Below are 144179 nucleotides of genomic sequence, written 5' to 3' on the forward strand. Positions count from 1 at the left end.
CCTCAGTATCCTCTAATGCAGTCTCCATTCTGCTGTCTTGGTGTAGGCCATTAGTGTGAACAGATCCCCGGACCCCAATAATATGACAATTCAAGTCGCCGGCAAAAATAATATGGTTAGACCCAGTGTTCATTCTCCATTTGCAATTAAATCATGGAGTGCTTCTTGTATTAGTTCTCGATGCTTAGCACCCGGGGGGTTGTAGACATTGATTATGAGCACTTTTATCGCTGTGACATCTATCCCTAGTACTGCTTCAATTGCACAGATATAGTCCTCATAGGTTGTGGATAGCCTGATACTAGGGATGGTATTCTTCGCACCAATCAATAATCCACCAAATGGGCGACCCCTGGGTCCTTTTTTAGCTGGACAGTAGTGTATAGCATAACCATCCATGAGAAGTGGTGACATGAGCCAAGTCTCCTGGAGTAGGAAAAAATCTTGAGTACCAATAAGCGGAAGAGAACCCTGAGAGGTAAGAAGATGAGTGAAGCCTCGAGTATTCCAAGACAAAAGAGAAGTTAATTGCTTTTGGAGGACCATAGGGAGTGAGTCAGCCAGCCATTTCAAGGTGTTTTGAATATCACTTAGTTGTACCTTCTTGTTAGTAGGGAGGTTAGGCATTATGGCCTGACTGGTCTTCCTGGTACTATCTACGCTTGGTATTAATGGGTCCTCTTCTTCTTTGTTTACATCAACCCCCAATCCCACCTGTGCTAGACTAGATTTATGAGCACGAATTAGCTCAATCGTTTCATGTACCTCACAGTGTAGCGCATTTACATTGGGGTTGGGTACTTTCAATGGTTGCACAAAGGAGAAATCTTCAGACCGTATAACCCGCAGTTGTGGGATTAGATGAAGTTTGGCCAGCACTTGAGATCTGTTCAGCCATTTATTTGCATTCCTTTGATTCAAATTTTTAATGTAGCATATTTTCAATAGAGTATTGTTAGGTTTATCGTTTTGTTTCACGGCTGATGAAGATTTCTGTGGATATTTATCTTTCCTGCGTGGTGTAGAATATACATTGGATTCTTCCTCTGAATAAACTGGTGATCCTGGCTCCTGATCATTGCTACTGACATACGAGATCTCATTAGGTTTATCAGGCAGTAACCAGCCAGTTAGTTTGCCTGCTTGTGCACTCAGGCACTTCTTTGATCTGCAGGCTCTTTTCCGTGCTTTCCTAGATTTTATTGGCACGGCTGCTGTTGCTGGGAGTGAGGAGGCTATAATCACAGGAACCTTTTGGTTCTTTAACCGTCTGGTCAGTCTCCGTTGCTTCTTGGATATAGGAGCCACCTCCCCTTCCATTAAAGCAGATGCCCTTTCTTCATTAATAGAAGGAGCCTTAGTTGTAGAGATTTCTTTGAGACTCGCAAGTTCCAGATGGGGGGTGTCTTGCAGGATTCGAGGGTCGGGTAGACCCAGATGGAGGACTGTATTAACATGAATTCTGCCACAAAGTTTGAGTAGAATTTTTAGGGCAAATTGCATGGTGCCCATCGAAGTTTGGAGTTCAGCAATTGATGTTGCTTGGGAATGGGAGTTATCGTTTCCCCTGATCTCATCGGCCCCGGCTGACCCTTCCAGGTCGGTATACAGATTAGGTGAGGCCGAAAGGCGGTCCCTATCCGAGGTAGATGATGGGATATCGGGGAGAGGTGATTGTAGCTCTTCAACTCTGCTAGGGATAGTGCCACCAGTTGGTATCAGGTCTTGAGGCTCAGCAAATGAGGCTGCCAATGCATCTGTCGCACGCAAAACCTGCGCTTCAACTGTCTGGCCACCATTGGTGGCAGGATTTCCAACTCCTGGGAGAGGGGTCATAGATTTTTGTATGGACAGACAGAGATTCAACAGCGAGTTGTTATCAATATCCTCATAGTTAGAAACATCCAATGGTTGACTCCCATTGTGATTAGATTCATGGGAATAACCTAAAAGGTCAGAGCCCAATTTTTCTTTTTTAGGGATGACTTTTTGGAATAACGCAGGTATAGTGCCTTTATCGGGCTTCTCCCCCTCATGCACAATCTTATTGTCTTTAACAGTAGGTGTATGATCGTCTTTGGCACTGTTACCCCTCCTCAAGTTGTAGCGGGTTTTGGAAGTTTTAGGTTTAACCATTTTGAGCAATTTGAACGATTAAAAGGTAACCAGGATCAAAGAGGTTGTTAACACCTCTGCAGTCTCCTGATCACACGTATGTTTGCTTACTTAGCAATATTTCATGGAATAGTAAAATTCAGCTTCACAGCCCTTACCTCCACTGAAGTTCGTAGTGTTTTGGTTCGATTGTATAGGGCCCAGTGTAGCTAGGTTATATGGCACCCCAGCACCAAACAGCCATAAAACAGTCAGCGCCCTTGACACCGTCGGGCTTAACACCGCAAGGGTGGCTGGGGGCTGGCTAAAAGCCCAGTTGGAATCACGTGACGAGTCACGTGATGGCGATAGACTCCGCCTCCTCCAGGAAGCGGTCTGGGCACAGCAAGAGCTTCCCTTAGCTTGCAGTGCTGTGGCAGGGGCTGAGAGCAGGTAAAAGTTCCTTTTGCTAAAACGACGCTTCCAGGAGCAAGTGAACACCCCGCTCGGGCGGCAGGGGCTGGCTAAAAGCCCAGTTGGAATCACGTGACGAGTCACGTGACGGCGATAGACTCCGCCTCCTCCAGGAAGCGGTCTGGGCACAGCAAGAGCTTCCCTTAGCTTGCAGTGCTGTGGCAGGGGCTGAGAGCAGGTAAAAGTTCCTTTTGCTAAAACGAGGCTTCCAGGAGCAAGTGAACACCAGATTTATGCTGGTGAGTAATTCTAAGTTCCCCGTTTTGATTGTGTTATCATCATTGCCATTGCCGTCATGTACTCACAAGTCCACCGGTGAGAGCATCCCGAATGTCTTCATCTGAGAAGGCCAGTCAGTGCTACCCGTCAGTGCAGTAGTCAGGGCATGACGTCTTCACCGGCGGTAAGACACGAGCCAGTCAGAGCTGTTCTTCGAGTGAGTGCTCAGTGCATGTCATCCCTAGCAAAGCCAGTCAGTGCTGCTACCCTTCAGTGCAGTAGTCAGTGCATGTCTCCATCACTCACAGTGGGATATGAGTCAGTCAGTTGGTGCTGCTCTTCAAGTGAGTGCTCAGTGCATGCCATCCCTGGCAAAGCCAGTCAGTGCTGCTACCCTAGCTTCGTTCCAGTTCTCAGCGCCTGTCTTCGTCGCCTGAAACAGAGGCCAGCCAATGCTGCCCTTTATCCTAGCTGCACATGAGTGACTTCTAAAAGCAGTGTCCCTCCCTGCATGACTGCAGAGAGGACGTCTCCACTGAGAGACCTGCAGTGTGTGGAATATGTGGCGAGCATTCACCGCTTCTGGTGTTCAATTCCGATTTCTCAAATGCGAAGCCTAAACTCTTTCTGTTGCAATCGGAGAAGTGGCCACTATAGGGTTATCTACATCATGTGCACTGAACATCGTGCTGTGTGTTCATTGGTTTAGTGAATCTAGCAGCCAGTCTCTTCTTAGCATACATGTCGTGTTCATCGGATGTGAACACATATATGTATGACCTTACGTTTGCGAGAAGCAATCTTTATTGGTTTGGCCATCAGTGAGTTAACTGCATGCTCAGTGCACATTGTGAGTACATAGAGGGCTAGCCAGAGACTGCTGAGCAGGTGCATGGAGTGTGTGTATGAGCAAGTACCTATGTGCTCTGTTTGCAATGTCAGAATGGGACGCTTCAGAAGTAGCACTGCATTTAGGCTGGCATGGTGCCTACGTGTTCTTTGGGGAGAAGCCCCCAAATCCTTCTCTGAAGTGTATTTTCCAAAAGCTACCTCGCAGAATGGTGCCATGAAACCATCTCTGGGTAAATCCCAGAACCGCGAAACCCCGCGCCAAAGGACGCCCTGCACATGACACCAGTATGGCCCATGTCATAGCTGCGGATGCTTGCGCACAAAGCCCCGAGTCACCGGGTCCCAGTGCTGCCACCACATTCCAAGGTGCCGACCACGCGGGGGGCCAGCTGTCGCAGAGAGAGCCACATCTCCTGCAATGAGATGGGGCAGCGCCTGCCAGGCCAGCGCATGCTCAACGCTGAGATTCGCCTTCGCATGTCTACCCCATGTTGGACTATTGGTAACTGCTCAGGCTCCTGTGCCGCTTTCTCAATGGAGCTCTGTCAGCCCTGCATCTCTAGACGTCCCGGGGGTGCTACACATGCACGCTACCCTTCGCAGCTGCCCTCCCCACACAGAGCTGTGGGTGGAGGACTGTAGAGTAACCCTGTGAATGTGAGCGTGTCCACCTGCCACTTACGCTGGGTAACGTCTACCGAACAAGCACCGTGTCTCCTAGCGCTAGGGTTATGTGTATCTACATCTAAAGACATGGGGAGCTCATTATAAGCGTGCATGGGTGGAGGTGCACCACCCACAACTGGCTCTCAACTGCAATCCCTTTACAACGAAACGTGCACCAGTACCAGGGCAGAGTCTTCTAGTGCATCTATGTCTATATGTATGTATCTGGCCCAGGTCCAGCACTCCCTGCACCTCGTCTAGTCGTGCAGATTGCACCTGTTACGCACATGTCCCAGCTCTGGTACCCCGCGACTCCTCAGTGCCGACGGCCTGCTCAGCCCTGTGCAGCCTGTGTCTGTCAAGGGGGCACGGAGGCGTGTCCTGCAATCTTTTTCTGGCATGCTCTCCTCTTAAGATGTACTAAAAAAGTAGGCCCGATCCCAGCGTTTTTTGTTAACGGGGGAGCAATTCTCAAAATAGGGATAAATGACGAGGAAATATATGTGTGTCAGGGAACTGGCACTGGAGAATTGCTTACCCCTCACTACTCTAACCTCAAAGATGGGTTGGAAAACTTATTGTCACACATGTATACATTTACAAGACAGCATTAATCTGTGCAGACAGCAACTATAGACAGCCACATGCGTGAGCATACATGAAATTAATTTTAATTGGGGATGTCAAACATATTAGAAGGCAACTCGACTAATACATCAACAGATAAGAACGCGCACAAAAATGAAAGTACAGTGTTTTGTGTCAGGGTAAATAAGGCAAGGCTACAGGTAACAAAAAACCAGAAAGAGAACGAACATAAAAGATGAGGCAACTTAATATACTTTCTAATCCTAATACACAAGTTATACAAAATGACTAAAATTAAACATTTAATGAGATAAAAATGTCGACATGTTTCGGCCAATAATCAGATGGGACAGTTTCTCAAGTGTCCATACAGAAGATAAGTGTAGTGGCCATCTTCAGGACAGGACATTTCTTCAGGATGAGCCTTATGAACAATTTACTATTGGTGTCAAAGTTCTTTGAGGTTAGAGTAGTGAGGGGTAAGCAATTCTCCAGTGCCAGTTCCCTGACACACTTATATATTTCCTCCTCTTAAAATGCCATATGATATGGCCTGCATGATTGTTGGTTGTCTTGATGCTCCTGGTCCAGAAGAGCCATTATTCTGCGTTACCTTTCTGCCGATGACAAAGATCAGTCAGAGCGCTGGACTTTGGCGAGGGCTGCTTTGTCTGTGCATGTCTGTGTTTGTGTCTCTGGCTGCCTGTGGATGCCGGTCTTCATCGCTAAGGTCTGACGGCTCGTCCCTGGGCAGTGCCAGTTTCTGTTGTAATTTTGATAACCAGGGGCACCTCTGAGTGGCCCTGTTCCAGCCTCTGTACGAACTGAGCACACTCCTTGTGCGCATGTGTGATTAGTTGTTTTTTCAGCCCAGCTTCCAATCTTTGCAGGATTGTGTTTTTTTTTAAATTCCCATGTCCAATCGCGTGGCTGTATTTGCAAGCCTGTCGGCTGGTCAATTGGTGGAATTTGCTTTAAGAGTTTAAGAGGTATCCACAATTTTTGACTGGTGTCCTACGTTCATTTTATACTACCCGTAATAGTGTGTGGCTTACATTTTGTTTTGATAAACATTTCTTCCCCTGATGAAGACGTTCAAAATGATGTGTTAACATTGAAACCGGTCGGTGTGCATAGAAGTAGCTGGAAGACGATACCAACTTGATTCATTCTACTTTTGTTTGAATTTGATTAAATATTGAATCTGGGATTATTTTGTTTATGTAAATTTACACTTTTCCTTCTTCTAATTGTGTTGGGCTAACTGGTTTAGCCCTTATTGTATATGTGGTGTATGTGATGCTTGTGTATGTGGTTTGATTGAATTAGATATATGATTAGTTGTCTACGTTTTTATGTGTTTTTTAATATTGCTATATGTACTCATGATGTAATGTTGATCTCTATGAATTGAAAAAATAAAATGTTGCATTGAATACATTTTGTTCTAATGCATTTGTTGATTTATTGTTCTATCTTTGCCTTTCCAGGTTTGATAATCTGACTGCCTGTGTGCCTGAAAGTGAACTGTTGCTGCCCATACCCTACTTATGCTATGCATGAGGGAAGATTGCACTGTTGTCTCCAGTGATATATGTGTCATGCATCTGGAGGAAGGGTGTGCTGATGTTGTCAGTGCTGGGTATGTGTGTTAGGGAAGCTTCCACTGCTGCTCATTCACAGTCTTTGTTCTGTGTTTAAGAAGCACCCACTGCTACAGTCCGAACTGTCCTGGTGTCCGTATGTTTGAAGCCTACACTAGTACTGCCCTGAGTGTACCAGTATTACATGTGAGGTTAACTTGCACTGTTGTAGCCTTTTGGATGTTTTCAGTTTGACCTACAGTATTACTAATTTTTCTTTTGCTCTGGTTTCTCAGATTGTGTCTGTTATTGGTGTGCTTTTGGTTTCTGCAGTTCCTGGCTCTGATAGATTTCCATCTGCTAGGGGTAATCTCCCAGATTTCTTGAAATTTTAGGAGCTCTATGAATGGATTTTGTCATGAAAGTCAGGACGGCTGAACCGTCCTGCTTTCAGGAAAAGAATAAGCACACAGACGCATCTCTGCTGGAACTGACTACTGCCATGTTATTTGGCAAAATGGCAGGCATATACAACATGTGCATTGCATTAAAAAGCCTGCTGAATCCAAATTCCAACAGACAGGGTCTGCCTTTATCCATGTCCATCCCTGACCAAAGTGATATATGATTTTGTGGACCCAGGGTCTGACGGCAGACTCATATCTAAAAATAGATATGTAAACAGGGGGAGGTCCTGTCCTCATGAATTACAGGTTTCAATAACTTCTTGCAATAATAATTTATACCTTCCTACTCACCCAGAACAACGGTTGGCTAATACGTATTTCCGGGGGAAGAACCAACTAATTACTGAGACTGGACTACATACACCTTTTTATTATTTTGGCTGAACATGTAGTTTTTTTGATTCATTTCTTCAAACAGTGTTAACACCAACATGATTTTTTGTATCACAAACAAAAAAAAAACTAGTGACAATAAACAATAGTAAATAAGAATACAGTCAACTATAAACAACAAGACAGGCAAATAGCATATCTCTATTGTTAAGTGACTTCAATTCAGCAATCCAGCTAAGTCAGTGCCTCGTCTGGGACGCCCAAGGGAAGCCCTTATTTATATATTTTTATGACAAGTTATACTCTGGATGATAAACCCTTATATATATATATAACGCCCCTCTCTTTGAATCCCCCTGACCTCACTGAGCCAAGAAGTAGGTGTGTTTTGCAATTTAAAAGATTTATTGGAAAAATTAAACAATATATATATATATCACACTTTTATAATAAATTAATATTTGATATCACACTTAAGAATATGACGGTGATCAACAATGGATAATTGTATGCTTATTTAATTACTTAGGAGTTGGTATAGGAAGGGTAAAGTAGCAGAGAATACCTTTATGGTTTCAAGGAAAAACAATGATGGAAAAGAATGCAAAACAGGAATGACCTTGATTTGATTTCAACAAAAGACAATTTAATCACTTTTCCCCTTTTGGCAATTCACCCCCCCCTTATGCAATATAAAAAGATGGAAAGAAGAGCACACAGTTCTCAGGAATACAATGAAATGTAGTTCAGTTCCCCCTAGCAATCTTAGATCACAGGGATGATTTTAAAACACAGGCAAAATACTTTAAATGTGGTTTGCAAACAAGTGAAAATATGCTAAAAATGATTTTAATTCCCTATAGAAGATTCAGGGTAGGTGATAGCTACTTAAGATTAGTTCAATGCTCAATGAGGGATTAGCAGGTTGAAAACGAATTTTAGCAGTTCAAGTAAAAGACGGCTATCTTTGACAGGAGCTAATTTTTCAGTTTGCGGCAATTTTTCCGAATGCGTCGAGCGCGATTACGGAATAGCTATCATATATATAATAGTTTTAGGCTTGTTGGAAAGCTTAGAATCTTAGCTTTAAAATGAAAGTAAAATCTCGTTCCTATGCAGTTATGGACAGGTTAAAATGGTTTGAATCAGATTATTTTAGACTAAGAGATTGGTTCTGGCTGAGTACTCACACTATAAATTTGAAATAGGCCGTCAAGGTCTGATCAGGTTTGGACTGGACTCCTGGCGGGTGGTTCTGAAGTCACATCTCTCTGGGTCAGCTCTGCTCTGCACTTCACAGCGGTCTGGTCTGGGTCTCTCTGGTTCTGGTCTCTCTGGATACAGCACGGCTTTCTAGGTCTGCTACCGGGTCTGGATACAGCTCTGCTTTCTGGGTCTGGATATGGTTCTGGCCCAAGGTTCTAGCCAGAATCAAACAGCTTGCCCGGCTGTTGAATAGTTTGGTTGCAAAAGACTTGGAGGCCTGCTGAAGAGGATTCAGCTTGTGGATGGGCCCCTGCTTTAAGTTCTGGCTTGGTTCTGGGTCTATCTGGAGTTGAGTTCTGGATTTTGAAGTCGTCCGGCAAAATGCTTCACAAGAAAATGAAAAGTGAATCTTGCCTGTCCAAAGCAGTCTCTTTTTATGTGTTTTGAAAGTGGGTGGATCGGCTCATTCTGCATGCCCAACCATCTCATGATTGGATAGGTCAAGGATTCTCTGTGACCTGATTTGAGAAGGGATAGTGTGTCAGAGTGAGTCAGAGTCTTACAGTCTATTTAAGAAAGCCCCCTTTGCTTTTACTTAGAAAATGATTTTTTCATAACTAACAGGTTTCCCAGATACACACGTCGTTGAAATTACATACACATTTCACAGATTAACTTAAGATATACTCTCGCCCAACTCTGATCCCCCTCAGAGCCTGGGTTCAAAAATGGCAACATTTTGTGCTTTTTAGTGACTTTCGCCATATTGGTTTTTCCTCACAATTTACACAGACCTGCACCCCTTCCCTGAGCATATTACTGGAAATTACTATGTCTCTATCCAATATTAATAAATAGCGGGGGTCGGTCCCAGAACACCGCACAAAGTGGAGTCTGGTCTCAGATTGTGAGGGCATTTTCCATATTAAGGACCCCCAAATTGTACATTTCTGTGAGCTTAATACAAGATTATGTAAGCAATTTGACTTAAACATATATTTGCTGCAATATGAATCCACAATCCAGTCTGGCCAGCCCCCAGAAGCTTGGTGAGTCAGAGATCACAGGCCTCTCCTTCTTCCAGAAGACTTGTTTACAGTCCACACCCAAAATCAGCATAACCCATTCAATTGAAAGGGTCTATTGTGTTATGTCCTGCAGGCTTCAGGGGAAACTCCTCCCTCTCAATCAACAGGGCCATGTGATATCCTGGGCTGTTGTGTGTGTCTCTGAGGTGTTAATGGTTCTCAGGAAAAGCAAGTCTTTTGAACTTTTAATTACATAAGACCCCCTTCTGTTCACTGCACAGTTCTGCAAGACAGCTCTCCTGTCAGGATTGATAGAGCGCGAGCGCCAGTCAGTGTCTAATGCCGGTACTGCACCTATTTTTGACAGCTGTCTTGAATTAATACATTTCAAAAAGAAAGGATTTTACTTGATAGTATATGATCCTTGCTTGACATGCCATTGATGTGGATCTGCAGTACAGTAAAGTAAAACACTCAACCATAGTTGGATTTTTGTTTGGTGGTTTCGGGCCCATGATCCTAGCAATTTTTGACATTAATAAAACAGATTTCTAACAGAACCATCTTTCTTTGCACTGGTGGGTGGCAGGTCAGGGGACCATTTTGGTGTGCGCAAAACTGTGCGGTTCTCCTGGATTCTGGCGCAAATGTGGGCTTTTCTGTCATCTTGGATTTCCTAAGCCCACAGCACCAAATGTTGCAGCATAATAACTTGAACGTGGGTCAAGACACCCAACAAGCCCCCCCGCCCGACTGCGCTTTGATTTCGAGTCGAGGGGGAGTCGGGTGCAAAGGATGTTTTGATCCATGCGCTGGGATGTTCGCATCATCTTCTTCCGATTCTGCAGATGACAAAGTTCAGCATCTTTTCCTCCATCAGGGTAGATTGATCGGTTTTCCTCGCCGGTCCTGATGGGAGTATTGGGCGGTGCCCCGGGCCCCTCGGATCTTTGCTCCCGGCCCCCAGGTCATCTTCCGTGGTCAGTCTCCAGGTTTTCTTTCTCCTAGGATGATAAACCAAAGCGGCAATACCTATTCGTAGACATTTCTCCCCCACTATTGATATAGTGGGGCGGCATATACATTTTATAAATCAATAGACATTTACATTCTTATTTTTTTTAAAAACAAGATATAATCAGAAGACATTTTCATTCAAGAATCATAATATTTTAGAGACTATATGTGGGATATTTTAGGGTTGGAACTGAATTACTCCGGAGCGGCCCCCTCTGGTATTGCAGAGGACTCCTCCAGTTGCTGCAGAGTGTGCCTGGGATGGCAACACTTTAACTGATTTATATGGACCCACTTGTCTTCCCCTTCTGCCAAACTACCTTTGGGGATGCGTATCTTGTAGGCAACTGGGGAGATCTTGTCTATAATCTCAAAAGGTCCCTTCCATGTAGGCAAACATTTTCGCTGTTTGGCCTGGTTTATTTGGAAATTGTATAGATAGATCTGGTCTCCTACATTGTACTCTCTCATGGTAGTTTTCATGCTATCAGCTGATCTTTCTAGATTCCGCTAAGCATAGGCAAAATCATGTTGAAGGTGTTTCCTTAAATTCTCCACATACTCATGAGTGGTGGAGGCATTTATCAATGTCTGCTCTTGGGTCCTGTAGGGCAAATGCTGGGGAAGCACCATCTTGTGTCTAGTCATCAGCTCAAACGGTGACATTTTAGTTGCAGATGAAGGGGTAGATCTGATGGCCATTAGGACCAGAAGTAATCGGATATCCCAACTTGGCCCAGAATCAGCCACAAACTTTTTTAAGATGCTTACTATGGTTCTGTTGTATCTCTCCACTGCACCAGAAGAGGCTGGCCGGTAAGCAATATTTAGCTTCCTTTTAACCCCCAGTATCTCCCACATCTTAGTCATTACTTTGCTGGTAAAATGGCTACCGCTGTCTGACTCAATCCTTTGGGGTAGACCAAAACGCGAAAAGATGTGGTTGATCATCAGGGCAGCTGCTGTTTCTACCTTGCAGTTTGGGGCCGGGAGACATTCCACCCACTTGGTAAACAAGCATGTGACCGTCAACATGTACTTGTTTCCCCTAGAGGAGCGAATCACGGGGCCTATGAAGTCGATTTGCAAATCTGACCATGGCAGTGTCATCCCCCTCTTTTGGAGAGGCGCCCGGTGTGTGAGGGATGGTGGCTGAAATTGTGCACACAAGACACCCCTTCAAGTATTGGTCGAGGTCCTGCCCCATGTGTGGCAGTATGCAACCTCTCTTAAGATCTCAAGTGTTGTATGAAACCCCCTATGACCGGCGGTGGCCGCCACATGGGCGTGACTTAACATCCGGCTTCGGAATGAGGTAGGGACCACCCACTGATCATGGCCAGCTTGGGATTTCCTTACCAACAAACCGTCTTGGATCCGGAACATTTTTGGACATTTCATCAACACTCTAAGGTCCTCTTTTCCAATGTAATCGGTATCCGTCAGGGGAAAGTTCTCAGGGTCCTCAATGTGTTGGTAAAACTTACCAATTATTGGATCCCCTTTTTGAGCCATAATCAAATCAGCATCTGGGGTCTCCTTACTCCATTGTGCAGGTGAAAGATTATTGTGAGCATTTGTCTGGGACCTAGTGATAGCAGTGACCTGGATCTCCCCCAACAGGGACTCAATCTCTATTAGATTCCCTTGGATGGCCCCGGTTTTGGCCAGCTGATCAGCTAAGTCATTCCCGGTTCTGTCTGGTCCCTCTACTTTGGAATGACCCTTGATCTTTTTCCAGTAGATGGTCATCCCATTCGCTGTGACCAGATCATCAATATTTTGGATTAACTTCCCATGTTTCAGGGGTTTGTTATTAGCACATAACATGCCTCTGGTTTTCCAATTAACCAGGTGCTCCACGAAACCGTTCCGTACATAATCTGAATCTGTGATTATGACCAGTTCGTGGAGTTGATGTTGGACAGCAGTGAGGATGGCTTGATGCACAGCCATCAACTCTGCCACCTGACTACTCCGGGGACCAATTTTGTAACCAGTGGAGGGTTCTGGGGACTCAGTCACCCATGCATTCCCTACGCCGGCCACCAGTTCCTTTTTCCCCGTTGTTGTCAACATGGTAAGAGCATCCATCCACATAGACAGTGGGCATTCCCTCACACTTGTCTTCTTCAAAGACTTTGTGTGCGGAATTAAGGTATGCCTCCATGTTGTCCTTGATTTTTAGACTTTCGTCCTCGAGACAGTTTTCACTGGCACATTCATGGAAGTCAGCCAGACTTTGCGCGAGGGGACTCTTCTTGTTTTGGCCATATCTGACCTCCACAGGAAAGCCTTGCATTGACAGAATCCAGGAAGTAATTCAGGAATTACTCACATTTCCGGCCCGGATTCTGTCACTTTGGAGATATTGCAGAGGCTGGTGTGGAGTCTCCACTATGATGTGTTCCCCCTGGATAAACGTGCAGTAATTCTTCAATGCCCACACCGTTGCCAGGAGTGCCTTCTCACAATCGTTGAATTTTTCCTCCACAGAGGATAAAGTTTTGCTCGCATAGGAGATTACTTTATTGACCTTGTCATGCTTTTGGTATAATACTGCCGTCAAGCATGTATTAGAGAACCCTGTCTCCAGGAAAAACTCCTTGTTTCTGACAGGGTAAGCTAGGCAGGGCGCTTGTGAGAGGCTTCTTTTGAGCTGTCTTACTGCATCGGATTGTTCTGGACCTCATTCCCACTTGACCCCCCCTTCAAGAGATGAATCAGGGGTCTGGTGATCTCTGTGTAGCCCTCAATGAACTTTCTGCTGTAATTAGTCAGTCGAAGGAGGCTCCTTAGTTCCCGCAGAGTTGTGGGGTCTTTCAATTTTTGGAGTGCTTCCACTTTCTTTTCCTGGGGACAGAGACCCTGAGGAGTAATCTCATGCCCCAAGAAATTAACACGGGTTCTACACCACTGTGCTTTCTGAAAGGAAAGTTTTGCTCCGGCGGCCCTCAACTGTGTCAGAACATAACAGATCTCCGCTATGTGTTCCTCCACAGATGAACTTTTGATGAGGACATCATCTACATAAGCCAGGTTACCTCTCGCACCCAGGTCGGGCATGGCCTTGTGTAGGAAAATGTTGAACTCATTGCCAGAGTTGAGGTATCCGAAGGGAATCTGGGTCCATGTGTACTGCTGGCCCCCAAAGGTAAAAGCCAGTTTGTATTGGTCCTCCCTACTGACAGGCACGGTCCAGTATCCATTGGTCAGGTCTATTGCAGTGAATACCTGTGACCCCGGAATCTGGGCTAGCCCTTGGTCAATGTAGGGAAGAGGCCATCGGGAAGTATGGACCCGTTTGTTGAGCTTCCTAAGGTCGGCGCAGAGTCTCCACTGGCCATTTGGCTTCAATATTCCCAGCACCGTATTATTGAAGGTGCTGTGTACTGGACAGATTATTCCCCGGGACTGAAGGTTCTTAATTATTTCAGTAAGGGACTCCATTGACGCGAGAGGCAAGCGATATTGCTTCACAAATACTGGAGTCATGCCAGGGTCCGTGGGAATTGTTGTTGTGTGGATGTCGGTGCAACCACAGTCATATGAGTCTACCGCAAAGAGATCTTGAAAATCCAAGAAAACTTGTTTGAACTTTTGCTTCTGCTCCAGAGTCACACAAGCGTCAGCTAGGTTGACTCTCTCTTCCACCATCTGCCTGAAGCCTGGAAAGACTTCTGGTTTTGCTATCTCAGCGGCCTCCTCCAGATGGGTGGAGAAGTCCCTGGTCAGAGTACTGATTTGGACTGGAGGCTTCAGGTGGGAAAGGCAGCCCTCATGGACCTGGAAAATCACCTCATCCCTCCTGAAGTCACAAGTCACATCTTCCTTACCATAAGAAGAGGAAGTGTACACCAGGAAGTTCCCTCCATGCCAGGTAAAGGTCCTGTCTGGTGTTGTATTGTCATCACTGTCACTGTCAAAACAGTCCTTGGGGATTGGTCCTAACAGTTCATTTCCTAAATCAATGGAAAAATGTCAGTCATCAACCGCCATTCCAATAATGGTGTCTGCGGCTAGAGTAATACTCTTTAAGTCACTGTTATCCAACTCTATTGGAATGGTGTCATGTTCTATGTTGACTAATGGTGTTGGGTTTACCCCCAACCCTTGCTGTCGGAGAGAAGCATTTAGATGAATATAAGCATTAGGGTTTTTCAATTTTTGTCCTCTTTTAACTTTCACTGCCGGGTCCTTTCTGGGATGGTGACTTCCTCTTTAATCTGAATTTCAACTGCATAAGGTAGCAATTGAGCTGACCTAAATGCTTTTTCGGGATCATCAAAGCCCATGGGATTATCGGGAACACGCTCTGAAGTTTATTAGGTCCAAACTAATGGCAAAGCGATTGAGAATATCACTGCCTAAGTAAAAGGCGGCAATGACGTCTCGCACGACCCAACAATTATGGACTATGCTCTTGTTGCCAATGGAGATTTTGAGCATACACCTGCTTGGCAGGAGATGTTTGGAATTGGGTGTTTCCAGATCCAGTTCCCATTTGTCTATCAGTTTGAATGTGGGAATGGCTGGATCTTTTGGGAGCTGGCGGAACATGGCTTCGCTGATGAAGCTCTTACTGTTGTTCACACACACTTGGGCGAGAACAGAGTCCTTCCCTTCATTTAACTGAATGGGGATGAACAACTACTCTCCAATTTGCTGAAGATCAGCCAGGCTCTGAGCTGATTTCACATCTTTCTGGACTATCGGAGTGGGAATGTCTGGTTGTGGATTAGTAAAGAATTTCAGAGTATTTCCTTCCAGTGTGGAATACCACCTTAAACTGGAAGGAAGGTTGATTTTCAGAAATAGAGAGGACCCCCCATCACCAGTCTGTTGTCCTACTGCTATTACTGTCACGTCTGGAATTTGGTTATTCTGGAAGTGGAATTCTACTTGGTCATATTTTTGTTCAACCATGTGGCAGGTGCCGTTTAAACTAACATGGTTGACACTCTGTTTTATTTTTTGGTCGGCTAGTCTGGGTCCAGAGGACCTTGTTCACGCAATCTATTAGGGGTGACAACCTTCTCAGGAGGTCATTCCCTAGTAAACAAGGGGTGCCCTCTGGAGTCACTACTATGACCGGGTGTTTCACCTTGTGTCGCCCAATTTTGATGTCCAAATCTGCAGTCCCCTCGATGGGAATTTCCTTCCCGTCAAAGTTCTGGAGTTGTCCAGGAAGAGAGGTGAGAGGAATTCGGTAATTCTCCCCCTTCCTGCATTTAGTTCATCAAAGGCCCTTTTGGACAGAAGAGTAGCTTGGGATCCAGTGTCCACCAGTGCCAAAATTGTACCCTGCCCCTGTACTTGTACCGGGGCGTAGTATCTTCCCTACTTCTCCTCAAGGGGGCACAGATAATGCACATTTTTGGACAACTGGTGGGCTAATTTTCTGGTTGTGGACATTGAGAGAGAAGAGATTTGGGCAAAATTCTGTGGAGAGTCTCGGGAATCTGAAAGAAAAAGTTGGCAACTGGATATGGTTTTGGGTTACCCTGGTTCCGATTCTGGGCCGCCCCCCCTTTTTGGAGGCAGTCACCAGGATGGGTTTGGACCAGGGTTTTTTGGTATTGTTGGTTCTGGGATAGGATGATGGGCGGTGACAGCTCGATCCCCACATCTACCCAGTCTATTGATTCGGTTTTAGGTTCCCCTGGTTCTGGTTCTGGGCCGCCCCCCCCCCCTTTTTGGAGGCAGTCACCAGGATGGGTTTGAACCAGGGGTTTTCGGTATTGTTGGTTCTGGGATAGAATGATGGGCGGCGACAGCACGATCCCCACCTCTACCCAGTCTGTGTTGGAATCCCTTGGGACCCATTTTTCCTTGGGAGGAGTTCCCCCATCTCCGAAGGAGAAGATCCTTTTCCCAGGATCCTCTGAGGATCCCTCTCCCTCAAATTGGAAGACCTGTACCTCCTCCACAAAATGGGTCTGTTTGGGTCCTTTGTTTCTCCTACCTACTCTCTGCTCCTTGGGTGGCAGACTTTCAGGGGTAAGAGATTTTGTTTCCGGTTCCTGGGTTTCCAGGGGCTGTTTACAAGTGGGGAAGGAAGCTTCCTCCAAGGCTTTACACCCCCCACCCTGTTGTGCCTCCTCCCTGGGAACCGGTGGGTTATCGGGGTGCTGCCCCCGTCATTGTTCTGGAGCACCAGGCCCAGAGTTTGGGGCATTCTGCGGTGGCATGCTCATCTGAGGGTTCTGTTGAGCCCTCAGTATGTGACCCAGATCCTGTGCCATATTTTGGACCTGGCGCTCTAACTGTGAAACCCGCTCAGGCTGATGCGGGGTTCTATTTTCTCCCCTGGGCTGATCCCAGGAAGGGTAGCTATCCCTTCTCTGGTAGTACCCCGGGTTGGGAAGATTTGGGTACCCCTCCACCCTTCCTCTCCCGGATTCGGTTGTCTGGGCTCAGGGAATTGGGGAAAGAAGGATGGATGATTTTGGGGCTGGAAGTTGGGTGGATACCTGGGGAACAAGTTCTGCCCAGGATTTGTTGAATTTCTGCCCTCCTGGTGGAAGTGCAGAGGGAAGTTCCCTGGGTTGGGCGCTTGGTTGGTTCCCCCCCTTGGGCAGGAGGAGTCCACACATAACCCAGGATTGGACTGTTTCCCTTATAGCGGGGACTTACATAGTCAGGGGAGCGAGGGACTCCCTGTCTGTGACGGCCCGAGGGCCTTCTGGGCTTAGAATTATTTGGTGCCGGCAGGTTTTTAGGTCCCCCCATCTCCAAATCTAAAACGGGGGCAACCTCTACCTCTGCCACCTTGGCTGTTGGTTTTGGGGTTTTTGGGCTGATTCTTATTTTCCACCGGTTTCTGCACCTCATAGATGCGGGTGGCTTGCTCAATGACCCAGTCTAAAGATCTTTTCTCGTGAAAATCTCTCACGAGCTGGGTCATTATGTATTTGGGTAAGGCATGGAAAAACGTATTAACAAATTCTTTACTGTCCGTGCGTACCCTTTTTGTAGTCTGTGCAAAAGCACGCTTCAATTCCTGCACAAATTCTTGTGGGGCCTGATCCTCCCCACATTGCAAATTGTAGGCTGCCTTGCGAGCCTCTTGGGGATTTCTGTGAACAGAAAAATGTTTCAAGATGGCCGCCCTATATGTGGACCATCTTGAATGGTTTTGGTCCTCCAGCCCCGCAAAGAAACTGGAGTATTCTGGGGAGAATGTCCACTTGACATACTGAATGCAGCTACTGCTGTCCTTCAAATGGAAAGTCTCCATCATTTGCTCATAAAGCTCCAAGTGTTCCCAAACAGAATACTTGGCGTTCTTGTGATAAGGCGTGATGACACTCCTTATTGCCTTAATCTGTTTTAAGGGGTCCTTAAGCAAGGCCCTTTTTGCCTTATTGGCCTTTTTGGTTCGGGTAACCCTGGTCCACTCATCCTCTGACTCAGAGGCACTGCTCCCAGAGGTGCCCGTCTGATCTTCCAGGTTTTCCCGGATTCTGCGAGCCTGGGAATGGCTGGCAGAATGTGGGGACTTAGTCTCCTGTGTCCTGGGCCGCTCAGAGGAGTCTTCAGATCCCTCCTTGCTGCCAGGATTTGATGGGTACCCCCCGCCCCCACTGACCTTACTGGGCAGAGGTTTTCAGGATGCCCTTAGTGGGCCTACTCTCCTGGGGTTCCCCACTAAATTGCACTGTGCTTGGGTGACCATAACCGGATGCCCGCCCATCCATTCCTGGGAGGTACTGGCCTATGAACCCCATACTTTTGGCTGGATAGTAATCTGCCCTCCCTGTGGCCCTGTGCTCATGTGCGCCAGGGGACATGGGGGTGGCAGAGTCCAAGGCCTGGGAGAGATGAAGGCCTCTGGTACTAGGGCTCCTGAGGTTATGCTCAGGTGTTTCCCTTTCCCAGCGAACTTCATCTCTGTCAGCCCCTGCTCCCTGTTGCAATGCAAGAGCATGTGCTTTCAGTTCCTCAGTTAAGGCCTTACTAGACTCTATCAGTCTCTCCTGCATGGCTACCTGTTGCTGGAGCCTATCATTGTGCTGACAGAGAGCCTCAATTTCTCTCTGTGCTTCCTGGTTGGTCCTGGAATACTGGGCCAGTCTTTGCTGCAGGAGGGTTACCTCCTGAGTCCCATCCGTACTGGCCTGTTCCTTTCTTGCCAGAGCATCTTCCAGCCTCCTGGTGTGCTTTAACAGGTTCTGATGCTCTTTTTGGAGGTCACCCAGTCCCTGGAGGGCCAAGTGATTTTCTTCAATTTTTTCTTTTAATTGGCAGACTTCCTGGCCTAAGGTGTCCCTTTCCTGACTAAGAGCCTGCATCTGTGCCGCCAGGTCGTCCCTCTGCCTTTGAAAGGCACCAGCTTTCTGGCGTTCTTGATCAAACTCTGCCTGGGTATCCAGGTCTTTCAAAATCAGTGTATTGCTCTCTGTCTTCTCCCTATCTAGGTGGCTTTGCAGGGTGACTACCTGCTCTGCGCATGCCCTATTGAAGTCCAGTTGTTGCTCCAGCTTTTTCTGGCTCTGCAGTAGGGCGTCCAAACATTCTTGGTACTCCTTCTGCAAGGCCAGAAATCTGTTATCCTGGTCAGACTTTTCCTGTTGCAGGATATCCATATCCTCCTTTCTTTTAATAATATACTGCCTACTATCATTTTCTGGCTCCTGGCTCCTCTGCAGCCTCTGCTCAGAAGAGACCAGGTCAGATTGGGCCTTCTCTAATGCCATCAGTTGCCTATTTGCCAGATCTTGGCCTTCAGCACATTTGTCCTGTATGGCTCCCATATATAAATATAAATATGCCGCTACCCTGGCAATCTTGTTGTGCTCATCCTTGGCCTTAGGGGCCATATATAGTTCACTCAGGGCCACATGTAAGGGACCCTGATCTCTCCATATATCTGACCCTGTTTCAGTGATCTGGGGTGCGAATGCCTGCAACCATACCGCCTGATCCTGATGAGCCCACTCACCTCTCACAAATAGCTTATGTAAGAGGTGTTCTCTGGCTATTTTGATATCTACCAAGGTCGTCATTCTAGAAATTGATTTCCTTCCTGACTTACAGAAGTTTGTATTTTATTTTGCAAAACAGACTGTTTCCTTAGAGCGTTCCTTTGAGGGGTGTTTTTACAGTGTAACACGGCGTGGTGATCCAACAGAATTTATATATCCTGTCAGTTAGCACACTGTATTAATCTGCACAAGTGATAGTTCTAATCCAGAATCCCCGGCTCGAGCCCCCAATCTGTTAAGTGACTTCAATTCAGCAATCCCACTAAGTCAGTGCCTCGTCTGGGACACCCAAGGGAAGCCCTTATTTATATATTTTCATGACAAGTTATACTCTGGATGATAAACCCTTATATAACGCCCCTCTCTTTGAATCCCCCTGGCCTCACTGAGCCAAGAAGTAGGTGTGTTTTACAATTTAAAAGATTTATTGGAAAAATTATACAATATATATATATCACACTTTTATAATAAATTCATATTTGATATCACACTTAAGAATGTGACGGTGATCAACAATGGATAATATGACAATTGTATGCTTATTTAATTACTTAGGAGTTGGTATAGGAAGGGTAAAGTAGCAGAGAATACCTTTATGGTTTCAAGGAAAAACAATGATGGAAAAGAATGCAACACAGGAATAACCTTGATTTGATTTCAACAAAAGACAATGTAATCACTTTTTCCCTTTTGGCTATTCACCCCCCCCCCCTTATGCAATATAAAAAGATGGAAAGGAATACAATCAAATGTAGTTCAGTTTCCCCCTAGCAAGCTTAGATCACAGGGATGATTTTAAAACATAAGCAAAATACTTGAAATGTGGTTTGCAAAGAAGTGAAAATATGCTAAAAATGATTTTAATTCCCTACAAGAGATTCAGGGTAGGTGATAGCTACTTAAGATTAGTTCGAGTCACACTGGCAATGCTCAATGAGGGATTAGCAGGTTAAAAACGAATTTAATCAGTTCAAGCAAAAGATGGCTATCTTTGACAGGAGCTAATTTTTCAATTCGCGGCAATTTTTCCGTATGCGTCGACCGTGATTACGGAATAACTAGATAGAGAGTCGGTTGTAGGCTTGTTGGAAAGCTTAGAATCTTAGCTTTAAAATGAAAGTTAAATCTCGTTCCAAGCCCACACAGTTCCAAAGATACGGACGATTTTGAGGAGATAGATTTTCAGAAATGAAATAATGATTCAAAATGGCAAAATGACACTTTTACAGGTTTAAAATCGGAGAAGGGACACACGATTCTATGATGCAGTTATGGATAGGTCAAAATGGTTTGAATCAGATTATTTTAGACTAAGAGATTGGTTCTGGCACAGTTCTAGCTGAGTACTCACACTATAAATTTGGAATAGGCCGTCAAGGTCTGATCAGGTTTGGACTGGACTCCTGGCGGGTGGTTCTGAAGTCACAGCTCTCTGGGTCAGCTCTGCTCTGCACTTCACAGCGGTCTGGTCTGGGTCTCTCTGGTTCTGGTCTCTCTGGATACAGCACGGCTTTCTGGGTCTGCTACCGGTACTGGATACAGCTCTGCTTTCTGGGTCTGGATATGGTTCTGGCCCAAGGTTCTAGCCAGAATCAAACAACTCGCCCGGCTGTTGAATAGTTTGGTTGCAAAAGATTTGGAGGCCTGCTGAAGAGGATTCAGCTTGTGGATGGGCCCCTGCTTTAAGTTCTGGCTTGGTTCTGGATCTATCTGGAGTTGAGTTATGGATTTTGAAGTTGTCCGGCAAAATGCTTCGCAAGAAAATGAAAAGTGAATCTTGCCTTTCCAAAGCAGTCTCTTTTTATGTGTTTTGAAAGTGGGTGGGTCAGCTCATTCTGCATGCCCAACCCTCTCATGATTTGATAGGTCAAGGATTCTCTGTGACCTGATTTGAGAAGGGATAGTGTGTCAGAGTGAGTCAGAGTCTTACAGTCTATTGAAGAAACGCCCCTTTGCTTTTACAGCTAGAGATCAGCAAAATATTACATCATATCTGTCTCAACCACTTACTTACTGTTTTGTATAGTATCATGTTTGTAACTGCATGCTTAACTAAAACAGTATGGGCCAATAGTATGGCGCTAATTGTGTGACCAAAAGAGGCTGGTCCGACTTGCAAGGTTAAGTCTGTATGCGTCTAAACACTAGTGGAATGACCAACAAAAAGGAACTGGTCAAAGACCAAGAGAGACTGGTCGACGTCTATAAAGGATTAGAGAAAGTTTGGTGTGGTCCTTTGACGTGGTTCTTTAAGCTTGGCCACGTGGATCACTGACGTTTCGGTTAATATGAGTCACAACCTTCTTCTGGGGCCATATATAATCAGGTCTCCCTAAAAGCAAAAAGAAGGGCATATGTGTACTCAGTAATGGGTAAGTTGGTGGAAAATAGCTAAGTAAGCAATGGGAAGGTAAAAGACCCTATTTAAAACTTTTAAAAATTAAACAAGTGACAGGCTGGTGGCCCTTAGGGCCCCTAGACTGACCTTTCCTTAGAGTAGTGAAGGAAAAATTGCTCTAAGTCTTTCTTTATTTTTCTTTGTAGGCAGCAGAAGGAGTCATCTGGGACTTGTCTGCTGTATATTTCTTCCTGTGCTGCAATGATGGCCAGCACAGTGTCTATCTAAAAAATAAACATGACTGGTTCCACATGTTTATTCATGGGCCTAAACAATTATAAAGGGGACAAGCATTTGGTGTTGTTTCATCGTCAGCTCGATGGACCGTAACTAACTCCTGACAGGATCTCATGTGTATTCAGTTTTATGGGCTGATTTTCACGAAAAACAACGATTTGGGTCCAGCCTAGAAAACCCACCTTTTGATTACCATGAGAAGGCTTGTCACCTTCTCCAGGGAACAGGAAATCTCCCCAAAGCATTAGCTGGGAACCAGTGCTTTGAAGGCGGTCCTGGTAGTACAATTGCAGCTCCCACCTGGTTGCTGATTACTGGAGACTCTCTCAAATAGGCAGACAGAGAAAGGAAGCTGAGTTAGAGTAACTAAGGAGGGGACTTCCAGCGAAAGAAAGGTTGCACCATCTTCGGATTTCTCAGGGCTCCCAAACATCTTGTGACCCTGTCGGGCGGTTGCAGACAAAGCACTCTGTGGATGACATCAGAAGGCATAGGACTCTTGTTACAACAGCATGGATTGATCCTTTACGGAAGGATTGGAATGGTCCAATCTGCTGTGGCATTTTGCCTATATGAGGGGTGAAGACCCTCCCCTCAGTTGGGGGTATAGACCCTCCCCTCAGTTGATTCACCTTTGGACATGTGAAGCAAAGGATTCATTAGGAACCCGGCTGGGAGAATAGTCTTCTCCTAAGTCCACAAGGTCTTCCCCTAATTATCCAAAGGCAATATTTGAGATTACCTTTTGGCCGGACAAAGCCTACTGCAGCTGGGACCACTGGTACCTAGGAATCTGCTCAGCTGTGTTATCAGAACCCTTCAGGGGCTCTCTAAGACGTCCTGGCTGTGAAGTGCAAATTGAAGGACTTGCCTTGCCCCTCGACGCCTGTGTCACGGTCTCCCAGCAACCAAATAACCAAGATTCATGGCTCTCCATGCATCTCCAAACTGCTCTGTTACCAATTTGGGCACTTTCAACGCCATCTAATCTGCTGCAAGGGAACTGCTGAGGTTATCTTTGACCTCAATGCTCGACCATCGCAGCATCTCTGAATTTTGCTTGACGTCAACATCGAATGTCTGCTTTATCTGCCTTTGAGACATGCCGAATCTTCTAGCATCCCCAATTTGACACTGCCTGCCCGGTTACCAGCTTTTTTGGGACCCAAGCCACCTCAGCTGTTGTTCCGCAACACCCTGTTGAGCCAAATCAGCTTGCTCGGCACTGAAGGTAAGCCTTAGCTTCTCCGCGTCTACGGTCAGCGATTCTTCCAGCACCTACAGCTCAACATCCACAGCAGTTTCACAACATCTTCAGGAACCAATGTGTAAGATCTGTTTCTTTCTTTTAAAAAAATCTAAATAACCTTTAGCACCCCTGCCTGAGCTATATGGGTGCTGAGTGGTGGGGGAGTACGGAATGGGGGTGCCAGTTGAGCTGAACACAGGTTACTGGGAAAGCATGCATATACCAGTAAATACAGCCCCCATTCTGAGCTTCCCAATTGACTAGCACCCCTCTCCAGGGTGCTAATGGAGAGTATAGCCTGCCCTTTGCCTGCACTCACTTATGTAGCTAAGGAGGTATACCATTCAAGTTGTGTCTGTTTCACCTTTATGATTGGGATCACTGCTGATCTAGACTTAGTAGTGTGGGGTAGGTGCTTTGGTCACTACGCATCCAGGACTCCTGCAGAGCAGATGTCATTTCATTACACTTAGGCATGGTCAAATGAGGTCTTAATAACCATGCAGGGAGATTACTGAGCTGGTAATGGTCTACACAACCAAGATGACAGTGGTGCTCCACTTTTTCCCACTGCAAACTACAACCGTGTGTTGTACATTCCCCCAGGAACCTTTTACAATGGGGTCCGTGTGCAAACAACCACAGAGTCGCTAAGATGCTGTAGGAAATGTCCATTCTTTCTACCCCCAGCATGCAATATATAGATGCAGTGGGGAAACGCTAGTGCCACAACTACTGTTCTGTGGATTATAAAATAAGTAGGTACACAAATTAATGTGTTGGCCTAGATTTATTTAAAGTTGCACAAAGAAACGAATACAGGTTTGGGACATAGAACACTAATATAATGGTTTCTAATTTCTATAAGAAAAAAACCCACTTCAAACATGATGCCTGAACTAATGGGATACAAGGCCTGAGGAAGGCTGAGCCCTAGATTATAGGCAACAACAGCCGAAACTTAAGTAGGCAATTTTTTTAAGCAAACTACGTGAAGCAAGATTATTCCTACAGTATATGCGACTAAACGATTGGCACGTCGGTCATGTTTCATGTATCATGAGATGGCAATAGCAATGTTCAATAGCATTCTCCGCACGTTGACTTTCTTGATTCAGGTTAGTGGAGACTATTGATTTACCCCTTTAAACCCTTAAGTGCCAAGGATGAGTACGTGTGTCCTTTTTTGCAAAGACTTGCATAATAGCCTGGCAGTTTGAATAATTCAATGATTGTGCTTTTTTATAGAATGGTGATGGGTTCACATTTGGTGTTTTGATTATATGAATTCCATTTTGTGTGGAGGATGAATTTTTTACCTAATGAACTTTTAATTGTATTTGATGAAATCTTGTTTCTACGGTTCATTTGATTTTTGTACATTTGGAATAAATACGATTGAATTCATGTTGGTGCTTGCTCACCTTTCCTGAGGTTTCTTTAAAGGGCACTGGTATTTGTTATTAAATATATCGGGTTCCAGTTTATGCGAATGCAACAGTTGCTGACCCAATGGATTCTGATACAGTTTGAGTTTCCGGGTTGCCTTCTTTATGTTTCTGAGCAAGATGATAGGCCTGAGTGAAGGACCTTCACTAAGGGCTCAGGACCGCTGCAGGCTGTGTAAGCTACCATGTGCATGCCCATTAAGGAAATTAGCACCCTAGCATCGTGTCTTGTGCGTGTCAACTACTTTAAAATTAAAAAAAGGTTTCCGTTCATGAAAGGAAGGGCTCATCCATGAAAGGAAAGAATTCCAACCCAAGATGGCCACTATGGCAGCAAGAGAAGAGCACTCAAAAGCAAGCCCCTTTTCCCTTTTTAATGGCAGCAACAGACATGAGGTATTTTACCAGGCCCATTGATCAGGTGGGTGATTTCATTCAGGGTATACAGTTGGGTGGTGGGAGGCAGTATTGATGGAGAGGGGATGGGTGAGAGGCAGCAGTGCTTTGGAAAATTGCAGGAAGTGTGCAAGTTGGGGTTGGCAAGTGAGGAAAAACAACCTCCAGCTCCCTGGCAATGTGGACCTTCGTAACCAGATTCGGCCTGTCACCGGAGGGAGCTGATTGGCTACCTCCCCTGCGCTGGCTGCTAATGTAGTAGAGCGGAAGATGTACAGCTTCCCAACAGTACATATGCCAATGCTCCTCCAACCAGGGTATGTCTGGAAGGCCAATGTGGCTGTGGCAGTGTTGGCCCCATGTTAGTTTGGAAGGTGTCAAGATAGAGGCTGTTTGTACATATTACGTTTGTAACACATTAGTGTACTAATAGTTATAATAATGTTTTTGTGTTTTATATATTACTTCAAGCTGGATCCCTCCCTCTTTTAATCATTGTAATGGTAGCTAAAGAAAAATTCAACACTGCAGAGTGATGGATCGAAGGTTTTCAATCAATCGTCAACACTAGTATTGCTCTAGGCAATCTACAGATCATAGTTTTTCAGCCTGCTGTGCCATTGAAGACCGAATGAGAAAAACCATATGTATTTCAAGGTTGTTCGCACCCCAAAAGGAGCAGTCCAGGTCAAACTACTAGATAACAGCCCATCTGTACGGGACCTCAAATAACCCCAAAGATGTTTTGGCATTGTAGGCTGTCATCAATGAGAAGGAGGTTTGGATTCCAGGTTCAGCATTCTCAATCCAACCGTTTGCAGGACTCTCCTACTCAAAGTAGAGCCGCCTTGCTGGGAAGTACTGATCAGGTTGTTATTTGTGGCGTAGCCCTTCTGAATACTAATGGTAGCATCCCCCTTTTGGCTCTCCCTCTCTTCAGATTAATCTCCCTTTAATCTCGTTTTCTGACAAAACCTGGCTCCAAGGGGCCCCCAAAATGGAGGAAACTCGGCTATACAAGACCACATACCACTTAAGAAGAGACTGCCAGCACATGCCATCACTTTCTTCACACATGCAATCCCACCAAGCTACGAGCACCACACATCTTCATTCTATCCCTCATTTCAAACACCCTCCACCAAGTACTGCCTCACCCCTCCTGCAGAACGCATTTCAGGTAAGCCTGGTTCCTTTTCCCAGCATTTTCCATCTCAACATACACAAGTTTTCACTGAAAAATAGTCTGACCGTTTGCCTTTGCCCAACCTGGCGACATGTGTATTGCCATTCGACTATTTTGCCACCTTTCATTCTTCCACAGCGACTACGTAATCACAAAAGAATTCTGCAGAATAATTGTGGCTCGATTTCAGAGGATTCCGGCTGTATGCTTATGAGAACCCCGACCCTGATTTAACATTCTGATTTTGGATGTTGCTTAGAAAAGCATCAGCTATAGACACAACTTTGTTGGCACACTTGACGTCTTGACACAGCCAATATGCAATCACTGTTTCCAACTCTCAACACCAACGCCTGGCTTCTGCCAAATATTTGGTTAAATAAGGAGAGGTGTTGGGAGCTACAATGGAGAGTCATGCCCTGTGTTAAGGATCTCTTCTGTCGTTGATGTGTTTTTGTATCTCATGTTATGCTTCACACCTGTAAGCCTAACAGAAGATAAAAAATCATTGACTGTACAGTATATCCCATCTGATCAATCACCAAACTTAAAAGATCCTGTATTGTCTCAATTCTGGTGGGTTCCATGTAATAATGTCCCCTCAAAAATAACGCCAGGCAAAAGAATCGCCGAAAAATGGCTGTTTTTTGTGGGGACATTATTACATGGAACATGCAGGGGAAACCCTTGCAACTCCTAAACACTTTTTTATTTTTCATGGGGAGCAGGGGACACCCCCGCAACCGTCGCTGCCCTGTCCCTATATATATGGTCACCTATATGATGTCGCCACAACCTTTTCCCGTCAACATTATATACGGCGACCATATATATAGGGATATTATTACCTGATACCTGCTGGTGTTGGTGATATCTACTGCTGTTGCGGGTAGCGCCAGCCCTTCGTCAGTGCAGTGCGCTTTCCTGATTAGAGTTCTCGATACCGACACCTGGGCAATGATCGGAGCAGAAAGGAAATTCCCTGCACCACATTTAAACCTATGAACTTACTTTCTTGGCAGGGAACTCCATGGTTGGCTGAGAAACATGAAATGAACACATTGCTTGGCCGGCTTTACCGGCGTAAATCAAAGCGCGGTAGGATGCATTGCAAGTGTTTCTCATGAGAAATAGAGTTCGGGGAAAGGTAACCTGCGTTGGCTCCTCGGTTCCCATTTAGTTTAGCATTTTCAGACCAGGGCCCGCTATTTCACACTCCTTGTGACCTTTGTATTGCGATGGCAACTGAAGGGCAGCTTGAGTTCAAATTTTCCGTCAAGTTCATGTGATCTCATGTTAAAAATATGCGCTTCAACAGTCACAAAACATGTTATTACTATTGAGGAAGGAGCAACACGTGGCTCGCTCTAGAACCTGTCTTTGCATTTTGGGGCATAGTTTGTTCTCTTTATTCAATGAGTTATCTTTCAACCTGATTCCCTTCTACGTGCATTTCTGAGAGCCTCATTGCAAAATGGGTGGTATTATCAGTGCTAATACCGAAGAACTCAATTACTGTTACTGCTGGCCTTTTTTGAGGTGAATCTGTAGCATTGCAAGTTATGGTTACTCCCCATTAAGGGCTAGGGCTTTATTGGGGATTGGAGGGTTTCCACCGGAGGTGATTCCACCAGCGCTATTTCCTCCATGTTATATTTCCTCCAAAGGTGCTTCAAACGTATAAATTAGCAGACTGGGAAAACAGAGCGTAACCCCGTTAGCGCCAGCTTTTCGAGTTATGGACGTACTTGTAATAAAGCACTTTTTTAAGTCCACGTTCTGTCTTTGCTAGCACAACTAAAGAATGGTTGCACAGACATTTTAGCTTCTGGGGGGAAAAAACGCACGCGCTCCAAAGCTCTTATGAATTTTAAATAAACGCTATTTACACAAAATTACATATTTTAAAAAAACGTTCACAACGAGAACACTTTAAACACTGCAAAATCTGCCAATGTACATTTCACCTTTTAATGGCTTTGTTTTGTCCTGTCTGGGATTTCTACCATTTTTTTTTCAATTCACATATTTATACCATTTTACAGAAAAACAGACAAAAACTTCCCCCCACCCCAATCTCTTCCAGCAGAATCAGAGTTAGTACAATTCCAAGAATCTGCCCCAGATATTCTTGAACATTTTGTTTTTCTTCTGCCTGTAAATCACTCTCTCCATCACTGCATGCTTAGACATTTCATCCTTCCACGTGCATTCCTTGGGACTAATCCTTGACTTCCAATGTCGCAAGATCAATTTCTTAGCCATCAAAGTGCCCCCAAACAACCACATTTTCTGTGCAACAGTCAATCCATCAACAAGCTCATCATCACCCAGTATTAACGCGTCAAAGCCATAATCAAGGGACACCGCAGCACTCTATTGACAATCACGGTCAACTTCTTCCAGAAACACCTCACTTTAACACACTCACATAGCATGTCTTCCTATGAAACCGCTCTGTGAGAACACCCCCAGCACTCATCCGTATCAGACATGCCATGCTAATGCAAGCGCTCCAGCAACCAATAGACCTTATTCAGGATCTTAACTTGCCTCGACCTTTCCCGCAGTCATTTCACCAGACAACCTTGCCGACCACTCTCGCAACAATCTGTATTGCTACTGGCTGAGCTCAAAATCAATTTGTAATACTTCCTCGCCTGATGCCCCTCAATTTCAGCCTGAGCATTCAACTGCCCAAAACCAGTCTCGTCTTTCTCAGAAACATCTGAAATGACCTTCATCAGAGTGCAGAACTCTTGAATTGTACAGTGTGGAATATGCCAAGCGGCGTTCAGGTGGCCAAAGGTAAGCCATTTCCCGTCCGCCCTAAGATCTCCAATCCATTGGACACCCCCAGGAACCATTTCAGCCAGAACAACATCTTCTTCCCATCCCTGATTTCAGGTTAAATCAAATCAAGCAGTCAAGACATTTTAATTGTTTTCACCCCAGAAGGATCACAAGCTTCTTCCAAGAAGCCCTCAAAAATTCAGTAAGTGACGTGGAGACAAAGGGCCACGCCAACTTCATTGTAAAACCAGATTGAGGCGTCAACGACCCTTTTAAGCTTGCCTCTGCTCTGGCCCAATCATCTGGCTCTGAGATCAGAAGCGGTGCCAAGTGCCTGGCCATAAAGATAAATGATAAGCCTGGAAATTTGGAACTCCCAAACCCCTCCTATCCACAGGTAGTTGCAGCTTCCAGAGCTTCATCCAAGGAGGCTTGTCGTCCCATAGGAAGCCTTGCAGTAAGACATCGAATTCCAACTACACCTTCTTTCCAACGGACAAAGGCAACATACTGAGGACATAAGTAATCATTGGTGTGGAATGCATTTTTATCGCGTTTACTTTCCCCCACAGGGAAAGTTTCGACAGCCTCCATCTCTCCAAATGCGATTTCAGACCCAACAGCAGTCTCCTCATATTCTCTGACATAATCTTGTCTATCCTGCTAGTCAAAAAACAAAAAGGATACAGGCTACCCCACCTTTTTCCACATATTCAAATACTTTTGAGCTCTTTTAAGTGCCATGACTGAAAAATCCACTGCACACAACCAGAAATCTGTTAAAAAACAATCATTGATAAAGGGACGTTACCTCTGGTGTTTTGTTGTGTAATACGAATTGTTTTTTTTTATAAAAAAAAACGTTTTTGATGAAATATTAAATTGTTTTTCAACAGATCCTTTTGCTTGTATCATTTTTGTTTTTTGAGTATATTGTCTCTTCCGTGTAGGATACAGGTTCCCTGATATTAATAGAAAGGTGGAGCGTACCAATAGTATATACCAATAGTATAGTCCATCCTGCTGGTCAGGCAGACACCCAAGTATTTAATCCTTTTGAGGCACAATCTAAAACTGGAATCCACAATAATTTTCTTTCCACAACGCAACGAAACGGGCCACACGTCCAACTTGAACCAATTAATCCTGTACCCAGATTGTACATTGAACTCAGTTATCAGTTCCATCAATGCCAGCCATGAGCTATCTAGGTCTCTCAACACAAAGAGTAAATCATCTGCATACAACCAGAGTTTCTGGGAGACCCCACCATAATTAACCCCCCTTATCCTCACATCCTGCCTGAAATCCGACGTCAGAGGCTCAATCGCAGTCACAAATAACAAATGTGACAGAGGGCAACCCTGCCACATACAACGTTCCAGACTGTAGGATTCTGAGCAAACTCTGTTAGTTGACACATCCGCAGTGGTGCCTTCATACAAGATCTTGACCCAGCTGATAAACGACTCACCAAAGGCCATCCTCCTCAACACAGCAAGCAGGTGTCTGCAGCTAACCAATCTCTGTATCCAAGGAGAAGACCGTGGGATCCTGATCAATGTAATTTGCCTGTGTGATTTTTTGAAGCAGCCTCTGCATGTTGGTTGTGGCATATCTTCCTTTTACAAAGCCCGATTGGTCTATCAAATGCAGCAAGACTTCTTCCTGCCTCCTTGCCAAAGATTTAGCCAGAATCTTATTATCAGTGTTAATGAGAATAATAGGACAATTGTTTGTCGGAGATGTTGGAACCTCATTCTTCTTGAAAATCAAGGAAATGGACCCGTGGTGAGTCATTTCCAGAGGGATTCCGATAGCTCTTGAGACCTTGTACATGTCTCTCAGAAGAACTTCAAAGACAGAATTCTGCATCATCCTATAGAATTCCATAGGTAACCCGTCCGGGCCTGGGCACCTTCCGGAATTAAGACTCAAAGCGTACTTCCGCAACTCCTCAACTGAAACACCCTCGTCCAAAATCGCCCTCTCACCATCAGATCGTTCTGGAAGTACCGAGTACGGCCTATCCCTCACCACCCACCTCCAGAGTGTAGAGCTTCTTATAGAAGTCACAAAACAGCGTGTTAATCTCTTTAGGGTCAAACGTCACTTAACCATCAGGCCCCTGAATGGAAGGAATGGCTCTGTCCTTCTCCTGAATCTGAAGCCTATGTGCCAACCCCCGATCACACTTCTCCCCATTCTCAAAGTATGTACATTTAGTGCAAAATAGCATGTAATCTGCCCTTTTGGATACCATTTTATTAAACTCATATTTAAGCTGGCAAAGTTCTTGCTTCCACCATCATCTGGGTTCTGTATCAGATCCTCACATCCAAATTCTTAATCACCTCTTCTTGTTCTTCTTCCACTTGCAAGACAAACCATTCAAGAGACCATCTCATTTGCCTCCTTGACTATGTTCTCCACAATCCCTTCCTCCTCCAAAATTGAGGCGGAAGGGCCTGTTTGGATTTTCGTTTTCCTAGCTGGCGTCCTTACAAATCTCTTTGTGCAGCAATTGCAGGTGCATTGGTTACTATAACCCCTTGATACATAACTGTTCCTAAATTAAGAATACCAGGTGATTTCGTTCCTGAGGGGCACCGTGTGCCAATCATTGGCTTTGATTTTACTCTAATCTTTGTTTCAGTACATTTCATGCAATTACAATGACCTAAGACTACAGCCACCAGAACCCAAATGATGTGCCATGATGTCCCTGATGACACAGAGTGATCTTATCCTAATTTAATATGTAATCAGTCTTCAGATAATACTTTCATTCATCCTTGTGATATGTGCAGTCACCTTTAATATTTACTGCAGCCCTACAGATGTTTTGGCCTACAACTCCCATGGTCCCTAACCACTGTCTATGCCAGGCAGGGCTGATGGAAGTTGTAGTATGAAACATCTGATGAGCCGCAAATAGCCCAACACTGGATTATACTATCAGAGCCCTGTGTGGAAAGCCACAAGTAAAACTCTTCAGCCAGTGATATATCTTATTCGTCTCCACTGAGTTCCATGAGTCACTCACAACTCCCTTTCCTTTCTCCGGTCTTTGAATGTAGTGCACCGCTATTTTAGCAGGTTAAATCTCCCGGCAGTCGCTGTCGTCAAATATCATTGTAAACACGGACATGCAAAAAAGGGTATGCATTAACGTGTTGCCACAAGGTCATAAAATGCAGCTGCAAAGATAATGACAAAGGCATGGTACTTCTGTGCACATTTCCTGGCCAACTACAGCTTTGTAAAGTATGAAAAACCCCATTCTAATTTTCGCAAAAGTACTGGCTAAATATATTTTTGCATGGAATACAATAGTCATAATCCCATTAGAAGATGTGCATTTGTGTTTAGGGCACAACTATGCACAAGTGCCTGGCCTCAGTGGAGACGCATGTGAGTCCCTCACTATGTTGTTGCCCCTCAGTTGATTAAGGAGGCCTCTGTCTGTTTCGTATGTGTTGATGCGTGTGGGGAATTATGTTCCAGGACTTTTATTTCTTTTTGGAGATGCTGCTGCTGGTGTGATGCTTCTTTCCACTTCTTGCCACTGGGCTATTCTGTATTTTAAATATATAATTGGTCAGCAGACTTCCCACTGACTTCTTGGATGTCAGGGAGCACAAGGATTTTGAAAGAGGCGATGGCATGTCTCATCCTGTATGTGGGCAAGTAAATGCCTCAGATGCTAAAGAGGGAGCTGAAATCTTTTCTTACCAACCGAACAGAAAGAACACACCACCATTTACATCTAACACTAAAAACATCACCTGCGGCGTACCCCAAGGATCAAACCTCGCCACACTACTCTTCAACATCTACATATCCACCTAATAAAACTCATTCAAACTCATGGACTGACTACCTACAACTACGCAGACAATACCCAACTCATCTTCAAGATGACCTCTGCCCAAGACCCAAACAACACCCTCAACAAAGGCCTCATGGACATATACACCAGGATGACAAACAACAATCGCAAACTAAATTCAATCACAACAGAAATAATGATCTCCCATTGAGAAGACAATGCAACACAGACATACCTGAGCTGGCCACCGTGCATGGGAACACAACCAGAGATATCATCATTGATTAAAAAACCTGCAAATCCTCATGGACAACAGACTCTCACTAGAACCACAGGTCAATGCAATAGCAAATAAATGCTTCTATCTCCTGCGACTAATTAAAGGGATAGTCCCCTACCTCAACTTACCACACAGAACCCTCACAATCATCTCCTTGGTACTATCAGGACTAGACTATGCAAACATCCTCTACCTTGGAATGCCAGAATGCCTCACAACAAAATGACAATGTATCCAAAATACTGCAGCAAAACTACTCCAGAGACGAAATAGAAGAGACCACATCACACCAGCCCTGGGGAGTGTACACTGGCTACCAGTAAAAATGCATTAACTTTACAGCCCTTTGCATCGCCCACAAATCACTTCATGGACAAGGAGCCTTTTTTTCTCCAAGCTAAAATCAACCGCTAACAACCAGGAAGAAATCTAACGATCGAGCAACAACAATAGAAGCAAAACACTACAAGAAAAGGAGGTTCGGAGGAAACAAATTCTCCTATTTGACAGCCAAACTATGGAACTCAGTACCAAAGGAAATAAGAATGGCGGAAGATCACCTAACTTTCAGAAAACGACTGAAAACCTGGCTATTCAACACACTGAGACAAGCATAACAATGTGCACCCCCAAAAACCATACAAACCCAAAGCAAACATGGGACAATATTCCTCCTGTTCTTCACACCTGCATGTCTCCCACATACTCCAGATGCCTAAAAGGATCAGCTAAACTATACACAAAAACACCACACACCCACCGCTAACCACACCACAAGACCAAACAGTTGCAAACAACAAACAACCAAACACTGGTCGCTACCCCTCCGTACACAACAAGCCAAGTGCACACAACAAAGCACACTCAGAAAGTTGACACTAACAGATGCCAATTTCTCCTGGTTCTGCAAACGTCAACAGAAGAGCACAACGTTTATCCTAGCCCTCTTCCCTCAATAACCTATCCCATCCACTTTCTTACAGAACCACGTGACCACCCGGAGACCATGCAAAGGTCAGATGTGCGTGATATAACTCATCATAACAAAATATAACACTCTGGAAGCCACGGAGGTCAAGTTTGCCAAAGTGGTGATAAACATGAAGAGGACTTTAGTGCAGTACACAATGAAACACGCCGGCCATCATTCAGATGATTTCCTTAGACATGAGTCAGACATGCTTGACATCCGAAAAGTGCAGCTATAGGAAAGACAAAAAGGGATATTTTACTCAGCGAAATGGAAAGCTGAAATCTAAAAACATTTGCACTAGTGTAAAAAGAAAATCAGACTGCTTTTTGTACTATGTTTGCTAAAAAACATTTAAAACATTTCTTTTCTACATTTCTTTTCATTATACAGAGAAAACATAGTACATAAAAGAGCCTGCTTCATGTGTGCCCTGATTTAATCATTTGTAGAAAATTCAGATTTGGGCTGGGTCTGTTTGCTCTGCTGCATATCATTTAAGCAGCAAAATGAGTGCTACATGTATTTGCTCCATGTTTTTAAACAAGGACAACATTTTGATAATCTGGCACCAGAATACTGAATTATTCTTTCTGAGAAGCAATAGGTCTCGGGAGGACATCTTAGGGGCAACGTGCTCGCCTTGCAAGCAAGGTGACACGAAGCAACACAGGATTGATCCCCGGGTCCGCGCTTAGAAACCTCTGGGTATTAAGCGTGTTATAAATAACCTATCATAACCTATCATAGTTAATGATGGTACCTTTCTCTGCATCAGCAAGATCATTAGAATTGGCAACCCTACAACAAAAGAAAATTCAGAGGATCTTCTTTCTCTCACCTCACCCCAAAAACATGAAACGAGCTACCAAAGAGCATACGTAACCCAAGAAATCACCTCTTATTCAGAAACCTCCCAAAATCTTGGCTCTTTACCCCATAACTAGAAGAATACCTATGGGGACACCTTCACAGCTGAAACTATGCTGAGAGAAGAAATCAATCCTCCCGATCCCCCTAAGCTATCGCCCATAAAACAGAAGTTAGGGAAGAACAATCTACGGCATATCAATTTACCAACTGAGGGATAGATAAGATAGAACAATACCAAAGAATGATCACAGATAGATCGGGATGGAAGCGTAAGGATGATATATCAATAACACCTTGGCCAACAAACTACACACAGGAAACAATGGACCACTGACAGGAAATAGATAGCAAGGGAGTGAATGATTGCTAAATTACAGCACCAATACCAGAGTGGGGGACAATACACGCCCCTTCCTATTACACTAAGTTCAAAAACAACACAGCTGGGAATGTGCCATACAATCACTCATAACAATGAGACGGACAGGAAAGAAAAAGTTAAAGAATATGCCTGCCTATAGGACAACAGGATACATAGAACAAGAATTATAAGGTCTAAGAGAATATAACCCACTAACCCTATGCTCAAATCTCTGCATACCTAACTCACACAAAAATCCACACAAACATCTTCTCGCTCAGCAAACTGCACACACTTCACCACACCTCAACAACAAACAAACAACACATAAACTGCACCAACAGCACACAAGGTCTTGCATCGATCTGATATTCACACCAAAGCTCAGCACACAGTGAAAACCGAACTGAAGCTGCCAACAGCACACCACTCTTCTCACTTTCCTATTCCCTCTTCTCCTGACTAACCCACCCCGCGTTCTTGTTTGCAGATCCGCCTGCACGCCTGCGGACCAATTCCATTGGTGACGCTGCGCGGTACAAATACCTTTAACATTAACATATCAATTATTAGTTTTAGGGCTGCCTGATTCACATCTGTTTAACTTCTGAGGCTTTCACCTCTGATAGATTGTGTAAGGAAGGGCCTCTGAACCCAAACTCACTGCCTAATGAAATTAAAGAGAAGTACTAGCTATGCCAGATTGAATGGAGCTTGCCATTTGGTTGGAAAACAACCTGACCGGGTAGAGATTCACTTCCAAAAAACTCAAGTCCCTGGCATCACTATTATATCTGTGAAAGAAGAAGATGGAAGTGAATGGATTGCCACAGAAACTTTGAGAATACATCTTCCACCAAATAATGAATGAAACGCACTAACGTTGTACCCATGACAGACCTCTGGTGAGGACCAGGGTAAACTCGAGGATACCTCAGAAAACAGTATCAGCAGTTGAACTCCACTACAAAGAAAAGGGCAGCTCATATTCTTCCCTATTCAACTCAAAGAAGGTAAGTAAAGAGTTCTCTCCAAGGTTTTCCTAACTCAAGAAAGAGGTTTTTTTACTGAAAGATTGCTCAAAAGATTTCCAGATTTAATCCGATTGATTAATTTGGATCTGAACTTTAATGGGATGGATTAAAACACATGATTACCAGCAGGTGCATGCTGGAGATTCAAATGGAAAATGAAAAGATAAATCATAGTTGTTGGGTCGTGGGAGATGTCGTTTCTGACTTGTATATCGGCAATGACCTACTACATCGATTCACAATTATTTGGGACTTTATTAGTAACAAAGTATGGTCCAGACCAATGATCCAGAAAGGCATTTCAGACAGCCCAATTGCTGCCTTATGATGATGAGGTTCAAATCAAAGAAGAAGTTACTATTCCAGGAACTACATGACAATACATTTGGTCAGTAAAAATTAGAAAAGGACAGAGCTTGTTTTCTGAAGAAGCTTTTATTAATTTAAATAATATTCTTCAGCAACACGGCTCATCTCCAGATCCAACTCCATTAGTAGATCTCAAAGATGACATAATCCGAATACTGGTTGGTAATAATGATCCCCAAAGTGTCATTTTATCCCCCTATAACACTGTTGGAATGGCTGTTCATTCTAAACACTTATCCAGAAGAACAGATGAGCATAGTTGATGCCTGTGAGACCGAATAGGAGAAACACAAATTAGGACAGATATTTATGGATTTTCAGAAAGTATTTTCTGTGGACTCATATGATCGTGGACATACCTCTTGTTATTGTACAACCATACCGGACCCTAATATGGTGGCAGTGGCAGTATTTGTAAGACAATACCGGTTACCTTTAGCATGCATGGAATCACTCATGGAGATTACGAAGAATTTGTAATCCTCTGGGTTTATTCAACCAATCCATAGAACCTTTAATAACCCAGTGCTAGGAATATTTAAACCCAATGGACAATGAAGACTCTGTGCTGACCTAAGGGAATTGAATAAGAGGGTACACATGTCACAGTGGCCTCTTTCTGATATTGATCAGGGCCTTGCACAGATCCAGTGTTGGAAAGTATATATGATGCCCTCAATTTGACTAATGGATATTGGACTCTGTGAACACCAACATAAACTTGCTGTTGCAACTGGGGGCAGCAGTACGCATGGACCAGACCTCCATTTGGGTGCAATAATAGCAGAAATTAGTTTAATATATTCCTACATAAGTCCATGGCTGACCTTGTAGAAGGAGAGAATTTGTCTTAGGTGGATGACCTATTAATCAAAATGTAAACCCGCACTTACTGTGGGTTTTCTGTGAGCATGGTAATTAGGTCAAGGTGTTATGGCTGTTCACGTTTATTTACACTCATGTAGTATTGTATGTTCATGTGAGGGTTTTTCCATTTGGCTCGCAGAGAGGGCTTGGGACAATGATGGTAGGCTCCACCAGCAGGGGGAGCGGGATTGTCTGTGAGCTGATTTCACATCTGGGCTGTTGCGTGCCCCATGCTGGCGGATACCGTTGGATACCGTTGGAGAGTCCCTGTGACGGATAAGTGGCTGAAGGGGACCGCTAGAGGGAGAGCAAGGAAGAAGCGAAGGGAGACAAGAGCTCGAGTCTGCCTCAGAGGGCATCCCGGCCCTCTGTGTTCCATTGGTGGTCCGTCCCGTTGGGCCGCCTGCCTGACAGAAGCCAGTCTCTCTCCTCCACCTGGGGTTGAGGGAGTGTGCCGGGGGCCGCAGTAAGGGCGCTCTGGCAGGCATGTTCAACCGGCCAGCCACCGCTACCATGAGAAAGAGAGTGGGCGGTGCGCACGCTCAGAAGTTTGAGTAAGGTAGGAAAGGGAAACATTAAGAACGGGCCCGAGACCTGAGTGAGCCGCTTGCCGGCTTACAGTTGGGCCATGGAGTGCCCTGACGGATGACAAAGTCCTCCTCTCCTATCCCATCGGGGACGCAGTGTCTTGACTTGGTAGCTGGGTGTAAGGTGGTGTGAGTGTGGTACCTCTCAATGGTAGTTCTGTTAGCCACTTATTTTAATGTTCATTTACAAAAGGTTAATGCGCACTTTCTCATGTGACCTACATGATATATGGAAATGTTGATTTACAAAATGTGAATGCGCACTTCCTCATGTGACCTACATGAAATCTGTGAATATTTAGTACCTCAGGTGAATGTGCACTTCCTCATGTGACCTACATGATATATGTGAATATTTATTTACCAAAAAGGTGATTGTGCACTTTCAGTGTTAAATAAGTGTATCTTTAGTTAAACAAAAGTGTAAGTGTAATTCCCAGGGGCCCACACTTAAATGTATGAGTAGTTATTCAGCTAATGGTAATGAATTGGGTCCCAAAGGTCCCACAGGACACAATGAGAAAAATTAAAACCTGAGATGGAAACGGTGTTATTAAATTATATTAAATTTATTTATTTATTTATTTATTTTAATTTTTGTAACACGCCAACATGCCCGTGGGCCTCAGGGTGCACATAGAACAAGAGCAAGATGAGGACAAACAAGAAAAGAGGAAGAAGGAGAAATTTGTATTTAGTAGAGTGTGTTGGTGTGTAGGAGTGTTTGGGGAGGGTGGGAGAGTATGAGATAGGTTGAAAGTTGTGTTTTTTTATGTGGTAGACGTTCTTGTTGTGTTCGATTTGTCTGCGGACATCACAGGTGTTCTGCAATGTTCTAAATAAACTGAATGGGGGGTGTTCTTAGGACTCAATATGTGTCCGGTTTGTTCGCAAGCAAGCTGAAACTGTTCTAAGAACACTCGCGGTGTCCGGAAATGTTCATAAATAAACAAAATGGGGGTGTCCTGAGGACGCTGTCCGTATTGTTCTTTGGTAAGTTGAAAGTTTTCTAAGAACTCTCGCGGTGTCCTGAAATGTTCGCAAATAAACAAAATGGGGTGTTCTGAGACGCTGTCCGTATTATGTTCGTAAATGAACAAAATGGGGTGTCCTGAGGACACTGTCTGTATTGTTCGATGGCAAGTTGAAAGTGTTCTAAGAACTCTCACGTTGTCCTGAAATGTTCGTAGGGGGTGTCCTGAAGACGTTGTCCGTATTGTTCTCTGGCAAGTTGAATGTGTTCTAAGAACACTCGCGGTGTCCTGAAATGTTCGCAAATAAACAAAATGGGGGTGTCCTGAGGACGCTGTCCGTATTGTTCTCTGGCAAGTTGAATGTGTTCGAAGAACACTCGCGGTGTCCTGAAATGTTCAGAAATAAACAAAATGGGGTGTTTTGAGGACGCTGTCCGTATTGTTCGTTGTCAAGTTGAAAGTGTTCTAAGAACTCTCGCGGTGTCCTGAAATGTTCGTAAATAAACAAAATGGGGGTGTTCTGAGAACGCTGTCCGTATTGTTCGTTGTCAAGTTAAATGTGTTCTAAGAACACTCGCGGTGTCCGGAAATGTTCGTAAATAAAGGAAATGGGGGTGTTCTGTGTTCTAAGAACACTTGCGATGTCCTGAAATGTACGCAAATAAACAAAATGGGGGGTTCTGAAGACGCTGTCCGTATTGTTCGCTGGCAAGTTGAATGTGTTCTAAGAACACTCGCGGTGTCCTGAAATGTTCAGAAATAAACAAAATGGGGGTGTTCTGAGGATGCTGTCCGTATTGTTCGTTGTCAAGTTGAAAGTGTTCTAAGAACTCTCGCGGTGTCCTGAAATGTTCGTGAATAAACAAAATGGGGGTGTTCTGAGGATGCTGTCCGTATTGTTCGTTGTCAAGTTGAATGTGTTCTAAGAACACTCGCGTTGTCCGGAAATGTTCGTAAATAAAGAAAATGGGGGTGTTCTGTTTTCTAAGAACACTTGCGGTGTCCTGAAATGTTCGCAAATAAACAAAATGGGGGGTTCGGAGGACGCTGTCCGTATTGTTCATTGTCAAGTTGAAAGTGTTCTAAGAACTCTCGCGGTGTCCTGAAAGGTTCGTAAATATACAAAATGGGGGTGTTCTGAGGACGCTGTCCGTATTGTTTGTTGTCAAGTTGCAAGTGTTCTAAGAACTCTCGCGTTGTCCTGAAATGTTCGTAGGGGGTGTCCTGAAGACGCTGTCCGTATTGTTCGCTGGCAAGTTGAATGTGTTCTAAGAACACTCGCGGTGTCCTGAAATGTTCGCAAATAAACAAAATGGGGGTGTTCTGAGGACGCTGTCTGTATTGTTTGTTGTCAAGTTGAATGTGTTCTAAGAACACTCGCAGTGTCCGGAAATGTTCGTAAATAAAGAAAATGGGGGTGTTCTGTGTTCTAAGAACACTTGCGGTGTCCTGAAATGTTCTCAAATAAACAAAATGGGGGGGTTCTGAGGACGCTGTCGGTATTGTTCGTTGTCAAGTTGAAAGTGTTCTAAGAACTCTTGCGGTGTCCTGAAATGTTCGTAAATAAACAAAATGGGGGTGTTCTGAGGACGCTGTCCGTATTGTTCATTGTCAAGTTGAAAGTGTTCTAAGAACTCTCGCGTTGTCCTGAAATGTTCGTAGGGGGTGTCCTGAAGACGCTGTCCATATTGTTCGCTGGCAAGCTGAATGTGTTCTAAGAACGCTCGCGATGTCCTGAAATGTTCGCAAATAAACAAAATGGGGGTGTTCTGAGGACGCTGTCCGTATTGTTCGTTGTCAAGTTGAAAGTGTTCTTAGAACTCTTGCGTTGTGCTGAAATGTTTGTAGGGGGTGTCCTGAAGATGCTGTCCATATTGTTCCCTGGCAAGTTGAAAGTGTTCTAAGAACACTCATAATGTCAGCGGACATTAAACGTTTCAATAAGCCATAGTTGATATATTTGACTCTATGGGTGTGATATGGTGTGGTGGTTGTGGCCAGGGCATAGAGTGCTGGGTGCATGGCCATTTGGCCATGCACCCAGCACTCTATGCCCTGGCCACAACCACTGCAGCATATCACACTTATAGTTGCTTATAACTTTGGGTCAAAAACAAATTTATAAGGAACAAAGTTATAAGATACCATGGGTGTGATATGCTGCGATGGTTGTGGCCAGGGCTTAGAGTGTATAATATACTTACTGTTTGGTTTAGTAAATGGAGTACATGTATTTCTTGTTCATTTCTGTGATAAAATAAAATAGCATGTTAGTATTAGTATTTTGTAATGAATTATTACATTGTATAATTAACAGTTTTTTTTACCCTCATATTTAGTAGATTACAAACCAGAGTACTGTGCAATTTGCTCAGTTTCTGTGTTCGTTGCTAAAATCATTGGGTCTGTGGAAGAAAAAAAAATCCATGTTGAATTAAAAAATAAACCTTTTTCTGTTATGCTACAGTTTATTTGTTTGTTTGTTTTCAGTGTTCACTTGTTTCTGGCTAATGCTTTATACATTGGCTTGTTGCATTTTTTTGGAGCAGTAACATATTATTTATTTGTTTGGATATTGTAAAATTTTGGAGCAGTTAGATACCAGTAGGCGTATTCTAACTATTTAGACCCATGCATATTCTGCACAACTTAATGTAACAAACCAAGTGGGTGGGCCAGTATTCTATTTTTGCATGAAAAATTTGTGCATGAAGATCACTATTTGTTGCTTCCAATGGAATTTCACAAGTGACATATTTTTCAATAAACTGTAAAAGAGTGGCATCACTGTCTTGACCAAATTTAGGAGCATCTTTAATCCATAAAAGCATGTGGATATGTGGTGCTCCTCTGGCTTGGTATTCTTTTCTCCAAAAGAAGTGTTGCACTTCTCCAAGGGGAGGAACAGTTTTATTACAAATAAAATGTAGCATAGCAATGAAGCGATGGTGAAAATATCTTGAAACATTAACAGGATCCAAAGAACAAAGTTCTCCAGGTGTTAGTATATCTATGTTTGTTTTGTTTTTGTTTGATATGCTTAGGAAATCATGTAAATCTTCCCATGCATATTCTGCACAACTTAATGTAACAAACCAAGTGGGTGGGCCAAGGTTTCTGATCATACAACGTACATCTCCATGACGTCGAAACCATTACTCTTTAATAGCACGCATATTTGCTAATAGATTTGTAATATTTGATTGTAAAACCTCATCCTTTTGTTGCACTTTTTGTAATAATTGTGTAGCTGTCATATTTTGAAAGTGTGATCCTGATTTTAATATGTGTGCAACTCCGTAATATGAAGTTGCTAGTTCACTTTCAAAGAGTAGGTGGAATATGCATTCCACATTTTGTCTAAATCTGGGATCTTCAGAATACATCCGTAATGAGCGGTATTCTGATGCTGATATTTGAATAGGTCTATCATCGTACCTTCCTCCTTTGCCAGTAGGAAAGAGTAGAGGAAAAGCATGTGCTTCTATACTTTTTTCCCATATGCTGATTGGTGATCCTTTTTTTTGACGCATTTGGTATGTTTCCAGTGCATCTTCTATGGTGTCATTAGAGTGCAATTCAGAGGGAGGTAATTTTGCTGTTTTTGGTTGAAGGCATATTATTGCTTGAAATGGGTGCACTGTGTGAATTATGATGCTCTCATATAAATGAAGTTGTTGTAGGGGTTTTGGTAGTGGGTATAATTCCAAATGATTTGTGATAGCACGTGAAGGAGTTTGGTTGTTGTCAAGTTTTGTAGTGCAGTAACTGCAAAGTATTAAGGGGTCAGTTATTTCGTATTTGTTTTCTGCTACAAGCTAGAGAGCTAATTCAAACCATTTACAATCTTCATTGTCTTCTATTTTGTATGATAGGTCTACAGTTTTTGTGTTACTTTTATAAAAAGTTCTGCGGCAACATACACACACATGGTTTGGTACTTCAGCTGATGTACTTTTAAATTGTATTATTTCTTTTTTGTATGTGTTTAGTAAAAGGTTGCCATGTGTAAAATTGTTGCTAATTTGGTTTAAAGCTATTTCACTCTGTAAGTGGCTTTCACTTCCAAAATATTTTTTCTGGATATAGTCAATTTCTTCAAGTAGGTCTTTTGCTGTACCATGTACAAGAATGTTATTTAAATTTGCTAGTGCTAAAGCAGGACCTTTAGCATAGTACAGTTTATAGACTAGATTTCTTATAGTTGAATGATGTGTTGATATCCTTTTGATATCATGGAAGGTGGTTTTACAAGTAGGTCCTGTAATGCAGGCCAATGAATGTCCTTGTAGCCCTGTGTACTTGCGCACTGGACAGGTATCCATATTTTGCAGTAGTTTAATTTTGATTTTGTCTTTGCTTTTTACATATTGATTGAGGAATTGGCGTAAAGACTTGAAACATTGTTTGGGAATGTTACACATTGACGTGCATGGCCATTTGTACACTAGATTTTCTGATTCAGTTGAATGGAGGGGTAATTCTTAGTTTTCAGGGCATATTTTTGTAAGGAGTACGTCTTGTTCCGTTATGGTATTATTCACTTTTTCATAACCTCGACCACTGCAATGTATGACAATTGTATTTGTTTGCTTTTGTTTGTACGCTTCTTCATTAAAGTATGGTTCTGTGCTCGTAGTGTGATTCCATTCACCTCCGCAGATACTTAAGAAGTTCTTTCTGTTGACATTTCGTTTATTGAGAAGTCTTTTTTGTAATTTAGTTATTAGTTTTGTTAGTGGTTTCATTTTGTTTAACACTAAAATAAATAGCGTTCTTTTGAGAAGAATTGCACTGTCTATCAACGCTTCTAAGATTAATTTCCTACAGTAGGTTTTAAGCATTGAACCTGATTTCTCTCCTGTTTTTATAAGATTTTGAAGGACTTTGTGACTGTACATTTTGGCTAAAATACTTTTCCTGGTATGCTTACTTTGCACTATATCAACATTTAAAGAAACAGTTTTATCTGTAGCGATAGCTGATTTTCTGTTAATTGTTTTTTGGTTTGTTTTACAATTTGATAGAGGAGGCAAAGTTTTTGTACTTGAAACTTCTTGTGTTTCACTAAATGACTGTATTAGCTGTTTTGTTTAAACTTTTTTTTTACAAATTCTGCTAGAGATGGATGCTTATGTTGGACACTTTTATTTTCATTTGCTCTACTTCTGCGTTGCTTTCTACGGATTTGACTTTTGGTAGGCATTCTTTAGGGTATGTTGAAAAAAATAAAGAAGGTATGGGTTGGGGTGTTCTGCAATGTATGTGTGCTGTGTGCATGAGTGTTTGAGTAAAATGATAAAGATGTATGTAATGGTGTGTGATTGTGCATTGGGAACTACAACTAGTATGGATGGGTATTCTTGAATTTATGTGCTACTAAACTGGGGTTCAGATGACAGAAAAAATTAAGCTAGTGGTGTGGAGAAGTACAAATAGTAAATGTAATGTATACAATTAAAACAGTTGTTTGTTCTATAATATCAAAATTCTAGCGGTTGAGTTGGGTAATTTGTGTGTCCAAAAATAGGAATTTGTGGGCCATTCTGGCTGTAAATCGCTGTTCAAGACATCGGGATTTTTGGACAGAATGGTGCACAATTTCTATTTTTAGGCACAGAAATAGCATGAATTAACTTTACAGTATGTATGAGTAATAATACAAGTATTATGGTGATATTCTACTTACTTTTTTTCTAAAATGAACAGGTTACTTCTTAGTTCTTCTTTGTTCTTCAAATTCGGCTGCTTCTTTCCAGGAGAATGGTCTTCACTGCAATTGTAAAAGAAACAAATTAGTAATTTTGTTTGTATATAGCACTGTTTTTAATTTAGACATTGATTTTTTTAATTGAAATCCTCAACGCCTTCCTCAAAACCATTAAAACTATCTTATTTACATAAGATACGTCGCACCAGTTCAATACATATGATATTTTCCTAATGAACAAATTGTATTGCAATGACTAACTGTAGCAAACAAAATATCTTTACTATGTCTTGTGAAATTCATAATGTACCACTGAATACCACTATTTCTGTAACTAAGCTCTTCTAGGTAATAGTGCCTCAATGTCATGCTTAAATTAAAGTAATTAAATAAATAAAGAAATAAAAGAAATTATGTAAATGTATAAGTATTATTTTTTGAGATTTGAACATAGAGTGTGCATGCATGCAATTTTGTTTGAATATATGTAGTCTATATATTTCATTTTAAAAATGTTATTTTAACATGATTTGAGTGTGTGTGTGTATAAAGAAAGTAAATAGTATAAAGGTTTAAAAGTGACAGTTGATTTTAGGAGATTGAAAAAAAGACAGTACATTCATTTTACAGATTACACAAGCTAAAAGTCAGTTTGAAAATGTGTTCATGTAGTGTACAGAAAATATGCATACCTGTAGTTTGTGTTCATGCATATGGATATGCATGGAGCTGCAAGTAGAAATCTTGGAGACTTGTAAAGTATTTCTTGTAGATGGTGCTTGCCAATGATATGACACTTGTACTCAGAGAGATTCACAGTACATTTGCAGTGCTGATCTATGATGATTCAGTTAGATGTAGAGGTCTTGAATGTGATTGGTGGATGGTCATGTGACTTCTTAGCTACATCCAATGAGGGAATGGCACAGAGAGTGAAGTGGAAATGGTAGAAGGGCTGTTCATGTTACGATATGTCCGCGAACATGGCGGTAGTTAGCGGACATCAGGTGTTACATCTGGGGATTTTTGGGTTCAGAAGTCATGCAAATGGGAATGAGCACTGAAAGGGATTGGTCAGGAAAGTTTAGTGGGTGTGTTTTGCCAGGAGAGAGTTTCTCAGATACTCTTTCTGCTGAGAGAACAACAGATAGCTATGGCTGTGTGTTTCAGAAAACAGATTGTTTGGATTTTGGGAGATTCGTGGATGCATTGGTTGAAGGTGCATGCAGAAAGCTGTGGAGTAGCTGTAGATCTTGAATTTCCACATGTGGAAGTAGACTGGCATGGAGTACGTGGAATGAAGTGGTTGGACTTGCTACCTCTCTGTGTTACTTTGGAGACTGAGCAACATCCAGACATAATTGTAATTCATTGTGGAGGGAACAGTTTAGGACATGTGTCTGGAATTTCTTTGCAATTTGCTATGAAAGAAAGACTTGGGAAGGTCATGGACATGTTTACTAATTCTCAAGTAATATTTTCACGTATTGCGCAGAGACAAATGTGGCTTCGTTCTTCTTCATTTGGTCCACAAATGGAAAAAGCAAGGCACAATGTTAAAAAGGCTGTTTGTGCCTTTCTAAGAGATTTTGGCATGTCCTCTTTTCACAATGAAAATATTATGTTTCATAGTACATACATTTTTCGCAGAGATGGAGTCCATCTTAATTATGCTGGCAATCAGATTTTTCTGAGAAATGTACAAAATGCATTGCAACCTTTTTTAGAATTACAGCATCCATTTTGAAGTGGGTGTTGAGTAGTTATCATTTTTGACATACAACCACCTCCCAAAGGCTCTTTTCAGAGCCACCACTTCCTCCCAGAGAAAATTGCAATGGTTATGATAGGGTAGCACCCCAAATTTATAGATGTCCGTGGACTGTCCGCGGACTTCTAAAAAATAGAAAGGGCCCTGCTTCATTTATTTTCACTTCTATTTTTTAACTGTGAACGGCGGCTCTGAAAAGAGCCTTATTTTCTTTTGATTTTTGTTATTTTGTATTTTTTTGTTTTTTTATACATGACACAATAGGAGAGGAGGGGGAAAGGAGGGTAAAGGGGGGGACACCAACCACAGGGATAAGAAAGGGCAAGCTGAGAGAGGAAGATGTAGAGTGGGTTTTATTTGGGTAGTGAGCAGGTCTTCTCATGCTCTGAGATGATAGTCTCAAAAGCTCTGTGAAGTCGCTCCCCCCTGCAGAGTACTGTGTCGCAGTACATTCATACTACTGTGACTCTCGAAAGTTAAGGATCATCAGAATTCTGTATGGCCTGTGAGGCAGCTGGAGGAAGACGCTGTCCCACAGAGGTGGTCCTTGTGGTGACAGGATCAGAAACAGAGGATGAAGTAGAGGAAATCAACCTACTACGCTCCTCGCAAGGTACAACCTTGCGTATGGCCCAGGGTGAAATGATCTTAGCTGTCGCTTCATGGTAGTGGTCCCAAAGCTGTACGAATTATGCCTCCCGCGACTGAGTACCATTTTGCACTCATTGCAGGTGACACGGTTCGCACGAGCCTTAGGACCATTCCCATGAATGGTAAACAACCGCCACACCCAAGACTCACGCCTAGTGCGGGTAGTAGGGATTTCCTCTACCTCATTCTCGTCATCGTCTTCTTCCTCCTCTGCATCCTCACTCCTGTTCCCCTCTTCAGGCCCTTGGGAAGGTGGTGGTGGTAGAGGGGGGGGGTGGTGCTGAAGCAGGTGCAGCACCAGGTGGCAGTAGTGCAGCCATGGATGCCATCTTGATGATGGTGTAATCTGCAAGTTGCAAGAAAAATAGCTGTGCTCTGAAGAATAGCCAGAAACACAATGAGAATAAGCGCTAGGGTGTGGTCTTTTATAGGGGTGCTTGCACGTGCTTCGCGGACATGCCGCGCTGTCCGCGGACAGATCCAACACAAAAAAAGGTTCAAAAACTTTCAAAAAGTATGTAGAAACTCAGGATTAGTATGTGGGACTTGTGCTATGGTGAGTTTTTATTGAGAAATATTGTGGATTATTTGAAAATGTACTTTTAAATTGTTCAGGGACATGAACAGTGTCCACATTCAGAACACACGATCAGCATGGGCGCGGTCACATGATCGCTTCGCGAACATGTTCGCGAAGGAAGCGGCTGTCCGCAGGACACCAAATGCACGGACATTGGTTTGCGCATGCGCGTTGATGTTCTACGGACACTGTTCGGGTCCTGAAGTAATTAAAAGTGCGCCACACGTCAAACGAACATTTATGGACACCGCATGTGTTCTAGAACAGTTTGAAGTTGGTAGCGAACAGTACGGATAGGTAGAGTGTTCTTCAGGACACCTCCATTTTCATTTATTTACGAACATTTCAGGACACCGCGTGTGTTCTTAGAACAGTTTCAACTTGCTAGCGAACAGTACGGACCGGTATAGTGTTCTTCAGGACACCTCCATTTTCGTTTATTTCCGAACATTTCAGGACACCAATTGTGTTCTTAGAACAGTTTCAACTTGCTAGCGAACACTACGGACAGGTATAGTGTTCTTCAGGACACCTCCATTTTCGTTTATTTACGAACATTTCAGGACACCAATTGTGTTCTTAGAACAGTTTCAACTTGCTAGCGAACAGTACGGACAGGTATAGTGTTCTTCAGGACACCTCCATTTTCGTTTATTTACGAACATTTCAGAACACACGCGCTGTCCGTGGACACCTACATTGTTTTGTTTTTTTTTAAAACGGAAACTAATTACAACACAATATAAACATTTAACTTTATTTAACATACATTAATAATTTATGATAGAGAAGGTGAGGCAGAAACGGAAACAAAAACAGGAGAATTAGGGGTTTCAACATGATTGGTATCAGGTGAAGAAGGGATGGAAGTCTCATCAAAACGTTTTGGGTTATGGAGAGGGTTTGGGGATAATTGACTGGGATATGGTGAGGGGGGACAAGTACATGTGGGACAATGTTATGAGGTTTTTGTTTTAAAATGATCTTCAACAAAAGTTTTCAAATTATTAAAATTGGTCAACAATAAATCAATTTTTTCTTTTATGCTGTCAAGAGTGTTATCCATAACAGTTTCTTCAGAGGTATTTTCAATTTTGGTATGACAAAAATATATATATATATATATGTTAAATGTATATAAAATAATAATAATTAAACGGTTTATATTGTAAAGTGTTTACCATTAGTTTCACTATCTTCTGACATTTCCTCATGTGGGAAATGCTCCTCTAGCCATTCCAGAGTACTAGACATTTCTGTGAGAAAAAAAAGATAATATATTTTTTTTTAATCTAATACAGAAAGTTTATAAATATATGAGTAAAATGAAGTACACTTACTATTTCAGGTAAAATATGTTCTAAGTACTCTGTAGGTCTGGTCTTGCTCTTAGTTCTGTAGTGTCTGTGAGGTAATTATGTTGGAAGCCAATTTATCTTCTTTTGGTATATTCCATTTTAGAACATATTGTATTTAAATGAATGGTTAGGTTGTTACATATATGGGTTACATTTCTTATGTATTACTACATATAATGCGTATTTGTGCTGCTTTTTGAATTTGTTAAATGTTCCTATGTTATGATATAACAATCAAACATACCCCCCCCCAGAGTTTTTAGGTAGTGGTACTGTTCTCCGAACATGTCCGCGGACATTAAAAGAGTTTGCGGACATCAGGTTCAGTAGAAGGGGTTCAGTATGTTCCATATTACATGTACATAAAGTCAAAGTTATTATTGTTAATTTGCACTACTAAAAACCTATGAAATTCAGTGAAAAAACGTTGTTAAAGGGACATTATGGTTACGTTGCGCTACTAAAAACATATGAAATTCAGTGAAAAAACTTTGTTAAAGGGACGTTATGGTTAAATTCCGCTACTAAAAACCTATGAAATTCAGTGAAAAACCTTTGTTAAAGGGACGTTATGGTTCCAAGTAAAACCGAAAAACCCTTGAAATTCACCAGTTATGGTAAGCTAAGCAACCATAACTTGCGCCACCACCGTGCACTGCTAATCCTAACACCCAGGACATCAAAGATGACATCACAAATGTCATTGATGACATCACTGATGACATCACATGGCTGGCTCTCCCTTTTTATCCTTTACTGACATATCGAAGCCACATAGTTTTCTTCAGTAACAGTCAGCAAGTAAAAATTGAAAAGGTACTATATTTGTAGACTTAGGGTCAAGTCACATCATATGAAACATATACATAGCGGAAGACACAGGCTTGAAAGAGAGCAATCCTTTCTGTGCATGAAGATAATCATTAGGGTTATCAGCACTTTCTCATAGTTTTATTTTTATTACTCTACCTTCCCTGTATATGCTCATATTTGTATACATTATACTCACTCTCCTTTCCTTTGGGTGCAGTCACATCATGTGATACACATACATATGGTAAGTAGCAGCTTTGAAACAGAGCAATAGTTTCTCTGCATAAAGACAATCAGTTAGGTTATGAACTCTTTCTGCTACTACTTCTGCTTTTTTGTTTACTTCACTGTCCCTGTATATACTCATAGTTGTATGTGTTGTTGTCTCTTTGTGTTTTGTCTGTAATAATTATATATTAAGTGGGTTTTATTATCTACTTATTACATGTTTCACAGTAAGCAAAACTCTTAATAAGAAAGCAGTTATCATTTCAGTATTCAACATGGCAAGATTATGAATATGGCACCTTCATCATGTATGCTGCACTCACTGCCTATGTTTCTGCATGAGTAGCTTAGTATATTGGATAGAACTTCATAATAGAATGCTATTTATATCAATGCATTGCTTAATGCACTAATTAGCTCATGATATTTATCCCAATGATCCTTGACAGTTTTTGGTCAGCATTATAAGGATCCCTTGTACAGAGTTTTTATGAAAAGTAAATGCACATGTGATGTCATCAGTGATGTCATCAATGACATTTGTGATGTCATCTTTGATGTCCTGGGTGTTAGTGCTAGCAGTGCACGGTGGCGCGAGTTATGGTTGCTTATGTTACCATAACTGCCGAATTTCAGGGGTTTTTCGGTTTTACTTTGAACCATAACGTCCCTTTAACAAAGTTTTTTCACTGAATTTCATAGGTTTTTAGTAGCGCAACTTAACCATAACGTCCCTTTAACAAAGTTTTTTTACTGAATTTCATAGGTTTTTAGTAGCGCAACTTAACCATAACGTCCCTTTAACAAAGTTTTTTCACTGAATATATATGAATATATATATATATATATATATATAAAGTAAAGCAGCCTCCGTTTGTTACACAAAGCCAGATTGTGACTGTTTATTCAACCGGGGCACTGGGGTAACTTTCTCCTATATGGAGGGAACTCCCTTTGGTCCATACTAGGGTCCATCCACCATCCCCCTGGGTACTCCTGGTATGCACATGTGTGCAGTGAGGCGACAGATTCCTTTGCTCAGGTCTCCTACAGGTTGCAACCCACGCAAACAAGGGAGAGGCACCTTACAAAAAGTAAAACTGTTGAAGAACACCTGGAGGAGATCCAGTACGTGTTGACTCAGCTGAGAAATGCAGGTGTAAAGTTATAATTTCAGAAAGCACATAGATGTAGAACTAAAGTAAACTTTTCAGGCCTGAAATCACAGCCAAGGGTCTTAATCCTGAGAAGAAGAAGGTTATGGTTCTACTGAAATGGAATAACCCCACTAATCTACATTAATTAAATTGCCTGCTCGGATTGACTAATTATAGTTGTAAATCCATAGAGGATGACGTTATGATCACTGAACCCTTGCTCCATCTTTTGAAGAGACGGGTCAAGCGGGAAGTGGGTGTACTGCTAATCAGAGTCTGTGAAACTGAAAAAAAGTTTACCCCAAGCTCCATGCTTGGCTTAACCTACCAAAAATATCGAATTCTTCCTGGAAACAGGATTTTCTGACACCTTTTTAACGGTGGTCTTGTATAAGAAGCATGGCCAGATTAATAAAGTGATGTTTTGTTAATCCACTGGGAACATACAATAGTTATGACTTCCCATTAGCCCCTGCAATATTTGCAGGGTGACCAGATACGAACTGGAAATGTCTCTAACTCAGAGGTCTTCAAACTGTGTGGTGCCCCCGCCCCCCACGGGAGTATGGCCGCATCCCCGGGGGCGGGAGAGATCAGCATGAAATGTAAAAAATAAAATAAAAATGCTGTTTGTTTTTTTTAGATTGGAGCAAATGGGCAGGGGTTGGACTGGAGCATAAAACTGTCTCAGGCAGCAATGAAAAAGTTGCCTGATGTTGCAAATGATATTCATTCCTTTAGTCATAGACTGTTTGAATAGTACTCAAGGGGGTGTTTCTTGTTGGAATGCAAGCAAATTGTGATTTTTAAAGAATATTTATTCAGCAACAATGGTCAAAACTACTAGTTGCGTAGTGAAGTAACTCATCAAACTGGCCCACATTGGCCAAAAAAGTGGCTCATTTTGACTGGCCCACACTAGCATTTTAAATTTTTGGTACAGGCATTGCCCTATAGCCCAGTACGAGCCTAGCGGCTCTTCCATAAGGGATCAGGGGGCGTCCACCCAGTGGCCCCTCACCCATTATGGAGGAGCCGAGGAGCCAGCCCAGTGAAACACTGAGCACTCCCTCCACTGCTTTTTCCAGCTGAGGGGGTGCTCCTGGGCTGGCTGAATTGTCAAAGGGAAACATTGTTTCCCTTTGACAGTTCACTTACCCAGCCGCACATGTTCACTGAGCCATGCAAGGCTGGGGGCGTTTTGCTTTGCCAGCCTTACATAGCTCATCGGAAATGCTGGCTGGGGCACTGCATGTCTGTATGTGCGAGGGGGAGCTCCTCCGCCTCCTCGCACATACAGACAGAGCAGCCTGGCGCGGGGCATTTCAGCAGACTTGCGCAGGCCCCTGCAGTAGGTACATTTATGTTCATACATTTTTTATTTAAATATGTGTATGGATGCATGTATGCTTGTGTTATCAGTGAGTGTATGGTGATGGATGCTTCTGTGAATGATAGAGTGAGTGATTGTTGTGTGAATGTGTGGATGTGTGTGTGTATGTGTGTTTTGGTCCATTGAGCTGATTCTGGCGAGTGGGGGCACAGGGGGCAAGGGTGTAGAAGGGGGAAGGAAGGTTGTACAACAAAGGCATTTTAAAAATGCCTTTGGTTCACAATCCCCCTACCCACCTGGCAAAATCAGCTCTCCTTCTGAGGCGCTGTGGAGCCCAGGGGACAGGGATGGTATTTCTTTACTGGATATCTATCATAGCTGTCTAGTCTAAAATACCATGTTTTCCCCCTTGGCCCCCCAATGCCTTGCATACACAAAATCATGTTGATTGTGTTAGGGCCCAGGGGACTGGGATGGTATCTTTTTACTGGACATCTATCAAAGATGTCCAGTAAAAAAAGATCATGCCTGCCCCCTGGCCCCCCAGTGCCATTTGAAAACTTAATACCAATTTTTATTTTAAGTATGTTCTAAAATGCAACATTTTAACCCATTATTTTAAGATAATTCACAGGGGTAAACCCCCCGAATCCCTCTTGATTGGTTCGGGGTCGCTGCTCTCGGTCGCTATGGTATATCTGGTGGAAATATTTATGCCCTTCCACTTAAGAAATTCACCAGCACCACTGGTCCTGCGACTGTGCTGGGAGCATGGTGGGGGAGCCTAAGGACTGTGGTGGGAGCAGGATGGGCGGGAGGCATGGGATAGTGGTGGGAGCAGGGTTTGGAGTGCCCAGGGTCTCTGGTGGGGTGGGTAGAGCACGGGGACTGGGCTATGAGTGGGATGAGGGAGGCCAGAGACTGTGATGGGAGCAGGTGGTAGAGCCCAGGGACTATACTGGGACTAGGGTGCGGTAACGGTGCACGATAGTTCATAGCCATTTGAGCTTACTGTCCATTTTGCATTTTTGGGAGGGCCCGGCCTGCCCACGTTTTGCTTGGGGGGTCCAGGCCTAATACCACTGCTCTAACTCAAGGATTACTTTCAGGATTCTTTCAATGCAGGGTTACCCTGCAGAGATCTGATATGGTGAAAACAAAAAGAGCCCAATGGCACAAGGATTAGCTGATCTAATTAATTGTGTCCAAGATAGTTGAGGTTTCCAAATCCGCTAATAATATGGAGGCATATCTAGCTTCTCCTCATAAAGTATATGACAAGAACACCTGGAAGGGAATGGTCACAATCAATGCTAATGGATGTTACCACCATATTAAAGAAAATTATGAGAAAGAATGAGTATCTACCATTCCGAATGCTTGGGTGAATGACATCTGTGAACCCACAGCATGTTATAAAATTGGTTCCTGGAATAGTTAGGTGGCAGAACTGATGGAAATCTATAAACCTGTCTTCATTGCCATAAATCCCAAGCTCCAGGAACTAGTAATCATAACTGATTTAGACTAGGTCCTATTTTGAAGAAAATAAAGGGTCTCTCTAAAGTCGAAGGTCCTGATAAAACCAGAAATTATTTGGCTGATCAACTCACAAAAACCAGAGCAATCCAAGGCAAGCACATTGATATGGAACATCTCCTTGGAGAGATACAGTTAACAGCAGTGAATCGACCACAATTTCAAGCTTACAGTGAGCTTTCTATTTTCCAATGGAGTAGAGATGCTTCAGACCAAGATTTAATTACCGGGTTAATATAAATGAACTGTTCTGAGCATGGAGATTTAGTAGCCGCACAGAAAGAAGATCCAATCATATATCTGACGCAGACTGGTAGGGAAAGGGAGATCTTTGGGTGTTAATGAAATTCCAAACGATGTTCAAAATTCAAGATAGAATTTTGGTTAGGAAATACCGAGCTGGTAATGATTAGTGGGTGGTGCCTACCTCATTCTGAAGTATAATGTTAAATCATGTCCATGGAGCAGTAACAGCTAATAGAGATCCTACTCTTATTGGCCACACATGGGTCAAGAACTAAACATTTATTTCAAGGGGTGTCTAGTGTGTGCCCAGTTCTAACCAAGTTCTCCCTCTCACCGGGCACCTCAGGACTAGAAAGGAATGACATGACCATGGTCTGATCTTCAGATCAACTTTATTGGTCCAGTGACACATTCTGCACATGTTAACAAATACATGTTGACTATTACGTGTCTCGATACCAAGTGGTATGAATGTCTTCTCGCTCCAAATTGAAAGTCACAGACAGCAGCTATGTTATAAATGAATCACATATGTTCTCATTTCCATATTCCTCAAAAGATTGAGTTTGAGGGAGGTAGTCATTTCACCAATGAGGTAAGTGAAGAGAAAGCTGCATATCACCTGCCAGCGTGGGGTGGAGCGATACAATAGAACAGCTTTACTAAAGTTTGTGATGGATTTTGGACCCATTTGTGACATATGATTACATATAGTCCTGAGGGTTCTGAGGTCTGCACCTACTTCCACAACTAAAAAGTACCTTCTTGGACTCCTGACTCATAGGAAAATGGTTGTGCCTCAATGTCTGTTATACCGAACACATTGATCCACGCCTCTACCACTAATGAATATGTGGAAAAGTTGCAAAAGCACATACTTTTGCCCATGCGCAGAGGAACCTGGAGAAGTCTGTGGTAAGTACCAAAACCTATTATGATCTGTGAAGATCTGTGATCTGTGAACATCTAACAAGGAGCACCAGATAGGTGATAGAGTTAAACTTTATAATTTCCAACGGAACCAGTCCAAGGAACGCAAGGTCTTTGCAAGCTTGAAGGGAGCATATGAGATAATTGACAAGATCTCTCCCGTTGCATACAAAATATCTATCCCGAAAAGGGAACAGGTATAGGAATGTTGGGTCCACATGAACCAGCTGAAAAACTGTCACCCTTGAAATACTCTTCATCGGATTGAGTGATATGGTCCTCCTCCCGATTAGACAAATTCTCACCAATAAAGGAATCTCTGTAAGAGGCAAGTACGAATTATTTGATTCAAAGGAACAATGTTTGTAGAGTGAAAAGAATAAATATAACTGATTAATTATCTGAGAAACTTTGATGTAGATTATTTTGGTAGTATAGGAGAGAATAGGGAAATTTAAAATGTGTAAAAGCCAAACTTTTTATAATGTGATACTAAACCATCCTTTCTACTTCATTCTCTAGTTTACTAACTGATTATACATTCCAGCCTCCCTGACCCAAAAGAGGGACAAACAGGAAGTGGAGCCAAGAAAAGGGCAGCAAGTGTCTGCCCTGACAAAGGAAAAGGGAGGCAGCCATCTGAGTGTGCCTTTCCAAAGAAAGGAAGAAGATTCAAACCTCAAAGCCATGAGCCAAGACAGTAAAATGATCCTCTGTGTGGGGGCTCATGTAGACCATATGTTGGAAAACCAACAAACCAAAAAGGGGATATGCTTGTTCATAATGAGAGATCCCCTAACGTTTGTCCTTCTCCTGGAAATGTCAGTTGTGGGAGGGGGAACTTGTTCTAAACCTTGGAGCAAAGCATAATGGACTAAAATAAACTAAACTGAGAAAAGCCTTTCTGGAAGGACAAGAGAAGCACCAATCACAAACCAAGCCTCTTGAAGAATTCCATATTTTGCTCACTGCCCTCATAAGAGAATGCCATTGTAAAGTGAGAAGAGTAAATAAAAGTGTACACCTGAGGACCTTCTACAATAGTGTCAAACTTTGTCATCATTTCCACGGTTCTTGCATTGAACTTAGAGACAGTTTTATCAGGGCTGGAGTAATCCAGAGAACTGTGATTACATGGGAATTCAATACTATTGCCTCATTGATGCTAATGACATATCGAGAATTTAGTGTATTTAAGTAGGGTTTTTTTTCAAATAAATACACGAAGAAAAGGACTAAGCACCAAGAAAATGTTATTAACATAAGAACTCAGCCTGGATCCCAAAATACTCATTCTCACAACTCTGAAGTTTAAAAATAACTTGATTTCTTAGCCTGCATTTATAATTCTGATATCATGTGTCAAGAAAACGTATCTGTCATTAAAGATATATCACTTTCTTTTTAATGATGAAATGCAATTGCAAATGAACAAATGTACTCATGAATTCTCATGTCAAATATTACAAAACTTCTTGCAGGAATTTGAAACATCATACGAAGTTCCATTTCATTTTGCATTGTATGTAGTTCACTTGGAATCACATAGTGTATGTGAAATTCAGAAAATACTTATTCATACATTTCGGTAGTCACTAAACTCTTGCTAAGGAATGCTGACTATAAAACATGAAGAGCCCACACGAGGGCCTTGAATCTGTCCAATCCAGTTCTGGAGGCCAGCTGGAACAATACGATATAGTTGAGTTGGTAAACAGAGATTCGAAGAAACCTGTCACCATCCATCAAATTCCAGGCCTAAAAATAAAAAGGCATACAAATTCCATTAGACAACATTCACAGAATTGTTATTGAATCCAGCAAAACAAAAGAAATCTGGTCTTTGCACATGTTCCTCTTATGAAGGAAGGTATACAGGGGATGTGTCAATAGTGCCTATAAATGAACATAAATTTAATCCTAAAAAATTCACAAGTCTGGAATGCAATCTCTGATTGACATGAAACAAATTATATTTTGAAGTTAGTAGTAACATCTGTCAAGCCATGTTAAAATTCACATAGGGTGCCACATAGAGATCAGACAAATAAAATGGGAAAAACAACTATCTATGCTATTGTATATCATACAGCGGCTCTTTGCAAACATACGTGTGTGCATTGATCTACAGATTATAGTGATCTATAGTGATCTATATTTAGGGTTTCCTGTTTTTCCAGTGTTTTCAAAAAATGTCAGCATCTGTGTTCATCAGTGTTTTCCCGTTTGCCCCATTCAAAAAATCGCAGACAACTGTTTTTTCAGGGTTAAACAGAGAAATGTTATTTTATCGTTTCATTGCGTGCATATGTAGGGTAATCTCTCAGTGCAAGATATTGTACACAATTTCATGTTCATCCAGTAATCTGTTGCATTCCTACAAGTCACAATTATTGTAATAAATTATGCAATACTTCGCAAGGACTCTTTGCCCATCCTTGCCCTTTCTTTTCTTCCCATAAAGACTTTTATTTGGGAAAACGACCTTTCCACATTGGCACTCGACCCGGGCAGGGCCAACATTTCCAACACACAAGCTGATAAATCTGGCCACTGTTGGCGCTTTCCCACCTAATATTCATGTACCTGAAGATGCAGATTCTCAGGCACAGGCTCTGGCAAATAGGCTTTAAACTGTGTGCACACAGTCTCAGTGTCTTTAAAATGTTGAAAAATAAATGCATACTTTTCAAAGTTTGGACAACATTTTCTTTGCGGATGGGATCAAGTACTTGCATGGCATGCCACAAAGAGGCTTGACGCACTTCGAATGACATTGTGGCTGATGGGATGTTTCGACACAGCATTGCTTGCCTTTTTTCATTCATTGTTGCGTAGAATATCCTAAACTTCTCCTCAACAGTCCTTTGTTTGCCAAGTGGCAGACATTCCAAAAGTGCCCATGTCACAGGACCAAAGTCACTGAAAGTGTCACCCAGCTTTCTTTCAAATAAGAGTTTGACCTCCACACCAATGACATTGTACACTTGGTAAACATGTGTGTTTTCAGATTCCAACCTCTTCATTATATCAACTACAGTGGTCATGTTCTCTTATCTGAGTACACAATCGGCTGTACTTTTCTTTGCCTCACTATCAATGTGTGCCCTCAGATCCTCATATTTCTTGCCTGAAGCATCATCACTAAGGAGAAAATCGGTAAAAGGTTGCCACATCAACAGTATGGCGTGCACTGCCTCTAATACCGAGAAGCACCGGCTAAAGGAGACAGTTGGGATAACCTTTTCTTTCATGACATGTAAAGTGCAAAATGATAGGTATTTGCGTTTCAGTTCATGTACATATCTAAATAGTGCACAGGAATGGACCACAAAGTCAACTACACCCCTAATCAATTCTTTAAAGCTGCTTTTTAATCTCCGTCAAGTAAGTGGCAGGGGTCTCACATGGGGATGGCCTTGAAATCGGCATTGCCCTTGGACAGATCATCACATTACTTTATCATATAACTCGAAGAATCATTACAAATGCACACTACATCTCTCCAGTCCTTCCCAAACTTCCTGAGGACTTTCTGGAGTAATGGCGCCACTGAAACTGCATTGCAAGTTTCAACCACTTCTAAATCTGCCATGATAGTATGGCGCACCCAGCCACTTTTTGAGTCACAAAAAGTGAAGAGGACTGCCGCTGCTGGATCACCATGCATCTCGGGCATTTCATCGACAGTGATTGAAGTGTTTACGTTGCCTTGGACTAACTCTTTGATGTGGGCAATGCCTGTCATAAAAACCTCTGGTAGGTATTTCTCATACATTTGAGTGGTTCTGGGCAATGTTGTGGCTACTGGGCCTGTCTGCGGAAAAGATTACCAATTGGGCCATCTGCCTGGTGCAAGCTGGTTCCTGCCTGCACTACGGCGCGTGCAAATTCATGTGCCACATCTTTTTCCTCATCGCGTTTTCTTTTAACACGCATCAGGGTCTCCGTAAGGGACATTTGACACAGGCCACTTTCAAATTTTGGCGGATCTTTCAACCTTAAGCGGGTCTTTGAAGAAACATGCTCAGCGATTCGGCTTGAAGTCTTTCCATTTACTAATGAAATAGTTACCCTGCAAGCCTTGGAAATTAACTATTTATTTCCATTGTGTTCTTCGACTGTAGAATCTTTGTTTTCCCGCGCATAATCCTCAGCGGTGTTGGATTTGCAGGGCATTGCTCGATGTCAGAGAAGCCTATTGGAACAATTACAAAAGAAGACTGCTTAAACTTAGAAGAAGCAGGGCACTAACTTTGCCCTTCAAATTCAGTCTCAGTACCTTCCCCTGCAACATCTGGTCTTCAAATCACATTCTCTTACCCAATTGACAAGGACCTATGTGCTGGTCTCTGTTACATTTTGTAGGTGTTTTTGTACCTAAAGTGCATTGCTTTCCCTGAGATTTCTATAAATAATTTAATAAAAATGAATTTTAATAAAAACATCAGTCCATCTCAGCTGACTACATAATGTCACCTGGTGATGACATGTGAAGCCACTAATGTTCGCTATTTGGCTCCTGTCTTTTATGGATAGAGAAGAGCTGCCATGCAGTAATGTAGATAACAGCAAAATATATCACAACAACACAACAGCAAGTGCTTGGTCACGTGAACATGGCTGGACAAACTAATGTGTTAACTTACCTTGGGTGAATTCAGGTGGCTACTGTTTGGCTTCTTCAGTCCAGTGACTACTATTCTGATTGCTTGATGGCACCACCTTCTCAAATCCAGTTTTGTTTGCTGCATGGGAAACACCATATTAACATAACACTGGCAGGTTGTAATGATTCCCAGTATAGGAAACTATCTACATGGCTGAACAAAGTCTTCCCTGGATGGGTACAGCTTGCTCACATCACTCAGTGTGAGAGTCTCTGCCCCGTAGCAAAAATCAAAGCTGCCACACATTAATAAATGTGCAGTGAGTGAAAATATCTTAAGGTGAAGTAAACACATTTAGTTCAATTGACCTTTGCCCTTAGGATAGGGGTCTGCAACCTGCAGCTCTCCAGATGTTTTGGACTAGGACTGTTGGGATTTGTAGTCCACAACATTTCGAGAGACAACGGTTGCAGGCTCCTGGTTATAGCATAGGAGTCTCTGTTTGGCTTGAAAACAGCTACCAGTACCTACTTTTAGATGACTAGGACAGCTGGTGCCACCGAAAATTACCTATCCATCATTAATGCATTGGGTTTGGGAAAATGATATGGGAATGTGCATAAACGTGCCTTGGGACACATTTATCATTATGGGCCATATGTAAATGACAAAAAGCTACAGTGTGCACTGCATGTCCAGGTTACTTTATGTTTTTAAAAAATAAACACACCCTTCAGCGCAGGCCGTCTTTTTTGGACTGATGAATCCCCATAAACTTTCAAAAGGGGGACTGTAACGGGACTTAGTCACATGCAGTACATTTGGCATGAACAATCAACATTTGCTCATCAGAACTCCATTGCATGAAAGAAAAGCCAACCACTATTTTATTTAGGCTGTCTTATACAGCCTGTGGGGATCAGAGTTTGGAATTTTGTTCTGCCCGACAAACTTGCATTACACATTTATTTAGATACTGGTGTAACTTGAATATCAGGGACTACAACCAATTTGCAAAAAACAGGCATCTGGTTAAGGCCTTGCTCTACCCAGGTAGGTAAACGTTTATCAGAAAAGAATGAGCAAGGTCATAGAAACCCTAAAGACAAAAACTAACTCCTGACAGTCATTAAGCACAGAATTAGTGACGATGACTATTACTTTGATTCTGATTTAATACATAATCAGCAAGTGTTATATACACATAAGAGAAACATGGGATACTCAATAAAATGCATGGAACATACATAGCATAATACATAGATACATAGCCCAAATGAAACTCTTTGGGTCCGAATTTTACAGCAATTACATTCTCTATGCTCCCTTGCGAGGGATGACATGAGCTATGACAGTGTAATCGCGGTACACGAAGTGCAGGTGTATTGAATTGTGTGATGGTGAAATATTTAACACAGAGAAAAAGGGTCAACACAACTGTGTTTCGGCCTCAGAGCTATCCTTAAGTAGCTGTCGTTTGTTCGGCCTTCATCAAGACAGGAGAATTTGTACACATGAGGAATCCTATGTAATCTGTCACTAATTCTGTGCTTACTGACTGTCAGGAGTTACTGTTTGTCTTTTGGGTTTCTATGACCGTGCTCATTTGTGTCTGATAAACATATCAGGGACTACATACATATCTCAGCTGTGAATAATTTCCATGGATATCATTTTATTCACTATGGGAATAATCTGTGCTGCACAATAGACAAATAAATACGAACGATAATACCATTACATGCTATGCCAAAAATTAACTGAGCTCTCCATCCGAACCCTCTGCCCCACAAGCCAAGTGCATGAGTATTCTGCCTCCCACATCCTGCGATCCTGAGGATACACCATGGCCCTGGCCTCCTGTGAAAACTGTAAACCAATTCCAATCCAGGCTGATCATAGATTTTCTGTAGCTACCAGTTGTATTTACAGAATATGTGTAGCATTCGAATGAGCTCCCTTTGTAAAATACAAAATGATCTTGTTTTTCAGAAGGATCCTCCGAAGTCGCTTTTCTGCTAGGGACCTGCTATTGATTTTGAGTTTGCCAAGTGTATGCCTTGATAGAGTAAAGTCTGACTGTTGACTTGTTTTAAAGGATACATGGACCCAGATTATTTATTTATTCATGAAATATTTGTTGGATACATGTATATTTATTTATATACAGGTATCCGACAAACATTGCATGAATAAATAAATTATCCGGGTCCATGTATCTGATAGTCGTGGCAGGGCCGGGGTTCCTGGCAGAGTTCCACTATTTGGAGACAGGCCCCCACTTAAAGCATTGCCCACAACTAACCCACTCCAGCTGCCGTGCACAAAGACCCATCTCTCAACACTCCATTTGGGCCCACAGTGCGCCCCTGCAAGTCCAGGACCCTTCCGTTATCCCTTCAATCATCGACAATTGGATGGATAACTGAAGGGTCCTGGTCTTGTAGCGGTGCACCGTGGGACTGGAGCAATAACTTTACACATCTTAAGCACCTGTTTCCAAGATGCTCCACGCCTTTGGGAGCAGCAGCCCTACTCGAGACTCTGCCCTTCCAGGTATATTCCTATAAACCGATTTCCCATGTTATCCGTAACAGGGGCAGCCCCGTATATATTTGGGGGGAAATAGGACCTGGCACCTGTGTGATAACCCGGGGTGCAGGGAAACAGCAAGCAAACATGCACTCACTGAAGGCCCAAAACTATATTTGATATATGATGCTGTAGGGACTTTGCCCATAACTTAAATTCCATTAAAGGTCGCCCTTTTGGAGGTACTGGTTGGATACTAGCAGTAATAGCTTGCACCTAGCACTCTATAGAATCTGGCTGATGCCCCCACAAATTTGCAAAAGCTGATCCCCATTTACAAAGAAGGCATGCATTGTAATGGTGAGTAATTGGGCAATCTTGGCTGCATATTTGTATCATTCCTCTCAAGATTCCCAGTGTCTTCTCAATAGGGTTTTGCTTGTGCTCGTCCCCATCACTCAGCCCGGGTCTGTTCGAGTTCCCCACTACTCACCCCGGGACCATGCTCCCCACCACTCACCCCAGGTCTGTGCAAGTATGACTCACCTCCGATACCGAACATGGTGGCCGGGGTCAGGCTGCAGGCTGGATCCTCTGGTGACTGACGGTGAATGGAAAAAGAAAGATGATGCAAGATCACTGGAGGTCAGCAGGCAATACGCAAGTCCGTGCTATGCTGACATTGGGGCATTTTAAAGCACTTTTTATGCTGGCATAGTGGTTCTTGTTTCCTCGTGAGTCAGAGAGTGTTAAGTGTTTTGTCAAGACGATACTTGCACACCTGCAGAGAGGCAAAGCTGCCTACAATCGACGCCCACTCCCCACACCCCACTGCACCTGCCCTCCCATCAGAATGCAGGCACAAAACCATTCAGTGACTAATGGTCCATCATTAGCAGTTTCTTGCCTGCATTCTGATTGGAGGGGCTGGTCTTAGCTACAGGGGGAACGGAACTGTTTTATTGTTGTGCATTCGAAGCGGACATGGCAACACTGAGCTCAACGCTCAACCTGAAACTGGAGATTTACGGATTCCCCAGCATTGGAGTTTGTGATGTGAGGTCTGTGTTGTGACTAGGCAGGCAATTCGACCTTCTGCCACAAGGTGTCAATAGTGGATAATCATTTGAGACTTCCTAGCAATGTCAGTTCCAATAGACAACACTGAAACAGAGCTGCCAGGATTGCTCATCAGCAATGCTTCTGTCTTGGAACCAATACAATGAAGAACAATAGGGTTTTGAATCCCACTCCCTGTACTTTGCAATTATGAAATACTGGGGTTTATCAGAGTCCCCCAAGAAATATAATAACATTAACGGGTGGCAAATATCAGATTTTTTCGGTATTCCCCAAAATCCGGAAACCCTATCTATATTGTATTTATCCCACCCATGTAATTACAAGGTTTGGGCATAGAAACGAAATTTACATATTTTCATTAGGAGTGGAACTACCCTTCCCATCTGGCCAGGAGACTGGGGAATCCCACACCTAGTCACAAGATTGGGTAGGAGTTAATCTTTACACAAAATAAGCAAGGACAGATAGGAGAGGATTATTATTGCTATGAGGTGTTGAATCTTGGAAGAATTGGGAGCCAACTGGAGATAGGGGAGCAGAACTGACATAATTTGGAAAGACTGACCCCAGGTTTCCTGTACCGAGAAGCCCTAACAGAAACAGATGAACAAGCCAAAGCAGTCAGACGAGCAATGACAGTGCTGGGTGTAACAGCTCCAGAAATACGGTCCTGGCTGGCTTTGTCCAAATGAGAAGCTAGAGTTAAAAAGGTAAATAAATTCCAATGTAGCTCAACATGGTCCTGATAGACTGACCAGGATAACAATGGGAGAGTAAAGGGCTGGGAGTGCTGGGGGAGGAGGTTTAATTTGTGATCAGAAACACAGGTGCAGTGTATTTAAAATGTCCTGTGTTCTCCCATTTACATTGCACATAAAGTGAGTTGTTATTTCCTTAAAGCCCAATGCATTTTTGTATTGAGAGGTGCAGTTTAAAATAGATTGCGTTTTCTGCACTTGAGTGCAGACTACATCTTTGCAAAATTGAGCACTGTTAACCAGAATCCTTGACTCACCCTGACACTGACTTACATAGGCTATAGAATAGTTGACCAGCTATTGCCTAATATGATGTCATGCACAAATTATGCAGCCGGAGGGAGTCTAGTCACAATTATGTGTTGATGAAAACCGAAAGGATTCCAGCAAATTCATCCTGTTCTTAGAAACCAATGTTAAGTGTTAAACGTTGAAAGTCACTTATCTTGAAATGCATATGCAGCCTTATGTGTAATGTGACAGGGCATCAATGCAGTCGAATTATACATTTTGACTGGAGTAGGTTACATCTCAAGCCCACAAATACATGGAGACTGAAAACACCACACACAGGCACATTCAAAGCTATACGTGAATAGGTTGAAACTAGAATACATATATAGATTGAAATTAGTATATTTATGTTTAGTGAAAGCTGCACACACACACATATTCTGAGCAGACCGCATACACATGCGTTCAGGGAACAGCGGGATATTCTGAGAACATTATTTTTCTAATTTAAACCTGCAGGAGCCAGATGCAAGCTGGTCATTGTCTACATTTAAATGACTAGCACACAGCTGATATGTTCACTACCTCAAACTTCTACAGGGATAGCAGAGTTGAATATATTTTGAAAAATGTCATTGATTTAAGTAATTTTTCTCTCATACCATATTTGTCATGATATTGTAGCAAGTGTCAGGAAATTGTTTTAATTGACAAATGCATGCACTGGCACAAAAGCAGCAGTTATAATTGTATAAGTGAAATACATTGTTTTGTGCATATATATATATATATATATATATCCACACACAAAGTGCCATAAACCCACTAGACTCTGTTAATAATCAGATCAGGGAGGTATTTGAAATGCAAAGAAAACAAGGGCACTCGATCTGCACTATGTTTAAAATATTTCGATTAAGAGTCTAAAAGGTACACAGTTGCAGCCTCATTACAAGTCCGCCGGTAACCCTGCCGTTGCTACCAGCAGGTTGCCGCCGGACTTGCAATATTTACCGGTGCCTGGCTTGCTGGAATCACCAGGGGAATACGACCCTGGCATTCCGGGAAGTCAGGAGCCGGTAAATGTTAATCCATATTCCCATTTGAGTCCCATAGGACTCAAATGGGAATGGAGACCACGGAAGCACTGGCACTGTTAATAACGGTGGCGGTGCTTCCGTGAAACTCTGAGGGCGAGTGCCGTTCCACCAGCCAGGCCTGACCCTGGCAGGTGGAACAGCACCCACCCGCAGAGTCGTACTATGCCTGTCTGGTAACAACGGTGCCGGTAGGCTTACTGGCATGGTTGTTACCGGACCGGCACACTCAGAATGAGGCCCACAGACTTACTCGGAACTAACAGTCCTGGGAGCAAGCACTCCTGTAGTCACCACACATTCCACCTCTCACTTAGGGCTTCCTCAGGTGCAGTTTTATAATCTCTGTTAGCAGGCTCCATTTTATAGTGTTCCTAAAGGTCACACTAGCATCATGTGACTAACTTTGAGATCATGTGACCACACATTTGAAGATGGCGATATCCTTCATGCTAAGAAGGAAGATATGTTGGAGTTTCTGACAGTATCAGTCATTCAATAATAATGTCTGGATCTGAGTATCCTGACCATTCTCACGGTCAAATAATGGGTATAATATCTTAATTGTAGGATGCAAGTGATGCGAGGAACAACAAAACAATGCTTATTTTGTAAAGGCCTGAATAAATGTTAAATCATTAAGACAACTGAAATGAACACAGATTTCAGTATATGTAGTAAGTGCAAAGATAATGCGGTTAACTCTAACCGCATTATCTTCGCAGGCTAAATAAGCCAAGCGACCGCCACCCAATATGAAATTCTTTCGCCAGAAGTAGTATCACCCCAGTGGCCTACCGCCTGGTTCACCCAGTGTTTAGTTATCGTACCAGTGGGCAAAGACCTTTATGCAAGCACCCAAATCACAGAAAAGGCGAGCGAAATTTGCTATGAATGTGGAGATATCTCACTAGATTATGTCCTATACAGAACTCTACACTATGCTCAATCGCTCTAGTGAATATTTTGTCTTAGTTGTCCATCAGATGTACTGCCAGCTCTTCTCCTGTGTCATGGCCTCTCGGCTTCTGGGTATTGAATCTGATGATCAACTTGAACTCCAATTGTCTGAGATGTCTTTCTCTATTCCCTTTTCTTCGATGTTCAGGAAAATAGGCCAAAGTAGTGAATCTTAACAGGGACGCATCACTCTAATGTTTCTCTTCAAAATGTATAGCCAAAGGGTAGTTAGTGTCTTTGGTCTTGATGGCTCTGTAGTGCTTTAGTATTCTTATTTTCAGGGGACAAATGGTAGATCCAATATACATGAAATCACAGGGGTATAATATTGCATACACAACGAACCTTGTGGTGCATGTCACTGACTCCTTTATCTCCCAGATTTTTCTCTTATCTGGACCATATCTAATCTCATTGCCTGTTATGGTCTGATTGCAGATTTTACATTTGTGACATTTTTAAACCCCTTATGAGCTCTCATCCAATTCAAGGGTCTGTTCTTAAAGGAATCACTGGGTGCTATGAATTCCTTGATGGACATAGCTTTGGAGAATGACATTTTAGGATGGGGTCCTACAATATTGCTAGATCTTTATCTTCCTGTAAGATCAGCCAAAGTCTGTTCAAAATGGATTGTAATTGACCAGCTTTTTTGGAGAAGGGGGTAATGAATCTAACACTATCCTTTTCATTAGCTTCCTCCTTGCTTTTGCTCATATCTAAAATCATCTGTTCCCTGTCTACCTTATTTGCTTTCTGTAGGGCAGCATCTACAACTTTGTCCTCATAACCCCTTGCTTTAAATCAATCTAGTAGCAATGTTTCTGGATTCTATATCAAAGTCCATGTCCCTCGAGCAGTTTCTTTTTGCTCACAGGAGTTCACCAAAGGGGATGCTTTTGATGAGAGCCGTGGGGTGGTGACTCTTGGCATTAAGGGTTGAATTGGAGGCTGTTGGCTTTCTATACAGCTTGCTGTGTAAGAGACCCCTTTCTGGAAACAGAATCACATCCAGAAGAATGTGCTCTTCTTTACTACTGGTCATAGTGAGGTGCAAGTATAAAGAGTTAATATTCAGTTCTGATAAATAATCTTCCTGTTGTTGCTGTGAGCCGTTGCAAACAATAAATAGATTGTCTATGAACCGATACCAGCAAATAACTTGCACCACATGACAATCAGATTTTTCAGCCCAGGCTACTGTGAGCTCCCACCATCCCATATAGAGGTTTGCATAAGAGGGAGCAAAACATGAGCGCATAGCTGTTCCACATTTTTGCCTCCATAACTTCTCCTCAAATAGAATGATATTATGTTCCAGAAAGAATTGAAGTAATGTTATAATGAGTTAATGATGTTGATTGAAGCTCACTGATGTAGTGTTTAGACAATATTTTCAAGCTCTTTATCATTCTTGATGTTTAATATTTGTCTATAGGGATGTCACATCCAATTATACCATAATGAAATCATCATCCCATTGCATACCCTTCATTTTTCTAAGCAAATCACCTGTATCTTTGATATATGAGCTGAGATCCTTTACAAATGGTTGTAGGAAAACATCAATACATGTTGAAGCGTTCTCCAAAAGGAATCCCTCAGATTAGTTAATTGGTCTCCCATGCCGATTAGTAATGCATTTAGGAATTTTGGGGACAAAATAGAGAATCAGTGTTGTAGGAAATGTATTTTTGAGAAGCATCTCTTCTTTCCAGTCTATCAGATTTAGATAGAACCAGTTGGTGAGCAGTTCATCATAGTCCAACTTTGTATCAGACAGTAGAGAGACATTGCATTCTTCATAATAGATATTATCATTCAATTGGCGCATTGCTTCCTGAAGATAAAAATGTCTGTCCCAGTGGACCATTCCTCCTCCTTTGTCAGCTTGTTGTATCATTAGAGAATCATCTGATTGCAGAGTAACTAATATTGACCTTCGTTCTTTGGATAGATTGGTTCTGTGTCCTCTGGTGTTGGTAATTGCCAGGTTACGCAAATCTTTAAGGACCATTTCTTCAAAAATGTCTATGTTCATTATATTTATATTGGGACAAAATGTGGACTTCAATTTTTCTATGTTTGGTGAGGTTTTGTCCGGGGGGGGGGGCAAAGTTATAGGGGGAGTCCCAAAATGTGTGGTTTTTCCCATAGATGCAATGGAAAAATAATCTTGTTCATGCCTTCAGCCCAAACCGCTGGATGGATTTTCACAAGATTTGCACTAAGTGCAACGTCTTGGTCCCGAAAGCATGCTTTTGTAAATTTGGTGTAAATACGTTCAGTAGTTTTCTTTAAAACGGGCAAAAAGTAGGTAAAGAAATTAGTGATATCTGTGTTCGGTCCGCGGTGTCACTTCTCTGTTCAGTTTGTGGACGGGCCTCTGATTGGTCTAGAGGGCGGTGTGATGTCCGTGGACATCAGACGGGCCCACTGATTGGATGGTGAAAAGCGTGAGGTGCATCATATTTTTGGGAAACGCCCTCCATGTTGAATTTGCGGACAGCGCCCCTTGTCCGCAAACATTGTGGTAAAAACATATTAAAAAACAAAACATTGCACTTGTCAAACTAATGAAACAATCTATTGGAAGGTGAGGGGTGATGAGGATTTATTTATTTATTTATTTATTTATTGGTTGGTTGCTTTTTTGGCGCCTATAGAGCAAGTAAAATACTGTTTCAAAGCGCCCACAGGGCGAGGGGAGGGAACAAGAGAGTGAAATACATTTACAAAAACACAATTAATAAGAGCAGTGGAGGGAAAGGGAAGGAAGGGCAACCTACTCTGCCATCTGAGTATTCAGAACGTGCATGGGACGTTCAGAACAAGGATGGGATATGTCCATAAGAAACCAAAAAACTGGTGTTTTTTCATCCCCGAAGTCTGCGAACAGTCCGGATTTTCCAGTACAGTCCTGTGAAGTTCGCGAACATCACAGATGTTCGGTGACATCCATGCCTATTTTTGAATTACAGGGTTAGTGAAACGCAGTTTTTGCATGGCTTATAACTTTGGCGCCACTCAATGAAACTGCACTGCACACTCATTCTAGAACATACTCTGAATGGTTCTGCAAAGTTTGATGCTGTTTTGCCAAGAAGGAGCAAAGGTATAGGGGGTCCCAAATTATTTGAAAGGCTTATAAATCTGGTGTCATTTGACAAATCTACACAAAAATTTGCGAAAACATTTTACACCCAGAATCTAATGGATTTGCAAAGTTTGATGGGATTTTGTCAAGGTGGGTCAAAATTAGAGGGGGTTCTCAAAATGTATAGATGGCTTATAACTGTGTTGCCATTTGACGAATGTGCACACAAGTTTGCAGAAAGATTATAGACCGAACCTTGAATGTATGTGCAAAGTCTGAATGGATTTTGTCAAGTGGGGTTAAGTTATATGACTATTTTATGTACATACATTTTGACATGTTTCAAAAAATAAAACAAAGATGGATTTGCAGCAAATGTGTGCCAGGAGCATTGGCAAGGACCTGAAAACATGGTTTTGCAAATGTGTCCGTGTTTTATTTTTTGAAAAGTGTCATAATGTAGGTACAAAAGATAGTGATATACCTTTCGTGACTGAGGTACAGCCTGTGGCCATGGGCAGTGATGTCAACAATGACATTTGTGATGTTATCTTTGATGTTCTGGATGTTAGTCTTAGCAGTGCACGGAGGTGGTGCGAGTTATGGTTGCTTAGCTTAGCATAACTGGCAAATTGCAGGGTTTTTCAGTTTTACTTGTAAAGATAACATCTCTTTAACAATGTTTTTTCATCGAATTTCATGGGTTTTTGTTAGTGCAACTTAAGTTTAACGTCCCCTTATCAAGGTTTTTTCAGTAAAAAATATATATACATATGTATATATATATATATATAAATATATATATATAGATAGAGAGAGAGCGAGAGAGAAAGAGAGAGGGAGAGAATACTGAAAATTAATGATTGTGTGGCCTGATAATAGTGGGATTATATAAGTGGAGAAATTAATTTTGGGTGTTATTTGCTTTTAATATATCTAGCATTGTGGTGATCTCCATGGTGAAAAGCTGGAAGCTGGAGACTATTTTTTTAACTGTGTCAAATCTTTTGAGTACATTTTGAATTTTACTGTCCAGATTTCTGGGGTGGTACTGTACATAGAGGGGGAATTAGACCCGGGTTGTGACCCTACCAGAATCAATCAATAAAATCAATATCTTCTGACAAGTGCACAATTCTGACTATTTGCAACTAACATTATTTGATTCATTTAAAAACAATGTTCAACATAATTCCACTATAATATAACTTTGAGCCAAAAGATGTTTTGATATTGTGAGATTCTCCTGCATGTTAGCAGTTCAAACACAATATGTGACTATTTATAGAATATCAATAAAATCAAAAAAATGAATAACTTTGTCAAAAATGATCCTTCAAATTCATGCTGCATGTCCCTGAACTTGGCTTGACCCTAGGAAGCCATATTTCAGTAATGTGTAATGTTGCTAAAAGAAGATATGAAACAAATGTGATTCTGAGTTAAAAGTGCACAGCCCACCCTGTCACATGTGCAAAAATATGATAAAGCTATGATTTTGAGAGTTGTATTTTTCATGATTACTGCCCAGAGTGAACAGAAAACCCCAGCACTATCAGGGGTATGTGGGGATTGCCCATCCATAATGCATCACTGGCTATTCACCAAGGCTCACTATAAGATGGCCATCAGAAACAACAAACTCACCTAACCAAGATGTCCACTGCTGGGAATACAATCTGAGGAATCATGCTGATGCTCTATGCACTCCACCATGGGCCCAGGGTGATATAAACCACACGCTGGGCCCATACCAGTGCTTTGCATTCTTTTTCCGGCAACCCAAGCACTCTCACGCTTAACGCTTACCTGCATTACTGAACACCACAGTGCTCCCGTGCTCCTTCCGCGAATGCATGTCCTCTTGATCTACACCTCAAACACAACACAAGGACATGGTAAGATCGGAAGACTCCAACCAGCAAGATGTTCATCATTAGCACTGAAACAAGTACCAAAGACTTAGCATATTCAGCTCCAAGCAGGCAGAAAAAGCCTATCTTTCCCATCACATTCCTGGCATGAAAATGAAGCAAAAAAGACACATTATACAAGGAAATCAGAAAAACCTGCATATAGCGCACCCTCATTCGCGCAGCAGCAGCATCCTAAAGACAAACATTACCCAAAGCAAGTGAAGTGCGCTCTCTCACACATTACAGCAAATCAAAGACAAGCAGTCTCAAGTGCAAGAAATCAAGAGACAGATCAGAATTTGTTTTACCTCTGCAAGAGAAAACAAGAAAAGACAGACTCACAAAACCAATTCCCGGTGAAGAGACCTTTCTGGTCGCAGCTGGACTGGAGCGGTGTCAGTGAAGCAACTGGTGGAAAGTCTGCTTAATACTTGCATTATATGGTGAGTCCAATCCCCATAGGGAGATCCTTGGGTTTGGGAGGGAGAGCCAGGAATCTGTAGTAATATCCCCTTCTCTCTCTTCAGGGGAACCCACAGAGGGAAGGCCACACTGGGTGCAATGCTCTTCACCGTCAACACTACCTCCTCTCGGCCTAAGTACATCTGAGCACCTTTTAGCAGCGCCATATGTGTTTGGTTTGCAAGGTGGTGTAGGAGAATCCACAAGGAACCAGGCCCCCCTGAAAGACTTAATGTATGTGTTACAGTATTCCCTACAAGTGTCGGCCTGTTAAATAATCCAATGGAAAGTTTCGACCAATTAATAAGTGTGATGTTACTATGACATAAGGTGGGGATATTACATATTATATAAGCAGTGACCCACAGGGAATTGGAGGAGCTCTGGGATTGTGTAGGCTGCAGAAAGGGGGACCCCTGACCTAAATGGATAAGTGCTGAGCTTGGATAATATCTGGAGAGGAATGAGTATTGTCTATGAATAATCCTTTTCCCACCACCATGTCAAATCTCTAGATAAATTAAACGTGTCAACTTCTTTATGTAGAGGAATGCTTTCTTTGTTTCCTGTCTACCACCTTGTTAAGTCTCTCTCTGTTGATTTTGTATTTTGAACAAATTGATTAAACCGTTCAGGTTCTCTTCTCCTTCTGGTATTGACAAATGTCACTGATTCCTCAAGGGCTCTTTAGGCCCCTGCGTTTTTTTTAGTTTCCTTCAACTTCGTGGCGGTATCTGTACTCTTTGCCACTATTCAGCACTCAGGTATCTAGGGATCCCGTAATCCTCGTTGTCAGTTTTGGATTGACAAGTGTTACTGGTTTCTCAAAGTCTCTGCAGGTCCCTCTGGATTTCTAGTTTCCTTATCCTCTGTGGTTCTAGCTGCGCTTTGTACCAATATTTTCTTGGGTTTCTAGGACTCCCCTATCCCTCCTTGTCAGTTTCTTATTTGGTTCTGCTCACCTCCCTCCACCCTGGGCAACCCTGGTAGCTTCTCTGCCTTCAGGTGTGCTCCAGTAGGGTGGCGTCCCAGCGGGGATGTTGCTGTTCGCCCCTCTCTTCTGCTTTGCCGGCATGTAAGTGTCTGCTTCTTTGATTCTACCCGACTCGGCAGTCTCTGCGGTCTTTGCATTCCAAGTGCAGGATTTGTTCCTCTCTTCTATCCTGGTCTGGGAGACGGTTCGCAGGTCCCTGACTCAACACGGCTGCAGTGTGGTCACGCCACCAGATAAGACTGTCCTTCCATCTCTGTCTCTTTCTCGTCTGCATCGCCTTTCTTGGTGCCAGGCATCCGCCATCCCTGCCTTCTCGCCGCGTCTCTCCACGCTACTGTGAATCGTGGGGTAGCGCGGCTCTGCCCTGCCAGGGCGTCTGTATGTCCTCTGCATAGGATTGTTCCTCCTCCATTCCAGGTTCCTTGTTCTTTTATTCTCGCCACCGTACTTCAAAAGGGCATGTTGCTTTTCATCAGTTGCTGCATTCAAGGGGATTCCAGCATTTCCTTCAGCCAATGATATAAAAACAATGTCAGTATGTGTTGGATGTAAAACAGAAGTAACCTCAGTCTCTTCCATTCCCAAATATGCAGATAGAGTATTCTTCAAAGGGAGTTTGTTGAAGGAATGGGCATCTTTGTCCCTGACCCCTAGGAAGGGTCTTGCTTAGCAGGTACACATCCTTAGCCTCAAAGGGGGGTGCCCTTCCCCCCCGGGAAGAAGAGGCGAATTGTCCAGATTTGTCACAATATGCACAAAACGAGGAAATATACTACTTATTGATAAAAGCACAATTGACCAGAACTTGTAAAGTAAAGTATTTATCCCAAATAGCCGTAGACATCTATACTTTATTACAGTGCACTAAAATATATGTCTAAAAATATTGCAAGATATTATACAGATATTATACAGACACTCACACACAAGCTGAATGCTTGCCCAAGTGGAAAAATAAATTGATCTTTGCATGAGGGGCGAGTTCCAGAGTGATGCAGTTCTTGCACAAATCGGTTTTTAACTTTCTTTTTTTATTTATTTATTTTTATTTTATTTTTTACGCCCCGCCAACCTTGGAATGGTGCTGTAAAATCGGTTTTTAACATGCACCTTTCGCTCAATTTGAATTTGCAGTGATTCCGGGGACACGCTGAGAGAATTGTTGAGCTAATTACTGATTTACAAAAGAAGGCACTGTGGAGGGTCCTACCTTCTGCTACAGCCATCGCCTGAGCCCGGTCTGGCTTGGTACAGTTCACGCACGGGGCAATTTGCAGGATAAATAGAGATCTGTTCAGATCCCTTCACACGCTTCAGTGCACCAAATAGAAACGTTCATGCAGAGCATGAACGTTTCTATTATGTTTTACATTTCCATCTTGAAATGGCAGTGGAGGTATAAAACTGCAGTTTCAGATGGCAGGCCCTCCAATTCTTGGAATGTGCCCCCTGAGCCACTTGGGTAGATTAGTGGGGGAGTGTTAACATCAGCAGCAGCCCAGCCCTTCCCATATGGCTGCAGTACCTGGCACTTAGATTTCTATGTAGCGCTGGGGTGCACAGCACTGTCACTTGCAGCATAGTCTTCTAAATAGACACAAGACCCCTTCTTCAATCAAGGGGTCTTCATGTTGGTCCTGCTGGACACCTGATGAAATGAGCCATTGGTTCAGAAGCAAAGGTTGGGCAAAGAGATTCAATCTTTCTAAAGAGAAAAAACATCTTCCTTCCGTGTCAATATGTTAGTCTTTGAAAACACTGTAACATTCTGTGCCAAGAAGCTCAAATATACCCTTATGCTTGCAGCGTACAATGCCGTACCCACATGTGATCGCAGAATGTGAGAATGTGTCGATAACATCACTATCTACTGCCTAGATGGAGTATCAAAATTCTTCTTGGCGCTTCCTTTTTATGCTATAAAGAGCTGTTACATTTTGAGATAGTAGAAGATTGTGTAGTCAAACTTTGTATTTGTATCCTGAAGATAGTATAAAGCTTCTGCTTTCCACCTCAATGTAATTATATTATGCCATGGTTGGACAGCGACATGGGAAAAGCATTGCTCTCCAACATGGTCGACTTTGCCTGACACCCTTCTAATGAGGCCAGATCAAGTACCATTCTTAATGGGGTAATAACTCCAGCTATTACAGCACTTAGAAGCTGGAGGATTTTGAAATGAAGCACCACATGAGAAAGCAATATTATGATTATTATATTAGAAATTGCAATCAACAGCCACATGATTCACCGTACCTCAGCTCCCCGGTGCCAGTCATCTACATGCTGCGGCGAACCGCTGAAGCAATTGCAAGCCACTCCTCCTAATGAGTTCTGGCAGGTATGAGCTTGCGCCAGGAGCCGGGGGGAAACCGGAACGTTTCAGCCCCGCACTGCGCGAGTCTCACCACTTCCACCCACCTGCAATATGCTATTTCTTCAGCGTAGCTGCACAACGCAGCACCCCTCTCTCCGGCACCTGCTACATACTTGCCAACCCTACCGATTTAGGCGGTACGATATCACTTTTTAAGCAGTCCTACCGCCTACCGATTTACTGGCAACAAACACCGATTTTTTCAATATTTTTGAAACTTTAAGATTCCTATAGATTTTTGGTCACAGAATGTTGGCATGTATGCAATTGGGTAAAATCATACATAGGTTAAAAGATTAGCTGCTACTCCTCTAGGCAAACCGTTTCATGTCCTTTATGCTTTTTAGTATTCCGGTTACACAAATGCCAGGAGCAACATTCGCTTTTACCCACCCAGACACCCCCGTACCAGGGAGGATGGGGCAATGGGTAGTGTTGCGTAGTGTATACGCATTGATTACGCATGCGCGAGCGGCAGCGAGGCTCGAGCATGCTCTGTTTAAATAAAGATGGTCAACCCGGCAGTTCGAGCTGGGGACCCGAGCAGTACACACGTGTCCCGTGTGGTCCCTGGCGTGGATGCGTGGCTGCGTGTGAGTGCTGGTGTGGGCCACGGTCAGCCCACACCATACAGCACTGGCGACGAGGACGACTCCGGAGCATTACATCTCCGCTCTGAAGGCATCGGAGTCAGAGGCTTTTGCTCCGTGTCGGCACGGACTCGCTCGCACGGCCGGCAGCCATTTTGTTTTCACACGCGGATCGCAGCGCTTGCGGCCCAGGAGGGTGCTTGTGCGCCGGCTGCGATCCCCAGTGCCTGTACAGCAATTTTTGGAACTTTCCACAGCCCTAGCTTGCAGCAGGGCTGTGACATAAAAAAAACAAAAAAAAAGGAAAGGAAGTGCTGGAGAAATGTTGAGGGTGCCTAGAACTTTCCGCACCTAGACCCACAGAGTTTGGTGCCATATTCTACCATTGGGGTTGGACTTCCACCGTCTTATCAGCTGACTGGGCCTTTCTCCACCTTCGTGGTGCAACAGTCTGTGAGTACTCTACCGTGAAACCATCATGGGTGAGGAAGGAGAAGAAGAGGGTGCCCCTGCACCCGTCCCACGCAGGATGCACAGTACTTTAGCCCCCATGCCTGAATTTGCCACCACTGGCCCACCTTCCAAATTGGGGCCGAAATGGCTCCTGTGGGTCAAGAAACTAGAAATGTTTTTCAGGGCCTCTGAGGAGGCGGATGACGAAGCGAAAATTTCCATCATGGTGTACTGCGCAGGGACAGAAGTCCACAGGATTTATAACTCTCTCAACATCCCGGTGGTCACGTATGATGCCATGAAACAGGCTCTTCAAGATCATTTTCTTCCCATAGCAAATGTGGACTTTGACAGGTTTGTCATGTGTGCGGAGAAGCAGCTAGAAGAAGAATCGCTAGACCAGTTCTGTGCGGCTGAGGCACCTGGCAAGCACCTGCAGGTGGGTGAATGAGGAGGAGATGGTCCGAAACAAGCTGCTGCAAGGGTGTAGTTCGGGGAAGTTGAGGAGGCAGGTGTTGAGAGAGCCCGGGCTGACCCTACAGCAGATCCTGGACACAGGGAGAGCTTACGAAATGGCAGAGGCCAGGGGGGCGAAGATGGATGTGGCCACGCACCCGGGCAAGGGCGAAGAGGCATTCACCATTGGACGCTCTGCTCCAGGGAGGGCGAAATGGACACCAAGGCGGGGAGATGGTCCTCCAGCATCGGGCAACGCTCAGTCGTGCCTGTATTGTGGTTGTGACCTGCCGCACGTGGGGGAATGCACAGCAAAGTCACGGGTCTGTGGCCGGTGTGGCACACCGGGACATTACGCGAGGGTGTGCAGGGCATCCACCCCGGTAGCGGCCTCGAGAGGGCCAGCGAGAATTGGCGGGAGCAACACCCGGAGGGTGAGGGGTGTGTCGTCAGTCGAGCAAGGCCTGCAGGACCTGAACATAGCAGAGGAGGAAGAGGAAATCTTCTTCATCTCAAGCATTGCCACTGGTCCCAGAGGAAGCCAGCAACCGACACGCACGGTAAACATCGGAGAGGTCCCCACCCCGGTTCTCATAGATACAGGGGCGTCAGTTTGTGTGCTAGCGACTAAACATTATGAAGCCCTCCCAGGCCCTCCCGAGTTGGCGGAATCCAAGGCGCTGATCTATGCCTTCGGTGGAGACATGTCACTTCCAATCCAGGGGGTGTTTGTGGCGCCAGTGTCCCATAGACAGAGCAAGATTAAGGCGAGATTCTTCGTGACAAGCGTGAGCCCGCACTCCCTCCTCAGCTGTGCCGCCTCCGAAGCACTACATATAGTGCATTTCACACTCGCTGCTTATCACACGGACCTAGAACGCCTGCTGCAGTGTTTTGACACCATCTTTCATGGGATAGGGAAGCTAAAAGGGGACCCCATCAGGCTCCACATCGATGGGTTGGTGAGACCAACAGCACTCAAGCATTGCTGCATGCCGTTCCACCTGAGGGCACAGGTGGAGAAGGAGTTACAAACACTTGTCGACATAGACATCATTGAGAGAGTGGAAGGCCCGACTCTGTGGGTTTCTCCAATCATGGTCGCTCCAAAGCCCAAACAGCCGGGAGCAGTCCGCATCTGCATGGACATGAGTTTGCCAAACATGGCGATCAAAAGGGAACGTCATCTCACGCCCACCCTAGATGACATTGTCGGCGAGCTACAGGGGGCGAGAGTCTTCTCTAAACTGGATCTGAGGTCCGGCTACCATCAACTGGAGCTCCACCCCGAGTCAAGATACATTACCACCTTTACGACTCACGAGGGGCTATACCAGTTTAAGAGGCTCAGCTTCGGGATCTCTTCGGCAGCTGAAGTTTTCCAGAACGCCATTAGGGGAGCTCTGTTGGGGCTAAAAGGCGTGATCAACATGTCGGACGACATCTTGGTATTCGCAGGGTCAGAAGCTGAGCATTTGAAGTGCCTGGAGAGCACCCTGGAAAGACTCCGTAGCCTGGGACTAACCCTGCACCAGCAAAAGTGTGTGAATTTTTTAAAGACCGGATCGAATTTTTCGGGTTTATGTTCCATGCCGGGGGCATCTCCCCGGAACCAGAGAAAGTGAAGGACATTCAAGAGGCGGCCCCACCGGAGTCGCCCGCAGAAATCAGGAGCTTCCTGGGCATGGTCAATTATTGTGGATGATTTATTCGTGACTTGGCCTCGCTGTCGGAACCCTTGCGGACGCTGACCAGAACTGATGTGGCCTGGACCTGGACAGGGAAGGAACAAAGAGCGTTCACCACCATCAAGAACGCCCTGTCGGGACAAGACACTATGGCTTATTTTAATTTGAACCTGGAGTCGGAGATCGTGGTAGACGCCAACCCGGTGGGTCTAGGGGCAGTCCTCATGCAGGCGGACCCACAGGGGATCATGCGACCCATTGCCTATGCCAGCAAGGCACTCACCGAGACTGAAAAGTGTTATTTGCAAATTGAGCACAAAGCCCTGGCTATCTTGTGGGGCTGCAAGCACTTTCGGATCTATATCCTAGGAAAGCCTGTAGTCGTCGTGACGGACCACAAGCCCCTGATCCCGATCATGTCCGGGCATCGTCCAAGCCACCGCCACGTATCGAGAGGTAGATGCTCTCGCTCATGGAGTACGGGGTCAAGCTGCTGTATCATCCTGGCACGCACAATCCAGCGGACTATCTGTCCCGCCACCCGGGAGCGGAGCGCCCCTGAGACTCGGCAGAGGTGGCAAATTGTGTAGAAGCAGTGCACCTGGTGGTGGAATCAGCGCTGCCTGTCACCCTGGCGCGCCAAGAGATTGCGGAGGAGTTGAATGCGGACAAAGTATTCTTGATAATAAAGGAGGCTGTGGCCAGTGGAGAGTGGCGCGAAGTGCTCATGAACAATGCCAGGAGGGACGATGGCGCACAGAAGGACCTACAGGCTCTCTGGAGGGCACGCCACGAGCTGTCGGTGGCTGAGGACGGTCTTTTGCTGAGGGGGCATCAGATCTTGATCCCACGTGCACTGGTGGGCAAGGTGATGCAGCTCGCCCACAAAGGGCACCTGGGGACGGCAAAGACGAAGGCCCGTCTCAGGTTGAAAGTATGGTTGCTGGACCTGGAGAGTAGGGTGGACGAGTTTGTGTGAGCATGCATACCTTGCCAAGCAGCAAGTCCAGTGGAGAAAGGGCCGCCCATCCAGGCCATGGAAAGGAGTGAACGCCCGTGGGGGACGGTGCATGCTGACTTCGGATCCACGGCCCGAGGAATGTACTTTTTGGCAGTGGTAGACCAGTGGTAGCGCTATCCTGAGGTGGAGCTGGTTGAGTCCACGGCCAGTGACCACACCATCCTGGCCTTGGAGAAAATGTTTGCCACACATGATTTCCCCATTGAGATATGTTCGGATAACGGAGCACCGTTTATGGGGCAGCAGTTTGCTCAGAACTGTGTGGAAAGAGGGATCAAGCATCGGAAGGTCACCCCACTCTGGCCAGAAGCAAATGGGGAGGTGGAACGCTTCATGCGGACGCTGAATAAAGTTTTCCGAATATCGCTGAATGGAGGGGAGGAACTCCGGCGCAACCTGTTTGACTTTCTGCGCGAAAACCGCACGACCCCACATCAGTCTACTGGGGTCGCGCCAGTGGAGGCCCTCTTTAAACGAGCTCCTCGGGGGCTCTTGCCCGAAGTGGAAGGCCGCTGTCCGGGGGAGATTGACAACAACCGGGTGCGAGCGGAAATGAAAGGGGCCCCTAGGGGACCCTGACGTCTATGGAAACAAGGCGAGTCACCACACACGATAGATACGCCAGACACGAGGTTGTATTCCCAAAGCTAGGGTTTATTGCAAAGCAAAAGTCTCAGTTGGCCAACTCAGTCTCATGCCCCGCGACGTGTATCTCTAGACCTCGAGGGACGCAAGAGAGTGAATTACGTACATCAGTTACATATATACAAAATGCATATCAAACAATCAGCTAAGACATGTTTAACACCCCCCTTTTATTGGGTTTCTTTGAACTTGGTATGATGATGGACATCTCCAACAACTATGACACCTTCAAACATCTATTCTAGTAACAATTTGCAATTTGTGAGTGCGAAGGCATCTTTCAGTTGTTGAATAGAACACAGCGCTTCTGTTCTTGGAAGCGAGCTACATACGGGGGGGAGAGTTGCATTCCGGACCTTGCTATTCGTGTCCTGGGAGCCGACACGCTGTAGCGGGCTCAGCAAAGGGGGGCCGTAAGAAAAGCATAATTCAAGCCTTTAGCGGTATTATTCTAACATATTCTACCATATAACGAGACTGGCTGGCAACTGCAAAATGATTAAATGCCCTGCAGCTCTGCTTCAAGGCTACATTCGGGAGGGAGCCGGGCATTCTTCCTGGCGCTGCCTATGTTTGTATTTCAACGAACTCTTGTTATCCTCTCGGCCCTGCGGCCTTGTCCTTTTCACATACAGACAACAATGTTTTACAGTCGAGCAGTGTAAGCAGAAAATATACTGCGAAGCAATGGGAACAGAAAGCAATGAGCAATGGTTAGAAAACAAAATGGCGATTCTTGTTACATCAAAATGGCCACTCATTGGCAAACTCGAAAACCTATATTCTGTCATATCGTGCATGAGACGGTTGGCCCACGGCCACCAAAATACGTTTGCGGTCACATAGTAGAGGTATCAATTTTTCTAGACTAACAAACCCTCCTTTGGCCGTATGCCAAACGTCTCATCTATTTATTGAAACCCCCTCTAGAGATGATGAGTCTGAAGTACTTATGTCTGAATTTTGCATGCTATCGTAGATATCATCGTCTTCATCAATATCTATTGCCATCAACTCTTTTACTGCTCTCACCTCATTTGGGTCTGGGTCAGTTCGACCATGAGGTCGTTTTTTCTTTGTCATCATATGCATACATCCTTCCGTACATCCCTCAGTTACCTCAGCGCAAAAATCTTTATAATTGACTCATTCTCAGCGGTGGTGGTGCAGGAGGAGGCTGGAACCGGTCCCGGCATGTTTCTCGTCGTCCTTCTTCTTTCTTATCACAGTTTGTTGTGGATCTCTCTCTTCGTCGCGCTTGCTCTGATGTAAATAAGTTCAATGGAATTGTCACAGTTCAGTTTTGCCTGTCCTTTTTAGCCTGGATTTGATTATTCGTTTTTAGGCAAGATCATTTGTCCTTTCTTATACTGCTCAGAGAACCTTTGATCAGTTATCTTATCGTCTTAGTATCATGTGCGCCCAGCTTGTCCGCTCTGGTTCAGGACACATGTACTTTTAATCAGTTATCTCACTTGCCATAGTACCATGTGCGCCCAGCTTGTCCGTTCTGGTTCAGGACACATGTACTTTTTATGATCGCACCGAGGAGCCGTGAGTCTTGAATTGTCCGACTTGCACAATTCTCACGCTTCTCTCTTCTACACCTCTAGTTCCTTCTCCGTCCATGAGCTGAACCAGAGGTTGACATAAACACCAAAGAACTGTGGATCACTTTGTCTTCCGAGGCCGCAAGTTGTATCGCCTTGCTCCTGGTATCGTATGATCCGTGAACAGTGCCGGTGCACTTCCAGATTCAGGCTCAAAGTCAGCCTGTGGCGCTACTGCAGGTGCTGGTGTGCGCCGTGCCAATGATGCAGATCCGTTCTTTGGCGTGCTGGCAAGTGCTGGTGGGCGCCAAAGGGGTACACGATTTGTTTCTGCTGGTATTTGCAAGGCAGATTTCGTGTCGGCCAGCAGTGATGTCGATTCTGCTGGGCAACGTTGGTGCACTCTTTGCCCTTCCCCCTCTTCGGCAATCGTCTCAGACTTTGTTTTGAGTTTCACTTCTCGTTTTGGCAGATTAGGTGGCTGCTTACTGGCAACAGTTTCTTTCGTTTTTGGGACCGCTGTCTCTTTCCGGTCATCAGTGTCAGGCAAGTCTTTCAGTGCAGTTGGAATCTTCTTGGCATGGGTGGCATGGATCCACGACTTCCTTCCATCCACCCGTATTGCCGTCTGCATCGCCAAGAGTACTTGATAGGGCCCGCGCCACCTGGGTGCTAATGATGACTTTCTTTCAAAATTCTTTAGCAGCACCCAGTCTCCTGGCTCCAGCGCGTGCCCCGGACCGGTGTATCTCACTGGTAATGCCTCCTGCACCTGCTGATGAATCAAACGCAATTTCTGCATTAAAAGGCCACAATAAGTATTAAGCACAGGATGTTCTATCTCACTAAGTCGTTTTGGCTGAGGTGCGCACCATACATTTGCCAGCCTCCCCATCACGATCTCGTATGGGGAGAGCCCAGTTTTAGCCTGTACAGACGTACGCATGCATAATAGTGCTATTGGTAATGCATACACCCAACTCAACTTGCTTCCCGCACAAATCTTGCTAATCTTTGATTTAAGAATCCCGTTGTGCCTCTCCACAAGACCGGCAGAACTCGGATGCCTTGAACTATGGAATCTCTTATCAATCTGAAGACCAGCACATATCTGTAATACCACTGCGCCCACAAAATGTGGTCCATTATCAGACCATTTGACACGGGGCTAGCCAAATCTGGAAAAGTACTCCTTCAACATTACTTTTGCCGTGCTCATTGCTGTGCAGTCCTTCAAGGGATATGCCTCCACCCACTTACTGAATGCACAGATCACCACCAAGACGTATTTTAAGTTTTGGCACCTCTCCATTTCTATGAAATCAAAATGAATCACCTCAAATGGCATAGAGGGCGGGCCAAAACTGCCTGTTGGAGTCACTGTTCCCTTCCCTACATTGTGTTGCAAACACATGATACAGTTCTGCACCAACCTCTCTGCATTCTTTTTTATGTTTGCATTTTGCTAAACTGTAGAAAGGTGCTGTATTATTTTCTTTGCACAGATGTGCGTAGGGCTGTGGGCCATTGTGACCATTGCAGTCACGTACGAATTTGGCAACATCCAGTTTCTAGTTCCCTTGTCCACCCAACAACCCTCCAGATCCAACTCAGCAGATCCTTCTGCTCACCCCTGTATTTCATCGGCCGTAGCTTCGGCCTGCATTTCTTTTACAGTGGCAACTCCATTTTCTATCATACATGGTACTTCCTCTGTCTGAACCGTCATCATTTTGGTATTCAAATCAGTGGCAGTTTGTTTCGCAATTCTGCCTGCAAACGCGTTTCCCTCTCCTACTTTGCATGTTACTTTTTTATGTGCCTCGCATTTCACTATTGCTAGGCGCTTTGGAAACGTGAGTGCAGACAGCAATCGTACAATCAAAGGGCCATGTTGAATTCTGGCGCCATGTGATGTCAAAAACCCTCTCTCAGCCCAGAGTCGACCAAAGTTATGAACCACTCCAAAAGCATACTGACTATCAGTATATATATTCACATTCAAATTTTCAGAAATCTCGCAGGCTCTGGTTAATGCTATTATTTCTGAGGCTTGTGCTGAATTATAGGGAATTCTTTTGCTTTCTACAACGCTCTCTAGGGTAGTGATAGCATATGCAGCAGTTGTCGTGCCATCTGGTAATTTAAAACATGAGCCGTCACAAAATAACTCTCCATCTGGCTCTTTCTGTGGGATATCACTTAAATCAACTCTCCCCTTGGTTTCTTCCTCAGTGACCATTAAGCAATCGTGGGGGGGTGATTCATTCTTCCCAATTTCTTTTATGGTTGGTGGCATTAATTCTGCAGGATTCAAAGCGCTACACCTCATAATTTGGATATGGGGCACGAACAAGATAATTTCATATCTTGTCAATCTAGCAGAGGTGAGGTGTTGCATCTGTGTCCTATTTAATAGAATGTCTATGGCATGTGGCACCATTAAAATTAAAGTGTGCCCCAATACCATCCCTTCCGTTTATTTCACTGACGCAGCAGCCGCCGCGACAGATCGCAAACATCGTGGTAGTGCGCGCGCTACAGGGTCCAGCGCAGAAGAAAAATAGCCGCATGGCCTATTTCTTTCACCTTGTTCCTGTGTCAAAACCGCCAATGCACATCCTTCACTTTCACACACAAATAGTCTAAAAATGTTCTCATAATTCAGCGTACCCAAAACTGGAGCCGAGCATAATGCAGTTTTCAATCCATCAAATGCTTTCTGACATTCCTCATCCCACTGCAAAGGCATAACCACATCCTTTCTAGTTAAATTCACCAGCGACTGTGACAGTAGTAATACAGTGCTTTCTTTACAAATCTCCTCTGTGTCTGCAGCTAGCAATAGATCGTCTATGTATTGCAAGAGTACACACCCCACAGGTAATTCCAGCATGTCTAGCTGCTCTTTTAATGCTCTACTGTAAATACTTGGACTTTCCGTGTAACCTTGCGGAATCCGCGTAAATGTAAATGATCGTCCTCCTAATGTGAACGCGAACAAATATCTGCTGTCCTTGTCCACTGGAATACTGAAGAACGCGTTTTTCAAATCTACTACACTAAAATATTCTGCTGAAACAGGTATCATTGTCAATATTGTAGTGACGTCTGGTACTAGAGGGAATTGTGGATCTACTACCTTATTCAATGCGCGCAAATCAATTATGAAACGGTATGGTACCTCATTGCCTCCTTTTTTATAAACCGGACGAATCGGGCTGTTGCATGTACTGCCTGTAATTTCCTCGATTACCCCTAATTTCACCAAATCTGTAACAATACTCTTCAATCCTTTCTCACCTTCAGCCGAAATTCTGTATTGGGGTATTCGCGGTAGGGTAACACCTTCTTTCAAAATGATCTTTACTGGCTCTATCTTTAAACATCCTACATCATTGTCATGCATTGCCCATATAAAGGTTGGTACTTTACTTAGTTCCCCTGTTAATGCTTCGGACATGAATTCTGATACAGGGGCATCGTGTGGCCAAATCGTTAGAAACACTCTGTCTGCCGTGCAATGTATAACGGAACCTAGTTTTTTCAACAAGTTTAATCCCAACAAGTTCTCCCCAAAATTTTCTGTTAAAAGGAAAGGACAGTGTTCAGTGAATGGTCCTATAGTAACTGGGACTGGTTTGGACACTGGGTTTATGACTGGTGTACCTGTGAACCCAACGGAAATATTCTTTTGCCCTGACAGTGGTATATCCGGAACCAAGTGATGGTCTATTGAACACTTCTGTGCTCCTGTATCTACAAGAAAGCGGTGCTCCTCTTTCCCGACTCTCATTTCTACGTAGGGTCCTCTCTGATTCACGGGAATAGACATTGGTTACGACCCCTGTCCTGCACTGTCCTATTGGGGAAATAACACATCGTCCGATGTGTAATCATTACTATTACTGTAATACGTGTTTGGCTGTGTATCGAAAACGTTCCCACTCTTTCCTCTATTTCCCCCATTCTGGTTTCCATATTGTTGATTTTGCTGTCCCTGACTCTGGTTTGGGGCATTTTGGTTTTGGCCTTGGTTTTGATTACTCCCGTTATTGTGATGCTGCTGCATACCTTTCCTATTTGGTCCATTCGCTCCTGGGTGTCCTCTATGCTGTCTCCTCTGACGAGACCCATTTCTATTCTGTAGATGCGGACATTGCGCTCGCCAATGTCCTTCCTCCTTACAATACGCACACTGATTCGGTCCCACTGTTCCCCCATGCATATTCAAATTACTCCTTCCTTGCGCATTCCCTTGCCCTATATTATGTCCTGGTACTTGCTGCAATAGTACCTGTGTTCTTATTAGACATTCTTTCAAGTCTGCCCCCACCTGTTTTAGCAACGATAATTTGTTCACCATCTTCTTCTGCCCCGGTGATGGTAACTGCTGCCGTTTATTATGCGACCCCTTTTCCCCCTTCCCAGGTCTCCTGATATCCCTATTCCTGTACCCTGGTGTAGCAAACGTTTCGGCATAATCATTATCTAATTCATCTTTGAGTTCAAAAAGTCTATATACATGTTCCCTCACTTCTTCATCCCTCTCCCTACAGCGTGCTAATGCATTAAAATCGAACAATCGCTGCGGTGTTAATTTCCCAATTAACTGTTTCCATTTCTCCACCAAATATTCACCCAAGCATTCCAACACTACCTGTCTTTCGTTGCTTCTTTGGAAGTCATACATCGAAGCCAATGCTGCCGTCCCATCATTCCCGTCTATATACATCTCTGCCTGTTGCTGCAATTCCACCTTCCTTTCTTTGCGGATTGCACTCCAAGTTACCCTCGTGCATCCCCATTGGTCAGTCCCGCCTCTTGCCCCCGTGGTTTCAACTTCAACCCCGAGAGGAACGGACGGTACCGAGTATGTGTCTGAAGCGGGAGGTGCGGATGGGACAATGGGAACAGGGAATGTCTGTTGTGGGCCTGGTTGGCTAATAGGAAGTGTTACGCACACGGTCTGTGGCTGTGGGAGGGCTTGAGCTACCGGAGGAGCTAGACTAACAGAAAGGGCCGCCCAGAACGAGCAGGAGAGTGTCAGGCGGAAACTACCCGAGAAGGTGATTGCAGTGGGGGATACTGTGCTGGTACGGAACCAAAGGCCGGAAGGAAAGTTGTCTTTGCCGTACAAAGCGCAGCCACTGGGAGTGACCCACGTCAAGGGGTCCATGGTCACCGCAGCCAATGCCCGAGGAACTGTCACGAGGAATTAATCGTTCTTCAAGCGGATAAAGGCGACGCTAAACCCTGAAGTGAGTGACATGCAGAGGCCCGAGTCCGGCGCAGAACATCCACCAATGAACGATGGACCGCCAGAGGCTCCAGTGACACCAGAGACGCCCCCAGTAGAGGCACACAGGTATCCGAGCCGGGCGGGGCGCAAGCCACCGCAGAGATTCCAAGACTTATCATGGACTCTGCCTCGTAACAGTTGGAAGACTGTTAATATAAGTTTGAACTGTTACTGTTGAGTGCACCTGTTATAATGGTTTCTTGTTTGGGGGAAAAGGAGGGATGTTGTGTAGTGTATACGCATTGATTACGCATGCGCGAGCGGGAACGAGGCTCGCGCATGCGCTGTTTAAATAAAGACGGTCAACCCGGCAGTTCGAGCCGGGGACCCGAGCAGTACACACGTGTCCCGTGTGGTCCCTGGCGTGGATGCGTGGCTGTGTGTGAGTGCTGGTGTGAGCCCCGGTCAGCCCACACCATACAACAGGTAGTGGTATAAATGGTGGGGAATGGTAGGGTAATGGATGCACAGTAAAGTATTTGTATATTGTCCTTAAAAAATGAAACATGAATAGACGTGATACATTAACTTGTAGTGAGACAGGGGTAGACAATATTTTGGACAACAATTTAGTTGATGCATCACAATCATGATCTCGTTTTAGAAATTAACAAAGATGCAGCTACATATGAATAAAAAAAACATGAGGATTACAGTAAAAACACGTTATCAACATACTGCCCGAAAAAAACCATATCAACAGAAATCACAGAATGCCATGACGTCATCGCGCTTGTGCGTGATGTCGTAGGTAAACAAATAGCTGCCATTTTGGAACCTCGAGTGTGAGCCGCAAAGTTAATCCAAAGGGAGAGGCGACCATGCACTGGGGCACAGGTAAGCAGGTTCGAAAAGGATCTGGCAGACCATTACAGCATATTAATGGAGCACTTGAATGACATTCTTATAAACATTAAAAACGGCCGCATTTGTGCCATGCATTCATTACACTTTGGCTCATATTTTTTGGAATAAGTTTGAGAATACTGTGGGCTCATTGACATAGCTCTCAACTCATACGCTATTGGCGGGTGTCACCCGCCTTGTAAAGATGTGACTCTCCTGCCAAGCCTCCTGCATGCCCGTTTATTTCAATGGGCTCTCGCTCGCCAAAAACAAAATCGGGTGTTTTCAACTGCTTTTGCGACACAAATGGTTGAGAGCTATGCATTGAGCCATGGCAGAGTGTACTAAAAACAGATATATGACATTCTTATAAACATCTAAAAAGGCCGCAGTTGTGCAATGTACATATTACATTTTGGCTCAATAATAACCTCTTTTAGAGTGAGAATTTTGTGGGCCCATTGAACCATAGCGAAGTACACTAAGGACAGAGATATAGATAGAGGCCCTAAGTGTCAGATCATTATGATACCTGACAATTAAGACCGATTGCCACGTAGAATCACGAGTATAACTATGGCATGACCTTTTTAAGATAATTGGAGGACAAATAGAGAGCAGATAAATATATGCCATGAGGAGTAAGTGGCTAAAACCCATATGTATATCTCCTGTCCTAAAGGATATCCGCGCACAATAGATGTGGAAGAAGTAGCAGTGGAGTATGGCATGCCATTGCATGCTGAAAAACATCATCAGAGAGGAAACTATTACCTACCAAAACATACAGGTACTTCTCTACCAATATATGATGAGTTTCTTTATTATACTTGCTTAACAACAATTAAGTCTCTAGTCTTTTTAAGATAGCTAAGCGAAGGGGACTGCAATAATCAATTAGGATTAAGTGTTTTATTATTTTTAGTGAGACTAACAAATGTGAAAAGCTATATCATTGCACGGACAATAAAAAGGCAGGATAACATCCATGTGGTTATCACTTTGAGAATAATGACAGTTAATTGAAATGATGGTAATCAGTTTAAAAAAATGGACAGTTATGTATCTGTTGATTTGTACTTTATAGATGGGAATGAAAAAGAAAGGAACATTCCTGAATTGACAGCTCCTGAAGAAGGGAACAATTATTTCCCAAAACGCTTAGAGCAGAACAGCAGAAATGAAAAAAGTTGTCGTATTTGATACAGATTACAAATGTTGATGATTTTATGCTTTGCTGGAATTTTTGAAACTCAGAAAATAACGGAATCATGGTGCGCCAAAATGTGTGGCCAAGCGTGAAAAACGCAACGCGCACGTGTGCGCCCGTTTCCCGATTCATGGAAGGCACTGTGCCTGGTTTACCTGCAACCTGCTGCGAATCCGCGCATGGCGCACACGTCACTGTGACATCCCGAAAGCAGTGCGCGAGTCGTCCAGTGAAGGCGCACAACGTCCAGCGCACACACCTAAAAAGGGGACCGAACACACGGAATGGGGAACAACACGTGAAAATATGGGCGTAATGGGAAGTTCTGTGAAATCCCTGCAACGCCCACACTCGCGCTAACAACAAGTATTCATGGAATTGAACAGGGCAAACCTGCACACGCCAAAAGACGTGCAAAGCCAGAAACACTTCCACCTGTCGAAAGCAGGCAGAACAACCCCCGCGCAGCATAAAAGTGCGTGCAAACAACAAACAAGCATATACATCTACGGGAAGTGCATAGAAGTGTGCTGTTGGCTGGAAGAAACCCTGCTGAATCTTCTGTGCCCTGTGGACATACAACAGAGGATACATCGTGGATTGCACTCGCGAGTCGCGAGCGGAGGACGTCTTTTTGTGGTGCACCAGGACATTGCCTGACCCTGAGACACCGGGATTGGCCGGACATTGGTGGAACCTCCCCTTGACTTCCTCTAAGCTCTTTTATTATCCGGTGACCCAGCGCACCAGGCGCGCGCACCGGGAATTGCACAGAAGTGTGCTGTTGGCTGGAAGAAACCCTGCTGAATCTTCTGTGCCCTGTGGACATACAACAGAGGATACATCGTGGATTGTACTCGCGAATCGCGAGCAAGCAGAGGACGTCTTTTTGTGGTGCACCAGGACATTGCCTGACCCTGAGGTGATTAATGATGTTTGCCACTAGGCTTTGTTAGTCGGATTGAGCAAGTACTATTCGTGACCTATGCTAGTTTGGACACGCCTTTCTTACTGGCTCTGAATTTGCTAGGATTGGACACGCCTTTAATTGCCATGTATGCTGACTAAATTAAGAGGAAACTCCCACCGGGAATATACACATGTCTTAACCAGTAGTATTCTCCCCTTTTTCCTCCAGACACCGGGATTGGCCAGACATTGGTGGAACCTCCCCTTGACTTCCTCTGAGCTCTTTTATTATCCGGTGACCCAGCGCACCAGGCGCGCGCACCGGGAAGTGAACAGAAGTATGCTGTTGGCTGTTCGCGGTGCGCGGTGCATGGTGCGCGGTGGCACTGGAGTCAATGGAAAGTAAGCTGTTTAGATAGTCATAGATAAGGTTGAATTTCAAAGAGATTTTAACTGTGGTTTTATTGTTTAATTAGGTGTGTTTGTGTGGACTCTTGTATATAAATGAAATTGCGTTCTGTGAATGTCATGAATGAGAAAATGGGTGATATTAAACAGGATAATGGAAAGCAAAATAGTAGGCCTAATCGGGCCTGCAAAAGGAAAATTATATCTCAACCTGGCTTATTACCCGTAGGTAAGCTTGCAAAAATGACGACATTTTTTAGTAAAATAGAAAATGCTGAAAAAATGACCTTAAATTGTGAGCAAAACATGACATCTAAAGAGATTGCATGTTCTGCTAGAGAAATAAGGGATGAATTAGTAACAGCCTTTCCCTGCATTGGTAGTAAATTGTTATCGCAGATGTTGTTACCAACTGCAATAAGTTTATGCGATGAAAATATAGAAACCCAAGATGACATTATATACCCATGTCCTACTGAGGGATGTGTGAGTAAATTATATGGGGAAGAGCAGCCTGAACAAGGCGATTTTCTAAAGGCAGGTGAAAGGTTTGAAATTGACGCAGAGACAGGACTCATAGTGATAAGAAAAGCCCATTTAGCAATCAACTGTAAGGCCCCTCACAGACCAATAGTAGAAAAGACTGAGGTCACCATAGAAAAGCCAGAAGCTATAATAATTGAATCACTGGACGAAACTAGTTTTGGTAGCATGAATACCGAAGATCTTTTTCAAGCACTTGAAAACGCATTAACTACCATTATTGAACGATGCGAATCCATAGAAGATAAGTTAGCGATTCATTCATTGCTCCTATGTGATCTAAGTAAACGTAAACAGAAAAACATGATTGATAAAGGTATGAACACAGTAATAGATATAGAAGCTAAAATCATAAGCGACTGTGAAAAAACAAATGTCCAGATAGGGTTGAGTCTCCCTGGTGAAAGTATGAATGAATATAATGTGCAAGAACATAGTCCACTAAGAAAATACAGTATGCGTGATAAAATGAAACATACCAACTCAAATCATAAAAAATATACAAGAAAGGTACAAGGAAGAAAAAAGAAAAATAAGTATGGGCAAGCAGCAATGTATGGTACTAAAAAGATAAGTATGAGCAAGAATGGATGCATAATTGAAACAGATGATATCATTGAACATGGGAAATTGGGTGATAAGCCCGTGAATGAACTTAGAAACCCAGTAGAACTAAAAGCAAAATCAATGTATAAAGAACCTAATTACACAGGTGACCATAATGTAGAAATCCATGAACCTAGAAGTGTTGGTGGTAGTGGTAAAATATTGAAGAAACAAAATAAGGTTAATGAGATTGACTCAGATATTAGAGACTTTTTTATTGTTCCTTCAGAGTCTCTTATAGAAAAGACCAATACCAACAGCCAGTCCCCCCTAAAGAAGAAAATAAGTACAAAACAGAGAAAGAAAGCTAAAAAAGAACGTGTGGATGACATTTTGAGAGACGTACATAAGCTTTATGAAAGTATAGTAGGTACTGGAGGTGCACAGAGTAACATAAGCAATACAGGAACCACTATAGGTCAGAGCGATATCGCCAATTCTATGAAGGAACTTGATTCAGTAAACAAGGGAACAAATAAGTGTACGCCAATGCCTGAAGAAGCCCAGGAGAATAAGATCAATATGATCTGGGCAATTCAAATTGAAAAGATTGATTCAATGGTGGTACTAAATAGGCAAGGAATACTAAAACTATGTGCTGCAATTATACCATTGAGGATGATTGTATCTGAAGATCTAAAAATAATAGATCAAGTAGTCAATCCTACCTGGATTATAACCAACATATGGTGTTATGAGCAGACAATACACGAGTTCATATTGAGTCAAAAAAACCATTTTGAGAATATGGGCTACACGTGTATTGAAAAACTCATACCTAGAGAAAAATATGTAGTGATTCCATCTAAACAAGTTGAACAAAAGGTTGAGAAAGTGACTAACAAATCTAGTGTGATACAAAGAAACCAACAGAAATTGGTGGCAGTGAATGCTAACCCTCCTCCCGATCCGATGTTAGCTGATGGTTACTGGCAGTGGCTTCCAATTGCTTTCAAACCTCACTTTGAAACATGCTCCTGATGACCGCGAGATAATCCTGTCCTGGAATACTTGTGGGAATGCACATTATTCAAGTATTGATGGGCTGATCGCGAATATCGCCAAATTTAGAATAGTTGCCCTTCAGGAAACATGGTTGGTAACTGCCTGTGAGATTGATGGACGAAGTAATCATGTTAGTACTGCAACACAAGGACCCAGAGGACGCCCAAAGGGAGGTTTTATGATTTCCATTAAAGCCCCTTGGTGCGGGACCAAGCACGAATCATCTACGAAGATGATACTGGTTGTTGTAGTAACATGCACACTGCCTACAATAGAGAAATTCATCCTGGTGAATATATATAATCCTCCTGGGGGAAAATTTAATAGGGAAAATATCGTAACACTAACCAAAATACTGATAGAGTATGGAAGTAAATTACCAGTCATTATAGTCGGTGATTTAAATATAAAGCTCATATATGAGTCTGAATTCAGCGACATTGAATGGAACTCTGAACCAGTAAGAATAGATCCCATGAAAAAAGAAGCAAAAGATTGGACTTCCCTACTAAACAAATATCAACTACATATCCTGAATGGTAACACCCCAGGCGACTCCGAGCACTTACCAACCCGTATAAGTGGAAATAGTATGACAACCATTGACTATATAATTGTAAATACAAAAGCAAGAATGCTAATATGTGATATGGCAATAGGTTGTAGAGAGGAAAGTGATCATATGCCTCTCTATCTTTGCCTTCTAGATAAAGCCATACATAATTGCGGATACCATATGAATGGTGATATAGAGATAAATGAGGCAGGAAATCGTATTAAATGGAACCCGCAAAATATTGAGAAAGGTAATGAGATCGCTGTACAACTATTAGGCATTTTTATATGTAAATATAACAATGCTCGGAATGATAACATGCACGTAATACTTAATGATTTTGATCTTATGACTGAAACCATTAAAACATCGGTCATGGAAAAAAGAAAATATAGAACAATTAGAGAAAAATGGAATCAGACACATAACAAGAGCTACGATAGTGTGATACATAAGGAAAAGAAAAAGCTTAGAGACGGTCTCAAAGTACTCATAAAAGAGCGTCCCACAGATGCTACCCAACAGATATTAACACTTAAAAGGCAATATAAATACTGGTTAAAATCCTACCAGAATAAGAATCATGAAGGCATATGGTTGAAACTGGCTCACGCCTCAAAAAGTAGAAATAGTAAAGAAATGTGGACTATTATAAATACTAAAAAAGAAGTCTCCTTGCCTATTAATTGTGCAACTGAAGGTCTATGGGCTTCTCATGTGAAAAGTACACTGGGAACCGTACGGAATGAAGAAGGCGTGATAGTGCTTGCCCCTACCCAATGGAAATGTACCATGACTGAAAGCACGTTGGCCAAAATAATAAAAAGACTGCCAAAGTCAAGAGCAGCTGGACCAGACAATACGTGCAATGCTCTATTACAAAAGGCCCCTGATCTATGGGCAAAAGTGTTACTTATCTTATTTAAATGGATCGGGTGCTATGTGAAACTCCCTGAGACATGGAAAAATAGCATAATATTGCCAGTATATAAGAAAGGGCCACGCAAAGATCCTGCCAATTATAGAATGTTGGCCATGCTTGACATCCCGGTCAAAATATTTGCCAAAATATTTGCCAAAATCTTGTTAATTGAGTTGAATCATTGGATAACCAAATGTGAAATCCTGCCAGAGAATCAATCAGGCTTTAGAGTAGGCTCCTCAACCACGCATAATATAGTTAACCTTGTGACTGCAATAGAATACTCACGCAAGGTACGTGGATTGTCGATATATGTTGCATTTATAGACTTTTCTGCGGCATTTGACACCATTACTAAGAGTAAGCTATGGGCCAAGCTTATCAAATGGGGAATACCTTCAGGATTACTGTATATGATACAATTGCTATACACTGACACATCGGGCCGAGTTCGTTTAGACCTTGAAGGCAGACTATCTGATGCGATTCCTACCCTGCGTGGAGTCAAACTAGGCTGTACGTTAGCAGCCACACTTTTTAATTTATATCTGGCAGACTTTCTAAATGAGGTCAGTAATAATTCAATTTTTGACATTAAGATCGGCACAATTAAGCTTGGGTGGCTAGGTTATGCTGACGACATTGTATTAATTGATTATACACCGAAGGGCCTCCAAGTAAAATTAGATGAATTGGTTAAGTTTGCTTATAAGAATGATTTGGTCATCAACACTGAGAAGACAAAAGTGATGACATTTGACTCCAAAAATATGAATAGAAACCATAAAGAAAAATGGATAGTAGAGCAAAGATACCTTGAGGTCGTAAATGAATACAAATATCTAGGAGTGGTTATAGACAATAAGCTGGATTGGAAAAAACATTGGTGGGAAACTAAGCGAAAATGTATGATAGCCACTATGGCTCTAAGTAAATTTATTGGTATGCAAGGGAATATTTCTGTAAATACTGTGATCTCACTATACTCTGCTAAAATTGTTTCCTGTTTACTCTATGGCGTGGAAATATGGGGTTACCATCTTAAAAAAGAATTAAAATTATTCGAAGCTAAAATGCTTAAGATATTATTGAGGATGCCAAAAAATCTGTCTAATGAATATATATTGCTGGAATGTGGATTGATAAGTGTGAATAGTCGGATAGAGATAATGGTGGCTATGCAATATGCCAAGCTTCGTCGTCTCTCTAACGGAACGTTTGTAATAAAAGTGATGGATCAATATGTTAGATCTTCAACCAAACAGAATTTTGTCACCATAAATAAGTGGCACAAGATCTATGATAAATGGACAAAAAGTGACAATGATGATTGGCTGTTGTTCTCCATTGTGCAGATCAAGCGTAAACTAAAAAGGCTAATTAGTGAGCAAGATAAAGAGCAGATGACAGTGAATTTTGGTGAAAAAGTAAATAGTGGTCCCTTTCTAAAACACTTGATGTCCAGAGATGGTATACCCACCTACCAACATGCATTTCCAGAAAGCATAACAATTAGGTGGTATCTAAAGTTTAAATTTAACATTTGTAATACTCTAGACATACTAGGTTCAAAAAACGCTATCCATAAGGATAGTCGATTTTGTAGATTATGTGGGAATAATACAATAGAAACTGCCTACCACATAATATGTGAATGTGAGAGTATTGAGGGAATACGCAGAAAATACCTGATGAAATATAACAATGATACATCTACGTGTAAAATGTCTGAAATATGGACGAGTCTTATGAATGGAAAGGACTTGAATTTAATATTTTATATGATGAAGTTCTTTGTGGAAATTTTAGAGATTTTTTCTGAATTATCAAATGGTGTTTTAAAATTTCTATAGTGATATTTTTACGTTTTTAAGTAATGAAGTTATGTATGAAAGCTAACATGAATTGTGATAAAGTTGTGATTTAATGTACTATATATGTAAAACTGTAATGTTATATGCATATTAAATAAATAAATAAATATACATCTACGATGAATGTCCCATTTCTCACCGCAGTGATCGTGGGACACCGCAGGAGGAGGAGGATAGCCAGGCCTGCATTTTCTTACCGAGGACCGGCTTTTTTGGGATGCCTGATGACCAGGTCTATGGCAGGTATAGGTTTCCACCTCATATCATTCTAGACCTGGTCACTGAGTGGAAGGATGACCTCACATCACCCACATTGTGCTCCCAAGCACTGAGCCCCTTGGAAAAGGTGCTGAATGTCCTGCATTTTTTGGCCACTAGGTCATTTCAGCGGACAACTGCCATAGTTGGGGGCGTCTCACAGGCCATGCAGTCACGCTGCCTACACCAGGTGTTGCCAGCCAATCATGTATATGTGCCCTCAGTCCGCAGGCACATATACATGCCCAGAACACCCGCAGAAAGGCAGGCCGTGGTCCAGGACTTTTACGGGGTGGTACACTTCCCCAAAGTGCTTGCTGCCATTGATTGCACCCATGTGGCCCTATGTCCACGTAGGGCCACTGAGCACATCTATCGCAAACCGCAAGCACTGGCATTCCATGAACGTGCAGGTTGTATGTGATGCCAAGGGAATCATCACCTCTGTCTATGCAAACTATCCCGGGTCCACCCATAAAAGTTTCATATTCAGAATGTCAGCCCTACACCGGGACCTGGAAGCTGTGAGGCATGGCAACACATGGCTCATTGGTGAGTACAAATGCCTGTGCACATGCATGCATGTCACACACAGACAAATACACAAACCCAACTAATGACAACCGTTATCACCTCCCCAGGGGACAGTGCCTACCTCTGAGCACCTACATGATGACGCCAATACCGAACCCCACCCCACCACCCCAGGTATTATACAACACAGTCCATATTGTAACCCAGGGCATAGTGGAGCACACATTCGGAGTGCTCAAGTCACGTTTCCGCTCCCTTGATCGCTCTGGTGGGCAGCTACTATATGCACCCCCAGTAGTGTGCAGGATCATTGTGGCATGTGTCCTGCACAACTTTGCAACCCGGCGGGGCGTACCGGTGGGCATGGTAGTGCTCCCACATCCCCAACCACACGCACGGCCACTGCGCATGGGAGGGGAAAGGGCACGTGGTGAGGCAGCCCGTACCCAGCTTGTGGCTACATTTTTCACTTAAGTCCCCCCCCCGCGGAGTGCACACAGGCCTGGTACATTCCAGGTGACAATCGATGATGACAAAGGGACAGTGAACTGTCACAACCTTAACACCCTGAGAATGTGTCCTTGGAATTGCAGCATTGTGTGCATCCCTAGCCACTTAAACAAACACAATCCCGTGTGACCAAAAGGCACACATGCAAGCTACAGATTCCACCCCCCATGCAAAATACCACATCAAAATGCTGGTATGTCACGTAAACCTTCCTCAACCCCATGTCACCCACCCGACACACCATGCCATGGCATGCAATGTGAAAACTACAATAGAAATATCAACACACATGATGCAACTGTCACAAAGTGCACCGTCACAAATGGAAACAGGCCACAGACAATCCCCTCAGACACGGACTCTGAAGAAAAGAGTGAGCAAAAATGAGCAAAAATGTCCAACCTATACTGAAAGTACATAAATGCATGCCACCAAAGGTGTGCACACCAAAACCTCCAACCTTTGGTGGCATGCATTTCAAGGAATCCCAAAAAATAAAAGAAAATGTGGGTGCTGCGTGGTTGTCCCCCGCCGCAACACCCTTCTCACTACACAACACAGTACAGTGAGTGGTGTTTGCGGCCTGGAAACCCCTGCAGCTGCATAATAAAACAAAGCAAAAAAATGAGCGTGCGGCGCCAGTTCACAGTCACGAAAGCCAATGTGAACTTGTGTAGCAGGGACACAGCATGTCTCAGAAGCTAAGTAGCGGGTGTGTTGTGTGTGTTGTTGTGGTGTGTTTGCAGGGCTATTCAATGCATGTTAGCATGGGAAATGCATGAGCCTTCAGTGCTGCGTACATTTTCCATGTGAACTACTCTGTTGTGGCCACATCTGCAACGGAAACATTGCCGATCCCGTGACACATCATAAGCAAAACCAACTCAGGACTATCATTTTACCAGCATAACATATCATGAACACAGGACCCAACAGTGACAATGTCAGACAGTGCGGAAACACCATAGCACAAATGCCACAATGTGACATTGCCACCACACGTCCCCCTTCCATCATGAGAGTGGCTTTGACAGCTAAATGGGACATGGGACCGCATACAGCATCAAGTGCATCAACAATGTATACAGTCAAGGCAAAACATGAATAAGCAAAATGAAATCATGAACAGTCATCAATATACTCACCAAAATGCAGTCCAACCATGCACTGGAGAAACCATCATGAATCCCCACTAGGGGTGTATACATATGTTGGACTTCACACTGGCCATAGATATGACAGAAGTCCAATGTCTCTGTGTAAGTTACTGTCACACGGTGCCATCCTTGCGAGCCCATGGAAAGGGGAAGCAGGAGTGGCATATGTGTCCAGATCCCAAGCCACAAACACAAACACAAGACAAGCCTGCATGGGCCCAGCCGGAACACACAGTGGATGCCATTGGATGCCACATAGCACCACACTGTAACATAAATGCACAATAGACAAAAAAGAAAAATGGCCATAGTGGACCCCGGGGGCTGCGGGGGTGAACAATCAGGATGGGGGAGGTGCAGATGTTGAGACTAAAATAAAAATCCTCCATGGGCTCATGGTCTTCACAGTCCAACCTGAGTGAGAGATACGTCATCGTTGTCACCCCCTGGTTGTACATCAGGAAGTGCGCGTGGCACAGGTGCCTGACCACGCATTACCCCAGCAAGCCCCTCCATGGCAGCAAGCATGCAGGCCTGGTGATCCTGGTTCTGCAGGAATATGGCACAGAGGTCCCCATGCAGCACCGCATGTGTAACACGGAGTTCCTCCTGCAAGGATTCACATGTAACACAGAGCTCTGCCAGCAAGGCTTCACGTGACTGACGGACCTCCTCCCGGCTTGCATGGAGTTCAGCCGAGATGGTGTGTTCCAGCTGCTCATCCTCTGTTCTGCCTGTGTCCCCTGGCTCATAATGAGTGCAGCCAGAGTGGTTCTGAGGGAGGTGTTATCTTCCCTCAGGGCTTCCCTGTCGGCCTGTCCCTCAGCAGCAATAGCTGAGTGCAGAGCCACCAGTTCAGCCCAGCAGGCCCTGTTGGAGGCCTGTGTTCCCAGCCTGAATTAGCGGCACATGGACTGCGTTGCCTGCTGCTGGAGCTCCACCTGCCTACCAGGAGGGAGAATGGAATCAGCCACACGTTCCATGCCTTGAGCCAACATCTCAATCGCTCCCCCCTGTTGCTGTGCAATGGCATACATGGCATTCTCTCCCCAGTGTTCCCCAGTGGCACACAGCCACCACATTGCTGGATACCACACCTGTTGGGCCCAAGGAGATGTGGTCCTTGCTGTGCTGGCACTGCCTGTGGCTGCAGGACTGCATTCCTCCGTCAATCTGCTGCCCCAGGAACAGGAGCAACTCGTGTGGAGCGTGACCCTGCACCCGTAACCACCACAGGCTAATATTCTAACACTGACTGGCCTCTTGAGGGCTCAACCCCCACTCCAGGTGTGGCGGACAGAACAGCGTCCACTGCAGAATCACCCACTGCCGACGGCACAGATTGATGAGCATCCTATTCAACATCAGAGTCAAAGAGATCCTCAGAGCCATACCCAGAGGCAGGCCTGGACAGGATGGCCTAGAGCACCGATGGATGTTCGCGGCTTACCACCCCACGACCACCAATGGTGCATGGTTGTTGACCTGAACCCTTCACCCTGTCTGCCATCTCCTCCTCCCCTGCTTCCAGTCCATCATCACCTGTAACAAAATAAAAGAATACATGAGCACACATGTCAGCAGCACATACCACACACATAGACAACACAATATTGACGGCCAACACATGAGGCAGCCATGTCACACACGACACAAACTCTAGCATGCATGCAGTGGCAATGAAATGGAAGGGGACCCAGAAAGCAGACACGGATGCATGTCAAATGTGAAACCCAAACATGTACTGCATGTTACATATCACCTGCATCACACGCAACCTTCTGGCAGGCATAGATCTTAGCCGAAAATGACAGATGTCAACAAAGAGATGGCACGTAGCATAGCAATGGCACAATTCCCAAATAGCCACAGCAGTAAGTCAAATAGAACTGTCCTTGACACATGTAAGATGCATGTCAACGTGCACTGCAAGAAAATAAATATTTTAAAAAGTACATGCATCACAGGATGCAACAACGCAAGTGCATTGAAATACAGTGAAGGGAGGCATATGGATACATACATGCCAGGTCACTTTGACATCACACAAGTAAATAGGCATGTTGAAGGGTGAAACATGGCTCAGAAGTACGTGGGTGCAGTGCAGCACATGTGTACGTCCTCAACTATCATCAGAACCAAAAACGTAGTGATGGCAATCTCGTGAAATGACGGCACTGTAAGGGCAAATGCAGTCATCATGTGCAAAGTGTTGGCACTGGGTTGTAGGGATGCAATGAACACCCCCCTGCGGAATGGCAAGGGGGCAGTGCATGGACCTGAATGGCTGAGCAGAGTACTGTGAAGTTGCAGACAGTGTTGGCAGGTGTCAATTGCATCATCTCAGTCAACTGAGACTACAGCAGATGAGAGGGGGACAGAAAGCAGGACACATGAGGAACCATTACAAGTACATCTATACACGCAGAAGTCACAACACCAGTTGCCTAGAGGCAGGGTGGCTGTAACAGAGGGAGGCCTGTGCTCGACACAAACAAGGACACCGTACACATGTGCGTGATGAGGAAGTGACCCTGAGTGAGCATGATATGGATGACCAAATACCATGAGATGGATAAAATTCAGAATATGTAGTACAATGAGTAGCCTGCCACGCACCCATAGGGGCTTGCAGGGAATGCACATGGTCCATGTATTAACAATCATGTCCACTCTGAGCCTGTGCCCTCTGCACGGTCCAAGTGAGACACCCTGTGGATGTACCCCACAGTACAGGTTTGGCAGGGTTGAAGAGGGAAGTGTGCATTTACACAGGAATGGGGAACAGGCCATTGCAGTAGTCCAACAAAGAAATCAACAATACCATGGAGACAGTGAGCTGCAGGGTGGTGGAGAGGCAAGGAAGCATGCCCGTGAGGAGCAGCAACTTGCAGGGTGACCTCACATAGCTGTCAGTCATGTGACGACATCGACCGAGTGTTGAGTGGAACAACACCACAGGCTATATGCAAACATGTCAGTGAGCTTGAACATGGACAGGAGAAGCCGCCGAGTGACTTACATGTAAGTAGGGTGCATGTGTGCTGATGAGGACTGCCCCCATGTGCAGCACATGGCCTGCATGCAGACTGCATCACTACAAACACGCATAAATCAAGCATTGCATGTGTCTCACATGGCACTCATGAATACATAGCCTGAACTGGCAGTCAATCACAACACATCACACAAGCAACACACACATGGGCTGGACACAAAAGCATCAACACTCACCGGACGTTGAATCATAATCCGGCATCTCTCCCACTCCCTGGATAAGTCCCTGATCGATGAACTCCGCAGCGATTTCCTCGTGCGGAGTGAGTTCATCCTCCTCTGGTGGTGGCCCACTGCCAGTCACCAGAGTCGGGGAGTAATTAGAGGCCTGCTTTTGTTTTGCACATCGTCGGAGGTCAGTCTAACGCTTGTAGCAATCCTGAGCTGTGCGCCTCTCATATCCCATGTTACTGACACTTTCCGTAATGCACTGCCAGTGGACCTGACGCTGGGCAGGCATAGCATGACAACCTGAGCTGTGCCGACACGTAGTCCACAAGGAAGTCCAGTTCCTGTTTATTGAAAGGCTTCTTCCTTGCCGTGCCGGAAGCCAGAGCCGTGTCTGGGGTCCCAGCCTCTTGCGCAGAAGAACACTTCCTCCTCTTGGACGGTTGTGTGGACCCTGAGTGGCTAATGCCGCTCTGGTCAGTAGGGGCATAGGCGATGGTGCACTGGCCAATGGTAGTAGTCATTGGCATGAGGACGGATGGCCTGGGTTGAGTAATTGGCTGCTGGGTGCTGTTGCCAGGACCCAACGGCACAACTGCCTCAGTGCCAAGGGCTGTGACCAACACAGTCCTGGCTGGCAGACTCACTGCTGGGGTGGTGTTGGCTGCATCTGCCCCTGCAGCTCCCACCACCTGGCTGCTCGTGGCAGCAGATGTCAGCATTTCCCCAGAGACATATGCCTTGGTCACAGCTACCTTAGGCACACGTGGCTTGGCCTTCCTGACCTGAAAATCTGCCTGGGAGTCCTCCTGTGCCAAGGCAGCCTGCGCTAACTGACCACGAGCATGGGTGGTGGTTGCCGCGGCTGCAACTGCAGCTTCCACTACCTGGTGGCCCGTGCCAGCAGATGACACTGGTTGTGGGGTCAGATGTATGCCGGGGATGTCTGCAGCAGCAGCATCTCCCTGAGGCGCTCGGGGTGGTGGCATGGCTGTCCCAGCATGTATCTGGACATCCTGCCCCTGTGGAACAGCCTGGCAACGTCCCCCTCTGCATCCCCATTGGCCTCCCCGGACTCTTTGGACACCCCGGCCACGTGCCCCACCACGCCCAGCCCTGGGAGGTCACCCAGCTTTCCCGCCCTTACCTTTTGGTGGCCTCCCAACCAATGCACAGATGGACTATTGCCAATGGGAGGTGCACACAACAATTGTCCTGGACAATTGAGGTGAAGGGGGCAGGGTACATGATGGTAGACTCACCCCTGTGCTCCTGCGAGGCTGTATGTGACCCCTGGTGAATAAAGACGGGTCACGCAATGCTTAGGCATCCCAAGTAAACTAAACAAATGTGCACGCAACCCCCGGTAGCCCACGTGTGTGGAATAAACCTCTCGCAGTACGCCATGGCACCCAGGGTCACAAAAAAAGAATACGCGTAACTACTCTGACCTCGAAAACGGGGAATGTAACACACAGGGGGAACCACAGTGGGAAAAATAAGCGTGCGCAACTCACCATCTGCCTTGCGTGGAAAAGAAAAACACACGCCAAAACAGGAAGTACGAAGTCTAAGCGCTGTGAAGATGTCATGTGTGAACCCACAAGTAGAAGAAACACATGTGTCGGCTTCTATGAAAAGCAGGAACAGTGAACTGCTGTCCCGCGCTGACCTTTAACCTGTGCCGAAGGCAACACCCGCGCGCATCACGTCACTTATACGCTAAGGGCCTTTCCTCGAATCTCACGCTAACGCGCTGTTTTTTCACGTGTGCAGTCACTCTGCATCAAGCTGGCCACGCGACTACGCGCGTAAGACCACGCTCCTTCCCAGGAGGCCATTTTTCTGCCCCCCAAAGCCCCGAGCAGCCTCCTACGAGCCATCTGCTGCTGCCAGCCAGCCTGCTGCCAACCTGCCCTACTATTTGGTGCTTGCACAGAAGACATTGCCAGAGGTCCTCTTGCTACGACCACCTCTGCTGATAAAGAAGACTCCTGACTGCTGTACCACCGCTCCACAGCCCAGCCCCAGGAACCAGTTGCCCACCCACACCTGCCTTGGGGATTGCCATGTCAGACTAAACACCATCTCGGGCTAGTGGAAACCCCCATTCAGAGAGGCAGAGGGCTGCCAGCTTCACTGCCAATGAAGTTGGCATCATAGGTGAAGCAAGTCCTGGGGCATTATGATGCCCTCTTCTCGTCATCGCACCTCAACAAGGAATGACGGAGGTGGATCTGGTCGTACATTGTGGATGCCGCCAATATGGTGGGGGTTGCATCCCGCGACTACCAACGTGTCCTGAAGCGCTGGGAGGACTTCTGGTCCAGGACCCACAGCAAGGCCGGGCGCCTCGTTGTGGCCCGTGGAGAAGTGGGGCACCGGACCAGTTGAGCAACATCCAGATGAGGGTCCTGGAGCGCACACGCCCAGCGCTTCACTATCAGGTCCTCCCGTTGCAGACCCGTCTGGAGTCAAGTGGTAAGTGTCCATGTGTTCTTGTCCAACTACTGCATGTTGAGGTGTGACAGGAGTGGGCACCTCGGACGTATGTCTGGCATGCCCCATGCCTCATGTATGGATGTCTGTGTGCAGGGACGTGCGTCTGTGTCCAGGGACGTGATGTGAGTGTGACTGGACTCACACGTCATGTGAGTCCAGTCAAGCATGTTCCACATCAATGGTGTCTGTGTTGTAATGCATGATGTGCACCAGCATGTGACGACGCACACGTTTGCATGCCTGTGTCTGTACTCGCCCATGTTTGTGGTGTGATACATGGATGCTTATGTCACCCTCATGGATGTGCACTGTGTGTACATGTGCGTGTGTCTGAGTGGTGAGTGTGTGACTGGAAATCGCCATGGATGCATGACACATGTCCATCTCGATGCATGATTGACTGATGTGGCACAGTTGCCAATGAGTGCTCTGTGACAGGAGGTAGACATGGCCAGATGCATGACTGTCCGATGGTGTGTGTGCATCTGATGAGCATGTCCCATGATGAATGTAAGATTCAGCCCCCCTTCTGATGTTCCCACAGTGCCTTGGACATGGATGCAAATGTCTGTTGCATGTGCCATGCTTGTTTGTGGATGTGTGTTGCTTGCACTGACCCGTTTGTTGTGGAGGGTGATGATGGTAGTGACGTTTGACAGTGCCACTCATGTCCAATTGCTTTGTTCTAGCAGACTATTGTGCGGTACCCTGATGCTTGTGTTCAATCTCTCCCTATCTACAGCGGGGATTGAGGAAGAGGGCGGAGACAGTGCTCTGGAGCAAAGCGGCGGGGATGCCTCCACCAGCCGGAGACGCAGGGCCCAGTCACCCTCCCACCATATGTCTTCTTCCGGGAGCGAGGGGACTGATGCCGCGTCTGGGGCTGCAGCTGCCGAGGGGATGCCCAAGAGGGTGAGGTTGGAAGTGGGGTCCTCGGCAGCAGAAGGGGCAAGTGAGCCCCCAAAGGGGCAATCCAGTGCGGAAGATGGTGCAGAGGCATCCAGGTTGGTGGTGGTTGAGGAGGAGGAGGAGGGCGCATCAGACCCGCACATGGGGCCTGCATTGGGTGATGCCACCGGTTCAAGTGGTGCAGCCCAGGGGCAGGGGCATGGAGGCAGCACAGGTCACCGCAGAGGGGCCTGTGCCTAATCCTGTCCCTGATATTGAGACTGCATCATGTGCACCGGCACATATGCCTCGGACCAGGCCCATCTGCAGGTAGGGGAAAAGTCCACGTCAACTGACATTCCTCCACCTACGGTCGTGGCAATCCGTGACAGGGTTGAGCCCGTACTAGTTGGTATCGCGATGCGCACACGCGTCATTCGTGATGATGTGCGTGCTTCTTGCCAGGACCACGCATGTCATCACGAATAGTTGTGTGTCATCATGATCTGGCTAGGACGGCTCATTGTCTGGGGATTCCTCCATGTGCTGGGCGCTCTTGCGACCCCCTCCTCCACTTCGCCCACTATGCGCCAGTCGTCCTCCATACCGTCTTCCAGCCCAGATGCCACGAGGGCCCCCTGTGGACCTGCCACATTCACCACGGCCAGGCAGGTGGAGATCCCATCCCTGCCACAGTCAGGAGTCTTAGGTTCAGCAGAGGTGGTCACCCCAGCAACAGGATCCCTGGCAATGGAGGTTGTGAAGGCACCTTCGAGCAGGGCACATGCACGACGGCCCTGGAGGTTGCCATCTTCCCAGAGGCAGTCGTGGTGGCACAGGCAGATGGCTAAAAGGCAGCAGCAGGCTGGACGTAGGAGACATCAGGACTCGGGCCAAGTACATCACAGGGGCAGGCATCGGCCGAAGGGCAGGAGGACCCTGGACAAAGTGTGTCTTCTGTGTGGCAGCGGATGGGCCGGCAGATAGATGAAGAGTGGCAGGGAGCAGAGATGGCACGGCTCACCATGGTCAGGGTGGAGAACTCCATGTGGTGGGCAGAGAGGCGGGGGAATTCCTCGAGGAGACTTGCAGGGAGTTGGTGGAGAACATGGCGGCGTCCCTGCAAGCCCTCGAGGATAGAGCACAGTCCCGCCTTCGGGCTATAGACACTGGGCCTCATTACGAGGTAGAAGGTAGCCATGGTGCTGTTAGCACCATGGCTACCTACCCCCTTACCGCATTCCGGGTCCGGGTTCTCGGAATATGGAGTTAGTGGGTCATTCCAACCTTGGAGGACCCAGTAAGACCCCATTCTGAGAACCATTCCCATTCGAGCCCGCATAGGGCTCAATGGGAATGGGGATGGAGCCAATAACGGGCCTGCTAATAGAGGGCCCGTTATTAGCTCCCTGTTCCCTTTGCGGCTCCCGCTAAGGGCGCCTGGTAAAACCAAGCAGCCATCGCGGGACCCGCTAAGGGACCTCAGAATACGGAGGTAAGGGGTTACCGGCACCGGCATCCTTACCTGTGCCGGTAACCCCTTACCTCCAACCTCTTAATGAGGCCCACTGAGTTCAATGATGCCATGGCCAAAACTCTGGTAACAACGGTGAGCCGTAGGACTAGCCTGCCGGCATTGTAAATAGTTCTTTAGTGTTAGGTTTCCTTTCTTTTTCTTTTTTCTTTGGAGTCCATGGCCATTGCTCCACTTTTTGTATATAGTTGTTTTTATAGTGTGTTATTTAGGTTCATTCAGCCTTTTGGTAACATGGACCCTTCATCCTTTCTTGTACATAGTTGGACTTTGGTGGATTATTTGACTCTTATTTTCCCATGGAGTAATGGTTTATTATTTATTTTCCTTTAGAACTGCATACTTTACTTTGGACATGGACCACTTTCAGGAATTTCTCTTTTTTGGATTTTCATGTTCATTTGGATTTTGCTTTTCAGTTTGTTTACGTTCATTTCATTTACATTCTCATTTTTCTTTTATATTTGGTGTATTTTCTTTTTTTTAATACATTTTCATTTAGTCCAATCTGAGTGTTCTCTGGTCTCAACTGTTTGGTGCATGTGTCAATCGCCATTGGCACATGCATGTGTCACTGATGTGTGGCTATGTTAGACATGTATATGGGTGCATGCATGTGTGCTTTGGTGAATGCCATACCATGGGGCCAGTATTGTGAAGTTGGCCCAATGGATGGGTGTGGCGTTGCACTGGGGGAGGGGAGCAGTGTGGGGTGGCATTTGGGTGGACATTTGCTCCATGATTCTCTGTTGTGTCAATGTGTTTCGTGGGGGGACATGAGTCGGGGCCGGCCTGCAGGTTGCCGTCACTGGTGGGGTGGGGGGACATGAGTCGGGGCCTGCCTGCGGTGTATGGTGCCATGTGGGCTGCCTGCCACCATGGTCACAGGTGATGGGGGGGCCCTTGTGGTGTGGGCTGCCTGTGGACATGGTCACGGGTGATGGGGCCCTTGTGGTGTGGGCTGCCTGCGACCATGGTCAGGGGTGATGGGGCCCTTGTGGTGTGGGCTGCCTGCGACCATGGTCAGGGGTGATGGGGGGTCCCTTGTGGTGTGGGCTGCCTGCAGAGATGGTCACGAGTGATGGGGGGGCCCTTGTAGTGTGGGCTGCCTGCGGCCATGCTCACTGGTGATGGGGGGCCCCTTGTGGTGTGGGCTGCCTGTGGACATGGTCACGGGTGATGGGGTTCGTGTGGTGTGGGCTGCCTGTGACCATGGTGAGGGGTGATGGGGGGTCCCTTGTGGTGTGGGCTGCCTGCAGAGATGCTCACGAGTGATGGGCGGCCCTTGTAGTGTGGGCTGCCTGCGGCCATGCTCACCGGTGATGGGGGGGCCCTTGTGATGTGGGCTGCCTGCGGCTATGGTCACGGGTGATGGGGGGCACTTGTGGTGTGGGCTGCCTGCGGACATGATCACAGGTGATGGGGGCCCTTGTGATGTGGGCCTCCTGTGGCCATGGTCACGGGTGATGGGGGGCACTTGTGGTGTGGGCTGCCTGCAGCCATGGTCAGGGGGCTCTTGTGGTGTGGGCTGCCTACGGCCATGCTCATGGGTGATGGAGGGACCCTTGGGGTGTGGGCTGCCTGTGGCAATGGTCAGGGGCGATGGGGGGCCCTTGTGGTGTGGGCTGACTGTGGACATGGTCACAGGGGACAGGGGGAGCCCTTGTGTGGGCTGCCTGTGCCCATGGTCAGGGATGATGGGGGCCCTTGTGGTGTGGGCTGCCTGCGACCATGGTCTGGGGTAATGGGGGGCCCTTGTGGTGTGGGCTGCCTGCAGCCATGGTCATGGGTCATGAGTGATGGGGGTCCTTGGTGGTGTGGGCTGCCTGCGGCCATGGTTACGGGTGATGGGGGGGCCCTTGTGGTGTGGGCTGCCTGTGGCCATGGTCACTGGTGATGGGTGGCTCTTATTGTGTGGGCTGTCTGCGACCATGCTCACGGGTGATGGGGGGCCCTTGGGTGTGGGCTACCTGCGGCCATGGTCAGGGGTGATGGGGCACCCTTGTGGTGTGGGCTACCTGTGGCCATGGTGACAGGTGATGGAGGGGGCCCTTGTGATGTGGGCTGCGGCCATGGCTGCGGCCATGATCACGGGTGATGGGGGCTCTTGTGGTGTGGGCTGCCTGCAGAGATGGTCACGGGTGATGGGGGGGTCCCTTGTGGTGTGGACTGCCTGCAGGGTGTGTTCGCGGGGGCTAACAGCATGCAAGGCATTTTTCATGCAATTCGGCAAGCACAAGCGGGGTACACGAGTTCACGGGGGTATGCAATGTGCTTTTCACGTGATTTCATTTGTGTGAGCGGGGTATGCGTATTCACGGGGTTACGGAAGGCCTTTTTCATGCGATTTGGATTGTGCGAGCAGGGTACGCATATTGAAGGGGGTGCGCAAGGAGTTTTCACGCGTTTTGGCTGGTGCGAGTGGGGTACGCATATTCGCAGGGTTACGGTAGGCCCTTTTCACGCGTTTTGGCTGCCGCGAGCACGGTACACGTATTGAAGGGGTTACGGTAGGCCTTTTCCACGCGATTTGGCTTGCACGAGCGGGTTACGCGTATTGAAGGGGTGCGCAAGGAGTTTTCATGTGTTTTGGCTGCCGCGAGTGGGGTACACATACTGAAGGGGTGACGGTAGGCCTTTTTCACTTGATTTGGATGGCACGAGCGGGGTATGCATATTTAAGGTTCCTGCATAGATTTTCCCGCTATTTTGCTGGCACGAGCAGGATACGTGGATTCAAGGGGGTGCGCGGGTAGATTTTCTTGCATTTTGGCTTGCGTGAGTGGGGTACGCGTATTCAAGGGGGTGCGCGAGCAGATTTTCCTGTGATTTTGCTTGTGCGTGCGGGGTACGCGTATTCAAGGGGGTGCACGAGGAGTTTGCACACGTTTTGGCTGGCGCAAGCGGGGTACGCGTATTCAAGGAGGTGTGCAAGCAGATTCTCACGCATTTTGGCTGGCACGAGCGGGGTATGTGCTGTTTTTCATGCATATACGATGTAGGGGGCCTGTATGCTGGTCCGGGGTTAGCGTGGCACTTTGCGCCGTATTGGGGATTTCTATGGCTTTTTCTGGCTCAAGGGGCGGCCTTGGGGGTGTTACTGGCGCTGCTGGATTTTCGCTGCGCCACGGCTGCAAATGACTCGGGAAATCCATGAATACACTGTGCGCCAAAATGCTGTTTTGCGCTGTGCCTGGCACATGCGTGGCGCACGCTCCCTCTCTGCACCAGGCACGTGCACTACTTCTGCGCTGAATTCTATGAATTGACCCCAGAGTGTAAAAGTTGTCACTGGTTAACAGACTCTTAGTATATGATAAAATTGTTTGCTTTGGAAATTGGAACAGTAAAAGTGAAACATAACCTTTATTCATAAAACGTTTTGCTTCTTAAGTAAAAATCAACTTTAGTTGTTCGTTTCATTATTACATAGAGCAAAAGAAAATCAAAAATTGGAACATTGGTTGGTATTTCAATACAAATAGGTGTGCAGGGACGGGAGTGTTCCACGAGGTTGTGGACACTTGCTGTGCTTTTTGCACAGTGGGGTGTAACCAACCTAAAAAAAATGAGAATTGCAGCCAATTTAATTTTGAGGCCAGTGTCTTTGCTGCAGCCCCCATGAAAAAAAACAGTCTAGTAACATAGAACTTTGCAAACTGAAGCACATGTCTTTCCCTTTGGAATCATCCATTCTCAGAATCTAAACCATGGCCAGTTTCTAAACCAATACCCTAATGGTTTCAAATATAGTGATTACAACATCTATGCTAGCGGACAAGCAAAAAAATGGTTACCCTTAGCAAATTGTAAGAAAATCAACGAAAAGGGGACAGTGTATTGTGGGTGTTGCCCTGCTCACCACAGAAGAGAGAAATAGTAATACTTAATAAATAAGTAAGAATTCACCCTTTTTATTTGGAAGATGTACATAATAAAAACCCTTGAGACAAAGTTTTCCAGAATCCATGCTTACATTGAAAAACCTGAGTCTTCAAAAATATAAAGTAAAGTATAAATGTTATAATAAATTCATTTTAAAAAAAAAAAAAACGATCAGGGTGTCTCCCACATTGCACCCCATTACAAACATTGGACAAGAGCAGTGTGTCCAGTCAAAGAGGTAAATAATAAATCAAGATTAATGACATCCCTGGACTCTAATGAGATACACCTATCTGTTATTTAATATTTTACAAAAACCAGTACACCATTACCAACCCACCTTCTGTCATCCACTACAATGCAAGGCATGTTGCAGTAAGTATTTAGCATTCCATTTCCAAATCAGTCCACCCGGAAGGATTAGCCTTCCCTGACCCCTTTGGCATTATCATTAGCCTCTCTATCCAACCAGTAAAGATACATTTGTCAGATTGACATTTTACCATCTTCAGTATCATAAGTGACACACTTTGGTTTGGTATGTACAATTCAGTTTCGCTTGTCAATCTTAACGCATTACCAAGTTGGGCGGTGTGGGTAAAATGCAGCAGTCTTACCGTATACCGCAGCCCAACTATGATTTGGGTGAAAAGTTGAAGAATCCACCTCCAGCTCTGAGCTGGAGGTAAATACGCCAACTTTCTGCCCGATTTTGGTGGAACTACCACCAGCCGAAGTACTGCTGTGGTACTTCTGCCAAAATGACCCATAAAGTCCTATGGACTCAAAATAAATGAGGACTAACACCACCACTTGTAATACAGTGGTAATACTGCCAGACCAAGTGGTGGCAACAGGAATTTCATTTGGTGGTAACTCAGCGCATTTACCACTGAGATACTACCAAATTTATAATGAGGCCCATTGTCTCTGTGAGAGGCAGTCTTTATCCTTCAAGACCACTACAGTCTTCAGAAAGCCAAAAATGTTGCTAAGCATACAAATGTCTACTTGTTCTTGTTACGTGTGGATTTTATCAGACCCAATACACACATTTCAAATGTGTAATCCAACATACTAGAATCTGTAAACGCTGACATGTATCATTACAACTCCTTCCAATACTTGGCAGCCATGAGGCATTCCCACAATAGATTTATAAAAACCTATATATGTCGAGTGCAACATACACACAAATCAGATGTCACAGGATCAAAATTGTGAATGTGGGGCCACGTGCATTCTATCAAATATTCAAATTGCTTCAGTTTAAACCTGGCATTCATGGAGAAGATAACTGATCGGTTAACAGGTAACACTTGAACCATTTGTATCGTTCAGGAGATGCTGAAGCCCACCAGCGACGAAATAACTACTGCTCTGCAGGAGTACATGGATGAGCAGTGGCTAAACCGCTTACTCAGCCCCCCACCGCTACTAAGCCGGCAGCGCTCCTGATCATAAAAGTGAAACAGGCACAGCCCCACAGGAATACCTCCTTATCCTTTTTTGGTAGTGCAGTCTGAGGGCAAGCTTTATCTTCAGGAGGGGTGTGAGCTGATACCAGTAGCAATTCAAAAAGTGTTAGTGCAATAGTTCCAGAATAAAAGAATGTCCAATCAAGGTTGTAGAAAAATAGGGACTTTAATAAAACAGTCAATGCAGTCAATTAATCAAAAACACTAAAATCCACCCCTGAAAAAGAAGCACAGAGAATGCATACTTTTCATAAGAAATGGGCCCTCTGGTTTGATAAGCAGGGTTGTTCGGGCAAGGAGACTTCAGTGCAATGTCAGTGTTCTTGGATGTGTTCAAAAAGGCAAAAGAGGGGGGCTTCAATGTCAGTATGGTGCCATAAAGTGGAAATGGGGGATAGGGCTTCTTTAAAATACACTGAGTTATTGTCTTGGGTGCTCAACAGTGTCAAGCCAGGCTTATGGTGCTTTTACTATAGTCAAGCCAATGTTGAGTCGTGCATTCCCACTGTTGTATCAGCGTAGAGTTGGTTCGATATGCAGGCTCCCGTTGGGTCCACTTGATGTTTGAGATAGTTGTTTGCAACAGTCCTGAACAGCAGTCGAATTAGCAGCAAAACGATGCTTCTGCTGGGTTGAATTAGTGTTTAAGATGGGCAAATCGATGGCTTCCAGAAGGTAATGTCAGTGGGAGAATCAGTTGCTTCCATGGAGTCAACCCGGCGATCGGGTTGAACGATGTGGTCCACGATAATGGGTCAAGAAGGCAATTGAATGTCTCAAAAGGCAGGCTAACTGTCCAAAGGTGCATAGACTTGCAAAAGCAGCAGCCTGTGTCCTCTAGTGGCACAAAGTATGCCAAGTGCAGTTGAGTCAGCTCGCAGACATCTTGTGGTGTTGAAATAGGATAGAAGGTGCTTCTGCACTTCCACATTACTGGGAGACCCATCACAGGGTCTCTGGTGGAAAAGGTGAGTCCTCAGTTCTGCACTTTCAGTCCAGAAAGCTGTCTAGCAACTCATGGGTTCTACACCTGCAATGCACAGGATCACAGTTCTAGTGGACAGCAAGAAGAGAAGCCTTGGTCCAGCAGCACTGTGACCCACTTTTCCCTTGCAATGTTTAGGGTGCAGAGCTTGTGTCTCCCTTCAATGCCTTCAGTCTTCACCTGTCTGGCTGAAGTCTTTGGAATAGACTGTATTCCCACCAGAGGTCCACTGAATTCTTTATCTTGTCTTCAGAGTCCAGAAATCAATAGATAAAGCAGAGGATTTCCCCTCTATAGAAAGGCAAAAGGGAATTGGTCCAATGAAAGCCTGCTGTAAGGGGTCCAATTCAGGCTCTTGCAACAAGTTCCCTTTGCCTCCTCACGTCTTACTCACAGTGACTTGTCTGCAGGAAATGGGGATGACAGGGAGTTGACTAGCAGAAGCCACAAGGGTGGAACCACTCTCTCAGCCTACCTCTCTCCTCTGGCTACACTAACTCTACTCCTGGTGTGAGCATGGCTTTATTGTGTCAGCGCTGACTGTGAATCAACGGTTCCAAAGAGATCTCCTTGGGAGGTTGCCTGTGCCCTCTGAGGAAGGAGTGGTCCTTCCAGCAGGAGGATCAAAAGTGCAGCTTTCTGGCCAGTGTCACACACACCAGCTGTGGAATCATCCAGGAAAGATGACTTATACAAATCAGCCCTGTCATAGCTGAAGACCTGCTCCCAGAGCGGACATTAGTTTTATACGAAATTGCTTTGGCTGTGACCCTAGCAGCCATCAAGCCACAACCAGGCATTGCTTATTTTTACCCTTTACTGTGCCCCCAGGCTGATTAAGTTACACAATTATTATATTTTCATCCAAGATGCAGACACTTAAAAAGCTACCTCTGCCTTGTGTCAGTTTCTGTTCTTGTGATTGTTAGGAATGCTTTTGTAACCTTTGATTCTGATCTGTGTCGATGCAGGACGGGTGCTGAGGATGTCGGAGGATTATATCAGCAAAGCCTCATGTTTGCACTATAATTCTACCATAGAGCATTTATGAAAGGAAAGTATGAATGACAGACTTCTCTTCCAGAAACAGAATTACCTAAGTAAATTTACATACTAAAAATCAAACAAACATAGGCAATCTGACCGTCACTAGATGACAAATCGTCACACCATCACAACCTGCACCTAGGAGAAGCCCCAATGATTGAGTCCCCAATGTACTGTTGTTACCCTTTTGAAGCCCTTTTCTGACTCAAGGAGCACCCAAAGTACTGCAGAGTCCATCTGGCGTTTGGGGAATGCAGGGATAATCAGACACAGCAAGTCCCTTCCCTATATGCATCTGAACATGAACTTCCTTTGGCAATTCAACGTATCCAGCAAGGTAACCAGTGAAATAAATATACTATTAATAAATACCAGTATAAAGCCACACATCAAATAGTGCCTAAATCTACCCTTAGATATGTGTGGTGCCCAGTACGGAACGTCCGCTAATGGTTTATCCAGCAACATTGGGGACATATTGCCCAGTTGTCTTCTATAAGTTTGCCATACCAAAAATACTGTTGCAGTTAGAGCTGGCGACCCACAAACTCTCGTTTATTTGAAAATGGAAGCTGAGTGAAAGGATTACCCACCACACCTGCAATCTCGAGTGATTCATCATGCATCTGTGCGCATTCCTTACACATTGTAGAAATATGCAGTGAATGTGAAGCCCAGTCATAAAATAACACATAAGACAGGCCTCGCAATGCCCCAAACATAGGCCAATCTATCCTAGGAGTTATGTTCACCCACTGACACATCTGGTGTGGAAAGGTTCACAATCTCTCAATCCCAACAAAGTGCAGAGTGTTAGAGAAAACATATAAGAGCTTTGGGAGAAACATTATACCATCCATCAATCAGAGCAGTGCCCGGCACACATTTCAAGTTCCAGTGGGATGGCTCTCAACAACTTAACCAAGATTCTGCTCTTGGGACTCTCTCACATCCCGCACAACAAACTTCCACAGGTATCCAAAACGGCATGGCCCCAACACAAATCAGTAGTCACATCTCCCTAAGAGTAATCACCACACACAAGGCACAGTTCAAATCTCGGTCAGTTGATCCTCAAACATGCAAGCAAGATGCCATCTGCATGAAGGCCCAGGATGCTGCATCTACTGAGGGTTATGGTGGCCAGCGGTTCAATGCGTATAGCCAGGGTGACCAACACTGGGCAACCAGGCATCATTCCTGTAAATAGGCCAAATAAGACAATGCTTTTTGGCACGTTTGGGTCCATATTTACACAGGCAACCAGAGAGGTGTAGGACTTTTTAAACAGTGCATTTGATTATTGACAATATTTTGTATATTTGTAGGAATGTCTTACTCGGGGAGCCAAGCTCTTTTTTAAGGGTCCAGTGTGGCATTGCGCATCCTTACCACCAGTCTGGGTGGATTAAATCAGGCATCATCCTTTCAAACCTACAAGCCACATCATGGCTAAAATTGTAGTATCACACTTCAAAAGTGAAAGCCGCCTGCCTGTAGGACTGACCTCTTCTTTGATCTTTTAGTGACTTTGATAACACTGATTTTAAAGTGCTCAGCAGCGATGCTGTAGACTTTGTAAGAAGCCACTTGAAGTAGAGTCGACCACACATCTCTCAGTTAACTGTACTTTCCTTGCTGAAAAGAGAAGTTATTTTGATAGATTTTTAGAACAATATAAAGCTCTGACCCCTGACACTTGGTGGGCAATGATTTTTAGTAGACATCATTTGAGTTTATTCATTTTTTAGAGCTGTTAAGCATTGACATTTTACATATAAAATGTGATTTATCTATGGGTGTATTTTATTATATATTAATTGTGATGCTTGTTGAAGATTTGATTTTATGGAATTGTAACATGTCTTCTTTTGTAATTGCTAAAGGTTAGCTTGATGCAAGCTAAAAGCTTAAATAAAAATAATTCAAAAAGCAGCACAAAGGGCCTCATCGTGAGTTGGCGATATGCAGTACAAGTGGCGGTAACGGAATTGCAACCACTTGTACCATACCGCCAAATTAGGAGTCAGTGCAAATTCTGCCAGTCGAATTAGCCCCTGCGGACACAGCACCCTCAGAATCACTGCCAACATCTGGCAGAATTAGCACTGGGCTAATTTTTCATCCAGAATTACCACTGATATCCAAAACGGTATTTCCGCCAAATTACAAGTTGAAATACAGCCAAAATACTGTCGATACATCTACCAAAAATACAGTGCAGTTACCTCCACCTAAATGCATACCGGTGATGGAAATTAAGCCGCAGGTGCAACCAATCCACTCAGAATGGACATATAAGACCCACACTCACCCCAAACACACTTCCCAACACCATGCTGTCACTAGCTGTTGCGAAGTGGGACATGCAGCTGCTCCTGCTTCACATTGAGCTGCACAGGCTGGAACATCAGCACTGGGTACAGGTGGCAGACAAGAGGAGGAGGGGACGCCATGCAAGGCAAGTGCACATACCACGAGTCAAGCCCTCACCCTGAACGTTAACTGACAACCAGCTGATCACCCTGTACCGGCTGAACAAGGAGACCATTGATGAGCTACTCACCCTGCTCCATGATGACATAGAGAGCACGGTAAACATTACAACTGCCTTACCCCCGCTGCTGAAGCTTGCATCGGTCCTACATTTCTTAGCAACTGGCACCTACCAGCACACCGGGGGCATGCTAAATGGCATATCCCAGCCCACATTTTCATATGTGCTTGTGCAGGTGCTGGAAGCACTCCTGCGCCATGCCTCCCAGCACAGCTCCCTGTCTACCACCCCAGCACAGGTGCATGCCATGAAGGTACATTTTTATGCAGCAGCGCACCTGCCCAATGTTATTAGCGCTGTGGACTGCATCCATTTGGCGTTGGTGGCCCCCCAAGCATCCGTAGAGGTTTACAGGAAGCAGTAGCACTCCATGAATGTCCAGGTCCACTGCAATGCAGACATTGACATCTCACACTGCTGTGCCTGCTTCCATGGTTCCACACACAATGCCATGATCCTGTGGAACATCACACAGCCTGCATATATAGAGAGGCACAAAGGGCCACAGATATGGCTATTGGGTGAGTACAAGTCCCATCACACAAACTGATCTTGCAGCACCAGGGAAATGCCATATGAAGTGGAGGGACATAACCACAAATGAACAATGCATGCCCTGTCAAAGCCCTGTACAAGCAGGATGTGCCCTCTCACTCCACACATGACAGCCAGCAACCCACAGGACTAGGACAGGCATGACAATGCAGTAGTAACTCACCAATGCATATTGCCCTAACATGCAAGCAACACACACACAGTACCAGAGGAACCACAATGCAACAGAATGCATCAATATACATGGAATGTCAGAGTTCAACACTACACAAAGACAATGTAACGCTGGCAGGAAGTAATGCCATGTACTCTGGTAACCATGTATGTGAAGCTATAACGGAATAAACGCAGACATCACAAACCTGCACAAGTACAACTAATCACCCATCAGGGCACATGCATAATAACAATGCACAAGCCCAACACAGGAAACATGCATTCTGTCATGCCAATTACAGACCCTGAAAGTGACAAGTTCTGGCTGTTAGCTGTGTACATGGTGTAACACAACAATACATATGTTCCCCCATAGTGAATGACTCCACATTCAAGTACTGTGATGGTAAATCATGTTGCATGACAATTCTTGGAAAATGCATGCACACAGTGTCCATCAACATGCCATTACAAAAGGCAACACATTCACAATCCACTGTGACTGACACCCGTGACCTTTGCCCTTGCAGGTGACTCCGGATACCCCCAGCTACCATGGCTGATGACACCTGTGCAAAATCCACGTATGCCACAGGAGGTGGCCTACAACGAGGCACATGTTAGGACCAGGCAGTGCATTGAGTGGACCTTTGACCTGTTGAATGGTAATTTTCCGTGTCTACACCGGATGCATGTCGTTTCTTTAACAAGGGCAACTGCACATGGGGCCCCAAGTGCAAGTACCCCCATGAGTGTGCAAAATGTGGCGGGGGCATCCGTTGGCAAAATGCATCAAAGGAGAGGGTGGCACCAGGGGCAGGGAACAGCGAAAGGAATGATAGTAATTGTTCTCAGGTAAAAGGTCCCCCCCTGCGGCCAGCACAAGGACGCACAGTAATTGTTTGCAGGTTAAGGGTCCCTCCCTTGTCATTTTGCCTGTGTTGATGGAACATTTGAACAACTACCCCAAGCACCTTGAGAGGGATTTGCTTTTTGGGGGTTTTATGGAGGGATTCCATATTCCCTATGAGGGCCCACTGACCATCCGGTTGGCAAAAAATATACCCTCTGCTATGGATCAGTCATTGGAGGTTAGAAAAAAAATAGTTAAGGAACTAGAGTTGGGAAGAATTTCTGGTCCTTTGCAAAGCCCCCCCTCCCTAACTTCATTGTATCACCGCTGGGCATAGTGCCCAAAAAGGACCCGGGCAAGTTCCGACTTATACACCACTTATCCTACGCCCAAGGGGGAGTACGTGAATGACTGGCTGAACCCGGAACAGTGTTCTGTACACTATGCCTCTTTTGATCAAGCCATGGTGGTAGTGGTAGGCATGGGCAGGAGGGCATTGCTGGCCAAGGTAGATATCGAATCAGCATTCTGTTTATTGCCAATGCACCCAGATAATTTCCATCTGCTAGGATTCCAGTGGGAGGGTAGTATTTATGTGGATACATGCATGCCCATGGGTTGCTCTGTGTCATGCGCATTGTTTGAAGCATTCAGCACCTTTTTGGACTGGGCAGCACATAGGATGGAGCAAAGGGGTGCCATTATCCACTACCTAGATGACTTTATGTTTTCAAGCAGGGATGGCTCGGAAGACTGCGCCCTTCCGCTGTCTTCCGTCCAGAATTTGATAAGGAAGATGGGCGTGCCATTAGCTCCTGAGAAGACCGAGGGTCCATACAGGGTCCTAATCTTCCTTGGCATTGGAATTGGCACTGTGCAAGGGACTTGCAGGTTGCCAAAGGATAAGGCCAGAGGGTTGGTGGCAGAGATTACTAACAATCTGGCTAAAGACAGGACCAACCGGGAAAAAATGCAACAACTCCTCGATAAACTGAATTTGTGCAAGCAATTAATTTACAGTCAGCGTCATGCCTGGCGGTACTTAGCCTGGTCAGGAAATTTGTGGAGGTATGCCTTTGCAGTAATATAGAGTTTAGGGCCCAGCATGTGCCGGGCACTGTAAATATTGCTGCTGACGCTCATTCTCGATTTCAGTGGTCAAGTTTCGGAAAGCCCATCCGGCTCCAGCAGTTCCAGAAGGATTGGTGGCAACTGGTAGCGTGGACAGGGCGCTCTGTGAGTCAGGTGAGCGTTCGCTCACACCAGGTGTCAGGTTTAGATACCAGCAAAGATATGGTAAGTTCATAAGTGTAACTGTGGCATTAAACTGTATGGAGTGCACTGCAGAAGAACAGGTACGCGCATTTGTGGCATGGGTTGTCTATTTTGAACGGCATTATTATAATTCTTGCACCTGTCTTTCTTTTCTTTTTATTATCAAAAATTCCGGATCTACTTGGCATATGTACTAACTCACTAATAGTCCCACGTATTCATGGGATGCCTCACTTAAAAAGAGTGAAATCAAGATATGAGAATCGAAATTAAACATTTCTCTTGAGAAAATTTGAGTGACCTGTTTTTTGACTATCTGTTTGGTGAATGGATAAATAACTGATTAGCAAATTGAACTATTCGTGCAACCCTGACAAGGGTCAACTGTGAGAACCAGTTTTAAATAAGGTTCGATTACCTTATTTTCTCTTTGTTTCTATATTGTGAGGTCCGGATGCCAAATGACCTTTTCTAAACTGGTAGCTCCAGGATAAAGTGACTTTAAGATTCATATCTACATAAATTGAACTTTTCTACAGTACATATTCCGTAGTGCCCACGTATACTCCGTTTCTATTTGAACTTTGTCTAGGCACATAGAAGGTGGAGGCATACAAATTTTGAGATACAGACCAAACTTCAATATAAAGAATGTCCTTTGCAGACATCAAAGGTTTAACAACACAAAGAGCAGAAACATTGGGCTTTTCAGCCGAAGAGGCAAATGTAATACTTGGGCTGATCACTGACAGCAGATTTGGTGCGACCAGCACTAGTCAACAAGATCCGACAGGACAGATTAAGCAATTAGAATATCTAATAAGGAAGGAGATCAATCGTAAACTCCACGCGATAACTCTGGGGAGATAGCATAAAAGCCAAAGAATACCAAGGGGATTAAGAATCCAGCTACAACCTGCCTTATGTAAAGAGAGCAAAGCTTTCGTAAAGAAATGGGAAGCCATACTTAAAAAGTGTTCCTTGGATTTAATACTACTTACTATACAAGAATTGGCCAAAAACCTGAAAGAACTAGAAGAAGAAATCCAAGAAATAGAAAAGGAACTAGTAGCCACTCTCAATAGAGAAGAAGTGGACTCTATACTAGAAGATATTAACAACAAATTGTCTGGATATAAAACTGAATTAGAGGCGAAATAAATCCGAAAATTCAAACGGGACACATACGACTACTTGAAGGATGAGGTATATAGTTGGATGGAAAAATTTGGACCACAGGCGAGAAAACCTAAAACGAATTACACCAGTGAAACATCGAGCTCTGGCACTGATACAGAAAGAGAAACAACCGATCAAAGAGAAGAAGCTACTCCGGGGACATCGAGACCAGTAAATACGACAGAAACACCAAACAGAGATGGAGTGCCTTTTTTAGGAGAAGGAAGAAGAGAACACGTAGGGGGAAAAGAAAAACAATGAGACAGATCCAACACGAGGCTACAACATAAGAAAGTATAGTGATCAATTTATCTTCGAGAATCCTGACCTCTAGTGAAACAAAAACCTTACAGAAATGACTCAGCTTCGTTCCAACCAATAACAGCACCCTGTTTGATTCTAAGATCGAATCATACAAACTGGTCCGCAAAATGAAGTTGAAAGTGTTCTTTAGTGAACTAGAAGAAAACCACCAAGGAGCCACAGACGATTTAGACCTTAAGGAATTCCGAGGAAAGAGCAATTTCATTCCACCAATAACTGTCCCATCTGTGGACATCTTCCAGAAACAGGTGACAAGGGACCTGGAGAAAGTTAAATTTAAACAATCCAAGAATCAAAACATGAAACCACATGAGCTGAAACTGATAAGGAATTTGTATGGAGATGATTCCATAACGATCAGATCTGCAGACAAAGGGGGCGGTTTGGTTCTATTAAATACCAGTGATTATGAAGAGGAATGCACAAGACAACTTAATTATACCAATACCTATGCTCCACTAGATTCTGACCCTACTGAAGAAATTCGAAGTAACTTGGAGAAACCTTTGGAGAAAGCAGAAGAACTCCAATGGATAAACCATAACACAAAGAAATTTCTGATCAATACACATCCAAAGATTCCCCATTTCTATACCCTTCCCAAGATACATAAGGACATGCAAAAAGCACTGGGAAGACCTATAGTAGCAGGTATTAACAGCATCCTGGAACCACTTGGCAAACATATTGTCTATTTTTTACAACCCTTGATTCAGAAAACCAGTACGTACATTAAAGACTCTACACATTTCCTACAACATCTTAAAGCTATCCCATATGACAATAAAAACATTCTCTTTACAGTAGATGTCAAAAGTCTCTATACGTCAATCCCTCACAATCTCGGCAGAGAAGCAGTGGAATGGATACTTCTGGAAGCAGGTGAAATACCTGCTCAAAAAGAGTTGATTATGGCACTACTTGAATTCATCAGCAACAATTCCTATTTCCGATACAAGAATACATATTATTTACAAGTTGCAGGAACAGCTATGGGGGGGCCACCATGGCCCCCTCATATGCAAATGCGTTTATGCACAAATTCGAAACTCAACACATCCTTTCAAATCATCTATGGAACCAAGATCTGATCATATGGATCTGATCATATGGATCTGATATATCGATGACATCTTTGGTATATGAAAAGGTACAGAAATGCGACTCCTTGAATTTTTTGGCTATATCAACAACATTGATCCACAAATACAGTTTACTTATGATTACTCACTGTTAGGCAGAAACCTGTGCAGTTCCCTTGGGGAACACTGCAAAAGATTTAAGACTACAGGTATAGCAGTAAACCCACTTGGTAGCAGTCCGCACCACCCAGATTTACCTGGTAGCTGTGGCTGAGCAGTCAGACTCCCCTCAAGAAGAGTTAGGCAGTATGCAAAGTATACACAATATGTCCCCAGACACAATAGTACAAGCAAACACTGACCAGAGCTTGGTTTCAAAAGTATATAGTTATTTATTTATAAAACACACATAAGTTGAAAACACTCTAGCAAAGTATAGTAAAAACACTTAAAACACAGTTATAATGAAAGCAGTTTCAACCCTTACTCCTATCTAGACAACTCTAGTTAACTCCACATAATTAAAACAGAGGTGAGCGCTTAACGTTAGATGACACTCTAGTAGGTTTAAGGAAGGGATAAAAAGAAACAGAAATGGGTTAAACACACCACTCTAAGGTCCAGAACACTTGCAATAGGCTCAAAGAAACACAAAGTCACAGGTGAGCAAAAGTCACTAGGCAGGGCCCACTCTTAGAGTAGCCGGAGCGAAAATGTGCCCAAGATCACACTGTTATTAGGGATTCAAAGTCTTGCAAAGGGTTAGAAAGAGTTTAGAGTGGCTTAGAAAGTTTAGCCAGGGTGTCCCAGGCACTCCCAGGGTCGAAAGCCGGGGGCTAAATCTACCCCGTACAGTCGGTAGCAAGGGAAGCCAGGCGGAACACGGTACCTTAAGCGGAAAGGATCCTCCAGCGGTGGCAGTTGTTCCAGGCAGTGGCAGCAAGGCTCGACGTCGGTCAGGGGAGAAGAAGTTCTCGCTGAAGAGCAGAAGAAGAAGGTCGTTGCACTGCCCGGGAAGAAACCAGCCGCGGAGTCCTCCGGTTAAAGGGTTGTACCGACTTTCGTGGTTGGGGTAAAAGTGGTGGGGTTCCGGTTGCCGGGGTGCTTGGCACTGGCAAGGCGGCCACGAGATACCTCGAGAAGCGAAAAGAAGGCGAAAACTGGTTGTCCCCACCAGTCAAGGGAAGGAGCCACTCTGTTAGGAGTTCTCCTCGGTCGTCGGGAAAAGTGGTGAGACGGTTCAGCAGGGCTCCACCGGGTGGTGTCGTCGAAGCAGGTCGGCTCAGCTCTTCCCTCGTCGGATTCTTGATCCTGTGGCGACTTCTTAAGTTCCAGTCCCCAAAGCCCTGCTTTTATGCAGCAAACCCCCATTCACCCAGCCTAGCTGTCACTCAAACATGCTAAGTGGTGAGCCGGGCGGCTCACCACTTGGGCCAATCAGGACGGAGTGCGACTTGAGTTACCAAGGTAACTCAGTCCAGGGTGCCTAAATCCCCCTCCACCCCTCCTAAGTACCCCAGACAGAGTGGCACCACTTTGGAGGGCTTCTGTGGAGAAGCCCGCCAAAAGTGGAACAAAGGGCTCCACTTTGGGTCAGAGTTACAGAGGCGAACACCAACGCCATTTTAGAATCAAGTTTTGGCAAAAAGTCCCAACCGGAGTTATAAAAATAAATATATAAACCGGTGGTATGTTTAAGGCTACCGTAAATAAATAATTAAATGTGTTAGCCTAAAACAATGGGAAATCCCATAGGAAAATATTCGCGGTCGAATATAAAACGTAGTTTCCACTGCCACCAGCCAAAACTCGATCAGGGGGGACGGAGACGTGCCCCCTCGACTAACAGACCCTGGGGCAATCGAATTGCCCCAGCCAGTACGTCCACAATATGATGGTTTGTACTGGTTCTGTTCAGGATTCAAGACTAGCAAAGTCTTTGGTGACTTTACATGCCCTGGGAGACAGTAGTCAGTCCCAGGGTATGGAGTCTATGTTGGGGAGTCCCTAGGACACCCCTGGGTCACGGCACAGAGGGTGCTGTGTAACCCACATCACAAAAATACATGAGGCCCTATGGAGTAAAAGACCCCATAGCCCATTCAACACAAGGTTTAACCAAGAAAACACACTTCAACATGTCCAAGAGTGAGGGTAAAAGAGTCTCACTCTTGGCAGGAGAAAAAAAAGAAACCCCAGAAATCCAGCAAAGCTGCTGGGGGACTCACTAGGTAGGGAAATTCAGCCTAAACAGAGAATTCTCCCTAACACTCGCCCCCCCCAGACTAAGGGACAGGAGGATTTAATCCACTCCCGGATGAACCTCATACCTCTAGTCGATGATATACATCCTAGAGAGTCCATCAGCATTTTGATGGTGACACCCTGACCTGTGCTCAATGGTGAAATCAAACCCTTGCAGGCAGATTGACCATCTCAATAGTTTTGGATTTTCCCCTTTCATTTGCATTAACCATCTCAAGGGTTGGTGGTCAGTCTGAATAACAAAAGTAGAACCATACAAGTATGGCCTAAACTTCTTCAGTGCCCACACAATAGCAAAGCATTCTCTTTCGATAGTTGCCCACCTTGTCTCAGGATCCTTCAGTTTCCTACTGATGAAGCAAATGGGGTGCTCCCTACCCTTCTCATCCAGTTGGCTTAGAACTGCACCTATACCTACATTGGAAGCATCAGTTTGTACAATGAAAGGTTGGTGGTAGTCAGGAGCTCTCAATACTGGAGCTTGGCAAAGAGCTCTCTTCAGTTTTTCAAAGGCCTGATTGCACTCCTCATTCCATTTTACCTTTTTAGGGAATTTGGGAGAGGAGATTACATTCAGTGGAGAAGCTATGGTCCCATAGTTCTCAATGAAATTCCTGTAATATCCAGTGAGGCCTAGAAAAGCTCTCACTTGGGTTTGAGTAGTTGGTGTTGTCCAATTTTGCACAGCTTCAATCTTGCTGGGCAAAGGCCTTATTTCTCCACCTCCTACCTCATGTCCAAGGTAGACCACTTTACTTTGACCAATCTGGCACTTACTGGCTTTGATTGTCAAATGGGCCTGTTTCAGAGCCTGCAACACATGTCCTAGGTGGTTCACATGTTCTTCCCAGGAGTGGCTGAAGACTGCAATGTCATCCAAGTATGCCATGCAGAAATCTTCCATCCCAGCCAGAACTTGGTTCACCATCCTTTGGAATGTGGCAGGTGCATTTTTTTAGTCCAAAAGGCATGACCTTAAACTGGTACAAGCCAACTGGGGTTGAAAATGCAGTTTTCTCCTTGGCATGGTCTGTCAGGGCTATTTGCCAATAGCCTGACGTCAGGTCAAATGTGCTGAGGTACTTGGCTGCACCAAGTTTATCCACCAACTCATCTGTCCTGGGCAAAGGGTGGGCATCAGTCTTGGTGACTGCATTTAGAGCTCTATAGTCCACACAGAATCTCAAGTCTTTGGATCCTGCCTTTGGTACTAACACAACTGGGCTAGACCATGGACTAGTAGAGGGCTCTATTACCCCGAGATCAAGCATCTTCTTGACCTCTCCTTTGATGTGGGCTCTGATATGTTCTGACATTCTGTATCCTCTGCTTTTGACTGGCAGACAGTCACCAGTGAGTATCTCATGCTGGCCCCAAGGGGTCAAGCCTGGTGACAGTGAGAACAGGGAGGCAAACTGATTTAACATAGATTTGCACTCCTCTTGTTGCTCAGGTGTCAGGTCTGAAGAGAGATTGACTCCTTCAACTTTTTCATCTAAAGGTACACCTCTGAGGAGATCAGGGAGAGATTCACTCTCTTCCTCCTCTGCAGCTGAAGCTAGAAGCAAGGCTCCTACATCAGGTCTGGAGATGTATGCTTTTAGTCGGTTGGTGTGGAAGACTCTAGGAGCTTCCCTGGGTCTGCCCAGATCCACCAGATAGTTGACCTCTCCAAGTTTTCCCACAACCTTGAAGGGTCCCATCCATTTGTCTTGCAAGGCCCTCTGCCTTGTTGGGAGCATAACTAGAACTAGCTGGTCTTGAGTAAACTCGACCATGTTAGCCTTCTGGTCGTGCCAATGTTTGACCAGGGCTTGACCAGCTTTCAAGTTGTCACTTGCTTCTGCCATCATGTGTGACATTCTCCTCCGGAGACCTATCACATAGTCAGTCACTCTGACTGGCTTGAGGGGAGGAGCACCTTCCAACCCCTCCTTAATCAGGGCCAATGGACCTCTGACTGGATGGCCATAGAGAAGCTCAAAGGGAGAATAACCTACTCCCTCCTGAGGGACTTCTCTATAAGCAAAGAGAAGGCATGGCAGTAGAAGGTCCCACTTTTTCTTAAGGGGTTCTTCCAAAGCACCTATCATGCTCTTCATGGTTCTGTTAAACCTTTCAACCAACCCGTTTGTCTGAGGGTGGTAGGCGGTTGAGAACTTGTAGGTAACTCCACAGGTTTTCCACATGGCCTTCATGTAGTGGGACATAAAGTTTGACCCCCTGTCAGAGATTACCTCCTTAGGAAACCCAACCCTGGTAAAAATACCAAGGAGGGCCTTAGCCACAGCCGGAGCTGTAACAGTCCTCATAGGAATTGCCTCAGGGTACCTAGTAGCATGGTCTACTACAACAAGGATAAACCTGTTGCCTGAGGAGGTTGGAGGATCAAGGGGACCAACAATGTCAATCCCTACCCTCTCAAATGGGACTCCCACAACTGGGAGAGGCACTAAAGGTGCCACATTCTTGGAACCAACCTTACCAGAAGTCTGGCAGGTATGGCAGCTCTTACAATATCTATCTACTTCAGCCCCCATCTTTGGCCAATAAAAGTAGAGTGAGAGCCTTTCCTTGGTCTTCTTGAAACTCAAGTGACCAGCCAAAGGTATCTCATGGGCTAGTTGTAAGAACTGTTGTCTGTTCTCTTGTGGGACTACAAGGCGTTTGTAGTCTCCAGGTTCAGACTCAGTGGGTTCACTGTAGAAGAGGCCATCTTCCCAGTGCAACCTATACTTCCCAGGCTCTTGCCCATCAGCTTGAGAAGCTGCCTGGTGGCGGAGACCTTCCAGAGTTGGACATTCTCTTTGCCCCTTACGAAAAGCTGCCCTGCTAGGCCCACCTTCTGCCAGTAAAGACTGCAGCTCAGGATGGTCCTCAGGGTCCAAATCTCCAATAAGGTTGGGGCCTCCTTCTAGCTCTTCCTCAGAGTCTAGCTCAACCACACAGGGTTGTACCTCCCTCTCAGCCTCAGCTGGAGGTGGAGTTACAGGTGTAACTTGGGACAACCTAGGGGACGTCCTTGTTGGAAGCACTGGAGTGCTTGCTGCTGGCTTTTTCCTAAGAGTCTTGGGTTGCCCCTTTGCTCCTGATCTGGTAGTTACTGCAGTAAGTTGCTCCAGTGGTAGAGGAGTGATTTCTGTCATCATCTCCTGAGATAACCCTCTCAGGGTTTTCTCCCTTGCAGGTTTTGTGAGTTCCTGGAACCTTTTGCTAGGAGGTCTGGGGGTATGAGATACAACTCCAAGAGCTTTGAGGTCATTACCCAACAGAACCCTACCTGGCACTTCACATTGTACACTGACAGGTATTTTTACAGCCATATCATTACATTGGATGAGAACTGGTAACTGGGGACACATCTGCACAGGCCCACCAGCTAACTTGGTGAGGCATTTGGGTGCCTTAGCAACATCCTCTGCCTTGAAAAATGATTCATCCACCACCGTTATGCTGGCTCCAGTGTCCCTAATGGCAGGAGTCTCCTGACCATTCACCTGGACACTGTCCTTATAATACTCTTTAGTATTATCTGGGATAGAGTTATAGACATCTAAATTCTGTTGCTCCCACAACCCCAGAGAGACTAAAGAAACACTAGCTGAGACTCCAGTGGGTTCATCAGCTAGTAATAGAAAGTTTCCACTTGCCATATGTACTTCCCCTTCTGGAGCGAAGGCTAAGGAGGCAAGCTGGACCCCTGAAGGTTTACCCTTACATCTGGGATCTCCTTTCACATGGTCAGTAGCCTTACAAACAAAGCATGAGCCAAAGGCTCGCTGGAATGGAGGCTTGTTCTGACCTCCTTCTGGTCTGGGACCAGAAGGTACACTAGCCTGATTTGGTTTCCCTTGTGGCTTACCCTTATAGTTTTGTTTGGGGCCCTCTTTGGAATTTGTAGTATTAGAATTCTCTTTGGAGTCCTTTTTTGACTGTTTCTCCCCATCCTTCTTCTGAGTTACCCCAGAATCCTTGTGAGTGGCCCTGTTGGCAACCCATAAGTCAGCAGCCTTAGCTAGTTTCCGGGAATCCAATTCCCTGGAATCAGCCAAGTGTTGTCTGAGCTCAGGAGAGCAGGCATCATAAATAGTCTCCAACATAAACAAATTCTTCATACCTTCATAAGTGTTCACCTTGTAACCCTTAATCCATCCCTCTAAGTTTTTCAAACATTCACTCACCCAGGTAGCCCAAGGGGTACCATCATGCTTTTTGAGGTTCCTAAACCTCTTAAGATACTGGGAAGGGGTCTTCCCAAACCTAGCTATCAAAGCTAGTTTCACACATTCATAGTCCTTCCTATCCTCCTCCCCCATCTCCATTACCACATCAGTTGCAACAGGGGGAAGCCTAGAGAACAACCAGGTGAGTAAGTCATTTCCTGTGATGTTCTGGAGCCCATGATTATATTCAAACAGAGACAACCAATCCAACACATCCAACTTAGGCTCATACATACCAACCAATTCTTTAGGCATCCGGGGTCTTTTAGGACTGGAACTTCTAGAGGAGCCAGAGAGAGAAACATTCTCAACAGATAATTTCTTCATTTCTAAGTCATACTTGAGCTCCATTTCCCTTAGCCTTAGTTCTTTGTCAGTTTGAGCATTAAGTTTCTTATACTCCAATTCTAGCTTCATTTTCTCCAGTTCAAAGTACTGAGGACTAAATGTGGGACCTGGTAAAGGTCCAGTAGGCACAGCAGGTAGAGCAGGCAGAGGCCTAGGGGGGACAGTTACAACAGCCTCACCCTCCTCTTCTGACTCTTCCTCAGAATCATCAACATTTTGCTCCATGTTAACTTCAACACTGTCATCTACAGTTGCTGGAGTGGTAGGTTCCTCTGAACCATCACCCAGACTTTGGTTAGCTAACAATCTTTCAATCAGCTCCATTTTTTTTCCCTTAGTCAGGAGATCCTTATGTTTACAGAGCACTCTTAAACAATCAGCAGTTTTGGCTGCAAGGGACTCTTGACTATAGCTTTCTATAACTGACATGTTAGAGGTTTTACTTTTTCAGTGCTAAGCTTTGTGGTTAGTTGCACTAAGGTATCTAAAGCACAATAAAATGTATACTCAATACAAATCCCACCGCTGTACACCAGTGTTAGGCAGAAACCTGTGCAGTTCCCTTGGGGAACACTGCAAAAGATTTAAGACTACAGGTATAGCAGTAAACCCACTTGGTAGCAGTCCGCACCACCCAGATTTACCTGGTAGCTGTGGCTGAGCAGTCAGACTCCCCTCAAGAAGAGTTAGGCAGTATGCAAAGTATACACAATATGTCCCCAGACACAATAGTACAAGCAAACACTGACCAGAGCTTGGTTTCAAAAGTATATAGTTATTTATTTATAAAACACACATAAGTTGAAAACACTCTAGCAAAGTATAGTAAAAACACTTAAAACACAGTTATAATGAAAGCAGTTTCAACCCTTACTCCTATCTAGACAACTCTAGTTAACTCCACATAATTAAAACAGAGGTGAGCGCTTAACGTTAGATGACACTCTAGTAGGTTTAAGGAAGGGATAAAAAGAAACAGAAATGGGTTAAACACACCACTCTAAGGTCCAGAACACTTGCAATAGGCTCAAAGAAACACAAAGTCACAGGTGAGCAAAAGTCACTAGGCAGGGCCCACTCTTAGAGTAGCCGGAGCGAAAATGTGCCCAAGATCACACTGTTATTAGGGATTCAAAGTCTTGCAAAGGGTTAGAAAGAGTTTAGAGTGGCTTAGAAAGTTTAGCCAGGGTGTCCCAGGCACTCCCAGGGTCGAAAGCCGGGGGCTAAATCTACCCCGTACAGTCGGTAGCAAGGGAAGCCAGGCGGAACACGGTACCTTAAGCGGAAAGGATCCTCCAGCGGTGGCAGTTGTTCCAGGCAGTGGCAGCAAGGCTCGACGTCGGTCAGGGGAGAAGAAGTTCTCGCTGAAGAGCAGAAGAAGAAGGTCGTTGCACTGCCCGGGAAGAAACCAGCCGCGGAGTCCTCCGGTTAAAGGGTTGTACCGACTTTCGTGGTTGGGGTAAAAGTGGTGGGGTTCCGGTTGCCGGGGTGCTTGGCACTGGCAAGGCGGCCACGAGATACCTCGAGAAGCGAAAAGAAGGCGAAAACTGGTTGTCCCCACCAGTCAAGGGAAGGAGCCACTCTGTTAGGAGTTCTCCTCGGTCGTCGGGAAAAGTGGTGAGACGGTTCAGCAGGGCTCCACCGGGTGGTGTCGTCGAAGCAGGTCGGCTCAGCTCTTCCCTCGTCGGATTCTTGATCCTGTGGCGACTTCTTAAGTTCCAGTCCCCAAAGCCCTGCTTTTATGCAGCAAACCCCCATTCACCCAGCCTAGCTGTCACTCAAACATGCTAAGTGGTGAGCCGGGCGGCTCACCACTTGGGCCAATCAGGACGGAGTGCGACTTGAGTTACCAAGGTAACTCAGTCCAGGGTGCCTAAATCCCCCTCCACCCCTCCTAAGTACCCCAGACAGAGTGGCACCACTTTGGAGGGCTTCTGTGGAGAAGCCCGCCAAAAGTGGAACAAAGGGCTCCACTTTGGGTCAGAGTTACAGAGGCGAACACCAACGCCATTTTAGAATCAAGTTTTGGCAAAAAGTCCCAACCGGAGTTATAAAAATAAATATATAAACCGGTGGTATGTTTAAGGCTACCGTAAATAAATAATTAAATGTGTTAGCCTAAAACAATGGGAAATCCCATAGGAAAATATTCGCGGTCGAATATAAAACGTAGTTTCCACTGCCACCAGCCAAAACTCGATCAGGGGGGACGGAGACGTGCCCCCTCGACTAACAGACCCTGGGGCAATCGAATTGCCCCAGTCAGTACGTCCACAATATGATGGTTTGTACTGGTTCTGTTCAGGATTCAAGACTAGCAAAGTCTTTGGTGACTTTACATGCCCTGGGAGACAGTAGTCAGTCCCAGGGTATGGAGTCTATGTTGGGGAGTCCCTAGGACACCCCTGGGTCACGGCACAGAGGGTGCTGTGTAACCCACATCACAAAAATACATGAGGCCCTATGGAGTAAAAGACCCCATAGCCCATTCAACACAAGGTTTAACCAAGAAAACACACTTCAACATGTCCAAGAGTGAGGGTAAAAGAGTCTCACTCTTGGCAGGAGAAAAAAAAGAAACCCCAGAAATCCAGCAAAGCTGCTGGGGGACTCACTAGGTAGGGAAATTCAGCCTAAACAGAGAATTCTCCCTAACACTCACGTGAATCCAAACACTTCCTAGATGTGGAGATTAAGGCCTCAGAAACAGAATACCAGACGACAATTTATCGTAAGAGCACGGACAGAAATAGCTTGTTACAAAGACTAAGCTTCCATCAACCAAGCCTGATTAAAAATCTTCCGTACAGCCAAATGCTCAGAGTCAAGAGATTAGTCAGTAACCAGAGATATTATGAAATAGAAGTTAAAGAGATGGGCAAAAAATTCTTGGCAAGAGGCTACTCAGAGGAGGAAGTAGCATCTGCAGAATTACGCACAGCCAGGCAAAACAGAGAAGATTTTCTCACGCCTAAAAGAAGCGAGAAAGAGACCACAACACCACTGGTCTTTGTATAAATGTATTCACGCCAAAGCAATCACATTAAGGCTATCATAAAGAAAAACTGGAATACTGTCACATGTGACAAAAGAGTGGAATACCTATTTAAGGAAATCCCCACGTTTGCTTATCAACGGAGTGCCAACCTCAAAGACAGGTTGATCCATACCAGACCACCACAAAAGAAGAAACAAACTAATCACATAGGCACATTCCCATGTCTGAACTGTAGCAACTGCAGCTATATTATGAAAGGCGACACAATAAACCATCCTTATTCTGGAGAGAGGATTAAACTTAAAGACTATGCTACGTGTGATACACCAGGGATCATCTATGGGATCAAATGCCCATGCGGGTTGTATTACTTTGGCCAAACACAACGCACAGCAAAGGCAAGGTGGAATGAGCACAGATCTTGCATTAGGAATAAAAACGCAAACTCAGCAGTGGCCAAACACTGGCAAAACAAAAAGCACAACTTGGCTCAAATTAAGTTTGTGATTTTGGAAAAGGTTCAAAGAAGAGAAAAACATGAGGACTTACAAAAGAGACTCGATCAACGAGAGACATTTTGGATTGACAGAATGAGTGCCTTGACACCAAAACACATCAATGAAGAGATAAATTATATGTGCTTCCTCTGAAAAGGGAAGACACAAATGGGTTATCTCCAACAAGAACACTTCGAACTTTGTTGCAATTCTTGTATTTTCTGACAATTTGGATGTAATGTTTACGATAATATGGTCCTAGTGTGTCAATTATCTTTTTAATGTTGTATGGGTATTCCGTTTGGATTTTTTTGATTTTAACAATGCATGTCTCCTTCCACTACTAGATATTTACATAATACCTAATCACCACTGTCACTCGTAGGATACTTTTGGAGAGAACCCCAGTCATTTCTGATCGGGTGTATAAGTAGGAACCAAGCATTGTTTTCTCCAATTACACTGCTGCAAGTCTAGATCAGACACAATATGAAATGTGGTGAACACTGGGAACCCCCCTTTACCCTTATTTTCATTTTTGTTTCCCTTTTGATCCACACAATTTTGCATCTCGACGCACACGCCGAGATAGCATTCTAACATACATAAATAAGAGTATCGAGACGTAAATATACTTATCGTGTGAATATTATGTAAACAGCACGATTGTGATCGCGCGGTTTGAATCGCACTCGATATCTCGAGCACTAAACGTTTCCATGGTGACAGCCCCGCCTCTCTGTGTACCCATGCGTAGAGGTGGGACCAGAGTCGTACGTGCAGCCGCGTTTGCGCGGCTCCCCATCGCCCCGCCCCCGTTGCCATGGACTTTTTAGTCAAGCATCGGAGCCCGCGCGCATTTCGCTTTCACACGCGAATGCGCCCGGGTCCAGACTGCTGCCACTAGACTCACAGGTAAGCAATCCAGACACAACGCAGAGATTATACTGCCCCTGTACTCCACAGCACATTGACAGTCTTTCTCTCTCGCATTTAACAGCGGCACTGGACGATATGAGAAATACATACATTTTCCAGAAGAATTTTAACAGCACACAAGGTACAAGATGTGAATGTGAATGACATAGTATTATGGGTTGTCTATTTTGAACGGCATTATTATAATTCTTGCACCTGTCTTTCTTTTCATTTTATTATAAAAAATTTGGATCTACTTGGGGTATGTGCTTCATATTTACATCTATACATTTTCAATTTAAATGTGGTGTGTTATCCTACTTGACATAATTATACAGAGTTGTGAGATTACATATTAGTACAGCCCTGAAGATGGTCATAGACCGAAATGCATAGGCATATGTACTAACTCACTAATAGTCCCACGTATTCATGGGATACCTCACTTAAAAAGAGTGAAATCAAGATATGAGAATCGAAATGTGAATTAAACATTTCTCTTGAGAAAATTTGAGTGACCTGTTTTTTTTACTATCTGTTTGGTGAATGGATAAATAACTGATTAGCAAATTGAATTATTAGTGCAACCCTGACAAGGGTCAACTTGAGCAGCAGTTTTAAATAAGGTACGATTTCCTTATTTTCTCTTTGTTTTTACAAGAGTAGCGAGTACCATATTCTTGGACCGGCAATAGCAAAAGCATGGCCCCAAATAAGCTCTCGCCAATAATGGGAACCTCTAAGAGTGCTGCATCTGAGGAGCGAAGTGAACAACAGGGACAATATTGCCGAATCCTTCCCTGCAAGGAGAGACAGCCTCTCTTGTGTAAGGCATGAAGGGCGATACACAGAGCCTGAAAACGTATCCAATCAGGGACTGGGAGCCAATCAAGGTCTCACCGAGCAGCAGAGATTGAATGGCCATATGGAATACCTTTTCCCAGACAAACAGCTGAATTTTGCAATATTTGGAGGCACTGAAGTAAAAAAGCTGGTTGAGAGAGAAGAGCGGCATTACAATAATCTAAGCTGTCATTTATTATGGCTGCAACAACTGGGGCATGGAAGCCTTCTGGTATAAAAGGTAGAATTTTCCTAAGCTGTTTCAGTTTCAAAAAGCCGATATAGCAAACAGAATTTATCTGGGCTTCCATGGAGAGAGAGGAGGAGAACTTGACCCCTACATTTCTCATTGTTTTAGCTGGGATCAGTAAAGGACCCAGCGTTGCTAGCCAGCCATCAGAGGACCAAAGATTCTCGGAGGCTGGGGGAACAACAATCAGCACCTCCATCTTATCTCCATTTAGCATCAACCAACTAGCACCCATGCAATCATTAAACACCTGAAGACAAGACTTCAAGCGTTCAGCTGTGTCTCTTTGGTCAAGCTCAAACCTAAACAAAGCTGTGTGTTGTTTGCATAAGAAAAAAAACTGAAACCAAAAGACTGAATAAGACCTCCAAATGGCTGAATATAAACATTAAAAAGTAGTGGGTAAAGGGCCGGGCCCTGAGGAACACCACAAGTGACAGCAGCTGGAAGAGATTTAACAAAAGAATGGGACATACATTGCATACAGAACACTAGAAAAGCTTGAAGATAAGAGAATGTGATCTATAGTATCAAAGGCAGCCGATAGGTCTTAAAACATCAGACCTGAAATGCTGCCTTGATCCCTTATTAAGGTGAGCTCTGTGGGGTACATTTAAAGGCCCCACACAGAAGTCCCTTTCACCTAAACAGCAGCATTTAAACACTGCACCTCACTGATGATGCCCAACAAGGCTGAAACACGTTTATGGGGTTGCTGATGGTACTCTTGTTCAGAGAGGAATTGCCATAGCATTTCGGTGCTGGACAGCCCTTGTGGGCGGGACAAAGACTGATATGCAAATGGATATTTCCCATCTGTGAAGGTACAGTGAGCAGAAAGCAATGGCTGCGAACTCTCAATGTGGTTAATAACCACTGAACAGGTTATCATGCCTTGTTCTTTCGAGAGAGGGGCGCCTGCTACCTTTTTTGTATTTTTGAAAGGAACTTGGGGTTGGTCACCCTAGGTTACCTGGGGGCAACCAGACGTGGACTCCCTGCTCACTGTGCTTAGAGAGGCTCAGCTTCACCTCACTAATGATGCCCAACAAGGCTGAAACACGTGTATGGGGTTGCTGATGGTACTCTTGTTCAGAGAGGAATTGCCATAGCATTTCGGTGCTGGACTGCCCTTGTGGGCGGGACAAAGACTGATATGCAAATGGATATTTCCCATCTGTGAAGGTACAGTGAGCAAAAAGCAATGGCTGCGAACTCTCAATGTGGTTAATAACCACTGATCTGGTTATCATGCCTTGTTCTTTCGAGAGATGGGCGCCTGCTACCTTTTTTGTATTTTTAAACACTGCAATCAAAACGGCCCTGCTTTGCTTTCCCTGTCACATGAATGGCAAGAAGTTAAACACTGTAACCAAAAATGGCCTGGCTTTTGCTTTTACTTCACATGAGTGGCAAGAATGTAAACACTGCAACAAAAATGGCCTGGCTTTTTCTTTTTGTTCATGTAAAATTAAAGAACCATGGGGGAAAGAGCCTACCTGTCATTATCAATGGACCAGCAGCAATGTAATTCACCCAAGAAGGAGGAATCAAAGAATCTTGTGACTTGAAAAACAGGATTTCTTTTAACATAAAATCAAAAACGGAGAAACAGGATTTTGCAAATAAAAATGTCTTTAAAAAGCCACAATGGAAAAAGATATCACTGCTCATAGGAAAATGTCAGGAAAGCTAAACCTGATGTGGAGGGTGACCAAAGCCAATGTATAGTATGTTTCAGCCACAAAACTCCTGTAAACATGTGAAGAGACACTTACTTCTGTCTGTTCTGGCTGATTTCTAAACTTCACAATAAAATGCCCCACTTCCAGCTGGATGTTTCACCTCCCATCTAATGACGCCCTGCAATAGACCTGCTGATGCAGGTGTTAAAAGCCCACTGTTCCCAGACTGGCTGGCATTGAAGGCAGTTAAAGCAAGGGACTTCAAAAGAGCCCACACCACTTCAAAGCGACTTATAAAAAGAACTCTGGTCACAGGCGAGCCCAGGAAGACAGATGGCTGTGGGGGATGAAGTAGCTCTCCCACATGTTGAGCAGACACTGCCAATTGATATTAAAAGACTGTTTTCTTTTTAGACATTTTGTGTTGCCATCAGACTGAGGATTGTTCTCAATTTTATGCCATTGTTCATGTAATTTCCAGGCGGTTTTGGGGCTATAAACTGCATTTACCTGGAACTCTAGAAACTGTAATGGCCAGTTAGATTAGGTTTCTGGCTGATCTGGACATGTGACAAATGTAAAATTGGGTGAAAAGATGAAACATGAAATTGGGAATATGCTTTATGACTTACATATTCATAACTGTTGTAATTTTAGTAAAATTACAATTAATATGACACATGGCCATATTGCATTGTACTGATTTGGTGGCTGGCTTATCTAATTCCCCTTGGTCAGCTCAAACAGAATATATGTTTTATATGGCAGTGGCTAGCACAATTATGAAGTTATGATACATAACTAGTTTTTGCCAAAAAGTTGAAATATGAACAAAGGGTGGGAATAAAGGGGAAAAGGCAGATGGTACTCCAAAATCCTTAAACCAAGCCTGACTGGAGGCGGAGAGAAAGAGAGAAACTGTCCAATCCTGGCGGCAGGATTTATTGAAGGGTACTTCCCCCTAGATTGTAAAATTAGTGATGTCATTTCTGCTATATTGGGGGGACTGCACTAGGACTCAGGACACACAACAACCGGGGAAGACAGAAAAAGGAGGATGGAGAGAAGGCTGCTGAAACTTTACCATCTTTGAGAGTGCAGTGATCAGACCCTTGTCCGATCTTTCCAGAGTGTCCTGAGATGCAGCTGGCTTTCCTGACTCTTAAACAAAGGTTTGCTATGTAAGTAGCAGTAACCACAGCCCTAAATTGCATAAGCTCTTCAATGTTTGTAGCAGTGCATTTAATATTTCTCCTTTGAAAACCCCAAATTGCCTTTGTAGTTCGACCATCTCCCCATTGAAGAATCTCTTGTTTGCCTGCATATGTTAGTATACCCTCATTGAAAAACCCCTCATTTGTTTGTGTAAATCTTTAGTATTTTTGTAAGTAAATCAATTAATTCCCATAAAATTTCACGGATCGCGATTGTTGAAATTCGAAGCCAACCATCCTTGTCTAGTGTCATTTCCAGCCCCAGTAAAATTAAGGTAATTCCCATTTTCGTTTTTCTAAAACTTTGTTTTCATCCTTTAAAAAGCATTTTTCAAGAGTATATCCCTTCCTCTGTCATATTCTGAGCGCAGATTTCGAATTGCTTTTCCTTCATTTTTCATTGCTCAGAGCTTGCCTGTCACTTCACAGCCCCAGCAAAATTAGTGTGATTTCCCTTTTCGTTTTTCTAAAATGTTCTTTTAACGGATTCTGAATTGCATTCCCTTTATTTTTTTTATTTTCTTTCTCATGTGCTTCCTGTGTTCAAATCGAATTTCCTAAGTGTGCTAGCTAGTTTTGAAGCCCGATTTGTCCTCTAGTGTAAGCTGCCCGAAGTACCCTTGTGTGCTGTCCCATAGCAGTAGTATTGAATGATTGAAAACCCATGTTTCCATTGATGCAGGAAGGAGTGCTTAACTGTTGGTGCTATCACTGTGGTAAATTGTTATTTTTCTGTTCTGCCATTAAAGAAACAGAATTAACTGTAATAGTATATCTTAGCTTGGTGGTTTTGTAGAGATGATGTCACGACCCTCGCCCAAAACCCCCTCTGGCAAACCCATTGGCCAGGTGGAGTCAGGACTCGGGCCTCTAGAACCTGGCATCCTCTTCAAAAGCCCTCATGGGGCCAGTCCTGGCGCCTATGGCGCCAGGTTCATACACCATGCAAAACAATGTGCTTGGGAACTACTTTATTGTATTGTCAGCCAACTTGGAGGCATCCACATAGCTTGGTTCCTAAGAATCAAGCTATGCGGTCTAGTGTTTTGGGTGTGGTAGCCTAGGGACTACTTTACCTGGACTATTTTGTTGGGGCTATTTAAACCACACCCGAGCAAGACAACACGCTTCACGTTATTTTGGAGCTTGCAACGTGACGCTCACTGTGTCCAGCTATTCCCTCGAACCTCGGAGAAGCAGAACCTGCAAAGAGACAAAAGGAACATCATTAGCAGCAGCATCTTACCTGCAGTCTTCATCTTTAAACACTTGCAGCTACTGAGAACAGCTTCCTCATATCTGCACGCCTCCCGGACAGAACGACCTGAAAGAGAAAGATAGAGGCAACATTAAAGAAAGCAGTAGAGACATTTACAAATTGCGAACTGATCAAAGGGCTTACCTGGCTGGTCGCCTCTCGGCTGGCACCATTCCGGACATTCCACTCGCGCTGAAGAACACCGCGACCTACAAGGAAGGAAAACACAGGTTAGCAAAGGCAAGACTTCGCAGCGCTGCGGATAGCGCTTACTTACAACATCATAGCGCTCTTAATGCGCCATCATTTACCAGCGGGGCTCCACCAAGCCAGTTTGCCGTGCTGAAGCTCCGCATACCTAAGGGAGAAAAAAGAGACATTTTAAACAAAGAAAGGCATGCAAGATAGCAACAAAACTAAAGAACAGCAATAAGACATACCTGAACAATATCAAACGGGCCGGCGTCAGTGAAGTAACTGGACCGCACTCGCCCATGAAAGACAACGCGTCCCTGTAAAGAAGACAGGACGGAGAGCACTCCTAATTGTACCACAAGGTGAGGAGAGGGCACCAGAGGGACTGAAATCATACGGGGGTGGAGGGAGGATACTTACACCAGTCGGTCAGTCTTGAACACAGTCCTCCTGTATTTTCAGGCAGAACCTTCCCCGCAGACCACATCAGGGCAAAGCTGAGAAGCATACCAGCGAGTAACCCGGCTGGGTGGCATCCCTGTGGATACCAGGTGAGCGTAACAGAATGCGCAGACTACCATAACAAATCCACCGGGGCGCCATGGAGACATCCGAAATGGACCAAGTGGCCCAATTACTAGGAGAGCTTTGTGCTGAGGTTCATTCTGCCCGACAAGAGACTAATGCCCTCCGGAAAGACCTAATAGTGACCAAAGAACGCACTGAAGAGATTAGCAGGCAATACTTGCAATCACAGGCAGGACAGACGCCTCTACCTGGAAGCAATCCAACGATGCAAAACCCTGCCATACCACCCACTCCGGTACAGATCACGTTACCTGGAACAGTGCCCCAGGCACCACCAGAAAGGTTCTCAGGCGACCCACGGAAGTATTCGGCATTCATCAATCAGTGCCGCCTTCATATTCTTTGTAGGCCTGGAGCATTTCGAAACGACCAAGCTCGGGTAGCTTTTGTCTTATCATACCCGAGTGGTAGTGCAGCAGATTGGTCGGTGCCATTGGTAACCCATTACGATCCTCTATTACATGACTTTGGGGGGTTCCAGAGAGAAATGGAAACACTCTTTGCTCGCCATACTCAGGAACAAGCAGTAGACAATCAACTCTTGTCCTTCGACAGGGGAATCAGGACTTGTTAACATACATTGCTACCTTCAACAGACTGGTTGCCAAAGCTAGGTGGCCAGAAAACAAAAGAACCACGTTATTCCATCGAGGCTTACGAGGCGAATAAAAGGACGTCTTAGCCCAGGTGGTTGATCCACCCAGAGACTGTGCAGAATTCATAAATCTGGTTGTGCAGCTAGACCACCGGTTGCAGGACTGAAAGGCAGACCGGTCTAAGACGGACCCTCGAACGGTGTTTGTTCGACCAAGGGAAAACACACCCCATGTACCTGAAAATGCTGTAGAACCCATGCAGATTGGAGGGATACGGCCTCCATTAACAAAACAAGAGCGGGACAAAAGAAGACAACAACAGCTTTGTTTGTATTGTGGGAAACCAGGACATTTCCTGAAGGACTGTCCAGTAAAACCCCCAAGAAGAACAGTCGGGGCCACAGAGAAGGATGAAGCTAAGGAATCGGAAAACTACCAAGCTCGACACATGTAGAGGTCAGTTTGTCGAGTGAGAAGAAAGAGTTGCTGACCTCACACTTTGCAATACCAGTGATCTTAATTAACCATCAACAATCGTCAAGAATGCATGCCGTTGAAGCATACATCGATAGCGGAGCAGTTGTAAATTATATTGATCAAGAACTGGCAGCAGAGATGGGGCTTCCTTTGTGTTCTAAGCCAACTATGGACAAGGTAACCACCATGGATGGGACAGAAATCGCTTCCAGACCAGTAGCCCAGTGCACAGCCAGGGTAACCTTGCTGTGCCAGGATGGACATCGGGATTCAATTTCATTCGTTCTCATCAAGGCACCTCAGTTCAGGCTAATACTAGGGATGCCATGGTTGGTTGCTCACAACCCTTTGATAGACTGGCTGGCATGAAAATTAACCTTCTTCAGTGACTGCTCCCCTGCCTGCTATTACCAAGAGGAGAAACCCGACGTCTGTATCCCCATGACTCCCGGAGCGACAGTATCAACCATGGGAGCAACTAATACCTTGCCAAGTGAATACCATGATTGCTAGGATGTTTTCCGAAAGGACCAAGCCAATACATTGCTGCCGCACAGGCCCTATGACTGTCAGATTGACCTTGTTCCTGGTGCACAAATCCCTTGCAGCAGGATCTACGCTCTGACAGAACCAGAAAACCTTCATTTGAAATCCTATTCAGACCAGTACAGTGAAAATGGATTTATCCGTCCTTCAAAGTCCCCCGCAGCCAGTCCTTTGTTCTTCATACCAAAAAAGGAAGGAGACTTGAGAACCTGTATTGACTACCGTGCATTGAACGAGATCACCGTGAAGAACCGCTACCCCTTGCCACTTATCCCTGAGATGCTAGACCAAGTTAAAGATGCCCAGATTTATACCAAATTGGACCTTCGAGGAGCATACCACCTGGTCCGAGTCAGAAAAGGAGATGAATGGAAAACCGCCTTCTGTACTAAGTACGGCTTGTTTGAATATCAAGTCATGCCCTTCGGGTTATGCAACGCTCCTCGGCATTCCAGTATTTCATGAATGACGTCTTAAGGGAGTTAATTGATGTGTGCGCCTTAGTGTACATAGACGACATCTTAGTATACTCAGCCTCGGAACAAGATCATGTCAGGCACGTTCGTTCAGTTCTCACCAAGCTCCATCAACATCGCTTGTTTGCAAAGCTTGAAAAATGCTTTTTTCACGTTACTGAAGTAGAATTTCTTGGTTTTATCCTTACTCCAGGAGGCATCAGAATGGACGTGCACAAGGTAGATGCCATTCTGAAATGGCCTTCACCGACGTCTCTGAAAGGGGTACAAAGCATGCTGGGCTTTGCGAACTTCTACCGCCGGTTCATCCCAGGCTTCTCTCAGGTTGTGCACCCAATCACAGTACTATTAAGAAAAAACAATAAAAAGTTTACTTGGACCGAAGAAGCAGAAGACGCCTTTCAAGAACTTAAACAAAGGTTTACCTCTGCTCCAATCCTGCGACATCCTCGTCCAGACCTCCCTTATGTCGTTGAAACTGATGCGTCCAGTCTCGCAATGGGGGCTGTCCTTTCACAGAGAGACCCGGAAACTGGCCAGCTACATCCTGTGGCCTTCTGGTCGAAAAAGTTCTCACCTCCAGAGATTAATTATGCCATCACGGACAAGGAACTACTGGCTATCAAATCCACCTTTAAAGCCTGGAGGCACTACCTTCTGGGGGCCAGACACACCATTACAGTCATCACAGACCACCGAAACCTGCAATATCTCAAAACAGCCAAGGCCCAGTCCTCGCGCCAATTACGGTGGGCCCTTTTCTTTCGCCGAATATGATTATGTAATCACATTTCAATCAGGAGTCAGAAACAGAAAGGCGGATGCCTTATCTCGCATGGGCATAGATGAAATAGTATATACAACTCCAGACCCAGTACCTATTATACCTGAAGACAAACTCTTGGGTATCATGAAAGCCTTAACACAAGCAGAACTACGAAAAGAAATCCAACGGACAATGAATCCTGATGCCTACCTCGCATGGCAAACTCAAGCAGAACAATATACCATCAAGGACCATCTACCCTTTTTTAGGGATCGCCTATATGTACCCAAGAAGGAATTACAACAGCATATTATTTCAAACTATCACGATTCACTGATCGAAGGGCATCCTGGGATTGCCAAAACCCTAGCTAAGGTGAAAGAGACCTTTTGGTGGCCTACCTGGCGTAAGGACATCATTCAGTATATTCAGTCCTGCGGTGTCTACGCACAAAATAAATCACAGAAACCAAAACCATCTGGTCTCCTACAACCATTGGACATTCCTCCAGTTCCATGGCACACTCTTTCCCTTGACTTCATCACTGATCTACCTCCAAGCCAAGGGTTCAACACCATCCTTGTAGTTGTGGACTTATTCTCAAAGATGGCCCATTTTATTCCTCTCAAAGGCCTCCCAGATGCAGCCACTTTAGCAAAAGTGTTCTTGGAGGGCGTGTTAAGCTACATGGCTTCCCTTCGGTTCTGGTGTCTGATCGAGGCAGCCAGTTTGTTTCAAACTTCTGGAAAAAATGTTGTGCAATGGCGCAGATCGACGTTCGGCTATCTACCAGTCACAATCCCCAAACGGACGGCCAAACCGAGAGAACCAATCAGACACTCGAGCAATATTTACGGTGCATGCTGCACCACGAACAAAGGAATTGGAAAGACCTACTATGGATAGCCGAATATGCATATAACAATTCTTTGCATTCAAGCACGGGACAAACGCTCTTCTATACCCTTTATGGCAGACATCCACGTACCTCTGAACTAGAGCTTCCAGCCAGCTTTGAAATGCCAGCGGTAAAGACTCTACATACAACCATTACTCAGGCTTTCAAAAGGGCAAAGGAACACCTTATTCATGCCAAAGAAAAACAAAAGAGATTCTCCAACCCAACACCAGAAAAAGGCCCCTGATTATCAAGTAGAAGACAAAGTTTGGTTAGCCGCTAAATTCGTACCCATCAAGGGAACCCAGACCTTTCATCCCAGATTCTTAGGACCCTATACCATTAAGGCAATTATCAACCCAGCAGCCGTGAAACTGGATTTACCACCTAATCTACACATCCACCCGGTATTCCATGTGTCCCTCCTAAATGAATGCAACCCGGCACACGGATTGGGACACCACCTAAGCCCATACTTGTTGACGGAGAACCAGAATTCGAAGTCAAAGATATCTTAGACTCTAAATACTCTAGGACCAAGCTATATTATCTCGTCGATTGGAAAGGATTTGGACCACAAGATAGATCCGGGGAGCCCAGTGAGAATATCCACGCACCACATCTAATCAGGAAATTCCATCGGAACTTCCCAACCAAACCTGGGCCAGACAGAAGGAACACCATGGGAGGGGCCTTAGCGGGGGAGTGCTGTCATGACCCTCGCCCAAACCCCCCTCTGGCAAACCCATCGGGCCTCTAGAAC

Source organism: Ambystoma mexicanum, chromosome 6p (assembly GCF_040938575.1).
Source record: "Ambystoma mexicanum isolate Mex_15411 chromosome 6p, UKY_AmexF1_1, whole genome shotgun sequence".
In the NCBI taxonomy this organism is placed as follows: Eukaryota; Metazoa; Chordata; class Amphibia; order Caudata; family Ambystomatidae; genus Ambystoma; species Ambystoma mexicanum.